This window comes from Mesoplodon mirus (genome assembly GCF_964341445.2).
Source record: "Mesoplodon mirus genome assembly, chromosome: 7".
NCBI classification, from domain to species: domain Eukaryota; kingdom Metazoa; phylum Chordata; class Mammalia; order Artiodactyla; family Ziphiidae; genus Mesoplodon; species Mesoplodon mirus.
In genome coordinates this window covers 50,958,948-51,103,126 of record NC_138983.1, presented here as the reverse complement: position 1 = coordinate 51,103,126, position 144,179 = coordinate 50,958,948, and positions in this window count along the sequence as shown.

The following is a 144,179-nucleotide window of genomic DNA, read 5'->3' as shown; positions in this document are numbered from 1 at the left end:
AATTTAGAATTATGTCTACAAATGGTTACAGTTTCATGGCCAAAGGGATAAGCCCAAGCCTTCGGTCTAACAGGAGAATGCTTCTGCTAATACATATGTCCTCTGAGTTCCAGGGAGTGGGGATGGGGGAGCATCACCCAGTAACCCTGCAAGATTCAGACAGATTCACTTAATTGTTGGAGTTTACTCTGTGAGTTCTTTTTTTTTTTTAATTATATAATCTCTTTATATTTGCCAAGATCTTTACTAGCTTTTAAAAATTTACCCTTTATATCTTTTTTCTTACATTAAAAATGTGGTTGCCAGCAACATTAGTATTAGCATCATTCTATAATACATAAAATACATAAAATAAAATATTACTCTGTAATAAATAAAATAGTTAAAAATAATCAAACTAATATTATTACTAACAATTGGACTACCAAATGAAGTTTAAAGTTTCTCTCCAGGTTTATTTTTAATTAAAAATTTGTGTGTGTGTGTGTGTGTGTGAATTCATTAGATTATTTTGTTAGAGAGAGCTGGAGAGTGAAAATGGATCCTTTGGGGTGAGAGTGGAGAGAAGAAAGAAACAAAGAAGAGAAGAAAAGAATGGAAGGAGCCAAAATATGAGTGGAGACGTGTTTAAGAAAGTAAATTTCTAAAAGAAATAGTCTTTACGTGATTCATTATTTAGTACTATCAATTGCCAATACATGTGCTATGTATTGGAGATACAGAGATGGAAAGGAACGAGTCCTTGCCCTTGAATAAGGCTTCAGCCTGGAAGGGGAGATCCCTCCTGATGTAGGGCGGAGTCACAGCCATCCTGCAGGAGGCCCACACCAAACACACTGGCAACGCAAGTGAAGGAGGAGCGGGGAGAAGCCCTGTAGGGAAATCTGCTGAGCCCAGCAGTGTGACTCTAGTCCAGGCATCTTATTAACCAGGTTGTCAATAATGTCATGGTAAATGTTTCTAATGTTTTTTTTCCAAAGCCTCCAAGCATTTCATTGCATTTGACCCTTCATCTGATAAAGCTATCTTCCTGCACCAAGTGGTGTTGGCACGCCACTTAACATGAGTAGTCCAGTCCATTCCAAGACTCACGAGGGTGCAGGGGGATCCTTCGTGGAAAAGGGTCCCCCCCACCATATGTCTGGCCCAACTCACACCCCAGGGCAATCTGAGCTGTGTCCTGGGGTGTGCAGGCCAGTCTCCCTCAGGCCTGTCTGAGTTACATCCTGGGTGTGTGTGGGGGTCCTAGTTCCATGCATGACACCAACAAGCTGTTCCTACTGGAACAGCTCCAAATAGCATCAGCCAGGAGTGTGGGCTCTTGAGCCAGCCAGCATGTCTGGGTTCACGTCCTGCCTCCACCATTGAGCCTAATCTCCATGGTGAGCATCGGTTTTCTCATCTTTAAAATAGGAATTGTGACCACCTGCTTGCCAGCTTCCTGTGGTTACTGTGAATCTCTCAACATTTCTCTACTACTGGCCCTGCCATCGCCGGTAACACTCAATACTTAATGGAAACTTGTTTGGTGCCAGGCTGGAGGCTGGACACTTTCTTCTCAGGATCCTATTTAACCTTTACAATGCCTTTGTGTTAACTGTGTCTTTACCTCATGGCATGGATGAGGTAAGTGTGGTTAGGGTTAGGGTTAGTTATCTCAAGGAACTTGCTCAATGTCACACAGCTATTCAGGGGCTAAGGCAGGACTTGAACTTAGATTCATCATGCTACCAAGATAAACCTTTATGACACACTCCACTCACAAAATAAACAGAGAAGTCACGCCCAAGCCAGGCTACATATATTACTTGGGAAAATTACACCACAACACACACACACACACACACACACACTCCCACCCCAGCGGATTCTGATTCTGTGCATCTGGGGTGAGGTCCGGCAAGATGGTCCAGGTCATTTAGACAAAGACGGCACTTAACACAACTCTTGGAACCAAAATTTGACTTGAAGGAGATCTCGTTCAACTCATCTCTGATACCTGAATCTGATCTATAATCTCAGACATTTTTAATCTCGCTGGAAGGTCATCCCTCCATCCACTGACTCTGTGTACCTTTGTGCTGGGCACTGGGGACAGAGGTGGGAGGAAGGCACAGTTCCCAGTTTGGAGGCACTGGTGGCTCAAGTTGTTTCTGTGTTTACCAGAACTCTACCTCCCTTCCGCTTCTGGGCAGTAGCTCTGGTACGTGTGCTGGAGGCCTAGTGGATGAGTCTTTTGTTGGCCTCCAGCCCTCCCTTGGTCCTTTCTTCTCTGGGTACAGTACCCCCGAAGGAGAGGATGGAGGGAAGAGTGGTTTGTAAGCGTGGATTACATCTCTCAGGGCTCACTGTCTCTCTTCAGTGCTCCCTCATGGGCAGTTGGCTTGGTGAGGACCTGTGGTTGCTTTGTCTACCTTCCTGTTGCATCCCAGCAGGTCCCCAAAATAAGCATCAGCAGCCACAGGGGGACCTACTCAGTCCCCACCCTCAACAGCTGAGGAAGGGGTTAGGCAACTTGGAGGTGCGATGGGGAGGGAAGCAGAGCCAAACCAAAGGTGCCCCTGGGGAGTCATGGATGGGTTTTGGGGGGCCCACGAACCCTTGAAATAGTAAACATATGCCTTCTATGCATTGCATACGTGTGGTGAGGGGAGGTCCACGATTGGCCCTGGTTTTGCAAAGTGTTTGTGACTCTCAAAAGCTTGAGAGCAACTTCTATCCATTCCCTCAAAGGGGGTAAAACCCTGTCTTCAGAGAAGAGCTTCCATTGGGCCTCACCCCTTCCCTCAATTTCTTACTAAAGAGTCTTATCTCATTTGATCTTTGCCACCATCCTGTGGAGTAGTTATTAGCTCTGCTGAATGATTTGAGAGATGAAGGTTTCTCAGTTTCAGTAAAACTGAGGTTGCTGTTTCAGACGAGAACTCGGCCCATGACCCACAGCTACCAAGTGGAAAAGGCAGGGCCCACACCTAGGTCCAGCTGACTCCCAGCCCAGGGATCAGGCCGTGACATCCCTCAGGCTTGCTCTCCGCCACGGTCTCCTGCTGGCCAAGGACTGGGACCCTATTTATGTGGACAAAGTCATTCATTCCACTAGAAGAAATGAAAAGTTTCTCACTCGCTCTCAGGGAAAATCTGAGAAGCAACCACTTTAAATGAGTAATGGGAATTCAGTACCCCTTTTTGAGTACCTACTGTATGCCAGGCACTCATAGATATGATTTCACTTAAAGCACTAATGTATATGATTTCATTTACTTTTCATGAGAACTCTGAAAGTCCAGCTTTCTGCTCTACAGATGGGGAAGATGAGTCCCAAAGAGGCTGGAGAAAATGGCCCAAGCGTCCACCTCTGGAGTGCCAGGACTTGAACCCATGTCTATGGAAGTCTTCACAGTTTACAGTTTTGTTTCTTTCTAAACCTTCCCCCAACCCCCACTGTGACTTATGGGATCTGTGTAGGAAGTAGCTGGCTATTGGCAAAAGCAGAGAGTTGAGGGAAGGGAATGGAAATGGTAGGCTACTAAAGCTCTCTGAACCTCAGTTTTCTTCATCTGTAAAATGGAAGTAAATCACCTATTGAATAGTGACTGCAAAGACCGAGTATGGACATGCATTTGTGAGCCTGACACGTGGTAAGGCCTCATTGCCTTTGGCTGTTCTCATGTGCTGGGAAGGAGAAGCACAGGCTGCCAGCAGTTAGGCTGCTTGTCCTCAGGTCTCAGCTGCCAGGAACGACTTCCTGGCCTCCTGTGAGGCGGAACCAGCTTTATTTGAGAGTTTCTTTTTTATCCTGCCGGGAGATTTGAGGAGTTAAAAACCATTTTTCACAATACGTTTTGACATTTAATTATACACATCCTCCTCTTTAGATATAACTTCCCTGTCATGTCTGCAACAAGCAGGGGGTTTTCATGTACTAAAGCATCACTCCTGCCCCTCCGTGATCAGTTCGCTGCCTTGAAAAATTAGTAGTCTGAACATCGAAGTCCAAGCACCCAGGTAACTTCATTATTTCCCCTTCTCCTTCCCTTAACCAAGAAGAACCAGCAAATGACACATTGGTTTATCTAGGATTTTAAAAATGTGACGTTAGACTGCACAGGGGAACCAGTGACCCTTCTCTCAGACCACATTCAATTAATATGCAAATGAGTTAGATCTTCTGGGTCAGTATTCAAGGTGGGGGGTGGGGAAGGAATTAACCCTATGCCCTTTGAGGAGTTTCAGACAGAGAACACAGTTTGAAATCAGATCAACCAGGATTTGAATCCTGGCTGTACCATTTACTTGCTTTGTTACCATGGTCATGAGATATACCCTACCTGAGCCTCAGTTTCATTAACCTTAGAAATGGGATAATAATCTTCTGTCCTCCTCTGACCTCACAGGTTGCAACGACATTTGCCGCCTGGCTAGATGTCTGCTCCTAGGAGAGCAGAAACTAAAGTTTCTGTCCCTTGCTTTCAGGGGTCATCATTTGCCGCTGGTGCAGAGGTTGTGAACTCAAAGGCCTCCAGGTGTCAGGTAGGCAGCGCAAATGAGTCAAGTGAGCCAGGGTAGCATGAGGAAATGGTAGGGAGTGATGCTGCAAACTCGAGAGTGCAGGCCTCATACAGACAAAAGGCGGCAGCAACAGCCCTGCTTCAGTGCAGCAGACCTGGGTTGTCACAACTTCTGCTCTTTTGAGACGAGCCTGCAATCTGGATTTTATGTAACCTCTCCCTGTGTGCATTGTGCCTGAACACACACAGCTGCAAGCTGCCTGTAGCTGGGGAGCATCCAATGTGCACTAGTCTAGTATACCTGGGGAGCAGAGGTTTGGCTCACTTTTGCTCAGAGTCAGTGTACCTTGGAGCCAGCCTCCTTCTGCACCATCTCCAATTTTCCTTTTAGCCCCTGAGATCCCCCACTTCCTATTTTCCTTAACCACTGGAGAGAAAAGTAAAAACTCCTGTTACTTTGTCATGCACAGCAACTTGGCTCTCACTGGCCACCTAAAAGCAAGCTCTGGAACTTGTGTGTTTCCACCTCAGAAGGTCTATTTGCAAGCTTTCCTGAACAAAAGAGCTGTGTTCTGTGAGATGGGATCCCAGGCTCGAGCAGGGAGGACGGGTGGAGACCTCTGGACGCAGCCTCAGGACTGGGATTCTGCTTCTTGCTCTACCACAAGGCAATTGGGTGGAAATGCTCCTGGAGATGTTTGCATCTTAGTATTTTCATGTCCATGTTAGGAATAATAACAAACACTTCCCTCCCTCCCTAATACTTTAGGAGAGTTAAAAATCCAACAGTAATTTAAAACATTTTCTGAGTGCCTGCCCTAGACCAGGCCCTGTGTAAGAACATGGAGTCGCTTAGATGGATGAATGAGACCAACCCTCTTTTCAACAAATGCAGAGTCTAGTGGAAAAGACACATGTTAGCAAGCGCTTACTGTAGAGTAAGGTGACTGGAGCATGGGAGGAATGTACCAGGTCAGTGGTAAGGAGGAGGAAAGAGCCTAAAAGTCTTGGGGCAAAGACACCAGGATGTGTTCCATAAAGAAAAAGAATTTTTATTGGTTGGGTGAGAGAAAATAGTCAATGTATTCTGTCAAACAGCAGTGATGTTATAGAAAGATATTGGAATTTCATTTGGTTTGTTTACTGTTTATTAATTTATGAATTTATTCAACACATTTACTGAGTTCCTAGGAGTGTAAATCTCATTGTCTCACTTTAGTCATGTTGCTAGATCTGTTGACTCCACTCAATAAGCTGGTATCTGTATTTTCAGCCCTTAGTAGAGACCACTGAGTATTTATTTATTGAAAGTGAGCAAACATATGAACACTTTTGATGCAGTCCAAAACTTTAGAACTGGTCTCTACATGTCCTTGCAAAGATAAATTTTTTGTGATTCTACTAATTTGGGTCTATTGCTGTCAAACGCACTGTGTTTGGGAAGAACAAGTCTTGCTCAGAATTCTTGAGTTCCTGGGGTTTTAAGAAGAATGCTTGTCCTGTGCAACCAGTTTATCAACTAGTTCAGGGGTGCCCAACCTCCTGGCCATGGACCGGTACCAGTCTGCGGCCTGTCAGGAACTGAGTGGCGGGCGAGCGGAGCAAAGCTTCATCTGCCGCTCCCCATCGCTCGCATTTCCGCCTGAACCATTCCCTGCCCCTACCACTGTCCATGGAAAAATTGTTTTCCACGAAACTGGTCCCTGGTGCCAAAAAGGTTGGGGACTGCTGATCTAGTTAATGCACTTCTGCCGGGGAAGGACTCAGGGACATGGTGGTGTGGAGAAGTGGGAGCTGGTATCGGGAGGCTTTTCTCTCGTGCTTCCTTTGTCCAGTCTTGCTTCCATAGTGGAAGGGGTGTCACTGTTCATTTTGGTCCAGGGCATCAGATTGTGCTTTGATAGACAATGGGGTGTGTCTCGCTGCATTCTGGAGCCAGGTGGACCTCCCAGGAGTAGAACAGGAGTGGTACAGGTGAGGGAAGAGTAGGGTGGGGACTGAGGACTGAGGAGGAGGCTGGGGAACGTGTGACCAAATCCCAGGGATTTGGTCTGAGCTTGTGGACACCTCGAACCTTCTTCATGCAAATGTTCAAGGCCTGCTGGGTATAGCAGCATGGCTCTCTTTTTGACCACAAAGCAAATGCTTTATCCATCCATCTGCTTACCCACCCACTGACCCATCCACTCAATCTATGCAACCAATCATTACTGGCAGGCTCACTTCTAGCCACTGTGTATACAGAGATGGATAGAGAGCTATGGGCACATGAGCAGTTAAATTAGGTTACAATACACCTAAAGCAATAGAGAGATGTTGAGAAAACCCAGAGAAGGAAACAACTAATGTGGCGAGCAGGACTCACAGAAGGCTCCCCAGAGAAAGCACTGATTGGCTGGGGCTAGAGGAATAAATCTGAGACTCCCAGGACAGGCGATGGTGGAGACTTACACCAGGAGCTGGAAGGGGCCATTTCAAGGGCATGCGGGCGAGAAGAGTGTGAAGTATTTGGGGAAGTGTGGCTGAAACCCAGGCTTGTGAAGTTCACAACACATTTCGCAGGGCTGATTGATTTTTCATTTGCTGAGTTTACAAGAGCTGACCTTTGGTGGTACAAGCCTCGAAGACATCAAAACGCATTTAATATCAAACAAGACTAGGTTAAATGCCCAGCTCTGTGCTCTCATATGTGTGTCCCCTGAATGTCCCCATTTGAAATGCCAATTGCATGTTATTTCTTCTTTTCATTTATTTTAAAAAACAAATGTTTATTAGGTAAGTACTCTGTGCCAACAAAGGTGCAGCGAGGTTAGTTTTTCCACATTTACTCAGCTATGTTCACCATAGTAAGTGTCTCCTCATGGGTCCCTTCTGCCCTTGTATATCAGTGAACAAAACAAATGAAGACTTCTCTCCTTGGAGAGTTTATGATATCGTTAAGTCCCCTGCATACGAACGAGTTCTGTTCCGAGAGTGCGTTTATAAGTTCAATTTGTTCGTAAGTCCAACAAAGTTAGCCTAGGTACTCAACTAACACAATTGGCTATATACCGCTGCTTTAAGCTTGCTTCCAGACATCCTGGGCTTGAAATAAAGGTACTGTACTACTGTACTCTATACAGTACTGTACAGTAAAGTACACAAAAGCAGAACCACTTGTAGAGGATGCAGGCACGTGACAATGTACGCCAGACACGTGAACTAACTTAAGTGATGGGACATACGAATGCATGTTCACATCTTTGAAAGTTCACAATTTGAAGGTTTGCATGTAGGGGACTTACTGTACAGTGTAAATACTGGAAATTACCTGTTCAAGATGGCTTTGATTTCCAGACATCAAGAGCAATGAAGCCCGTGGTTATGTCTCTCTTATTCAGTGATTCGTCTCAATACAGTGCCTGGCACACAGTAGGGCTGTGATTTTTTTTTTCTTTCTAGTCTGCCATCATCATTACGGTATTAAATGACAGTGGGCGAGCCGATTCCTGTGGGGCTAGTCTGGTGTCATTTTGGAGAGGTCTTAATGAGGCCCAGCATCGGCTTCATTGATAATGAGGATTATCAATATTGTGGCTCAGATCCTGTGTGGAGTTGTGTTAGGTTGTCTGGGCTTTATAGAAAGAATCTAGAACCTAGAGAGAGGAGGCTTGAGTTCTAATCCTGGCTCTGTCACTTGTGAGCTGTGTGATGTCATCTTAATTACCTAGCATCTCTGGGCCTTGACTCTTCATCTGTTAAAAAAAGAGCTTGGTCCAGTCATTTCTACTCTTCCCCGGCTAAGTGCTCTCCTTTCAATTTCCACTGCTAATGAATTAATTTAGCCTCTTTTGGGTAAAAACTGCTGCTGTTGACTAAATGTTTATGTCCCCTCCATTCAAATGTATTTGGAAGGGAGGCCCTTTTGGAAGGTGATTTGATCATGAAGGCAGAGCCCTCATAAATGGGATTAATACCCTTATAAAAGGGACCCCAGTGAGCCCCCTTCCCCCCTCCTTCCACCATATGAGGACACAGCAGGAAGACAGCCCGTCTATGAACCAAGAAGTGGGCTCGAATCTGCTGGTGCTTTGATCTTGGTTGGACTTCCCAGCCTCCAGAACTGTGAGAAATAAATTTCTGCTGTTCAGAAGCTATCTAGTCTATGATGTTCTGTTATAGCAGCCTGAACAGACTAAGACAACTGCCAAGCCTCCACAGCTAGTTCATGTACAAATTAGAAAATGGTGATTCATCTGGGCATATGAATTAGAAAGAGCTGACTTTCCTCTGTGACTGGACCAGGGGCTTGATTTTGACCCTCAACTCCCCCGAGGTAGGCACTCTAGCACACTGTACAACCTGCCCCAACATCAGCTGTGGCCCTGTCTTCCTCACTGGTCTCCCAGTCACCAGACACAGCTATTCCATTCCAGCCCTTCCTCCACACGCTTCCAGGAAATCACTCTCACACTGAATCTGATAGTCACACACCTTCCTGCTCAAACCCTGACTGGGGTCTCATGGTTTCAGGGTAAAACCGAGCTGCTTTGCCAAGCCTCACATAAGCGCTTCATCTCTCTGTGGGCCTCAACACGTACATCACATTCATGGCTCCCTGAACATGCAGTGCTTTTCCTCACTGCCAGGCCTCTGCAGGACCCCTGCTCAGAAGGTCTTCCCCAAGGTCATTCTCTCCATCCTTCATCTCAGCTAATGCACAGATACCCATTGAGACTCAAGCATCATCTCTGGTAATCTTTCTGTGACCCTCCAACCCTCAAGACAGGTGGGGGTCCCCTCACTGAGGCTTTGCAGAGCTGACCCTTTGCTAATAAGAATGAGAACACCAGGAGCAGCATCACTTACTGAGAACTAACCGTGTGTCTGGCACTGACAGCCCCCTAGTGATGGAGGCATTCTCATCTCCAGTTTACAGCTGAGGAAGCTAAGGTGATGAGTGACAGCTCTTAGTATAGTCCCCAGTCCTACAGCATTGGCTGGAAACTTGGGAGAAGTGCAGAATCTCCAGCTGACCCCAGACCTAATTGAATCAGAAATTCTGGTGGTGGACTCAGAAATATGAGTTTAAAGCCCTCCAAACAATTCTGATGCATGTTAAAATTTGACTTATTGAGCACCTACACTATGCAAGGCAGTTTGTGAAACAATGGCCTAATATGCAGCTGGTAATGGGTGGTGCTAAGATCTAGAACCACATGAGTGACAGTTGAAAAAATTAATAAGCTTGTGCTTTTAACTTCTATGCTCTGAACACCCTTTGCTCAGGAAGGCCTCTCCTGGCCACCTGATTTAAAAATCACAGCTCCTCCCCTCCTACCATCTATTGCCAGCATTACAACCTCCTGCCCCTTTACTCCAGAGCATTTCCCACCAGCTGGCATGCTACACACTTTTAAGTATTTATTTACTGTTCATCCTTCTCTTAGCTTGGGCTGCTATAACAAAATACAAATGACTGGATAGCTTAAGCAATAGGAATTAATTTTCTCACAGTTCTTGAGGCTGAAGTCTGAGATCAGGGTGCTAGCATGATTGGGTTCTAGTGTGAGGTCTTTTCCTGCATGCACGGGAGCCAGAGAGAGAGAGAGAGAGAGAGAGAGAGAGAGAGAGAGAGAGAGCGTACGTGTGCAGGAGAGAGCCCATGGCCTCTGGTATCTCTTCTCATAAGGGCACTAATCCCATCATGAGGGCCCCACCTCATGACCTCATCCAACTCTACCTCTCAAAGACCCCATGTATAAACACCATCTGGTTTAGGGCTTCCACATATGAATTTGGGAAGGACACAAACATTTAGTCTGTAACAATCTCCTACTACCTTATTGTAAGCCCCAGCTGGGTAAGGGTTTATCTGTTTATTTCATCTGTTAACTACTAAATCCTCAGTGCCTATGCCTAGAACACTGTCTTGCACATAGTAGGTGCTCAACAACTGTCTGTGGACTAAACGGTCACACAGCTGGTTGCGGACACAGAGGCAAGGCTCACTTGGCTCTGTTTATTCACATTCCAATATATTTGCTATGCTCCCCCTTCCTTGCCTCCATTTAGTGTTCTGATTAGCACTTCCTCCTTCCTAGAAGGGTCATTTTCCAGAAACATTTCTTTACTAATCCTCACTTGCAGGAAGAGAATCTTTTCCCAACAAGGCTTGCAGAGAGGTTACCCTAGGTATGATTTAGCTCATTTACTCAGTGCTTTGTCTTAATGGTTCACCGAGTGGAGATTCTTTCAGTAATGACAGTAAATGCATTTGAAATGTAGATATCGACCCAGGCAATGTTGCATATTCGGCTCATCAAATTTTGATGTTAAAATTAAAACCCTTTTTTTTTTTTTTTGGTGGGAAGGGAGAAAGCTAAGTGTTGATTCCAATTGCATCACTGGCATATTTCTTTTTTCCAATGATGGGAGAACGTTTTAATCCTCTAGCCCTACCTTGGCTGCTGCCACATAGTAGGAGATGATAACAAGAGAGAGGCAAAGAGACCAGATGTGTTTGGACATATCACGTTCTACTCATGATGCTAAGCTCTACACAGGAAATGTACATGGCATGCTTGGCCTTGCCACCCTCAGGCAAAAGAAATGCCATCATCATTCCATTCTTTCTCTCCAGTGAAATCTTTCCAGAGCTCCCAGCTGCCTCAGTCATTATCATAGGCCCTCCCAACCCCTCCACATGATTAAAACAATCCTCACTGTATTTCATCTGATTTTTCTCCTCCTCAGCGTAGCTTTACCCACCACCTCTTCAAATAGATAAGCTTGTTCTTCTCTATTACATCCTCCTAGTGTATATCATAATTCACAACTATTTTCTTCATTCATTTTTTTTTTAACTAGTTTATTTTCCTTTGGTTTGTTGTCTACTTTTAGGAGAGCCAAGACTTATGAAAACATAGCTAGCTTCTCTTTCCTGGAGGAACACCAACATATTTCCTATTCATTTACCCTCCTACCTATAGGGTCCTGACTTACTGCTTGCAACAGCAGGCTGAGGTAGGACACAGCATGGCTACTTTGTAAATGAGGCCATTGAGGCCAGAGCAGTTAAAGGGAATGACTGGTGCAACACAGATCATGAGTGAGGGGACCTCAATTATGACCAGGCCCACCCAACTCCAAAGCAGAGACCAGTGGCAGAGACTGAAGGCTCTGAAGCCAGTGACTAGGTTCAGATTCTGGCTCTGGCACCTGCCAGCTCTGTGCAGCTCTCTCAGCCTTGGATAAGTTATGTAAGCGCTCTGTGTTTTAGTGTTCCCACCTGTGAAATGGGAATAATAATGACATTTCCTTCATGGGGAGGTGAAGGTTGAAGATGTAAAAACATAAAGGGCTTTGAATAATATCTGGCACATGGTTGCTATTCAATACATTTTATCTAGTGGTTCAACTTTGCCATGCTGGTAATTCATGATTTCTCCCATTTGAATAGGCTTTCACAAAAGTCTGAATTAAGATAGGTACTCCCCCATTTTTCAGATGAGGAGAGTACGGACCAGAGATTTCTAGCCACTTGCACAGACCACAGAGCTAAGAAGCTGGTAGAATTAGGACTAGTTTCTGGGCCCCTGGCTCCTTCTGCAGTGGCTGCCTTTTCAGGCCAAAATTTACATGGGCTCTAGGTTTCCAGGTTGCATTTGTAGGCTTAGGGTGCCAAAGCTTTCCCAATTCCTTAAAGGGACTGACAAAAGGCATAAAATGCAGCGAGGCCTCTCTCTGCCAAAGCAATGTTGTGAAAGGGATATCCAAGCCAAGGCTTTATGAAGAGTGGCTGGTGGGCCTGTCAGAGTAGAGATCTGGGCCCCCTGTAAGTTTTCCCTGATGAGCAAGTGAGGGTCCTTCTGGCCCTGCTGACATCTCCCCATTGCAGGCCTTCGATTATCCTTCATGGCAGGACCTCAGCCGCTGGTCAGCAAGACTGGTGGCTGTCTGCATGGGGTGATTGGAAAAATTCCTTTTCTGTCTAACATATACAAAATAATCTCCCCAGACAGACGGCCAATTCTACCATTCAAGATACTTCTCTGGGATAAAGAGCTGTTCTTCCAGCCTCTTGCCCACAGGGCAGGGGAAAGTTTTCAGGGTCACTTCTGAAATCTGACTCTCCCTGGCTTTCCTCCAATCTACCTGTCAAACAATCCTAGCCAAAGGGAAGGAGCCTCATATTTTACCTCGGGCAGCTTCTATGTTCCAGGAACAGGTAGCCTCTTCTGCATATATTACATCATTCAACCCTATATCAACACTGCAATATATGTAGTAGTGTTTCTTTTTGATGCATAAGGAAACAAACTCAGAAAACTTAAAGAACTTGCCAGAACTTACTTAGCTCATAGCGATGGGTCTAAAATTCAAACCCAGGCATGTGCAGCTCTGAAGTCTCTGCTGTTTCCATGACAGCAACATTTCCGAGGTCATGAGCTCAGCAGCTTGGCTTTCTGTGCGACCATGAACATATCCATGCAGACTTTCCTGCCTTATTGGGCTATTTAAGATGGCACCATTGGAGTCCCCCCTTTTGAAAACCTGAGCCAGTTTTCTCAGAGGCTAGGGGTCATGCTGAAGTTCCGGAAATCTGTTTTCCCAAAGTCGAGAAGGCATGAGGGCTAATGCTAGATTAAGCTGGAAATCTCAACCTAGTTTTACTCCAATATGGCAGTTTGTTGTTACCAAAACTTATGTCTCATGGACCTCACCATCAATGATTCAGTACCACTCAGCCCTGAGGAGGGTGCCTAGGAGCAATGCTTCTTGTGGCTCCTCCGTTTTGAATATAAAATGGTCAAGAAAAAGAATGTGTGGGTGGTCCTTCCTGCATCCAAGAAACTTCTGGGGAGTCTGCTATGGCTCAAGCGTGAACCAGTTCTGGGTTCCATATTAGAGTTACCTGTAGGTGAGCAGGGTATATGGTTGGCAGCTCACTCCCGAGACAATATCAATTCTGTGTCTTTCTTTTCTTTTACCCACAGCCTAAATGCTTTAGCTCACATTTCCACCACACTGTGTAGATGTCCAGCTTGATAGTCCAAAGCCTTCATATCTCCCCTCATTAGAGTTATTATTTTTTTTTCTCTTCTTCTTTTTTTAAATAGCATATCTCTTTCCACTGTTATATTACAGTCATTCAACCAAGCCCACCAAAGCCTTCAAGTGGTATGTGAGTTCCTGGTATACACTCTTAAGTTTTCTTTGTTTCCTTCCCCTACTCACAATAACAAAGCGTAGACAGCTGAAGCCATACATAAGGTACCGAACAGAAACTTGTCGCTTGTCTCCTCCATCTTTGCACTAACGTATATCCTGTAAATCCAATCTTTAAGGAAGGAGAATTAACACGCATGGAGCATCAGCCATACGCCAAGCACCACTTTCCCTCATATTGTCTTAAGTACACCTCAGAGCAACTAAGAGAGGCAGGAATTTTCATACCCATTATATGGATGAGAAAATTGAGGCTCAGGGAGGTTAAATAATATGGCCAAACTCAAACTCTTGAGGGTCTTCTTTCAGCCATTCTTTGCTTAACTTTGAAGGCTAGGTCTTTTTAGTACAAAGCACTGGCTAGCTAGCACCCAAGACCTTCAACTCTTCTGACATGTTCTGCTTTCTGGAGGAACCAGGTATTACAACATGCTGTCCTTTGTCACTTGTGGCCAGGTTGAAAATTAGAGCAAGGCACATCAAATTTATGCCTCAGTGGTCACTCTATAAAGCAACATGAAACACACACATATCTGCAAACAAAATCTAAAAAAACCATGACTTTTTAAAAGGTGTTTTAGAACCTACAATCAAAAAGCCATTTATTAACAGTCCCATCTACATTCACCAGTTAGGTGGCCCTGTCATTTATCTGCTTGGACATCAAGCAGGTTGGTAACTATTGTTTTAATTAATTAATTCAACCCTTTATCCCCAGGACAGGCCCTGGGAGACACCTGGCTTATTTTCACAGCGGTCCCTGATGTTCAGCTGTCAAGCCACATCACGACCGGCAGTATGAGCTTCATGCAAGGCCAAGCACTTAATCTCTTTAAAGGAGACCTGTCATCACTTTCTTTCACTCCGGTGCAGCCCCAGTCTATGTTGAGACATAATGTCTCATGCACCTGTCTCTCCTCTCCCATCCTAACAGCCACCAACTGGGTTTAGACGCTTCTCAATTCCTCTCTGCATCATTGTTCCTACAATTTGAGTGCCTGCTCTGGGCTGGGCACTGTGCTATGTGTTTCATATTCCTCTTCTCCCATTCACGAGACAGCCATGAAGTATAGTATTGTCTTCCCCAGATACCCCCAAAGGAAATGGAGTCTTAGGAAAAGGAAGTGACTTGACCAAGATCTTTTAATCAGGGAGTTGCAAAGCAAGGATATGAACTGAGTTCTGCATTGACTTCAGTAATTATGCTTCTTCCACACTTCCGTATTGCCTCTAGCTCTGCCTTTAAATCTCTAAGATCTGGGAATGAAAAAAAGGTGATGGCTAGGCTGTATCCTGCATAAAAAGGTAAAATAGGGGTCCCCAAAAAGACATGGCAAAGAGAGGACCTAGGGTACTTAAGAAATTTCAAACAAACTTTTAAGCAGTCTTCTGTGGAAGTGCCACGTAAATTCTCTCCATTGTTTTGTTTGTGGATGCTTCAGTAAATTTCACATTGTTCCTGACATTTACGTACAGTGTATTTATTTGGTGGTGGGGGTGAAGCAGGTGTTCAGGGCTAAGAGGAGAAGGAACAGACAATAGACACTTGGAGTACACTTGGTTTTGTCATACTGGCTGAATTTAAAAAACAAAGTAGATGAAACAGGGTATTGGGGTGTAGCGGTCCCCAAAACCTGAATAAAGGAGAAGGATATTTCAGGTGAGGAAATAGCTGGTGCAAAATTCCAGGGCTGTGACAGGGCCCACATTCCACAGCCACATGTGTTCCTGGGGGGACAATGGCTTTCAGAGGGATTCTTTCTGCATAGAAGATGCTGAGCTTATCTACTTATCTTCCTGACCAGCCTTCCATGCCAAGTCATCCATAGTTTCAAAAGTTCCGACTTTCATGTTTTTCCCCCTTGGTGCTAAGCATTTAAAAAGAAGAGGAAGGAGGAGGAGAAGAAGAAGAAGAAGAAAAAAAATCCAGCCATTTCATAACCATTGCTTCTTAGCTGCCCTGGGGGCGCCACCTCTAACCTGAAACCTCCCATAATTGTCTGGGGCACATGGGGTCTCCCAATGGCACCTTCATTTAATGCCATTACAGTGGGCTCCAGGGTCTTAAAGCCTGGTACCTGCCCTCTCTGGCTCTTGCTACCAGAAGGAATTGCACTTAAAAGCTATCCTTTATGTGACTAAATTGCCTCTTTCTATCACATCTTGCATCCAGGTAAGATGGCGGGACAATTAAACTTCTTATTCCCCTGGTCGTGGAAGTAGTTTGAAGCAGGTCTGCTGAGCACTTCCCAAAGCATTTCCAATAGAACACTCGGCCCATGATCGTGGCTTCGAAAGGTAAGTTTAGCGATTGAATATTCTTGGGAAACATGGCACACTCTATCTGAATCTTGGAGACCCCTAATGCATATTGGCAGATTAAAGGCACAGGGAATTCTGCAATAGGAAACCTCTCTGGCCAGGTATTTCCTAAACTTATTTGGTTAAGGAACCAAACTTTTTGCATTATCCCTACACCCTTTGAGAAATGCTGCTCTAGAAAATAATAACCCCTTCCCGGTGCATGTTATCTCATAGTTTACATTCTGTTAGAGCAGGAAGTGCGGAAGGCAGTATGATTTGCATTTTATACACGATGACATTGAAGGGTAGACGTGTAAGTGACTTGCAGTAGAGAAAGCAGCTGGTAGGAGGCAGATGGAATCAGGGTTTCTGATCTGAAGGGTGGGGATCTTGCTGCCAAGCTGCCTGGCTTTTTTGTTGAGGCCGTCTGTACCCCTTTAATAGCTGTGTGTAGACCACACATACAGAGCGAAGTGAGCTTTGTAAATAGGTTATTACTGTTTGAAAAAAACCACAGAGGGATAGTTGGGGAAAACTAAGTAAGGAAATACTTGTTTAGTGCATAGAAGGTGCTGGGTGCTTTGCCTCCATTACCTCCTAAATCCTCACAATAATCCCGAGAGGTAAGTAGTATTATCACCATTTTACAGAGGGGCACACGGAGGCTCAGAGAGATTAGGTAACTTTCCCAGGGTCAGCCAAGCTTTACGTTCATACTTAATTGCAAAAAGCATTCCCTGTCCTCTTATCCCACTACGAGTTTTTCATAAATGGCACCATCTCTGTGATCCTAGAGCCCAACAGAGAGAGCTAGATGTATCTGGATGCCTCTGAGGGTTGGACCCTGTTTGTGTTCCAGCAGCTTGTTTAGACAAGACTGGTTCAATCTGGAGGTTCCAGAACAATAAGAATATTGAGAATTAGTCATTATGCACTCAAAGGAGATCAAAGGGAGTTTATGCTTAAATGGTTTGACAGTGTTTTGCCCCACGCTGGAAAGTGTATTTGGGATTTTTATCCCCCAAGCCAAACAAAATTGTTGATGTCTTCTTAGGGCACTGAGTGAAAATAACCAAGATAGATTCTGGAGATTCCTCAGGCTGAGAAGTTGCTTGTAAGCAAACAGGGGTGGGGTGGAGCAGGAAGAAGGCCATGGTTCTATTCTGGGCTATGCACCCACAGAATGTGTGACCTTGGCAAACCTCTTAAGCCCACTTGGCCTCAGTTTGTCATATATATAAAACAGGGGTGTGAGAAGATGCTCAGAGGTGATAATTACTGTGAAGGCTAAGGTCTGTCTGGAGGTCAGAGGTTACCACTTCTCTGACCTGGACGGCATCCTCTCACCTAGTTAGTCCTGCAAAGAGAGGTCATTTTAGGTCCATAGGATGGGAGAAGCTTTGGTGCCCTCATCCTTCCCAAGTGAAAATGAGACAGTGTCCCTGACCTTGTACCTTACAGGGAGGGTGCTGGGAACCACAGGCCTCGGGTGCTTCCTTCAGTGGTTTCCTGGTTACCTGAGTTTGTGTCCCACTTGGGGAACCTGTAGATGCCTTTGTAGTCTATCTGTTTGGGGCTGGTTGACGTGTAGGCGCTGGGACCCTACTGCTTGAAACCTTCTACTGCCAGGGTCAGGTGAGGTGGGCGCTCAGGGGTGGAGGGGGCTGTGGTAGTGCTATAAAGAGGGAAGGAAGCCGAAGGAGGCCCTGGGGCTCGTGAGAGGGACAGGAAGGAAGCCAATTGCTGACCTAGGCCTGGGCAGGACCCTGAGCTGAGCAGTAGAAATTTCCAGAGGCTCCTACAATAGGAGGTGGGTTTAGGCAATTCCTCAGCCCCCTCCCAGCTCACACTTCAGGTGTGATTTCATTTCCCTGCCTTACCCCGCTGCAAACAAATGCCTCGGATGAGCTCAGACTTGAGAGTGACTCACAAAAGAGCATCGGGGCTGCCAGGCCTCAGACAGCAGATTATAATCGGCTCCTTTGTAGGTCCCTGTGCACGTGAGGCCTGCTCCAGAGGAAGCTCTCTGTCTCCTGTCTGGGTTTCCATGGGCAAACACAGTGCACAGGTGTGGCTCAGGCCCCCACTGGGACCAGCTGGGTACTGGATTCTAGACGTTCTTGGGGCCTCCCCAAGACCACTGCCAGTTCATCCGACAGAAATGAAGATCTTAAGAAAACTCACCTCCTGGGTCCCTCAACAGAGGAAAAGGAGGGGAGCTCTGTTACTCTTTGGGAGAGAGACACAAAGGTGGCCACGTCTAGATTCCAGAGTGTGGGCGGATGGATGTCATCAATACTTCAGTAGCACCAGCTGTCAGGACCCAGCCCCGGGCTTCCCCTCCACCCCTCCCTGCAAGGCTCAGGGTCTTCCCACCAGAGAATGTTGGCAGGTTCTCCCAGGCTGGGGGCTGGGGGCAGGAAATGATGTCAGCAATGCCGTCAAGGTGAAGCTAAAACATGGCATCTCCAGGGGACAGCCAGTCTGTGGGTCATGGCTGAGTGGGTGGCTTGGTGTGTGTAGGCTCTGTGAAGGCAGGGACAAGGCTTGCAGAGTCCCTGACTGCTGTGGTCCCTTAATAAACAGTTGTTGAATGACTACCAGAGAGGTGGTAAAGTGAGGATTATGGAGGGGTCTGAAAGAGCATGACTGGAGAGCTTGGGAAGGCAGAGGTCTCCAGGATTTGGGTTTGGAGAGGGAAAAGGGAGAATTGGGGAGGAATCGAGTACTGACTCTGTGGCACAGACATTGTGGTTGGCACTTCACATGAGTTACTTCTTTTAGATCCTACCCAGGAGTTATTACCCCTCTGTATGAGTTGAGGTTTGTGAGGCTATGTGAATCGCCCAAAGAGAAATCATTTGTTAAGTGGCAAAGGCAGGATTCAAACCTGGGTCTTTGGATTTATCTGCCTTCATATTGTTAGGTCGTGATTTCCCCCATTTTATACAGAGGAAGACTGAGGCCCCGAGAAGCCAACTCACAGGTAATAGAAGGTGGAGCAAGGATGAGAACTCAGAACTCTGATCTCTTTCTTTCCAAGCCCTTTGTGGCCTGCCTGATCTTCTCCATGGACAAGTCTCCCTCACTCCAGGTGGCACTGAATACATTCCACAGCTCAGCCTGTCCCCGAGGGGGCTGGGACTCCCCTCATCCTGCAGTCTGCATCTTCTCCCTCATCTGCTCATTGCAAGCCAGGGAATCCCTGGCAGCCCCTTTGGGGAGGGCAGACATCTGGCTCACAGCTGGCCGAGGTACAGCTCACCCAAGTCTGTGGCAGAGAATGTGGGCTTTGTGTGTGTTTATTTTTCTTTTCTCTGTAGACAGTAAAACTGGATAATGAGCCTGATGAATGAAGCGCCTCCAGAGACTGGTCAGGAGTCCTCGTTCTAGCACTTGCTAGAGGTGCCAAGCTGTGCCCCTGGAATGCCCTTTCTGGGTCCCCAGGTTCCCATGTGGAACACCAGAAGGTGCACCAAATGACACCCCAGATATTCTCCCAGCGCTGACTTTCTAGAAATCTATTTGAAACAGGTCAGCATGCATAGACCAGAAGAGTCAAATACTCTTCCTTATGTAGCAAACTCTAAAATTAAACACACATAAAATATTTTGATGTTTAAATCAAACCTTGGCATTTTCTATTCTCGTTATCCTTTTATCCTTGTATGAATTTTTAAAAATACTCTTCACTTTATGATAAAAGTATATTTTCCCTTCATAGATGCATAGAATTCCAAACTCTTTTTGTTGTTTGCATGCATTTTTTTCTAAAATGTAATTAAGAACCACAAAAATTGGGGTGGCTGCAGTGGTGTAAATATGAAAACTTTCTGGGGTCCCTGTTTATCTATATCTTATGATGGTTAATTTTATGTGTCAACTTGGTGAGGCTAGAGTGCCCAGTTGTTGGTCAAATACTAGTCTAGATGCTGCCATGAAGATATTTTTAGGTTATGAATAGCAGTTGTAATCTGTTGACTTTAAGTAAACCAGATTACCCTCCATAATGTGGGTGGGCCTCATCCAATCAGTTGAAGGTCTTAAGAGCCAAGACTGAAGTTTCCTAGAGAAGAAGGAATTCTGCCTCAAGATTCACATGGAAATTGGCCTATTGGTTCTGTTTCTCTGGAAAGCTCTGACTGATATGTCTGTTAGATTCAAAGATTCTTCCACCAGAAATGTCATAAAATTCATTGTTGTTAGACTTTTTCCAGGAATGCTGTCTTCACTCTCTGGCTATGTTACCTCATGGTCATGAGTTCGGGACTCAAGCAACCTGAGTGCGACTCCAGCCCTGCTGCTTACTAGTGTGGGCAGGGCTCCCACTGGGCCTCAGTCCCCTTACCTATCAAACAGAGGCTGGGGAGCAGGGTGTGTGATGGTAACCCCTTGCTCAGGGGTTGCTGGGAGGGTCAGATGAGTTGATGCATTAAATCATCTGAAACAGAACATGAACTTGATAAAGAATAAACACTACTAACATAATGAGTATGACTCCTCCTCCTTTTATCAGCATTATTAACTGGACTCAATATTTTTGGAGCATTGGCTGGCAGCCAGATCCTATGCTTGGGAGCTGGCGATGGGAGATGAAAGTCAACATCCTCCCCCTTCAGGAGTTCAGAGTTGACTGAGGGGGTAAAGCTCTGTGTGCTCCATGAGCCACAAGACAGGAGGGCATAAATCACAGCTCTCCCAAGCTTTCAAGGCCCAGTCCAAATCCTGTCTCCTTCACGAAACCTTCCCAGATCCCCCTCTTAGAAATTAATCTCCCAGCTCCCATGTCCCCAGGGCCTTTGGCTTGTACCTTTCCTGCGGTACTTACTACTATTTACCTTGTATTAGAGTGATTTATGCACAGATCAGCCTCTCCCCCCTAGAATGTGAGTTTCTGAGGACAGAAATATTTATGAAGGGCCTTTCCATGACTTTGGCTCTCGTGTGAAGGACCAACATAACAGCATCAATAATCTGCCTCACATTTTAAAATGATTTTATGGCAAAATAACGAAAATGGAATATTGTTTTAAAATTATTTTCACATTTTTATTCTCATAGTCATCCTCTCTTTTTTTTGTGTCCATTTTATAGATGCTGTGCAGAAGGCAGAGAGCTTGCCATGACCTGTACAAGGTCACAGAGCCAGTTAACAGCCAAGCTAAGCCTAGAACCTGGACTGTTTGTGCTCAGCTGTCTAAGGCTGGCACTCAATTGAGACGATTGTGTAGCATATTCCTGGTCCTATTAGGTCACTCTTACTGACTAATTCCACATCCTGCCACACACACGCAGTTTGGTGTCCTAGTCATGTGAGTTCCCTCCCTGTTTAGACAAAATGAAGCCAGATGAAAAAAACTGCATCTTTTAACTGCCTTTCCAGTCTGGTTGTGACTCCTGCCCTAACAATTTTCAGGTTGGCAAAGGCTGGTCTCCAGCAATTTCTCCAACAAAACCATGTGGCTTTGGAGTGATTAGAGCTGGGCGTGCTTGCCCACTGATCTTCCCACTCTTCCTCCCTCGGACTTCTCAAGGCCTTGTGACAACACTGAGATAGAAGCTCAGTTATCTGCTACTGACAGATGAGGACCCTGAAGCTTGAAAAGATGGAGTGAGTTACATGCCCAAGGCCACACATAGCCAGGGTTCAAATCCATGTTCTGATGCTAAAGACTTTCCATTATGCCCACACTGGATTCCTTCTCTAACTGGGGGGGACTTGGAAAGCAGAGGCTGAAAATCACTAGAGGAGTGATTTTCTTGGAGAATTAGTCAAAATCATTTGATGATGACAGCAACCCAAAGAATCACTTTTGAGATTGGTACATACTAATAGAGGGCTGATTATGATTCTTTTTTCGTCTCCCAGTTTGGAATATGAACACATTAATTGGCAAAACTTTCCACTGTGATTTTCTACTGCAACCTTCCTTCCTGCAGCCATATGTGACTAATGAGAACACTGAATAAAACCCTTCATCCTCTCACCCCCATGCCTTTACTTCTGTCATGTTTCCCACTTGGAACGCCCTTTCTCCACACTTATAACTAGGCTTCCTTCCTTCCTTCAAGATCTGACTTGATTGGGCCTATGGACTGACTGAATTGAATTAATGCCAATTTTTACCTTGGTGTGAGACCAGCTTTCATGCAATAAATAGTAGAGGAAGAGTCAAAAGTAAAGGATAACTAATAATTGGAGGCAAAGTAGGGACGTTGGTGAGGGCCATGTTTAGTTAAGAAATTTGCACTCCCTTTGTTGAGTGGTGGGGAGCCATGGAACAGAGGGGTGGGCTACATGAAAGGACTTATGTTTTGGGAATGTAAATCTGGTAGGAGAAAGTAAAAGTGTTTTCACTTTTACGACTCCATAGTAGACTCTTAGAGTAGTCTAATTATATGGTGATCAGAGCCTGAGCCAGGGAAGTGGCCGTGGACTGGAGAGGAGGGAGAGACAGGAGGTATTTTGAATGGGTAAACTAGAATTATTTCCCTAGTGGAATCTTGAAAAAAGGTGGCAAAACACAGAAGCAGGGATATGAGCTCTGGAATGAGGCAGGCTCAGTTTTGAATCTCAGCTCAGCCACCTGCAGGCATGTGACTTTGGCAAGTCATATAAACTCACTGAGATTCAGTTTCTTCATCTGTCAAGTGGTAATCCTGTTGAGCACTCATAGGCTTTTGTGAAAATCAGCAGAAACAACAAAAACACAAAGGTAGTCACACGGTAGGTGATCAGTTAGTGATCAGCTTCATAGGCGACAGAGGACATCCTGGCTAAGACCTGGGCTGGAAGCATTGCTCTGCTGTCCCTTGTCAGCTGTCTGAACTTGAGCGAAACTGAAGCTAGGAGAACTAGGTGAAATGGAGATAATAATGGTTCTCACAGGTCTGTTGTAATGAACTTTAAATCCACTGGGAGAAATGTATGTTAAGTGATGGGCCCAGAGGAAGTCCTCAGGTAGGAGGGAGTTGTTATCATCAGCATTATTAGTGCACCACGGACACTGCTGGTTGCTGACCCAACTTCCATTCCCACCCCTTTCCCTCTTTTCCTCTCACATGATAGAAGCTACAAATGCTAAATACTCTTTTTCCCAGCTTCCTTTGCAGCTAGGGTACCCATGTGACTGAGATCTGGTCAATAAGACATGAGCACATGTCTGCTGGGGGGATCCTGGGAATGCTTTTACCTCCAAGATTAACAGAAGAGACCCAGTCAGGATGGTCCAACACCCCTCTGCCCCTGATTCCTGCTTTAAATTCAGGGATGATGTCTGAGGCTGGGACTGCTAACTCACAACCATGAAGAAAAGGCTAAGAGAATGACAAAGATGCCAGCCAGCCCAATGCTGGGGAGCTGCCAGTGTACACCAGTGCCAACAGCTATTCATTTATCCAGAGTTTTTGTCCTGTGAGGAAAATAAACCCTTATGTCCAAGTCACTGTATTTGGGTTTCCTGTGTACTTGTAGCTGAATGTTAGCCTAACTGATATAAGAAGTGAGGGAAAGACAGCAGAAAAAGTCACTAGGTGGTTTCGAGCAGCAACCTTTCAGCTAAGGAAACTGTTCCATGTTTTTCATATAGGCTCTGTGTTTCCCTCCTTCTGTGCTTTCTCTTACAGGAATCTCCCTAAATGGAGCCTCCCTGCCCTGCTCTGTGTCCCCAACCCCCATCTCTGTGTGCATAAATCTTCCCAGCCTCAGTCTAGTGCCACCTCCTCCATGGACCATCTCCATCCCTCCATGTACAATGAATCTCTCCTCTTTAAATTTCTGTTTGAAGCACCTTAGGTTTCTATTTTTTAAATTACATTTTCAAATACTACGTAATAATTTGTTGTCGGTGTTCGTATCTTACCTCTTCTCATAGAAACTAAGCGCCTTTACATATATTATTTCTAAATGAGATTGTGCACGAAAAGCATTTGGCACAATCTTACAAAAAGTTAGGTCTTATTATTATTTTGTACTTCCAATGTTTGGTCTAGTCATTCAACAAGTATGAAGTAAGAATCTACTTAGTACAAACATGTGATGACGATCTATGTGTACCATCAGGATTAAAAGCATCTGCTCTGAGGACAAACTGTTTGGGCTTCATGGGACAATTTTCTCAGTTTCTTTATCTTTCAAATAGGGATAATGGTAGTAAAAGAGGTATTATGGGGAATAATTGATTTAATATATGGAAAGCATATAGAACAGTGTGTGGCATGCATCCAATGGAATATTATTATTTTGTTATTATCATTACTAACCATGCTATTAGTCTCAAGGGAGACACCTAACATGCTTTCTACCATATAGTAGGACCTCAATAAATATTGAACAGATAACTTGTGAATAACTTGTGTATGTAAAAAATTCCAAGTAAGACTGATTTAAATGCATATATAGTTAAGTATATTAACGTTCATGAATAATTCACTTAACAAATATGTGTTTTTAAATTGATTTTCTTTGGAGATTACATTAAGCATTTCACAACAGCTCTTGAAGTAACTGGAGAAGCACTGGCAAATACCACAAAGCCAGAAAGAGGAATGACTCAGATCAACTAGGAAATTCACTCATTTTTAACCTCAACAATTATCTACACTCTCCCTGCTTCAGCTCAGCACCTGGGGAGACTTCTACCACCTAGGTCTCCAGAGTGAAAGTCAACCCTCTCCTCTGGTTCACAGGTAACCCCCCAGGCTGAGCCCAACACTCAAGATCAGCTTTGTTTTCAACCCCTCGTGGAGAGTCTGGGCTCTGCGATCAGAATGCCTGGGTTCATCCTCCTATACTTTTGGTGGGAATGTAAACTGGTGCAGCCACTATGGAGAACAGTATGGAGGTTCCTCAAAAAACTCAAAATAGAGTTGCTGTATGATCCAGCAATCCTACTCCTGGGCATATATCCAAACAAAACTATAATTCGAAAAGACACGGGCACCCCAGTGTTCACTGCAGCACTATTTACAATAGCCAAGATGTGGAAGCAACTTAATGTCCATTGACAGATGAATGGATAAAGAAAATGTGGTATATATATATATACCATGGAATATTACTCAGCCATAAAAAGAATGAAATAATGCCATTTGCAGCAACATGGATGGACCTAGAGATTATCCTACTAAGTGAAGTAAGTCAGAAGGAGAAAGACAAATACCATACGATATCATTTATATGTGGAATCTAAAATATGACACACATGAACATATCTATGAAATAGAAACAGACTCACAGACAGAGAAAACAGATTTGCGGTTGCTGGGGGGTGGGGAGGGGGAGGGATGGATTGGGAGTTTGGGGTTAGTAGATGCAAACTATTATGTATAGGATGGATAAACAACAAGGTCCTACTGTATAGCACAGGGAACTGTATTCAATATCCTGTAATAAACCATAATGGAAAAGAATATGAAAAATAATGTATATATATATATATGTATAACTGAATCACTTGGCTGTATGGTAGAAATTAGCACAACATTGTAAATCAACTATAATTCAATAAAACAAATTTGAAAAAAAGAATGGCTGGGTTAAGATTCTTGTTCTGCTACTTGCTAACAATCCCTCCGTGCCTTCGTCCACCATGCACAAAATGGAATAGTAAGAGTATCCCCCATACTGAGTGACTGGGAAGCTGAACTGAGTTAATCCGAGTAAAGCGGTGAGCGCCGTGCGGAGCAGGGCGTGTGTGCTCAGTAGGTTGACTCATCTCATCTCAGTTCCTCAGCAGTGCAGCCTCTCTGAGTTGTTCCCTGGGTTTCTTCCACACTCCACAACTTTGCACCCGCCCATCACACATCACTCTTTTTCTTGTTCTTCGCTGGATAAACGCCTATTGATTCATCCAGACTCATTACAAATGGCACCCTCAGGGGGTATATGACATGACCCGAGCGTGCATTCCCGGAGTTTATAATCTCTGGGGGGAAACCAACAAGTGAAACATAGCACTAACAACAGCAGATAATCTGACGAGTGAATCACTTAAAGGGCCCCTTTCCCAAGCACCCATGGATCCTACTAGTCTGGGGTATTTGACATGTCTTTCTATTCACCGTTTGATGTAAGCGCTAGGAAACACCCAGGAAGACAGTCCTGTTCCCTTGACTTGGGGTAGAATATCCGATCTTTGCTGATCAGGAAGGGGACTGGTATTTGCGGAGTACCTATCGTGAGTTGGCCCTGCGGGAGTACTTCTTATGTCCTCAGCTTTAATCTTTTACTATCACCCTACAAAGTAGACAGTGTTGCTCATTTTAAAGAGGAGGAAACTGAGGCACAGAGAGGTCATAGGACTTGTTTGCATTGACACAGCTGTATGCTGGCTCTGGAATTTGCATTCAAATCTCTGTGCTGACAGAGTCATGTTTCCTTGGGTTTTGCTGGAGAGGAGATGGAGCAGTATGGGATTAGGGGAGCGGAGGGAGAATGAATAGAGAAGTTCAGGCAGGCAGGAAAGCCAGATTTTCTACCCTTGCCAATCCTATTACGGGCGGATCCTGACCAAAATCCTGCCTGGTGTACATCAATAAGAAAGGAAAACATTCCTGCGTAGGTTCATTTTATTTCCAGAGTGGGAATTATTGGGCTATGATCACCAGAAGTGCTTCGCTTGGAAACCAAGAACTTTGGCCACCGTATTCTCAATTCATACTGAATTACTCACGGTGTGTTGGAAAGCCTGCTTTAGAACCAGTCATTCCCAACTCGGGATCTAGATTCTAACACACAAGTTGTCAGACTTCAGGCCAGTGATGTGACCTCACTGAGCCTCAGTTGTCTACAGATGGGATTATTGGAGATACCAACTCAGAGGATGATAATGAGAGACTATAAATGACGTGTGACTAGGGTGCATGTAAAATGTATTGTTCAAACGGGGACACTGTGTGGGGAGAGTCCTGCTGAGAATTATGCTGGGACAAGAGGGGTAAACTGGTGCCGTCTTGAGGAAACTGCACAGTATGGTCACACCAGGTGTGAGCTGTAAGAAGTGTCTGGCAGAGGGGCTGCTACCTGGTGAGCCCCTGCAAATGGTCTTCCCTGCCAGTATTTTAAGCACAATTCCAAAGTCAAGCTACATTGCACCACTTAACAATTTTCTGACCATATTAGACTCACAGGCAGAGATAGCTCAGCCTGGCTCCTATTTGTCGTCAGTTAGTCATATTTTTAAGTCTGATCGACCAGTGAACGTGTGGAGACTCATCAGAACAACGTAAGAGGCTTCTCAGTGTAGTTAGGACAGGACAACGGGAGAGTGTTTATAGGGAAGAGGAAGCAAGGTGTGAGCTGTAATCTATTTAGAAACAAACAGGAGACACACCAGCTTCAGAGCAGAAGATGAGAGGGGGAACGTAAAGCAACAGGGGGAAGCAAGTTAGAACACTCCGTTTAGTCACCTATATCTGCTAAGGAGTGAAGATGGAGCGGCCAACATATTCCAGCAAGATGAGGCATCTTTAGCAACTGCTGCACAATACCTGGTGGATATAGGAGAGGAAGGCAGAAATCCTAGGATTTCATTCTTCCTGACACACGGTGGATACTTAATACATGTCAAGTTTCTTTCCTTTTGCTTCTTTTGTGGTAAGGATTTGTAAAATAATCCGAGAAAGTGATTTATAGTTTACGCCCACAGCCTAGAAGCTGATGATCACGAATGCCTGCGTGGTCATCAATTTCTCTTCCTTTCCTCCTTATCCCCCTCTCCCTCTCTTCCCTCCTTCTCGCAATTTACTGAGCCAGGAATTGAGGATATGAGGGTGAATAGACAGGTTCATATTTGTCAGAGAAGACAGACCCTGAGCAGGTAATTAACCACAACTGTAGTTAGTGCCCTGAGATCGAGGGTGCCCCACACCCCAAACCCTTGACTTTTACTACGGTTGACATGCCCATGTGGCTTTAACGCTGAAGTCATGGTCTTCCTCCCACATCTGGCTCTTCTTCCTGACTTCCCTGTCAGAGTTGATGACATCACTAACCCTCAAGCCCTTGTCTTTTTACTACACCGCAGTGCATGGTTCACTGGAGCAGTCTTGGGGAGAATGTGATTTGAGTTTTCTTAGAGACCTGCGGAAAGCTCATGGGAGAGCAAGTGTCAGGGGGTGCAAATTCTGACCACTAACTTTGGGGTTACATTGTGTGTGTGTGTGTGTGTGTGTGTGTGTGTGTGTGTTTGTGTGTGGCAGTGGGGGCCTATGCTGGGGGTGGCAGATGGGATCTCTGAGTCGAGATAACAATCCTAGCTCTGATGAATCCAAGTTCATCATGGATTGAGGAATGTATATCTCCCCTTCCCCTCTGCAGTCACCCTCCCCCCTTGATTTGTCATTTTCATCATCAACAACAAAATACCCCAAATACAGTAGGAGAGCCTAAGTCTCTGTTAGACCTGCGTTCTCAGAATAAAAAAGACTCATTTGCTAACTGCCTTCTGTGACAAGAAGACAGCAGCTCCTGTGGAAATCTCCACCCAGACACTCTCCAGCCCCATCCCCCTTATCTATCATCTATTTACCCATTTGAGTAATGGGAGGAAAAACCAGCTTCATAATCAATCTCATTCTCCCCAAGTGCTCTGTTAAAAGTCATTTGCATTTCGACAATGGTCCAGCCGTTTCTTATCCCATCCATCAATGTGAATGATAAATTGGCTGCCCGGTTTCCATCTGATCTTTAAATGAATAACTGCATGTTATCAACATAAATTTGCAGTTTGGCCTAGAGCTTGTTTTTCATGGGGGGGGGGTGGTGGTGGTGGGGATTTGCTTCTTTACTAAAGCGTTTCCAATTTTAAATTTATGTTATGTCCACATAGTAGTGTGTGTGTGTTTGGAGAGGAGGAGGGTGTGTGGTGGAGAGAGAGAGCAATGTGATGGGCTGGGGAAGAGAGAGAGTGAAGGGGTGAAACCACACACATGAACACCACTATTTAGAATGGGAAAATAAAATTCTTTCACTTGGGGCCACAGGCAATGAATGTTCATTAAAAAAAAAAAAATGAAGCCCCTAAAACTTACAGTTTTGCAACCAGGTAATAACTTTGCAAAATGTGACTGACAGTAACCAGATTATCTCCTTTATCACACCTTTATTTCTATTAAGCAGGGCTTATGCTCCCATCAGGTTTCAAACATGTGTTAATGTTGAACATCCCATGGAAGAATCAAAGGGCTGTAGTGACTGGAGCTTGGTGGAGGGACTCTACAAATAGAAACATCCAGAAAAAGGGGCAGAAAAACCAGGGCAGAGCAACTACAGCTTCAGTCTGCTCTGGCTTAAACAAATCTCTCTTCCCCGCAAGCAGCGCAGACTGTCACGAACTTCGGAGGGAGGCGATAGAAACGTAGCGGAAGGCATACAGATCAGCAATCCTGCAGAAATTCTTTTTTGTTTTTTTTGTTTTTTGGTCTCAATGAAATCTTAGGATTCTAAGAGTTGATTGTTTTAAAGGACTAATTCTCATAAGACATAATTAGCTTTTATACGACATTTTATTATGAGTGTCCTTTTTCTTTCCATCCAAATGTCTAACTGCTCTGAATAGTGAACCTGCCAGTAAACCCTCAGCAAGAGAGGAAAGTGATCAGAGTCCCAGTTTGTGGTTTAAAACTGAACCCCTCATGAGGTCCAAGGTAGTAGTTACTGGATCCTCTTCCCAGGAGTTTGCACAGAAGGGGCAAAGGGAAATAGATGCTAGTGAAGGATCTAAACTAGGTACTGTGTATCTATTAACTCAGTCAATCCTACCATCTGCACTGTAAGCTAGGTATTGTTATCCCATATTAGAGGTGAGGAAACTGAGCCCAGAGAGATCCACTAACTTGCTCATATTTAGAAAATCATAGTTAGGATTTAAACTCAGATCCTTCCTAATTAGCCAGCTAAGTGGATGGAAAAAAGTGCTCAGGACAGTCTCTAGGTCCATCCATGTCTCTACAAATGACCCAATTTCATTCCTTTTAACAGCTGAGTAATATTCCATTGTATATATGTACCACATCTTCTTTATCCATTCCTCTGTCGATGGACATTTAGGTTGCTTCAATGACCTGGCTATTGTAAATAGTGCTACAGTGAACATCGGGGTGCATGTGTCTTTTTGAATTATGGTTTTCTCTGGGTATATGCCCAGTAGTGAGATTGCTGGGTCATACTGTCATACAGAGTGAAGTAAGTCAGAAAGAGAAAAACAAATGTTATGTATTAAAACATATATGTGGAATTTGAAAAAATTGGTATAGGCAATCTTATTTACAAAGCAGAAATAAAGACACAGATGTAGAGAGCAAGCATATGGATACCAAGGGGGAAGGGGGTGGTGGGATGAATTTGGAGATTGGGATTGACATATATGCACTATTGATACCATGTATAAAATAGATAACTAATGAGAACCTACTGTATAGCACAGGGAACTCTACTCAGTGCTCTGTGGTGACCTAAACGGAAAGGAAATCCAAAAAAGAGGGGATATAGGTATAGCCGATTCACTTTGCTGTACAGTATAAATTAACACAATATTGTAAAGCAATTATACTCTAATTAAAAAAAAAGAGATCAGGAGCTGTTTGGAGGTTTTCTCTCTGGATCCCATTCTGAAGGATCCCTGCTTCCCCTCTGTTTTGTCTTTTAAATTTCCTTCCAATATCCGAATGTGTGCATGTTTTCCATTGGCTCCTTCATATTCACTCTTTTCTACCCTGATCTGTGCCTCAGAGAACAGCCACCCTTGCACTCTGGCTTTGAGTGTTGTTTGGCCAATGGGAGGACCTGGTGGCAGATTGGAGGGAGGGAGAGGATGACCTTGGGTCGCTGCCAGGTTGCAGTGGTGGTTTTCCAGGTCTTGCCAGGTGGCCATCTTCACAGTGACTCTCTCCAAATTGCAGTCACCCAACAGTTCCCAAATGTTTTGATTCAGGACCCCTTTAGACTCGTAAAAATTGTTGAGGATCCCCCAAAGAGCTTTTGTTTCTCTCTCAGTGCTTGCCACGTTAGAAATTAAAACTGAGAAATTCTCAAACACAAGAATCCACAAGCATACATTCCAGTAAGCCATCAGAGTGAGGACACCATCACAAGTCATGTAGCCTCTGGAAAACTACACTGAGCGCTCATGACAGGATAAGAGCAAAGGAGGCAAAAAATATCTTAGTATTACTGGAAAAATGGTTTTGACCTTGTGGACTTCTAACAGAGACTCAGGAACCCCACAGGTTTCCAGCTTTGAGAACCACTGCTCATACTGCCCCTTCAGACTCACCCTGGGACACTTCCCCAGCCCTTGTTAGATCTCTAACTCTGCCTGTACCTTCAAAATTACCCCCTTATTCAACTCCCCTCCATCATTCCATTTTGACTATGCCCTCTGCTTCCTACTGGAACCCTGACTCATCACGGACTAGGGTATGACTGGACATTCACCTTGGAGGTAGGGCTGGGGCCAGAAGTGGCTCAGGAATGCCAGCAGCAAGGAAAAATATTCCTTCTGCTTGCACTGACCTTTTTCCTGTGAACTTTGATTCATCTTTTAAATTGTATTTATTAATTCCTCACTGATAAAAGGGTGTATCTAGAATCAGAGAGATGACCATTTCTCTTTCCTAGACTCAGGCCAGAACATAAGAGATCTATTTCCTGTTAGAGGTGTAGACAAACTGGACCACCTTTAGAGGAGACTCTGGAAACCAAGTTCGTAAGGAAGAAATTAAGGGAAGTTTTCTCTGAAGAAAAGGAGCCTCAGAGGAACTTGGCCATTTTCAGCTATCACTTCATCTGGTGGCCTTTGTTTCAGGGAAGAGTTCTTCATCCCTTCTACTGGGGTCCCATTGAATTTGTACCAGATCTCAATTGTCCCATATCACTTTATATTGTCATTATTTGCATATTTCTCTTTCCCTTTCTACACTGCTAGCTCCTCAAGACAGTTTCAGTCACCAAGGCAGTTCCACCTCCAGTGTGTGATAAATGTTTGTTGAAGGAAGGAGTAGAGATGGCACTCGTTTTCATAACCGCCATTTTGTTTCCCATAGTCAACGGGAGACAGTTCATGCTTAGCTGCAAAGACCGCCTTTTTTTTTTTTTTTAACAGTTTTCTAGGGGTATAATTGATCTACAAAAAAATGCACATATTGAAGATGTATAATTTGATGAGCTTGGACATATGCAAACACCCATGGTATCATTAGCACAATCAATGACATAACCAATACCAGCCAAACTTTCCTTATGCCTATGTCTCTTTTTTAATTATTGTTTTCTGTGGTAAGAACACTTAACATGAGATTTACCCTCTTATACTTAACAAATTTTTAAGTGTGAATAGAGTGTTGTTAACTGTGGGCATTATGTTATACAACAGATCTCTAGAATTTGCTCATCTAGGTTAAGTGAAACGTTTCACCTGTTGAACAGTGACTCTCCATTTCCCCTTTCTCCAGCCCCTGGCAACCACCATTCTATTCTCTGCTTCTATGAGTTTGACTATTTTAGATATCTCACGTAAGAGGAATCATGCAGTGTTATTTTTTTATAAATCACATAGGAAGTCATTCAATATGCCTGCAGAAACAGAAAGGGAAGCCCCTGAAATGTTTATGCAGGTCTTGTGATACCTTGGGGATGCATGATTGGAAATAAAAAAACCTGAGTTTCCATCCCAGCCCCACCACTGACTAGTGGGGCTGCCTTTTACAAGTCACTTCCTTTCTCTAAGCCTCACGTCCTCAGAATGAATGGTTTGGACTAGAAGAGTGAATGCCAACTTGTATGCATGGTTCCACATTTCAGGGTGCCATTGCAAGGGATCTGGAATCCACAAGGGTAACAAACACTGTTGGATGTCTAAAAAACTGGTATCTCTGGTGCATATCTGAATTATGTCTTCACATATATGGAGCTGTGCTTATAATTGATAAAATATAAGACTCTCAAATCACTCTTGAAATTGGTATGTATATTTTGACTCTTTTCCAATCAAAAGATAATAAAATTATTTGATGTGTCATATTCTGACTCTAGAAAGAAGCTCTTGTTCTTGGGAAAATCAGAAATCACTGAGCCTCAAGCCTTGGTTTTGCCTCTGAAGGCTGTGGATCTGATGCAGGAAGCAAGAACAGGCAGTTTTTCTCACCTGCAGTTAGGAAGGGCTTTGTTAACCATAGTTATGAACACCGATGTAGGAAATATCTGGAAAAAGTCAATGAACATGTTTTCTAGTTTTCTAATTTATTTCCTTCTCCACAGACAGCATCCATGACATAAACACAGGCCCCATACTATGAGAAGAGCCTGAAAGTGTTTAAAGTGTGTAGAGGCAATAAGATCTTTTTTTTTTTTAACCAGACAAAACATTATTTGCTCTCACTTTCACCCATCGTAATCTATTATCGTCACTCAAAAATATTTTAGAAACTTCCTTCCTCTAATGGATGAAAGAGATTGGGGGGAGAATTAAAGCTATGGAATAACATGTCTGGGGAGCCACTAAACAGATTAAAAGAAATTTGTTAACTTTCAGGGATATTTGTCAATGCCCACTTCAAGAAATTCAGTGACAACTGAATGGGAATTGTCACCTTTTATAACCAATGAACTAAACAATCATGCTTTAAATTTTTTCTATAATAATTCTTTTCTATATTTTCTGCTACCAAAATAATATTATAGAAAGCCTCAAAAGAAGAATACATAAACTACCATTAATTTACATGCAGTATTTTATATGCTTGCATATATCCCTATCTCCATACTTAGAAATTTTAAATGGTTTCATATTATTTATTCATGCTGTTTAATAACTTGCTTTCTCTTAAAAATTTTTATTACATACTATTAGACACATAATAAAGGACTATAAATAAAGTATGTATAAGTTATAAAGCATGATAATAAAATGAATAACCATTAAGCTACAATCCTACTTACAGATTCAAATATCACCATTATTGTTGAACCTATCTATATGATTCTCCCCAGTTCTCCTGACTTGAATGCAGATGTGATGCTGGAGCTATAGCAGCCATATGATGGGCATGAGGAAAAGGCTAAGAAATTTATGAAAAGTCTGGCCTTGACAATTCTTGCACCGACCTATCTACAAATTTCTGCTTATGTGATTTTAAAATCTGGTTATATGATTTGCTTAAGTGCTATAAACCTGATTTTATGCAAATGAGAAATGAATATAGTCCTGATTGAGATGGCATCTTTCATCCACTTAGTCCCCAAACTAGATCCTCACATTCAACAGCAACCAAAAAGGTAGTGAAGAAGTTCCACAAGTAATTTTTCTAAATCAGAGTACACATTTCTTAGTGAGGCTAACACGGTCTGGCCACTCCCTGTTTTCTCAGAGTGTTGTTATCACTCTGCCTCATGCATTTGGCTTCACCCTCTTGACCCTTTATAATTTCCAAGAAAATACTAAAATCTTTCCAGTTTCATGTCCTTCAAGCATTCTATTTCATTTGCCCAGATCCCTTTCCCCCTAAGTTACCTTCCCATTCTAAATGAGCCCCGCCCGTTACTACCTCTTTGTAAACAAGTCACTAGGCTTTGAGTTCCACTAGACGAACCTCCATGTCAACTTTGTTGATTGTACACCAAGCAGAGCCTAGCACAGTGCAGGAAAGATTATAATCACTCAAAAATATTTTGTTAGATGAGAGGTGAATATGTCGTGTACTAATCAAGTGTCAAACAATGCCTATCCCCAGGTGTTCTTTAATTTCCCGATCTCGGGTTTTTCATCTTTGAGATGGGTTAATAATCCTTCCCTCTCAGTGCTGTTTGAGAAATAACTGCAATCACTGTGTGTAGGGGCTTAGATAGGGGCTTGAAATGTGGTTCATTTGCCTCGATAAGGGGACTCTTTATTCCCCAATCAACAAATTTTCCTTCCAACTTCTCACTTTAAAAGTAATACTTGGTAGAATTATTATTACTGATAATTATAATCCACTCCAACACATGCTGAGTGCTTGCTCATATACTTTACATGCCAGTATGTTACATACATTATTTATTTTTGTGATGTAGCCTCTGTTATTCTCCCTTTGTTGCAGATGAGGAAACTGAGGCTGATACTAAGGACAAGCCTCTTGGGGTACTTGGCTGCTGCCTACAGACAGACACCTGCAATTGGGCTTGGTCAGAAACTAGCTAACCAGAGAGCCTGCTATTTACAGGATGTGTTCCCTGCACTTGCTTCATTTTGTTCTTTTCCTGAGAAAAAAGGCAAAGCAGAATAAAATGAGCTGATATCAAATTTTTTTTAGAAAACACCTTCCAAAGACTGCTCTGAGGTCAATACAGATTTTCATTCCAATCTTCTCTCCTCCTAGATCCACAGGCTCTGAAATGAAAATTAATGCTCAAGCTGGTGACCCCAAGGCAGGATCCTCAACCAGAAAACAATGCCTGAGTCAGGCCTGGTGCAGCATACCTTCCAGGTCCAGAAAGCAGATTGATACACATTACAGAGATTTTGCGACAAGAATTGATAGCAAAAGCCATTTGTTTTAACCAGAGCTCCGTATTTAGAACCTTATATGTAGGAGGTGCTTAATAAATGCCGGTTGAAATGCATTCCATGGTCTCATGTTATAGTGAGATTTTATGATTTTAATATAGCTTATTCTGCATGTCACTCAATTTAATATAGCAACCCACGCTCTTCAAAACTTGCCCCAAACTTGCCTTCCAGTCTCTTCTCTTAACATTCCAGCTCTTGCACATATCTAATCACACCCGAGTACTGTTTCCTGAATACGCCCTGGTGTTTAGTTGCTCTGTGCCTCTGCTTGTGCTGCTTCCGAGAATTCCTACACCCCAGCCCCGCCTCTTTTCATAAAACTGGCCAACTCATCCTGTAGGTCTCTGTTACAGTAACTTTTCCCCCATGAAGTCCATCCCAGGTGAGACATATCCATACCCATGAGCTTTCCAATTTTCTAGATATAATTATAGCAATATTTTCCATCTGGTGGCACAGCATGGCTGGCGGATAAAGCATAGACTTTAGAGTTGGAAATATCTGGCCCCAAATCCCAACCCTGCCACGTCAAAGTCATGCATCCTGGTGTGATTTACCTAACTGTGAGCCTCCATTTCCTCTTTGGAAGTGAGGGTGCTATGACCTGTCTGTTAGGGCTGTTGTGGGAATAAAGGGGGAGAACATTTAAAGTTCCCAGCACAGATCTGGTTCGTGGTCAGCAGCTGCCTCGTTCTGGTTATTCAGGTTCTCAGCTCGAATACTCTCTCTTGAGAATGGCCTGGATCTAATATCCCACCCCTCCACCCTACTCCCTTCTTTAAGCTTTGGGCCCAGGTTGTCCAAGTTCAAATTCCAACTCTGCCACTTATGAGTGTGGGTAAGTTACTTAATTCTCTTCCCTCATATGTAAAATGGGGCTAATAATAATAATGGTTTCATAGGCATGTTATAGGGACCATTGGAAGGCTCAGACGAGTACCAGGCAAAGAATAAACTCTACATGTTCCTGTATTGTTCATTTCTCTATCCCTGGGGTACACATTAGCGCCTGGCCCAGGGAGGTACTCATTTCGTGTTTGTTGAATGAATAAGTGCCCACGCTCTGGTTTTTTTCTCCTTCCCTTGCATCCTATCCCTGGTTCTTAGAATAGAATGTGGGCTCTTCTGGGGCAGGAAGAAGGTGCCATTGCTATTAGGCGGTTAGCACCCAGCACAGGGTCTGGCACCACGCAATGCTTAGTCAATTTCACGGAATTGAAGGGATGTTTTCCACGGTGTATTCCTGCTGCCGTTCTGTTGGAAGTGAGTTCATTAGCATCAGCTGGCACAACAGTCAGCACTCTGCCCACCACTCAGCAACCTCTTGCCATTGCTTATTCAAGCACACTTAACAGAGGGTGACCCAGGGACGCAAAGCCGCCTCCTCTGTGGCATGACAAAGACCCCGACCATTATCTCTCTTGACTGGGTACAAGCTATACCTTATTCTGCTGGCAGATGTATTTAGATGATGCCCTGTTTGGCTGGCATCAAGGGGACTCTTTTCTTTTTTTGTGGGTCTAATCCCTTGAATCAATATTTGTTCCCACCTCCCCCTGTTTACAGATGGAGACTGCTAGGCTGAAATGGCACCTCCAAAGTAAGAGGACAAGCGTGGGCCAGGAGGAGAGGGTCCGGGAAAGAGAAGGAAGGGTCCATCCAGAGGGCATTTCAACAGGTCAGGGGCTCTGCTTTCCAGTAAAACCAGTCACTTCCTTGGTGAATTAATTTAACCTCTTTGCCAGCTTCCCAAAAGAGGTGGCGTAGGAGGGGTGGAGGGGCAGCCAATTAAAATTCAGTCTGACCATCAAAGAGAAGTAGGCCATGGCTGACTAACAGAGAGGCATTGACTGAAAGAGGCCCTGGCACCAGGAGGCCACATGCTTGAATGTTCTTTTCTTCCAAAACAAGGGGGCCTCCCAAAGCATGGAGTCACACTGTCCACGTCTGGGTTTGTAAAGTGTGTTTTTCTCTCATGCAGAGCCCGAGGCACAATCTCTTTGGCTCGCTCGCCATTCCCTCCCTTCCTCTCTATGGGACACAGACTATTTTTGTCCATTCTCGATACCATCATCACTGAGTTTTCCTCCTATTGACAGATGTAATATCTCTGCATAGCTGCAGGCAGAGTCTGACTCTGTTACCAGACTGATGTCATTTCATCACACATGCATTCTGGATGTCAGCACGAGAGCCTTTCCCAAGTCTTCTGCTGGCTGACCACTTTTTAGGTCAGATGGGAGGAGAGATGGGGAGAGGGGTAAAGAGAGAGAGGGAGAATGACTAACCAAGGAAGCCAAGGGAGTATGAGACTTGCATCTCTGACTTTTAAACCAGATGTGATGGAAGGCTGCTTGAGAGAATGGCATACCCTACTTTCACTTGTGTGTCCTTGAAAATGTGTATGAAACCTGCAGCAGGAGAACATCAGTCAAAAAACTTGTAGAATAAGGACATTCCCTTAAAAGCTAAAAGTCATTAAACATTCACTAACTTATCTTACTTTTTAGACATAACAGTTGACATATAGTCCGCTCATTTCATACATAATTGTTAATTTGGCTCTTCTCTTGCACAAATGAACACAAGCTGGAAAGTTTCAGCCTAAAATGCGTCCAACTGAGGCCGGAGTTTACTTTTTGGACAGTCAACATTTGCCGTCCTTGACTCAGTTGTATTAAGGTAACAAGACCGGTTTCACGTCCTGTAGCTGTCACTTAGCTATTATAACTGTCCTTGCTGTTATTCTTGTCACAGATGAGGGAGGGGACACTGTTGTTGTCTAGGGGTCAGCATGTCCGTGTTCACAGTGTTTATTTCACCAACCGAATGACAGCAACACATGAAGTGGAAAAGTCCTGGTTGCTAAAAAGTCAAATGTTAAATAGTCAAGAGCCATCTGTGGTGGGTAAAAAATTGGGTTTTGTCAACATAGGAGGGCTTGAATCCCATTTGCTGGTTCTGAAACTCTTGCCACAGTGTCTGGGGTCCAGAAGACCAGGATATGCCTAAAGGTCAGTGCTATAAATATCGTCATCCTCATGAGCTGAAGCCTGATCGTGGGAGGAATGTGTCAGAATAAGAATAAGCCCTATTATCAGCTAGTAGTGAAATTTATTTGCGCTGCAAGGGGCTGGCCAGTTTTAACACTTGGCATCTCTTTTGTCTGTCAGCTAGCTCACCCAAAGCCACCCAAGCTGGGCTTCCGTCCTTTTCAGTAGAGCACAGTGAAGGTCATAGACTTGAGGGTCCCAGAGCCCTGGCCCAGACCTATCCTCCTCATCTTCTGCATGAACTTGGGTACATTCATTACAACATCTGAAATTTCATTTCACTTATCAACTGAGAATAGTACTGTTTACTTTATATTAACTCTTAGGAGTGGTATGATGCTTAAGTGGATACACATATAAAATTATTAGCACAATCTGACACATAATGAATACTTACACTGGTAGTCCTCAACAGAGGGTGATTTTGCTGCCCAGCAGACATTTGGCAATGTCCGAGACATTGTCCCAACTGTAGGATTGGGGGCAGTAGGTACTACTGGCATCTAGTGGGTAGATGTCAGGGATGCTGCTATACATCCTACGATCCACAGGACAGCCTCCCATAATAAAGAATTATCTGTCTCAAGACGTCAACAATGCCAAGGCTGAGAAACTCTGGCGAGGTAAATAACAGCCATTATGTGTCAGGCATTTTCCTGTACACATCTGATCTCTTTCAACTCTACAGGTTCCAAAATGTGGATGCTGAGTTATAAGGCTGATAACAATGACAACATCTACTCATTTATGAAGAAATTCCATATATATATATATATATATATATATATATATATATATATATATAATTTCATTTGATTTTCAAAAGGACCTGTTTATAAGTATTATTAATGCAATCTTATTTTACAGGTGGACAAACTGAGGCTCAGAGACCTTGGATCACTCAGCTGGTAAACAGCAGCCCAAGTTTAGGACACTGTTCTCCTGCATTCAACTCTTGTGCACCATCACATGCATGTAGCATGTTCAGATAACATGGAAGCTCAGCTTTGAATAGTTTGGGTAATCCATTCAGCTGTGAAATGGGACAAATCATACTGATCTTTGGGGAGCAGTCATTGCAAGGAGGACATGAAATGACGTACACAGCAGACACTCAAAAACCAGAGCTCTATCAGCGTCTCCGATTGCTCTTGATGACTGGGCAACATACAGTCCTTAACCCCCATATGTAAGCCAAGAGACTCTCAAGGCCAACCCAGCCTTCGTGTGTTTTGTCGGGTCCCCCGGCATAAGCCTGTGCAGGAGCCTCGGGCTTCACCAGGCCCCACCATCCACAGTTGCTTTGTTCATTGAGTGACACCACCTGTCAGGCATCACCCTGTGCTGGTTACCGAGGCTTTGCAAGGGCCTCCAGTCCTTCTGGTGCCCAGTACTCTGGGGCTGACACCTTGACAACTGTGCCACTGCTCTCTCATTACCTATCAGGAGGGTCACCTTTCTGACAGACAGCTCTGAAAATTCTTTATTAAAGTTTTTTTTAGTAGAAAAGACAGATTATAGTTCTGACATGCTCTACTTATTATGACATGAAACAACGTTCTTGTTTCTTTTGCCTGGGGACGTGTAACTGCTGACTTAGGCTTGCGTGGCGTGTCACTATGATGTATTGGATATTTGGTCAGACCTTCCATAACCTTTACATATGCATTCATTCATACATTGATTCACTCAACTATGCATTTCTGTTGTGAACCTAGCATTCTGCTAGGCATTTACTGGATAAAAAAATACATTTCTATTCAATCCTTGATCTTGAGGACTTCTCAGTCTAGTAGGCAAAGCAAGGGTGGAAAGAAGATAAATTTTTAAAGTGGTAAGTGAAACAAAAGAGGTATGTGTGGTACCTGGCAGGATGGAATTCAGAATTAGTAGTGGATCTGTAGAGTAAGGCGCCTGGTTCACTCTGGATGGTGATGGTAGGGAAGCAGCAGAGGCTGAAGACTGGATTTGGGTGGAATATGCTGTAATCTGTGTACAGGGGATGGAAGAGCACTGAGCATCCACAACTGAAGTAAGCTGATGATACTTTGATCCAGAAGAAGGCCCGGAAGCCCATTTTTTGGCCCTGAGTGACTTTTAACAGCCACGATGTATACCTGATGAATGATATCTCAGAGGCACCGTTGAGTATCTGAATGTATTAGCAGAAAGCTGTAGAAAAGGGAGTTACTAACCCTGCCCCAGAAGATGTATTATTTAAATAGGGTATAAAGTATTTAGAGAGGCTCCTCTTGTGGGGAAGAGAAGTGAGGGCTTTCTGGGCAGAGCAAGTGTGAAGCTGACACCCTCGGAGAAGGGTGATAATGTGGCTGGAGCAAAGCATGGTGTGAGGGAGTGAGGAGTGAGGTCAGGGGCGGGGTGGAGGTGAGGTTTGAGGGCCCTTTGGGCCATTTGAATGCTGGGCCAGGGAATCTGGACCCTCGTAGTGGGACTTGCTGAGTTGTGGCTGATTTATGCAGAGAGGTGGTTTGGTAGCATCTGCACTGTTGACGCATCTCCCTGGGAGTGGTAGGGGACTGTGGGAGGCTGGCCCGGGAGCTCAGAGACAGGAGGCAAAGGGACAAGTCAGGCGGCTGCTGCAACCACCTGAGAGAGACTGTGAGCTCTTCCTCAGGTTTCATCCAACAGCACAGTCTGTACCCCAGCCCAAGCTGGTTACCCATGCGTCCCACCAGATGCCCCAGCACATATTCAGAGAAAGAAACAGGGAATAGGCCGAGAATGAATGAGTGTCTTAAACAAAAATTTAAGAGACAAAAGTAAGATGTGTTAAATACTCCAGCACCTCGTAGAATTTGAAGTGCACATACTCGATGGAATAAATGCATAAAGACATGAGAAACAAGGAAGTACAGAGCGAGGGTGAGCGTCTAGTCAGAGGGGCTATGAAAATGTTGTCGGTTAGCTTTCCGTGGTGCTAGTGTCAGTCTCATGCCCAGGCAGGTGTAAGGCAGGGGTTAGTGATTTGACTCATCCTCTCCTTAAGAACCGCCACTCCAAATTGTGGAGCTGCTGTTATGGTTCATCGTGCATGATGCTCAGGGTACCACTATACCGTTTCAGTCCATCTTTATAACAACTACAAAGCAGGTTTTATTGGCCCTGAGGTTTAGAGAGTTTAGGGATTTGCTCAAGGTGACAGCGTTAGTAAGTGTGAAATTGTGATTTGAACTCCAGTCTGTCCAGCTCTAAAGCCTTCCACATTAGTGAGTACACTACTGAGGACAGCAGATCCATCATTGTAGGACGAGAAATGCATGCAAGTTGTTAATATCATCTCCCTTTCTGCAAAGTAAAGACCCTGATTCAGAGCCTTTAGATACCAATGTGGACAGAAAAATTAGATTTGGGGTAAGGGAAGAAATGGTGGGAAAGAGAAAAAGAAGAATAAAATATCTACCTCCAATTTCTGTTTTGGGTTTGTGTAAGCTCATTATCCCTTTGGGTCTGAGATTTTTCTTCACTAAAATGAAGTAAATCAACTAAACCATATGCAAGCTGTATTCTGCCTTAGCAGTCCTGGGATTCTATGCCCTGAGCTGAACTCCTTATCATGGAGTGGAAAGCAACATCGTGAAATATGATGGTGCTGAGTTTTTTAAAACCAATCTGAAGATAAATCAGGAAATCACTGTGTTCAGTTTCAGAAGAGAATGGAAATGTAGAGTTTCCAGATTTAGCAAATAAAAATTTAGGGTGTTCAGTTAAAGTAGAATTTCAGACAAGCAACACATATTTCCTTAGTATGACTATGTCCCACGCAATATTTGGGATGTAGTTATACTAAAAGTTTTTCATTATGTACCCAAAATTCACATTTAACTGGCTGTCCTGAATTTTACCTGGCAAGCCTAAAACTTTGACAAAATAAAAATAATGGATGATTAAAGCCAGAAGGAAAGGTTGAGGAAAGTATAGAGGAGCTGGTTTTCTTATCTCACAGAGCAGCAAACCAGTTGATACCACCTAGAGTGAGGGTTAAAGAAACAGAGGTTTAAATTTAGTATCTGTGGTTATAAAGATAACCAGTAGAAAAACTGATCAGGAAAGTATAGTAATAATAATAAAACCCCCAGGAGGCTGGCAGGGCAGGAGGGAAGTCATAAAAGGGTACCAAATGCTTCTTTTAAAGAAAGGAGCCCAAGATATAGTCTGCAGTAGATGAATCAAAAAGTAAAAACATAATGGTATTATTTAGCAATATGGTGGTAATTGCCAAAGATCTGAAAATGAAACAATTAAAAATGGCTTTTTCTGGGCAGTAGGGTTTGGAAAGTGGGTAAAGAGAGAGACAGCTAATTTTCATTTTATTCTACCCTCATTAGATTTTTAAATTTTTTGCCATGGGTAACATTAGATTAAAAATAAAATAGTTATATTAACCATTATTACTGCCAACCATCATTCAACAGATTATAAGGGTTTTGCTCATGTTTACTCTCATTGTTCTCAATCCAAAGCTTTTTTTATTTGCCTCTACCATCTTCATTTGGTATAAAACCATTAACAATCAGATTTATGAACCCAAAGGATGCACAAATATCTGCTATTGCTTTGCTTGTGTGGCAAAAATATTTCCATGTTTTCTAGTATAAAAGATAAGAAACTTCAGATAAATAAACATGGTTCATTTAATTTAAAACAAATATTTGGAGAGAGGCACTCCCCTAGCATGCCTTTAATTGTGAGTTGCCATACATTACCCTTAATACATACTTGCAAATGAATTAAGCTTTCATAAGCAGAAATCAGAGTACCAGCTAGAGCAAAGTTCAGTTGACTTGCTGAGGATTTGACTGTTCTACCTTAGAAATATATGGATTTTTGTTGGACACTCCCATTCAATTGGAAGGAAGGTACACGAGTTCAGTTGGGGCTATCAGAAAAAGTCAAGTATTAAGAAGTCGCTTGATGTTGAGGCCTGATCATGTGTATGTGTGTGTGTGTGTGTGTGTGTGTATGTGATACATAGCATGCCTAAGAGGCAGATGGTTTGGACCATAAAAAAGTTGCTGATTCTAAGGTGAAGTCCCATTAGGAGAACGCTTGTTAAGTACTGTAAAGATGTACAGCTGTAGCTTGTGACTAACGGTGCTTCCACCCAAAACATTACTAATGCATCCTGCAGCCCACAAACCTCTAGTTACCTTACTTCAAACCAATCTTTATCATCCTTAAACTCTCCTGCCATCACCAGCTTGTTGTAGACCCTTTATATGAACTTTATAATGTGCTCAAGTACACCATATTTCTAAGGGCATTAATGACCCTCCCCAAGCTTGCTGATCTCCCAAGATGAAGATCAGTATGCAAACTGTATTCCTAGGCAGTGCTCGTGGAGACTTTGAAGGGACCTCCACAGCAACCAACATTTTGGCCTGCTCGTCTTACTTTGCCCTGATATGGAATCAAACCTTCCTTTACAGCCTGGCTGAAAGGCCACCTCTTCCAGAAAGACCTTCTGTCTCTCTCCAAATCAAGAGCTAATATCTTCTTCTCAACTCCTTTCAGAGTTATTTTGAAGAATAAATAAGATGATGGTGGAAGCTTATTAAAGAACTGAAGATTTATATTATGCAGAAGGAAAAAAAGCCAAGGCCTGTCTGGTTCCAGGGCAAACGATATAAGAACTTTAGAAGTAACAATAAAAACAGCAACAGGGGCTTCCCTGGTGGCACAGTGGTTGAGAGTCCGCCTGCTGATGCAGGGGACATGGGTTCGTGCCCCGGTCCAGGAAGATCCCACATGCCACGGAGCGGCTGGGCCCGTGAGCCATGGCCGCTGAGCCTGTGCATCCGGAGCCTGTGCTCCGCAATGGGAGAGGCCACAACAGTGAGAGGCCTGCATACTGCAAACAAACAAACAAACAAACAAAAAAACCCCCAGCAACAACCACTACTGCCACAATTTCCATCATTTACCGAGTACCTATTATGGGTATGTTAGGGGTTTTATAATTTTCATCTTATTTAATTCTCACCACGGGATGGGGCATTATTATCCCTCACTTCAAAATGAGGAAAATAAGGCACAGAGGAGTTAATATCCAAAATAAAGAAAGAACTTGTATAACTCAATGACAAAAACTCAAACAATCCAATTAAAAAATGGGCAGAGGAATTGAATAGATATTTTTCCAAAGAAGACATACAGATGGCCAACAGACACATGAAAATGTACTCGTATCATTAATCATCAGGGAAATGCAAATCAAAACCACGATGAGATGTCACCTCACACCTGTTAGAATGGCTATCATCAAAAAGATAAGAAATAACAAGTGTTGGCAAAGACATGGAGAAAAGAGAACCCTTGTGCTCTGTTGGGTAGGAATGTTAATTGATGCAGCCATTATGCAAAACAGTATGGAGGTTCTTCAAAAATTTAAAAATAGAATTACCATATAATCCAGCAATTCCACTCTGGGTATTCATCTGAAAGGAATGAAACACTAGCTCAAAAATATACCTGCACCCACACATTCACTGCAGCATTATTTATAATAGCCAAGATAGGGAAACAATCTAAGTGTTCATTGATGGATGATTGGATAAAGAAAATGTGAGAAATATATACATATATATGTGTATGTATACGCACATACACATATATATGTATACACACACATACACACACAATGGAATGTTACTCAGCCATAAAAACAAATGAAATCTTGCCATTTGCAACAACATGGATAGACCTTGAGGGCATTATGCTAAGTGAAATAGGTCAGAGAGAGAAAGACAAATCTCGCATGATCTTATTTATATGTGGAATTTTAAAAAAGGCACAGAGAACAACAGATTTGTGGTTGCCACAGGTAGGGGATAGGGGTTGGGCAAAATGGGTGAAGGGGTACAAACTTACAGTTCTAAAACAAATAAGTCCTGAGGATGTAATGTACAGCATGGTGACTCCAGTTAATAATATTGCATTGTATAACTGAAAGTTGCTAAGAGAGTAGATCTTAAATGTTCTCACTGCACGAAAAAAATGCGTAATTCTGTGTGGTGATGGATGTTAACTGGACTTATTGTGGTGATCATTTAGCAATATACACATATATTGACTCATCGTGTTACACACCTGAAACTAATATAATGCTATATGTCAATTATATCTCAATAAAAACAATTAAAGGGCTTCCCTGGTGGCGCAGTGGTTGAGAGTCCGCCTGCCGATGCAGGGGACACGGGTTCGTGTCCCGGTCCGGGAAGATCCCACATGCCGCAGAGCGGCTGGGCCCGTGAGCCATGGCCGCTGAGCCTGTGCGTCCGGAGCCTGTGCTCCGCAATGGGAGAGGCCACAACAGTGAGAGGCCCAACTACCGCAAAAAAAAAAAAACAAAAAAACAAAAAAAAAACAATTAAAGAAAAAAAAAGAAGGCATAGAGAGGTTAAGTAACTAGCCTAGACTCACAGAGCAGAGAAGCTACAAAGACATAATTCAATCCCAGGCCTGTTTCAATGGGAAGCCCATGCTATAGACTAGTCCATGGAATTGCCTCTCTGAGATTCAGTAAGAAGCCTAAAGAGAAACTCATACAAAATAGCAGAAGCAGTTTATAAATAAGCACTGACAAATTTTGTGTGTGGTCCACATTAGCTCTTTAAAATCACATGCCTAGAATCCCCTTCTAGGTCATCCCTCCACCCAGAAGTGTTCAAGCCTATGTGAACATGCACTGAATAAGGAGTGCCAGCAGTACATACATGATGGCGCATTACTCTCCCATGATGGTGGCACAGAACAGAGGAAAGTGTGGGCTGGGGGGTCACACAGCCCCGAGCAGCTGCTGAGCAGAGATAAACCTTGAGATGCAGCCCAGCTTTTTGCCTGGACTGTACAAGCCAGGCAGCAAATGAAGCTGATCAGATACTCCTTAGGGTGTCTGTTGCTGTGGGGCCCCAGGGAGACTGTGGCCACCTGAGAGGGCTTCTGATTGCAGGGAGGGGGGTTAAGAGCATACAACAACTTCTGAAGCACTAGACAGGTATCAGTTACTCTACAGAAAGGCATTTCCATGGGCTAGTTTACAGCATGACTTCATATTGAAACTGACCTGAGTTTGAATTATGCCTTGCAGCTTTTTTTCTCTGCGATTCTGGTCTTGCTACTTAAACTTTCTGTGCCTTATTTTCCTCACTTTGAAATAAGGAATAATCATGCCCCATCCTGTGGTGAGAATTAAATAAGATAAAAATTGTCAAACCCCTGATATACCCATAGTAGGTACTCAAAGACGGTGGAAATGCTGTGGGTAGTAGTTGTTGCTGTTTTACTGTTACTTTTATAATGCTTATGTCTTTTGCACTGGAACCAGACAGGCCTTGGCATTTTTTTTTTTCTGAATCCAATTCAGACTTGCCAAGTCACATGGCTGGCCTAGTAAGAGTGGACAAGTTGCTTCTGGTTGGCTCAGAGGATGGCTTGAGATTAAGGTTTGTCCACTATGAGTGTGGCCGCCCCTGCTTCTTCTCTCTTGCCCAATTCCTCCTTTTTTCTTTTTTTTTTTTGTCTTACCTTTTCATTTCCTTTTTTGGCTGCTCTGGAATTCCTGGTCCCTGTTGCAATGGCTTTTGTTTAATTGCTTTTCCTGCTTTTACTGAGTCTTCTACCTACCTCCTTTCTTCCTATCTTCCTTAACAGAATATTCTTTTTTTTGCGGTACGCGGGCCTCTCACTGTTGTGGCCTCTCCCACTGCGGAGCACAGGCTCCGGACGCGCAGGCTCAGCGGCCATGGCTCACGGGCCCAGCTACTCTGCAGCATGTGGGATCTTCACGGACAGGGGCATGAACCCGTGTCCTCTGCATCGGCAGGTGGACTCTCAACCACTGTGCCACCAGGGAAGCCCAACAGCATATTCTTTACTGCACCAAATACTGTAAATATATAAGATGAAGGACTATTTCCTAGGGACCTGACAACACCTCAGGGACAAAATTGTCTGTAACTATAATATGGGATAGGCTATATTAAGTGCCATTCTTAAGGTGTTTTTTCCATTCAGGAAATAGTTTTTTTCACCCCTTCTAATTACCATGCACTATGCTTGGCACAGATAAAACTCTATGGGAATTTAAGAAGGGTGTAATTGCTTCTGGCTAGCCAGTGGCCACCAAGAGGGCAATATTGGTGAAAACAGAACATTTACCAGAGATAAATGTTAGGCTGTTATCAGAAAGCCCTATTCCTTTACGTTTAGTCCTCTATTGGCCAATAAAATAGGATTTTCTGCTGATACTTCTGGTCACGTAGAAAAGCGTCTTTTCTCCATTCTCTTATCTGGTGTTACTATGGCCATAGTAACTATCTCATCACACACACACGAACACACATGTATGTACATCATCTCCTCCCCTCTGTCTTCTCTGTATTCCTCCTCTTCCCTGTGACTTGCTCTTTTCTTTTCCTTCTTCCTGTTTTTCTTTTTTTTTTTTTTTCAGCAGTGAGTTTCAGTTTTATTTGGGGACCTTACTGAAGACTATAACCCAGGAGACAGCCTCTCAGATAACCCTGAGGAACTGTTCCCTTCCTTCTTCCTTTTCTTCTCTGTTTAACTCCATTCATTCATTCTGGTAGCTTTAGTTGCCATGAGTGGTGTTCAGCTCAGAATGCTCGCTGACTTCAAAGCGTTCAGCAGTGACATTTTGATCATGAGATATTTTCAACAACTACATGTTTAATATCAGGTGTGTGGTTTGTGAATTATTATTGTTCATTCATCTCATGGAGTATTATGGAGGCTCACTTTAACCAGATCTTTGCTTAATTGCATCTCCTCAGACAGACTTCCCCTCAGACAGCACGCTAGCCCCCTACCCTGCCTCAGTCTCCCTTACTGCCCTTACAACTTAAGTGATTCTCTTATTGTGTGTCTCCTCCACAACACAGCAAGCTCCCTGAGGCCAGGGCCTTTGTCTTCTCTACTAGGCATCTGGCAGATGTTCAATAAACATTTCTTGATTGAATGGATACATATAGGCGTTATAATTGTATAGATGCATAATATTTAATAACATGAAATTTCCCTTTCTATAAGTGAAATGGTAGAGAATTATGCTATACCATCATCCCAATTGCATAAGATATATGGCAGAGAAAAACTACAGAATGGAAGGATTCGTGTTCACTGTGCTTATCTCTGGGTGGTCATATTTTCCTTAGATTGATCTATATTAATCTGAATTCCCCTGATATCTTCCAATAAGCACATATATATATATTTTAAAAAAATTAGCTTCCTTTAAAGAATAGTGAATGCTGCTGGCTCAGTGCAAAGATTTTTGCGGCTGGGACAGACTGAGGGATGTGACAGTGACAGAAGGATCAGGGCATGGCTGGGAAGACAGTCCGGATCTAGCTGACTCATTGCCCCGACCAATAGCTGAAGATTCCTTTGACTGCCAGTGACATGTTTAAAGTGAATGTTTTGATGACACAGTGAAACTGAAGAAGTAGAATCAACAGGCTCAAAATTGTTTTCAGGGTGTTAGAGCTGAAATGTAAAAGAAAGTGAGGGTTTGGCAGAGCCCGTGTTTTGATGGGTGCCAAACCCTAAATGATCAAAAACTGCTTCAAGATGTTGATGAAACCTCAAATAGAGGTTGTACACAGGCCACTCATTCGGTCTTAATGTTTTGCAGACCCAGGACAGACTGAGATGGAAGGTCACTCCTTTGGCTGAGCAGATTGAGGGAGGATCTGTGGAGAAGGGTTTTATCTGCCCTTTCAGCGTGGTATGTCCTACCCACAGACTCAGCTTTCTTCTTCTCTGAGCACATCTTCCTTCAGAAGAGCACATTCAAACTCATCCAGTAGAACTTCAAAGAAGTCTTGCTCTCTGAATTTTCATCCATTCCTTCGACCGTTTATGGAGTGCTCACTATGTTCCAAGCACTGGGCTGGACTCTGGGAAATATATACATTAATAAACCAGACAAAAATCTTTGCCCTGATGAAGTTTGCATTATAGTAGTGGGCGCATAGTCTAGTCTTGAGTGCTTGCCAAGCCCCAGTTTTCTCTTATTGCTTTTAGAAAAATTTCTGGATTAGTTTCAGTTTTACAGTGGGATGGTTGCCTCAGTTCCCCAATTAGCACTAGTTCCTGGAAGGAGCTGGAAACAGCCTTGGAAAATAACTTTGGCTATGACCCTGACGCACTGCCTTGTTCTTAATTTTCCTCAGCAAATCTCCTGAGGAATCTGGAGATTTGCTGCCCCCTGAACCTTTAGAGCCATCTAGAGTTTGGCTTTGAACCAAATGTTTAACAAGAACAACTACTCTGTTAGCTGCTCATCCTAATAAATAATAATAGCTATCATTTATTGATCACTCACCACGTGCCAGAAATGTGCTGCACTTTTTCTTTCATTGTCTCATTTAATAGTCACAATGTCTGTGAGGTTTCTGCTTTCAGTATCGCCAAGTAAACTCCTACCAGATCCTACCCTTCCACAGGTCACATCTGTAAACTGTGGGCTAAATACAAAAGCAAAAACGAAAATCAAAACAATGATGTCCAGGCATTAGAAAGTGACAAAATAGCAGGTGGATTCTTGAGGGAAACAAAAAATTTGAAATAAGGGTGTAGTCTGGGGTATGTTTTTCATTTTTACGGCACTTAACCTGAGGACAAGCCAAACTGATGTTATGCTGAGTGGGTAAACCTATGATACAAAACACCCAGTCCTTCCAGCTTGAAGAACAAAGTAAAAGAGTTCAGGGTGACCACAGCCCCCGAAAAGTGAGAGAGGAATCTCAGAAAAGAGAGCCAAAGTGTGTTTATAAACTCTGTCCAAGTCTCCGGCTTATTCCTACATGTGTGGGGCAAGCTGAAAGTAGCTTGTACTTAAGGCTTAAAGAATGTACATCTACTACAAGTGTGCAGCTTTGCAGTGTGAGTCTAACCAAGTGTGATGGTTAGTCTTAGATGTCAATTAGGCTAAGTTATAGTTTGCAGTTACTTAATCAAATACTAATCTAGGTGCTGCTGTGAAAGTATTTTGTAGACATGGTTAATATCTACAATGGATCGACTTAAGCTAAAGGGAATTACACTTGATAATGCTGGTGGGCCTCATCCCATCAGCTGAAGGCCTTCAGAGCAAAAACTGAGTTTTCATGGAGAGGAAGGAATTCTGCCTCAAGACTGCACATCAGATCCCGCCTGAGTTTCCAGCCTCCAGCCTCCAGATTTCAGATTTGCCAACCCTGTAATTTTGTGACCTAATTCCTTAAAATACATCTCTTTTATTATAATCATATGTATTGGTTCTGTTTCTTGGGAGAACCCTGACTGAGACCCCAAGTTAATTGCTAAAACAAAAATATCAGCACTCTTCAGAACTGTAATGAATCTAGAGGTTCCACAACATAATAATCACAATGACCAGAATAAAATCCAAAATGACTTGATGTACCAAGAACCAGAAAATTGTAGCCCAGTTGCAAGAGGAAAGACAACCCACTGAAATCAACTCTAAGATGACCCAAGGGTTGGAATTAGCAGACAAGGGTTTTAAAGAAGCCATTTTAACTATGCTTAGTGAAGTGGAGAAAATGTGGTTAGGGTGAATGAAAAGACACACAATCTCAATAAAGAAGGAAATGAATCTAATAAACAAATGGAAATTCTCAAAGTGAAAAATACAATCTGTAAAATAAAAATTCCCTGGGTGGACTTAACAGAACGGAGATGATGGAGGAAAGAGTCTAGATATTATCTGAACTGAGAGTAGGGAGGAAAAAATATTGAAATAAATGAAAGGAGACTCAAAGGAACTAGGACAATAACAAAAGGTTTCCTTCTGAATATCCAGAAGGAGGGGAAAGAAAGAGGCAGAAAAATTACTTAAAGATATAATGGCTCATGGGATGGTTAATACCATGTGTCAACTTGACTGGGCTAAAGGATGACCAGATAACTGTAAAACATTATTTCTGGGTATGTCTGTGAGAGTATTTTCAGAAGAGATTAGCATTTGAATGGGTTGACTAAGGAAAGAAGATCACCCTCCACAATGAGGGTGGGCATTGTCCCATCTGCTGAGAACTTGAATAAAAGTAAAAGGTGGAGGAAGGGTGAATTTGTACTTCTTCCCTCAGCTGAGACATCCATCTTTTCTTGCCCACGGACATCAGTTCCTTGATTCCTATGTACTGAATTATACCACCGTTATTTCCTGGCTCTCCAGCTTACAGATGGCACATCACGGGACTTCTCAGCTTCTGTAATCACGTGAGCCAATTCCTATAATAAATTTCCCCTTTTTTATACCTCTCTCTCTCTATCCTATTGGTTCTGCTTTTCTGGAGAACCCTAAGACAGCTGAACTTTTCCAAACTTTGAGGAAGACATAAATTTACAAATTCAAGAATTCAGAGAACTGCAAGCATGATAGATATAAAGAAAATCACATCTAAGGAAATCATAATCAAACTGCTGAAAACCAAAGATGAAGAGAAACCTTTAAAGCACCTTAAGGAAAATGACACATTACATAAAGGGCAATAACCATGCAGAATATTGCTTACTTCTCATCAGTAACCATGAAGTCCAGAAAGTGGTGCAAATATTTTTAAAGTGCTAAAAAGAAAAACAACCCAGAATAAGAATATCAACTGATATTTTCTTTCAAGAATAAAGCTGAAATAAAGATACTTTAAAATAAAACAAAACTGAGAGAATTTATTGATTGAAGATCTGTGCTACATGAACTAATAAAAGGAGGGGCTTCAGGCTGAAGGGAAGTTACACCAGGTGGAGACTTGAGTCTTTGGGAGGGAAGAAAAGGTACTGGGAGTTGTAAGTATCTGGGTAAATATAATAGACTAGATTTTTCTATTAAATCTCTTATTTAGCACACACACATATATATAGGACTCATTAAAGCAAAAACTGTAATATTGTCTTGTGGGAATTATAATGTATGTAGTTGTAATAACAGGGCAATTATAACCCAAAGGAAGGTGAGAAGAGATATATGGACCTATGGGGTTGCAAGAGTTCTACATTTTATGACAAATGTTGCAAGATTAACTCTAAGCAGAGAGGAAATTTAAGAATGTATATTGTAATCAATAGAGTGGTCACTTTTAAAAATGCAAAGAGATATATTAAAAGGTCAAGAGAGAAAATAAAAATTGAATTCTAAAAAACATTCCAAAGAAGTTCGTAAAGAAGAAAGAAGCAAAAACAGAGGAGGCAAACAGAAAAAAAAATAAATAAATAAACTAGTAGAGCTAAAACCAACCATATCAATAGTTACAATAAATGTGTATGAAGTAAACACTCCAATTAAAAATCAGAAACTTGACAGAAGGATTAAAAAAAGACAAGGACCAACTATTGATGCTGTCTAAAAGAAATGCATTTTAAATATAAAGATGCAGATTGGTTGAAAGTATTTGGACAGAAAAAGATAAACCATGCAAATAGTAAACATAAAGAGGCAGGACTTGCTTGATTTGATATCAAACAAATTACACCTTTTGCCAGTAAATAATTTATTGTTTCTCATCTCCAAATCCATCCTCCTTGGCCTGCTTTGTGATGTTGGAGGTGGACCCTGTAAATATTTCACCTTTGCCGGTCCTGTTAACTTTTGTCAGTAGAGGGCGCTGTAGGGCCACTGCAGGAGGAAAAGCTTCTCTCCCTGATTGGTGTGCTTTTCTCCTTACTCTCTCCCAGGGCATGTGGTGGTCCACAGTGTGTGTGCAGGACCTCCAGTGGTGCTCACTCCCCATGGACTGTCAGTGGCATCCTTGTGGGTGGCTTCTTAGCAAGTTGGCACCAGCACCCGAGCTGGCAATCCAGTGACTCTTGCAGGTGCCTCCTAGGCACCTTCCCCGTGAGTTTCAGAAGCAGCCTAGCAGGTGTCTTCCGGGAGCATTCATTTGGTGCCTCAGAAGGTAGCTTTCAGTGAGTCTCAGCGATACCTCAGTAGATAATTTCCTAGTGAATTTCATCAGCTCACTAGTGTGTTCTTTCCTACATGAGAGCTGCGGTCTGTGGCACCTCATTGACTTTCTCTGCCACCAGTTTGTCAAATCACACACTTTCCAACAAGGTCTGAGTCTCTTGCTTAGGGTTCTCTTCCTTGGGTACTATTCCTCTGCCCCAGAGGTAGTGGCTGCTCCCTGCATCAGCTATTATTGTGTTCCTTAGAGGTCTCTTTTCCCCTTAGTGATGAATCCTCTGTTACTAATTAATAATTCTTTACATGAAACTTGCTCTTCAAATGCTGTGTGGTCTCAGGACCCTGCCTGATACAGACTTCAAGACAAAGAGCTTTATCAAGGATAGAAAGACCCTTTGTAATGATAAAAGGACACTGGTGAGAAGACATTTAAAATTGAGAGAATTAAAGAAATAAATAGGTAATTCCAATTATAGCTGGAGACTTTAACACCCTTCCCTCAGAAACTAGAAAAAAAGAAAAAGTAAGGACATAAATGTTCTGAACAGCACTGTCAACCACCTTGACCTAACTGATATCTGTAGAACACTATACAACTGCAAAATGCTATTTTTTTCAAGTGCACGTGTTCATCAAGATAGGCCATAATTGAAAAGGATCAAAATCACATAGAACTGTTCTCTGACTTCAGTGGAATTAAATTGAGGTCAGTAACAACACAATATCTAGGAATATCTAAAATATTTGATGATTAATATACTTCTAAATAGTATATGGACCAAAGAAGAAATTAGAAAATATTTTGATCTGAATGCTAACAAAGATACAATATATAAAAAATTTTAGGATGGAACTAAAGCTGTGTTTAGAGGGAACTGTTGATATAAATGCTTGTATTTAAAAAAAAAGAAAGCTTAAAAAAATCAATGATCTCTTATTTAACCTTAAGAAGCCACAAAAAGAATAGCAAAGTAAATTCAAAGTAAATAGAAAAAAAATAAAAAAATTAAAATAAGTGTAGCAATCAAGGAAGCAATAAAGAAAGCAATAAAGAAAGTTAACAAAATCCAAAATCCATTCTTTGAAGAGCCTGAGAAACTTAGTAAAAGTCTAGCTAGATGGATCAAGGAAAAGGGAGAGAATGGAAATTACCAATATTAGTCATAAATGAGGGATAATTACTACACATGCTGCACACATTTAAAGGACATTCGAAGGATTATCCATAACTTAAGAATTCAACAAATTTCTTGAAAAATACAACTTAGCAAAACTGACTTGAGAAAAAACAGATCATTTGAATAGTCCTATATCTAATAAATTTGAATTCATTATCAAATACTCCCCCAGAGAAAATTCTAGACCTACAAGTTCTGACTGGAGAATCCTATCAGATACCAAAGGAAGAAATAATATCCTATCAGAAATGAAAGAAAGAAGTTAAGCCAGTTTTAGATAAATTATTTCAGAAAACAGAGAAGAAAAAACTTCCCACTTGTTTTATGAAGTCAGAATGACTATAGTACCCAAACTTGACAAAATATTAAAAAAAATTAGACTAACCACTGTTGCACATAGATGCAAAAATACTGAATGAGGGATTAGCAAATTGAATCATGGAAGTCTGTTTTAACATTTAAAAATCAATTAATATTATTTGCCATATTAACACAGTATAGGAGATAAACTACATAATCACTTCAATAGATGCAGAAAAAGAAATTTACAAATTTCAAAACCCACTCATGATAAGGAAAAATTCTTGGAAAACTAGGAATAGTTGAGAATTTCTGTAACCTGATGAAACACTCCTACAGATATCCTACAGCAAACTTCATACCTAATAGAGAGTAATAGAGATACACTGGTAAGGAACAAGCCAAAAAAAAATGAAAGAAAGAAAAAAAGGAGGGAAGGAAGGAAGGGAGGGAGGAAGGAAGGAAGGAAGATGATTGCAGTAGAGTACAACTGATTGTATTTTCACATAATATAATCATTTACATTGAAAATCCAAAGGAAACTACAATACATATATCAGCCCTAATAAATGTAGTTAATAAGATAGTAGGGTATCATATTAATATGCCTAAATTACTTGTAGTCAAATATCTTTATAGCTAATATGTAAAAGATTTCATTTAAAACAGTGTTTATAAAACATAAAGCATTTTGGAATAAATTTAACAAAATATGTGGGAAATCTCTATGCAGAAAACTATAAAACATTGCTGAGAGAAATTAAAGTAGATCTAAATAAGTGGAGGAATATACCATGTTCAGTTACTTAAGATGTAAACTCATCTTAAATTGATCTGTAGATTCAACACAATCCCAGTCAAAATCCCAAGAGGATTATTTTTTTGGTAGACTTTCACAAGCTGATTCTAAAATTTATATAGAAATGCAAAGATATCCAAAGCAATTTTGAAAGAACAAAGTTGGAGAGCTAACATTACCTCATTTCAAGACTTGCTCTAAAGCTACAGTATTCAAGATAATATGGTTTTGACATAGAGATCAAGAAATAGATCAATAGAACAGAATAGAGAGATGGAAATAGACTCCCATTTATACTGTCATTTTATTTTTCAACAAAGACCTCAACTCAGTCCAATAGGGAAAAGACTTTTACCCAAGTTTTAAAAATGTGTGGTAAAATACACAAAACATTTACTATCGTAAGCATTTTTTTTTTTTCCACGGTACGCGGGCCTCTCACTGTTGTGGCCTCTCCCGTTGCAGAGCACAGGCTCTGGACGCGCAGGCTCAGCAGCCATGGCTCACAGGCCTAGCCACTCCAAGGCATGTGGGATCCTCACGGACTGGGGCACGAACCCACGTCCCCTGCATCGGCAGGCGGATTCTCAACCACTGTGCCACCAGGGAAGCTCTATTGTAAGCATTTCTAAGTGACAGTTCAGTGGTATTAGGTACATTCATACTGTTGTGCAACCGTCACTACCATCCATCTCCAGAACTCTTTTCATTTTGCAAAATTTAAACTCAGTACCCATTAAATGTGAACTTCTTCTCTCTTCACCCCAGCTCCTGGCTGCCACTGTTCCACTTCTGTCTTTATGGTTTTGACTACTCTAAGTACCTCATATAAATGGAATCATAGGGTAATTTTTTTTTTTTTTTTGGACTGGCTTATATCACTTAGCACAGTGTCCTCAAGGTTCATCCATGTTGTAGCATGTGTCAGAATTCCCTGCCTTGGGACTTCCCTGGTGGCACAGTGGTTAAGAATCCACCTGCCAATGCAGGGGACACGGGTTTGAGCCCTGGTCAGGGAAGATCCCACATGCTGTGGAGCAACTAAACCTGTGCACCACAACTACTGAGCCTGTTCTCTAGATCCCGTGAGCCACAATTACTGAGCCCATGTGCCACAATTACTGAAGCCATGTGCCTAGAGCCCGTGCTCCGCAACAAGAGAAGCCACTGTAATGAGAAGCCCGTGCACCGCAACGAAGAGTAGCCCTCACTTGCCGCAACTAGAGAAAGCCCGTGCGCATCAACAAAGACCCAACGCAGCCATAAATAAATAAATAAATAAATAAATGAAAGAAAAAGAATTCCCTTCCTTTTTGAGGCTGAATAATATTCCATGGTATGTATACCACATTTTGCTTATTCATTCATCTATTAATGGACACTTGTTTCTATATTTTAGATACTGTGAATAATGCTGCTATGAACCTAGGTATACAAATATCCCTTTAAGATCCTACTTTCAGTTCTCTTGAGCATACATCAAGAAGTGCAATTGCTGAATTCTATGGTAACCTATTTTTAATTTTTTGAAGAATAGTCATACTGTTTCCCCACAGTGCACTATTTTACATTCCCACCAACAGTGCACAAGGGTTCTAATTTCTCTACATCCTCACCAGTTAGTAGTCAGAAAGAAAATTTTTATTTTTATTTTTTAGTTGTACCCATGGCTAAGACTTATTATAGTGACACAGTAAAGGACACACAGCTGGATCTTAAGGGAAAAGGCAAGCAGGCAGGCAGGGTCTGGAGGAATCCACGTGTAGGTTTCCTTATGTTCTCTCCCTTCCTTGAAGGGACACACAGAGCACACCTCTCCCTCAGCATTGAAAATGCAGCAACATATGTGCAACGTTTTTGCCTAGGGAAGCCCATTAGAGACTCAGCACCCAAGATTTTTACTGGGAGCTGGTCACATAGGCACCAGAAAGGAAACATTTTAAACAAATGTGCTAGAAAAACTAGATGTCTGTAAAAAACAAAAAACCCACTGTGACCCTCCATCCTTACTTCTCACGATATACAACATTATTTCAAATGAATCATTTAACTCTCCCTGAGTAGCCACGTGCTTCCCTGCTAGGGAAGTGGGGGATCAGAGCAATGAAGCCACTCTAAGATTACACAAGTAAATGGCAGAGTCAGGCTCTGAAGCCCGATTTCTCCATCTCCCACACCTGCGTTGTTCACTGATCTTCAAGCGCCATCCTGGAGTTCTACCTAATCATCTTTTTCATCATTGAACACCCAGGGACCAGCAGCTTCTGGTTCCCAGTAGACACCTTGTAAATATTTGTTGAAGAGATGATTGAATGGTCTCTAGGACAACCTGCTGCCCATCTGAGCACCACCCCCATTACAATATGCAGCACATACCGAGTAGCCAACATCTTGCCTGGCTACCTCCTCTGTAAGGAGCTTGGCTGTCAAGCTTCATGCTTAGAGATTGTAGCCAATTTATGAGAGAGAGAGAGAGAGAGAGAGAGAGAGAGAGAGAGAGAGAGAGAGAGAGAATCACTATAGGCCTATACACCAGAACAGAAGTAAGTTTTATGTAGAGAGTTAGTGACATGGATTTAAAGTAAAATAAATTTTAAATATTTGAGCTCAAAATCAACATCATTTTCCCTCTGATTCCATCTAGAGAAAATTTAAGATACTCAAGTTTCTTATCTTTAAAATTAAGAGGGGGCCATCAAATTCTATGTACGATGTATTGCAATTAGCGGAGAAAGAAGGCTTGTAGGAGAATGGATGAGGCTGGAAAATGAAATAGAAAAAATGTGGAGGGGAGAGTAGGGGGAGGGAAAGCACATGTAGAGGGAAGGACCGTAAGGGAATATTCTGCTCAGTAAACAATGCATGGAATCTGGCTCAGTTTTAAAGTATCTAAATGGCCAGGACTGTGTCCTGGTGAGTTTTTCCTCCCCTGTGGGTTGTGATCCCTGATGCCCCTGGGGTGATCCTGGTTCCCAAGAGTATAATGTTCTGCTTTTGAAACCTAGCCTCAGAGTAGAGAAAAGCCTGTGTGTAGCTGTGTAGTGGAGCACATGACATCTCTCATATTAACACTGCCAAGCACTCACGGAAACCCCAGAGGCAAATAGGGGCACAAGAGCCACTGTTATATTTACAACACACAAACTTCTGCCTCTGCAGGAGGGAAGCCCAGGGACACCCAGGGACTCTGGCCTGGCTTCCTGCCTTCTCCGCTCCAGGTCTGCCTCTCCTGCCACCATCACTTTATCTCTTGCCCCTCAGGTCTGTCTGCAAGAGTCCACATCACCTTCCCGATTGAGGTCTCCAAATCCTCATCTTTAGTTCCCTTGAGTAACTTGTACCCAGTTTCCTTTTCTCTTTCTGTCATGAAGAAAATGACTCTTCCACAGTCCTCAGTCACCTGCATTCATGGACATACAGAGTTTACAGGCACTTGCTCAGAAGCAGCCTTTTATGATTTGATTGGGGTTCCTTATTCATTCATACAATTTATCAGTCAAACCTGGATACTTCTGCAAGCTAAACAGAGACCTGTTAATAGTTACATGGGGGCAAGAGGCACACACAGGTTGTTTGGGGCTGGATGTATGGTTGTCCTAGTCATAGACTCACAGTGAATAGATACTCTAACCCCAAGCTGTCCTATTACAGTTTGTAATACAAATCATCACACAAACAGTAATAAACTTATTTTCTTCCAGAGAGAAAGATAAATAGAGGGAGAGAGTCATACACATAAAACTATACAGGAGGGTGAGAGGAAAAGGGAGGAAGAGAAAGAAGAGAGAGACATTGTAGGTAATTGCCTCTACAGGTACTGGAGTGAATGCTCACAGCATAGGTCTTTTTCTATGTTTATACAGAAGAAATTTGTCCTTTGGAATGTTAAATGTTCTATTTCCTTAAATCTAAGAGGGACACTTTTTCGTATTTTAATGATTCTGAAATCTGAATGTGTATTACAAGGGAAGCCAGAAAGAACTTTTTCACTGCTCCTAGGAAGAGGAACAATTTGTGACAGAGTTGTCATTGCCTGTATGCGTATGAACTCAGCAGCGGGTAAAAGGTACATCTGTTCAGACTGACATCTTGGGTGAGATATTTGCAGTGGTAGCACCCCATTTTGAATTTTGATATATACTAATTGTTTCAGATGTCCCGAGAATGGTTGTACTCCAATGTCATATTATAACAAAAAGTTACAACATGCAGAGAATGATCTGCACTTTCCAGGCAGTGCAATTAAAGGCAGTGGAAATCACCAAACCTCTTCAAGTGATTCACAGAATTTTCAAATCTAATAGAGGTAGATGTTGACAAGTCATGTTTCAAGAAGACCTACCACTTAGGTGCCTGTTGTCTATCTCTCAGAGGCTAAGGCTGACTTTTAAGAGAAATCTCTAGAGATAATTAGCTCAATTAAGCAAAAAAAAAAAAAAAAAAGCTATGAATTTAACCATACAGCTGATGTAGATCAAACAGTAGTCTCTTTCCATTTGCTGTGAAATCACACTGTCCTTTGCAAAGGTGTTAAAAAGGACGAAAGCCTGCGATGAAGAGTGGCCCCCGCTTGCCACAAGTAGAGAAAGCCCTGGCACAGAAACGAAGACCCAACACAGCAAAAATAAATAAATTAATTAATAAACTCCTACCCCCAACATCTAAAAAAAAAAAAGGATGAAAGCTAGGCTTGCCCCATGATGCAACACATGACTGCTCATGGCCAAAATATTCCAAAGAATTGCCAAGTGTTAAGAAGGTTTGGACTCCCATTTTCACAATGACACTTAAAATAAATGGTGTGTATATGAGTAGATAAATTGATGTTGTTATTATGTTTTCTAAAGTTAATTTGCACATAAATAAGTGTGCACTCCCTGTATACCAATAACTACCCCCAAACACTGTACCTGAATTAACGGTCTATTTCCTAGTTGATTCTGTTTTAAAGTTAAAAAAAAAATGATAGTTGCCACCTCCACACCTGCCTTAATCCTGGTCTCTGGTGACTCCATTAACAAATGGTTAAACTCAAGTTGCCTACTCTGGTGGGAATCACTTAAAGACACAAGAGTAGTAATTAGAACCCTATGTCTTCTAGAGCTGAGACCTACCTGACCAAGAACTGGGTTTATCTCTGAGACGAAAAATTTGTATACCTGACATTGGTATGCATTTTTTTTTTTGCAGTATGCAGGCCTTTCACTGTTGTGGCCTCTCCCGTTGCAGAGCACAGGCTCCGGACGCGCAGGCTCAGCGGCCACGGCTCACGGGCCCAGCTGCTCCACGGCGTGTGGGATCTTCCCGGACCGGGGCACGAACCCGTGACGCCTGCATTGGCAGGCGGACTCTCAACCACTGCACCACCAGGGAAGCCCTATTGGTATACATTTTAAAGCTAGATACCGGTGGTTCAAGGTGTCTGAACTAAGAAAAATATATTGAGTATGATAGCAACACCATGGCAGAATATTTTAGGATAATTTAATTTTGATAGCATTCATGTTGCATCAGTACAAATTTAAAATATTAGGCCAATTGAGTAGCTACTGTAACATTTAACATTAAAGGTAAATGCCAGATGAGAAAAGATTTATTTGTCCTTAATCCCAAGTTAGTAAACTTTAGCCCGAAAGTGAAACAAAATATTCACTGACTGTTCTTTTTAGATGATTTCTCTTAGATTTTAAGAGTCTTGCATGGGAAAGTCAGAATCCACCAGAACACTGAAAAACCTGAGGAAAAAGGCCTAAACACATCATCGAAAAGGGTAATAATTCTTGTGGTACTATTATCTTTCTATTGTTTCATAGAATATTTACAGAAATATTTTTGTTGCGATTTTGAACAAATCATTCTATCCGACTTGCCCTAAAAGTAAAAACTGACTTCAGATGAGGTTAATGTACAATATTATTTCCCTGTTACATAAATATTTACACTAAAACATTTGATGCTCTGTCCTATATTAATGTTAGCAACTGAACTGGATTCAATAGTATTGTAGAGATGAAAATAATTCCCTACAGGTGTGTTGAGGGACACACCAGAAAAGTTCCTTGCAATGGCATTTTGGGATTTTAAGATGCACACAACATGTTTTTCAAATGTAATTGAAATTCTGATTTTGTTTTTTATGATGTTAAAAAATGAAAAAGTTGGGCTTCCCTGGTGGTGCAGTGGTTGAGAGTCCGCCTGCCAATGCAGGGGACACAGGTTCGTGCACCGGTCTGGGACGATCCCACATGCCGCAGAGCAGCTAGGCCCGTGAGCCATGGCTGCTGAGCCTGCACGTCCGGAGCCTGTGCTCCACAACGGGAGAGGCTACAACAGTGAGAGGCCCCTGTACTGCAAAAAAAAAAAAGAAAAAGTTTCAAGTACGCCAATGTTTTCAACAATGTGCCAACAATCCAAAAGTGATTATATTGTACTTGGATGGGAAAATAGAAATGGAATTGGCTTAGAACCAAAAGTAAAAATAGTAAGGCATTTGTGATATGTGGTGATGGGAATGGAGGAAGGGATGGAGGAATATATGATCAGGTTGGTAGAAGGAATATAATGATTTTATTTTCTGAACCAAAAATCAAAACGCAAGGTCTAAGACTCCAAATATATCAGTGAGATCAAGGATAGAAAGTTATGGCTGCCCCAGAAAATTCAAATATTGTTGCTTTAGGAGTGCATGAAGAAGTAGTGAAACATTGACAAAGTCTTAATACAGGGAAAGAAAACCACAAAAAGAACCAATTATTGTAAAGGGAATTTGATTCTTCAAATCTGCTTCTGTTTTCCCCAAATTATTGTTAGTAGTACAGGCAAAATGTGTGGGTATAAAAAAATGTGTTATGTTAACTGTGCCTTCTGAGTACATTTATTATTCCCAATTCACGCATCAAAAAAATATCTTGCGCAAAAAGCAAGAAACAACTTAGTCTCCAGAATGAACCCTTTTCTTTATAGAAACAAGTCAAGCTTCTTATCACACACCTCTAGGTGCCTCCCAATAAACAAAACTGCAAATCAACCTCCCTCAAAAAAAAAAAAAAAGAACAAAAAAAAGAACAAAAAACTAGAACAATATCCCAATCGTTCAAAAACTATAAAACATGCTCTGAAGAAAAGACCAAAATAGATAACATGTCTGGAAATATATTCTGCTCTTCCATGGGAATGTAGCTAATGTGAAGGTCAGAATTCTTTTCAAGCAGTTTTGAAATATCTCATTTTAATAGCTACCCTTTGATTTTTCTCAATCTGGGGCAAACTCTGTATCTTGTCATCAACATTTCAACAACATATCAAACCAAAGCAGTTATATCAAATATATCAACATATATCAAGTTATATCAGATATATCAACAACATATCAAACCAAACCAAGACAGCAAAGTTTCATTGTTGAACAGAAGATACACTTCCAGTGTGAATAAATGATTGCTTGTTGAAGAAGACAAAAAAGGAGTGATTGTTTAATTTTTCAGATAAAAATTGTTTTTTATCTGAAAAATTTTTCAGATAAAAACACAACTCTTCAGCAATGCACCAGTGGCCTAAAGAAAGTTTACCTCTAAAGGTGTATAGAATACCTATATGCCTAGCAGAGTATCCAAGCTACAAGCCTGGGAGGTTTGAGAATCATGAATACAAAAGGACTCAAGAATAAAAAGTACCATTTAAGTCAAGCTTTGACCACAACTTAGTTCATGACCAAAGGTGACCAATGGGAAGTAAAGAACCATATAACTCACCAACACCACTGTTATCTGGGTAGAAGGACCCCGTGACAAATCCAAGCTCTATCAATGACAGTCCTGTAAAGAGAAAGAGGAAAGGAGTGTTATCACTTCTGTAGAAGTGGAGACATCTATGAGCAAGGAATACAGTTGACCACATTTTGACGGAGCCATATTGCAAGGCAGACTTGGGTACATGATGGGAAGGAAAGGGAGACCAAATATTAGAACTGCCTTGCTGCTACTTCTTCAACCCAAACCCCATATGTCTACTGTACATCCCTCTGGCCCACATATTGAGGCCAGTTCCAACCCTCGGCAAGAAGTAACTAGCAAGGTTTTGATTAATACCTTCTTAATGTACCATTAAATGCACTTTTGCTGGTCTTTCTAAAATGCAGATATCATAAAGGTACTTCTCTGCTTAAAATAGCTTCCCACTTTGAGGGTCCGGGCAAAACTCCTCACCAGGATTTATAGGGTCCTTCAGGACCTGATTTTAGCCTCCTTGCCTTCCCAGCTTGCTGTCTCCTTCCCAGCCTTACTAACTCATTTGCATCTTTAGAAAGTCAAGCAATCACCCTCACCCATAGACCTCTGAGTATGAGGATCCCTCTGCCTTGAAAAACATGCCTCCCCAGTTCCCATAAAACCTCTTACCAGCCTGACCTCATTCATGCTCAGAACTCATTCAGTTATCATCTCCGGAAAGCCTCTCCTGACCACCCAAAGCTGATTCAAGGGCACACTTACCATTGTTCCTACACCACCTTATTTCTAATTCTACCTTAGCATTTAACAGCTTAGATTGTGAGGATTTGTCAAAGAATCTGGTCTTTATTGTTTTGTATTGTTATATATCTTACTTATTGTCATACTGTCAGTACCTAGCAGAGTTCCTAGCATATAATAAGTGCTCAATATGTGTCTGATGCATAACTATACAGACTGAATGAATAAACATATGACAAGTAAATAATTTAGTCACTATTTATCAAGTACTTATATATGAGATACTGAGCTAAATTCATTACATATATTCCCTCTTTGTTTTTGCCTAGATTCTGTCTTCAAATGGTACAAATGATTTGTCTTGATTCTCTAAACCTATTCTATACTCAAGACTGTTTGTTACTCAGCCTTCTAGCTTGGGTTCCTGGCTTAACTACCAAATCTGGAGTTTGCCTGAGGAGACCTGTCTTAGTGGACTTTCTTGAACTTGACTCTGAGGGTCTGCCAGAACTCTTCTTAGTTTTGAATGAGGCTTTCGGTTCTTTTCTTAAGATAAGAGCTTTGAAGCTATTAAAGCCCAAAAGGCTATTTGGTTTAGTTAGGCCATCTGGTTTAGTTTAAGAGGTTGACAAACTATAGCCCATGGGGTAAATCCAGCTCACTGCCTCTTTTGATAAATAAGGTTTTATTGGCTCACAGCCATACCCATTTGTTTACATATTGCCTATGGCTGAGTTTGTGCTACAACAGCAGAGTTGAGTAGTTGGAACAGAGACCGTATGACCTGCAGAGTCTAAAATATTTACTATCTGGCCCTTTACATGAAACGTCTGTCACCCCCTGATCTAGAATATCTTCTCATCTAAAGATGGCACCTCCCTCTACAACCTTCCTGAGACATGGTTATTCAGTCTTTTCACTGAAGAGAAGTTTTTAAATTGTTTAATTATTTACTGGAAGATCTAACACAGAAAGATCTCTCTTATGTTAAACTGAATCTCTATGCTACAAAAGCAAAGAACAAGACAAGAAGGAAAATCCAAAATGTTAACTTTCTTTGGTCACTGGTATATTTGAACTATAGACTTTAAAAAAAAACCTTTTTATTTTTCTAGACTTTTTAATGTTTTTCTTTAGTTATAAGTGAAAAAAAGAGAAACATGTAAAGACTTTTACCCATTTGTCCTAGGTCTATCTACTCATTTGAGCTCTTTATGGAGGTTATAGACTCTTTTTCATGAATTTCTCTGTAAAGGGAGATGGTAAAAATATAAGGGTGAACAGAAACTCTGGTCGTACAAATAAAACTATCAGGGGAAGCAGATAGCTTCTAGATTGCGTTGGTGGCTTTAGTAGGTCTAGAATAGGAAGACCATGAGGTTAAACCAGTCATTGAGAGTTACCCTACAAAAAAAGAGTCATGTGAGTTCTTCTCCTTGGACTTCCTGCCTTTAGCCTGCTTTGCCCAGAGTTCTTGAGACCACCAAGCCTCACGGCTGGCTGCAAGGAACTTTAAAGTTCCTTGGTTCTCCCTTGATCTCCCCTATCCAGTCCTTCAGACTCTTCTGCATCTCCATCTCTGCAGACTCATACCACACATCTCTAACAATGGGCACCCACTTTCTCCAGAGGTAACACATTCTGTTCCTGAGTTATAAAAAACATTCTTTGACATCTCATGTTAAGATTGATCCTCTAGCATCTTCCATTCATTGGTCCTAACTCTTTCCATGTGACCCTACACACCAGTCTACTCCCTTTCTTCATGGCAACCCTTGAGAAGTTTGAATCCCTGAGTTTCTTCTTCTTCTTCCAGTTGGACATCCCCAGTTCCTCTAGATTTTCCTCGTGTGATGCTATTTCTGGTTCCCTCACCATCCTTTGTGCCTTCTCTGAATATACTCCAGTTGGTTCCTATTTCCAGTGTGGTTTGCCCCAAGACAGAGTGGCACTACCTCCTTCCTACTTTCAGATACTGCATTTTACTGAGTCAAATGTTACATTACGCCTGATGTCATGCCCTTGCTTACAGCCTTTCAATGCATGGTTACTTATAAGTTCCAGGTTTTTACATGGTTCTCACATCATAATTTTAGATCACGTTACCATATTCTCTCTGGGAAAGACCATCCATTTATGTGGTCAGTGTTCTGATATTGGATATTTAGGTTATTTCTATATTTCTTCTATCTTAGACAATACCACAGAAAGATTACTCCCCCCCATAACTCTCATTCTTAGAACTATTTTAAAGATTTTCTTCCCAGATAATTATTCTTCATCAACAAATAATTTTTGGTTGAAAAATTGTAAGATAATAGAATATAAGCACATTTTAGATATCACTGAATCCAACCTCTCATTATAAGTAAAGTCACTTGACTGGGAACAAATAGCAACTCAGCAGGAGAACTCATGCACCAGACTTCAATCCAAAGGATGTTTTTATGACTTTCCTTTTCTACCCACCCCCTACCAGAACTACTATCTCTGTCCATTTAATGAGGCACATAAAGTCCAGGTGAGTAATGTGTATACGTTCCAAATAAACACAGTGATTAAAACATAACAGAAAATAAAACAAATTAAGAACCTCTACAAAACAAAAAAATATCTCCCAAGTAGATATATTTTGAAAATATTTCAATGATTTAGATTACTAGAGGAAATCATCAAAGGGGTGTGGATTTTTAGAATATGAAGATTTCTATATAGAGAATAGTCTAATTATTTAAAGCTTGTGGAATTGCTCAGCTTTTCAAGCTTGCCTATATGAGAAAGGCTATTCCATTGCAAACACATACATTTTTAAATATGCACAACTTCTTGGATTATGTGCAGGATTTGCCTCAAAATCTTTAAAAAGATTTCTCCAAGCACTAGTACCACTTTCAAAATCCTGGACACTGAAAATGCTTATCTATCCCTCACTGGAGCAAGACTGACAGAGAATATCCTCCTGTGCTATCTCTGATATGTTAACCTGGGAAATATTTTCCCTCATTTCCTTTCCTTCATTTCTTACTCTTCTTTTTGTACCAGTTTGGATGTGCAATGAATAATACTTTCCCCTTGAAGTTTCTGCATCCTTTAATTAGTAGATCTCCCATTTGCACTGAGTTCCAGGCACCATGTTTGGCACTCAGAATACAGCTATGAACATGGGTGTGGTCCCCGCTCTCATGGTAGTTACTGCAAACTCCCCTTGGCAGTTTCTGCAAATGATCACTATGATCTTTAAGTCTGATTCTGGCTTCACCTTCCTCATTGTCAGCAGACTGCAGAAAAAAAGGATAATTTGATGTGGGGAAAGTACCAGACTTATTTCAGCATCTGGTCAGTTTACAATGATCTCTCTTTAAGCCCACTCCTGCTTCTGTAGAGTAGACCCGTAGAGGCCACTCTGAATAAGAATACAACCTCCCTGGCCACAGTTGCTTGGACCAAGCACTGCCATCTTGCTACTCAGAGTTCTTTCTCCAGCAGTCTGGAAGGTGGACCAAGACAATTAGATTTTTTTAGGTGGCTGTATTGTAATATATACATTTAGAAGCTGGAAATGACCACATCTTTTTCCATGTGTACAAGAGACCAGAGAAAGCCAGTCGTTGGGAGAGAAGAAGAAAGTGGCCATGTAGAGAGGGGCAGAGATGAGAGATGGAGGAAGTCCAGGCAGCGTTCTGAGCTTCACCTCCAATCCTGACCTTGTTTTTCATGAGAGAATTTTTTTCTTATAATAAATCCCACTCTTTTGCTTAAGCTACCTCAGGCTGCTTTCTGTAATCTAAAATCAAGTGGCCAAACTAATATGCTGGGGATGGGAAGGTGGAGAAGGAGACTAGGGGTGTCCCCTCAACAAATCCAAGTATAATGGTCTCACAGCGAGGGTGACTAGAGTTACTGTGTGAAAGAAGGGGAAATCATATGCTCAAACTTGATGTAAGTTAAAAGGAAACCTGAAAATGTGAGGTAATAAAAAATAAGGGCTGTCAGAATTTGAGAGTTGGCACAGAGTCTTCTTAATCAGAGAAAGAGAAAGAGCCTTAGAGATGTAGATTTACAAAAAAAATAGAGGTGAGCTTTAGGTATAATTCAAGATACTGGCTTGCACACTGGTCTTGCATTCAAAGTAATGAGACTGATTGCTTTAACAGGAAGGCCAGAATTTAAACATAAAAATCATCCCCAACTCATTAAAATGGTCACCTAAAAAGGTGGGATTCTTATGCCTGTAAAGCTGTGTAAAACAATTCCAGAGCACTGGTTGTTTAGATCCCATGGTACACAATTAAAGAGTGCTTTAGACGGACCCCAGCTGGCTACACAATTATCAGCTGTGTGACATCAGGAAAGTCACAGGACCTCTATAGGCCTTAAGTTCTTTCATCTGAAAAATAGAATGATGTATATGCAACTTAGAGGATTTTAGTGAGAATAAATGACATACAGTAAGTAGCATAAGGCCTGGTATAATATCTGCCACTTAATATATGTTTGCTCTCTTTCTTTTTGGCTTGTGATGATACACTTATGTTTTTGGTCAAGCCAAAAGGTGTTTGGAAGAAAGACTAGTAAATACAAACAAGGTGAGAAATAGTGTTTAAAACAAGGTGACATTGTCTAACATATTTATTTAGCATCTACTGCTTGCTGGACCCAGTGCCACACTATCAAGTAATAAAACATATTAACTTCTCTCATACTAACTTTACTGAGCATAAACTTTGATTTTCTTAATCTTAATTGACATTCCAAATGAGGACAAATCATTCAGTAGAGCACAACTATTTCACAAAAACTGGAGCCCATGACTTCTTATTCCCATGTTGCGTTTCCTGAAATGGCTAACCAAATGAATAAACAGTTTCTCGCCTAGCACACAGTGTCATTGTCATGATGGTCTGGTTTCTTGTTGGAAGGCCTGGATGGACTATAAGCTTCGTAAGATAAGCTTACTGATCTTTTCTGCCTGATTAAATTTCCAATTCTGAGAGCGCTGCCTGATACACAATAGGTAATGTAGGAAGGAAGGAAAAATAAGAGAAGGATGGAATGAAGGAGGAAAACAAGGAGGGAAGAAAGGAATTTTATATCTGTAAAATAAGGGAGTATGGACTTTAATAAACTTTAGGGTCTTTCTACCATGACTACTTTAAGATTTTGTAAGTCTATGCCTAGAAGACATATAGTAGCAGAGGACTGCTTAGACTTCTACCCTGATGCCCTTACCAGGAAAATGACACAGAGAGTCTTGTGTTTTTTATAACTTATCAGGAAAGAGTCAAAACATTCTTCCCAGGAAGCAAAATTCACAGAGAAGCCCTAGTTGTGAGTTGTGAGTTGGAGCAAAAAGGACAAGAAATCATCTGTAGAGGTTCAGCTCTACTGACTGAAATGTAGAGATACAACCCCAGGATGGGAATAAAGCCCTAGGAGGGAAAAGCCCGTGGGTAGCACAGTGCTCAGGGCAAAGGCACCATCCAACCACCCCTAAATGTGAGTGAGCACACTCACTACTTGGGCAGATCTAATTTTGGGGTGAATAGGAGAGAGATTAGTGATATAAGTTCCAGGATGCAACTATGCCACTGAGTCTCTGGGTGACAGTCTGATTCAGTTATATGTGTACATTCAATTAATAATTCAACTAATGTTTACTGATCGGGAAGGCCAAGTTATATGAAAGTACTTGGGAAGAACCATCAACCTAGTCTGAGACTTTAAGGAGGTAACATTGAATGTTAGGAGGTAGCATTTCAGATAAGAAAATGGATGAGTATGAGCTGGTTAGCTGAAGAGTAGGAGGAAGAATATTCCAAATAGAGAAGACGACATACACAGATCTCTGGTCATTACAGGGAACCTGGTATATCTGGGGGAGTTACAAGCAGTTCAGTATGGCTGTGGCATGGGCAAAGAGGGGAAAGGCAAGTGGTGGGGCTGGTGTCTCGAAGGGGTCAGGTCGTGAAGTGTTTTGTTTACCATGCTAATGGGGGCGTAACCTTTTTTGGAGAGCAGTGGGAACCACTGAAGGGAGCCTGGAGACCAGTTAGAGGGCTGTGGAAACAGTCAAGTGAGAGATTATGGAGGTTTGAATTCCACAGTAATGGCTGTGGAATAGAGAGAAATGGACAGATTAAGAGATAATTAGGAGGTAAGAATTTTAAGTCTATCTTTGGTTTACAGATGGTTCAGGTCATGTTTTCTCTGTGGTTTGGATCCCTCATTACAGGCCTGGGTGTAGACTAAGCACTTAACAGAAGAGTCACCATCATGACATGGGTGCAAATATATTGTCATTGCTTTTGAATGTTGGCCAGGGTCAGTCCCTTAACTCTGCTGTGATATTAGCCAGATACCACATGTAGCCCAGGGTATATTTTTTTATTTTTTAGCTTGTTAACACCCAAGGTCAGGGACTTTGTCTGCTTCACTTCCTTGAAGCTATCAAACCACAGCACAACTAATGTAACACAATAGACCAAAGACTGACCTCAGTTTTCCCATTGATCTGAAGGCCCTGAGGTCAGCTCTTTTCAGGGATCAGGCTTTAACAGAGTGGGGGACCTCTGCTCTTTGGTACCATCCCTGCCACATGCATGCCACAGTTAAATGTGCAATTTTAAGAGAAATGAAATGGGGTTCAGAAAGTGGTTGCTGAAGCTGTGGGTATTCTATCCTGTTACTTGGGTGTCTGTGGGTAGTAGGGAAGCACAGTCTTAGATTCCAGGGCAGTCAAGGTGATCTTGCAGCCTCAGGGATTTGGATGACTGCCCTTGTGCCAGCTCCTCAAGGTACGAGTACATACATTAATTGTTTTGTCTGTTGTCTATTCCTTCCTACTCCCAGTAGAATGTAAGCTCAATGTGGGGAGGGTTTTTTCTTTTTGGTCTGTTTTCATACTGTACCCCCAATGCTTATAACAGTACCTGGCACAGAGTAGGTGCTCAATTAGTATTCATTGGATTATCAAATTAGCTGAATGAACTTGTGGAAAATTATTTGAAATCCTGCTTGAGGTTGATTTGTATTTCAAATGGGATTAATCATATATGTCTTATATCTCTTTCAGGGCTCTTTTAAAGGTAAAATGAAAAAGGAAAGGCCCCCTAGTTGAACGTTCAGCTGCCATCTTTTGTATTTTACCTAACTTACAGTATCTTTCTGTCTAGCTGGCTATCCATCTATCTATCTATCCATCCATCCATCCATCCATCCATCCATCCATCCATCCATCCATAGCTTTAGTTTACCTACTATGCATCTCTGTAGAGCATCTACCATTATTGCAAACCAAAGATTGTCTTAGACATGACATTCACCATCTCTAATGTTTACATCAGTATTGCTGTGTAATCATCTGTATCTTCTTTTTGTAAATGAAGAAGCTGAGGCTTAGCAAGTTCACATGTATGGAAAGTGGCAGAGCAGACATCCTCATTCCACATCTGTCTAATTGGCTTTTGACTGCTGCCTCTTCTATTTCCTCTTTCGAGTTTTCTTCTCTGCCTGCTTCACAGGACACTATGCATGTGCCTGGCACATACACAGTAAATTATATAAAGCACTTGCTTGGCACCTCACCAGTTGCTGCTGTTATAGGTATTCCCACAGGGCTCCCCTAATGATGATCCTCATGGCAAATCACACTCAGTGCTCTTTTTTGATTACCTTCATGTCATTCATCATTTATGGCCATTTCGGCAGGAAAACTGCATGATGGTGCAGACTCCTGTGGATCGCTAGTGTGTGTTGGCACCTAGGTGTCCTCTGAGCTTCAGAGATTCTTCCTCAGCTCTGTTTTTTCTCTTCTCCTGGGTAAACTCTCACTCCTGAATTCAGATGCAGGCTGTCTCTGGGGAAGCTCCAGGTGTTTCCTTATGGCCTCTCATCAGTCCCTTCCTATTTAATTCCATGAAAAAGCCTTCTCTTAAAGAATCTGTTCAGTAAACAATGACATTTGATAGGAATAGTAAAAGTAGTGCCTTGTGTATTGTTTATACAAAGCTTAGAAAACAATATTAAATACTAAAATGAATACAAATATTTCATTGCTCCCTATTAACTGTGGCATTTGTGGGTAGTTTCTTACAATATTGAGTATCAAGGCCTTGTTTGTTATGTAGAGAGGCCTTCTGATAAACACAGGCCCAAATCCAACCCAGCTCTTTCTAAGAAATTAACCTGCTGTGTGACTGTGCATTAGACACAGAGTCATGCCACCCTGAAAACTGATTTTCTCTCTTTTGGCCTCTGTTTCACCATGGCAAGGAGGAGAAGAACGTTATTTGAACATTGTAGTAGCTAGTTCCATACTCAGATCACAGGGGAGCAGAGGGTTGAGAAATCAGTTACTGGCTGCCTGCAGTGAGCCAGGCAAAGGTAAAGGTGTTTTACATGTATCTCATATTATTAATTTTTCACAACTCTGCCAGGCACATGATCCCATTTTGTAGGTGTGAAATCTCAGAGATCTAACATAATTTGTCCACATCATACAGGATTACAGCTGGAAATCAAAGCCAAACCTCTCTGACTCCAAAGCTGGTACTCTTTTCACTCCACCCCCATACTTAGCACTGCTCATTTTTACTTCTGTGCCCTATATTATTTGTGTGTATCGCTTTTATCCTCCTTTGAAAGTGAAAGTAATATCTTCTTTTTTTCTCTTTATATTTTGTCTTGTCCTCTACCACCTAGTGCATTATGAATGCTTAATACATGCTGCTTTTAGAACATGTGAACATGATTTGCTTTAATTATTTACTATTAACTCCATGCTCCAGACATGAGAATCAGACTTATTCATCTTACATCTTTCTATTGGCTTTTTTGTGGCCATCCATGCTTAGAACTGTCTTGGAGATTTTGCCCTTGAAAAATGGAATTTCTTCTTCCTTTAGTTCTGAGAGTACAATAAAAATCCCCAAACTAATAATGTTTCGATTTTTTTCTTAGTTGCCTTTTTAAAATTTCTATTACTTATATAAAAATGGCAAACTGTCTTCTTTATTGCTTCAAATTACTTTTTGTTAAAACACTTCTGTACTGCCAAGTTTCAACCTGAAGCCAATGCTCATATCCAAGTCACAAATAGAAATGAAGAATATGTTTGGTTACATTTCCCTACTTTCCTTTTTAGCACCTCAATCCAAAATTTCCTCTATGGTAAAACTATATTTCTGTTAACATTTAAAGACATTGAGACAAGAGTATTTCTTTCCAATGATTACATCTGGAAAGAGTTTGACCCTGCCTCTTTTTATATGAATTTCAATGGAAGCCAAAAACAAGAAAGAAAGAAAGAAAGAAAGAAAGAAAGAAAGAAAGAAAGAAAGAAAGAAAGAAAGAAAGAAAGAAAGAAAGAAAAAGAAAGAAAGAAAGAAAGAAAAAGAAAGAAAGAAAGAAAGAAAGAGACTGTACTGTACTCAGAGGAACAAGAAGTCTGGTGACATGCAGGGCCCTGGTGAGATCAATGGTATTGGTCACAGTGCAATGCTTTGCTCACTCAAAACTCCCTCCTCAAAACAGAAATAATCCTCAAGAAACAGACATATGGATTAGAGGAAATGGCGACCTCAAGGAGATAACCAAGCTCTCATACTAATGGATGGAGTTTTTTAACAGCAGAAATAAAACAATTCTTGGCTTATGATGGTTCATTCTTTCTATTCTATGCTGGGAGGGTACACATGTGGGGTGCACCAATTTCTTGGAGCATGCTACCCGCTTCCAACTTTGGAAAGCAACAGGGAACCATGGTGGGGTCCAAAGAAGGAAAATGGAGCACCTAGTTCTGCCTCTATGTTGTATATTGAGCAAGCATTAGATGTCATTATCTCCTCCTCCAGAAGATTGCCAGCAGGGCGTGTGGGAGAGGACCTGGGGCTAAAATCTTGGGGGAAGTTGTGCTTTCTTCAGGCATATACAGAAACCAAGCATAGCTACAGAAGGTGGCTGAATGGGGATGTATCTTGGTTACCTCTCCTTTGGACACCACAATTAACAAACCTAATTTCTTTGACCCTTGATTTCTTCATCTATAACAAAGACATAAGTATTGTTTTCTGATGAATGAATTGGGACAGATGATGGATGTGAAGTTGCTTTGATAAGGCTACACTGATCTGGAGTCAAATTGCTGGGGTTTGAATCCTACCTCCAGCATTTACTCACTCTACCATTTACTAGTGTGGCCTTGGAAAAGTTACTTAACCTCTCTGTGCCTTGGTTTCCTTACCTGTTAAATGAATATGGAGTTCTTGTGAGAATTAAATGAGTTAAATATAAAGCACTTAGAAGTCTGTCTGGCATGCAGTAAACATGCAGTAATGTTAGCTCTATCCTTGTATAAGTCTAGGGTAGTTAAACAGCATATCCTAAGCTAGTAGTGCCCGTGACCCTGGGATATTCAAGACTTATGTGAGATAATAGAGTATTTTCTATGTTTATTAGAAACATGAGTTGTGGATTTATTCATTCTATCAACAAACATTTTTATAAACATCAACTATGTGAGGCATTGAGTCAGATACTGAAGATACAGAGACATATGAGACACAGCCTCTGCCTACAAGGAATTCTGAGTCTAGAGGGAGAAACCAATAGATAAACCAGAATTATGATAGAATGGGAATTCCATGCTATAAGAACGTAGTGGAGAAAGCATTTAACTCCGACTGTTCAGAGTCTGGGAAGATTTCAGAGAAGGGGGAAACAGCATTGCAGGCAAGGAGAAGAGTAGGTACAAAGACCTAGAGATGAGAAAAAGCATGGTGTGTGTGTGTGTGTGTGTGTGTGTGAGAGAGAGAGAGAGAGAGAGAGGAAGGGGGGAGCCAACTCCATCCCCAGATAGATTCTCTTTGAGAATCCCAGACTCCCCCAATCATGGGAAGGGGTGTGGGGAAAATGGAGGTAATTCTCTCTTTCTGCTTCCCTGCCTTCCCTAAGACACACCTCTGATCCTCATTTTCCATTTCTTCCATATGATCCACACTGAGCTTCATCCAGTCTCTGGAGCACTCATTGAACTCCCGGGTCCAGGGTCTTTGTATGTATGTTGTATTCTCTGTCTGCACTACTCTCTTTTTTCTCTGTCTTTTCAGCTAGTTCATTTCCACTCATCCCTCAGATGTTTCCTGGATATCATGTCCTTTTAGGAGCAGGAACCCTTCTTTTTTTTTTAAAATTATTATTATTATTATATATATATTTATTTATTTTTTAATATTTTTTTTATTAGTTTCTGCTTTATAACAAAGTGAATCAGTCATACATATACATCTGTTCCCATATCCCTTCCCTCATGCATCTCCCTCCCTCCCACCCTCCCCATTCCACCCCTCCAGGCGGTCACAAAGCACCGAGCTGATCTCCCTGTGCTCTGCGGCTGCTTCCCACTATCTATCTACCTTACGTTTGGTAGTGTATATATGTCCATGCCTCTCTTTCGCTTTGTCACAGCTTACCCTTCCCCCTCCCCATATCCTCAAGTCCATTCTCAAGTAGGTCTGTGTCTTTATTCCCGTTTTACCCCTAGGTTCTTCATGACATTTTTTTTTTTAATTCCATATATATGTGTTAGCATACGGTATTTATCTTTCTCTTTCTGACTTACTTCACTCTGTATGACAGACTCTAGGTCTATCCACCTCATTACAAATAGCTCAGTTTCGTTTCTTTTAATGGCTGAGTAATATTCCATTGTATATATGTGCCACATCTTCTTTATCCATTCATCTGATGATGGACACTTAGGTTGTTTCCAGCTCCGGGCTATTGTGAATAGAGCTGCAATGAACATTTTGGTACATGTCTCTTTTTGAATTATATTTTTCTCAGGGTATATGCCTAGTAGTGGGATTGCTGGGTCATATGGTAGTTCTATTTGTAGTTTTTTTTTTTTTTTTTTTTTTTTGCTTTTGCTGTTTTTTTTTTTTTTTTCTTTTTAATCAGTTATACATATACATATGTTTCCATAACCCCTCCCTTTTGCGTCTCCCTCCCACCCTCCCTATCCCACCCCTCCAGGCGGTCACAAAGTACCGAGCTGACCTCCCTGTGCTATGCGGCTGCTTCCCACTAGCTATCTACCTCACGTTTGGTAGTGTATATATGTCCATGCCGCTCTTTCACTTTGTCACAGCTTACCCTTCCCCCTCCCCATATCCTCAAGTCCATTCTCTAGTAGGTCTGTGTCTTTATTCCCGTTTTACCCCTAGGTTCTTCATGACATTTTTTTTTTAAATTCCATATATATGTGTTAGCATACGGTATTTATCTTTCTCTTTCTGACTTACTTCACTCTGTATGACAGACTCTAGGTCTATCCACCTCATTACAAATAGCTCAGTTTCGTTTCTTTTAATGGCTGAGTAATATTCCATTGTATATATGTGCCACATCTTCTTTATCCATTCATCTGATGATGGACACTTAGGTTGTTTCCAGCTCCGGGCTATTGTGAATAGAGCTGCAATGAACATTTTGGTACATGTCTCTTTTTGAATTATATTTTTCTCAGGGTATATGCCTAGTAGTGGGATTGCTGGGTCATATGGTAGTTCTATTTGTAGTTTTTTAAGGAACCTCCATACTGTTCTCCATAGTGGCTGTACCAATTCACATTCCCACAAGCAGTGCAAGAGTGTTCCCTTTTCTCCACACTCTCTCCAGCATTTATTGTTTCTAGATTTTTTGATGATGGCCATTCTGACTGGTGTGAGATGATATCTCATTATAGTTTTGATTTGCATTTCTCTAATGATTAATGATGTTGAGCATTCTTTCATGTGTTTGTTGGCAGTCTGTATATCTTCTTTGGAGAAATGCCTATTTAAGTCTTCTGCCCATTTTTGGATTGGGTTGTTTGTTTTTTTGCTATTGAGCTGCATGAGCTGTTTATAAATTTTGGAGATTAATCCTTTGTCAGTTGCTTCATTTGCAAATATTTTCTCCCATTCTGAGGGTTGTCTTTTGGTCTTGTTTATGGTTTCCTTTGCTGTGCAAAAGCTTTGAAGTTTCATTAGGTCCCATTTGTTTATTTTTGGTTTTATTTCCATTTCTCTAGGAGGTGGGTCCAAAAGGATCTTGCTGTGATTTATGTCATAGAGTGTTCTACCTATGTTTTCCTCTAAGAGTTTGATAGTTTCTGGCCTTACATTTAGGTCTTTAATCCATTTTGAGCTTATTTTTGTGTATGGTGTTAGGGAATGATCTAATCTCAAACTTTTACATGTCCCTGTCCAGTTTTCCCAGCACCACTTATTGAAGAGGCTGTCCTTTCTCCACTGTACATTCCTGCCTCCTTTATCAAAGATAAGTTGGCCATATGTGCGTGGGTTTATCTCTGGGCTTTCTGTCCTGATCCACTGATCTATCTTTCTGTTTTTATGCCAGTACCACACTGTCTTAATTACTGTAGCTTTGTAGTATAGTCTGAAGTCAGGGAGCCTGATTCCTCCAGCTCCGTTTTTCGTTCTCAAGATTGCTTTGGCTATTTGGGGTCTTTTGTTTTTCCAAACATATTTTGAAATTTTTTGTTCTAGTTCTGTGAAAAATGCCAGTGGTAGTTTCATAGGGATAGCATTGAATCTGTAGATTGCTTTGGGTAGTAGAGTCATTTTCACAATATTGATTCTTCCAATCCAGGAGCATGGTATATCTCTCCATCTATTTGTATCATCTTTAATTTCTTTCATCAGTGTCTTATAATTTTCTGCATACAGGCCCTTTGTCTCCTTAGGTAGGTTTATTCCTAGATATTTTATTCTTTTTGTTGCAATGGTAAATGGGAGTGTTTTCTTGATTTCATTTTCAGATTTTTCATCATTAGTGTACAGGAATGCCAGAGATTTCTGTACATTAATTTTGTATCCTGCTACTTTACCAAATTCATTGATTAGCTCTAGTAGTTTTTCGGTAGCATCTTTAGGATTCTCTATGTATAGTATCATGTCATCTGCAAACAGTGACAGCTTTACTTCTTCTTTTCCGATTTGGATTCCTTTTATTTCCTTTTCTTCTCTGATTGCTGTGGCTAAAACTTCCAAAACTATGTTGAATAAGAGTGGTGAGAGTGGGCAGCCTTGTCTTGTTCCTGATCTTAGTGGAAATGGTTTCAGCTTTTCACCATTGAGGACAATGTTGGCTGTGGGTTTGTCATATATGGCCTTTATTATGTTGAGGAAAGTTCCCTCTATGCCTACTTTCTGCAGGGTTTTTATCATAAATGGGTGTTGAATTTTGTTGAAAGCTTTCTCTGCATCTATTGAGATGATCATATGGTTTTTCTCCTTCAACTTGTTAATATGGTGTATCACATTGATTGATTTGCATATATTGAAGAATCCTTGCATTCCTGGAATAAACCCCACTTGATCATGGTGTATGATCCTTTTAATGTGCTGTTGGATTCTGTTTGCTAGTATTTTGTGGAGGATTTTTGCATCTATGTTCATCAGTGATATTGGCCTGTAGTTTTCTTTATTTGTGACATCCTTGCCTGGTTTTGGTATCAAGGTGATGGTGGCCTCGTAGAATGAGTTTGGGAGTGTTCCTTCCTCTGATATTGTTTGGAAGAGTTTGAGAAGGATGGGTGTTAGCTCTTCTCTAAATGTTTGACAGAATTCGCCTGTGAAGCCATCTGGTCCTGGGCTTTTGTTTGATGGAAGATTTTTAATCACAGTTTCAATTTCAGTGCTTGTGATTGGTCTATTCATATTTTCTATTTCTTCCTGAGTCAGTCTTGGCAGGTTGTGCATTTCTAAGAATTTGTCCATTTCTTCCAGGTTGTCCATTTTATTGGCATAGAGTTGCTTATAGTAATCTCTCATGATCTTTTGTATTTCTGCAGTGTCAGTTGTTACTTCTCCTTTTTCATTTCTAATTCTATTGATTTGAGTCTTCTCCCTTCTTTTCTTGATGAGTCTGGCTAATGGTTTGTCAATTTTGTTTATCTTCTCAAAGAACCAGCTTTTAGTTTGGTTGATCTTTGCTATCGTTTCCTTCATTTCTTTTTCATTTATTTCTGATCTGATCTTTATGATTTCTTTCCCTCTGCTAACTTTGGGATGTTTTTGTTCTTCTTTCTCTAATTGCTTTAGGTGCAGGGTCAGGTTGTTTACTCGAAATGTTTCCTGTTTCTTAAGGTGGGATTGTATTGCTATAAACTTCCCCCTTAGAACTGCTTTTGCTGTGTCCCATAGGTTTTGGGTCGTCGTGTCTCCATTGTCATTTGTTTCTAGGTATTTTTAAATTTCCTCTTTGATTTCTTCAGTGATCACTTCGTTATTAAGTAGTGTATTGTTTAGCCTCCATGTGTTTGTATTTTTTACAGATCTTTTCCTGTAATTGATGTCTAGTCTCATAGCATTGTGGTTGGAAAAGATACTTGATACAATTTCAATTTTCTTAAATTTACCAAGGCTTGATTTGTGACCCAAGATAGGATCTATCCTGGAGAATGTTCCATGAGCACTTGAGAAAAATGTGTATTCTGTTGTTTTTGGATGGAATGTCCTATAAATATCAATTAAGTCCATCTTGTTTAATGTATCATTTAAAGCTTGTGTTTCCTTATTTATTTTCATTTTGGATGATCTGTCCATTGGTGAAAGTGGGGTGTTAAAGTCCCCTACTATGATTGTGTTACTGTCAATTTCTCCTTTTATGGCTGTTAGTATTTGCCTTATGTATTGAGGTGCTCCTATGTTGGGTGCATAAATATTTACAATTGTTATATCTTCTTCTTGGATCGATCCCTTGATCATTATGTAGTGTCCTTCTTTGTCTCTTCTAATAGTCTTTATTTTAAAGTCTATTTTGTCTGATATAAGAATTGCTACTCCAGCTTTCTTTTGATTTCCATTTGCATGGAATATCTTTTTCCATCCCCTTACTTTCAATCTGTATGTGTCTCTAGGTCTGAAGTGGGTCTCTTGTAGACAGCATATATATGGGTCTTGTTTTTGTATCCATTCAGCCACTCTGTGTCTTTTGGTGGGAGCATTTAGTCCATTTACATTTAAGGTAATTATTGATATGTATGTTCCTATTCCCATTTCCTTAATTGCTTTGGGTTCGTTATTGTAGGTATATTCCTTCTGTTGTGTTTCTTGCCTAGAGAAGTTCCTTTAGCATTTGTTGTAAAGCTGGTTTGGTGGTGCTGAACTCTCTCAGCTTTTGCTTGTCTGTAAAGGTTTTAATTTTTCCATCAAATCTGAATGAGATCCTTGCTGGGTAGAGTAATCTTGGTTGCAGCTTTCTCTCCTTCATCACTTTAATTATGTCCTGCCACTCCCTTCTGGCTTGTAGAGTTTCTGCTGAGAGATCAGCTGTTAACCTGATGGGGATTCCCTTGTGTGTTATTTGTTGGTTTTGCCTTGCTGCTTTTAATATGATTTCTTTGTGTTTAATTTTTGACAGTTTGATTAATATGTGTCTTGGCGTATTTCTCCTTGGATTTATTCTGTATGGGACTCTCTGTGCCTCCTGGACTTGATTAACTATTTCCTTTCCCATATTAGGGAAGTTTTCAACTATAATCTCTTCAAATATTTTCTCAGTCCCTTTCTTTTTCTCTTCTTCTTCTGGAACCCCTATAATTCGCATGTTGGTGCGTTTAATGTTGTCCCAGAGGTCTCTGAGACTGTCCTCTGTTCTTTTCATTCTTTTTTCTTTATTTTGCTCTGCATCAGTTATTTCCACTATTTTATCTTCCACCTCACTTATCCATTCTTCTGCCTCAGTTATTCTGCTATTGATCCCATCTAGAGTATTTTTCATTTCATTTATTGTGTTTTTAATTGATGCTTGATTCATCTTTAGTTCTTCTAGGTCCTTGTTAACTGTTTCTTGCATTTTGTCTATTCTATTTCCAAGATTATGGATCTTGGAAATAGAATCTTGGATCAGCTTTACTATCATTATTCTGAATTCTTTTTCAGGTAGACTGCCTATTACCTCTTCATTTGTTAGGTCTGGTAGGCTTTTATCTTGCTCCTTCACCTGCTGTGTGTTTTTCTGCCGTCTCATTTTGCTTATGTTACTGTGTTTGGGGTCTCCTTTTTGCAGGCTGCAGATTCGTAGTTCCCGTTGTTTTTGGTGTCTGTCCCCAGTGGCTAAGGTTGTTTCAGTAGGTTGTGTAGGCTTCCTCGTGGGGGGGACTAATGCCTGTGTTCTGGTGGTTGAGGCTCGATCTTGTCTTTCTGGTGGACAGGTCCACGTCTGGTGGTGTGTTTTGGGGTGCCTGTGGCCTTATTATGTTTTTAGGTAGCCTCTCTGCTAATGGGTGGGGTTGTGTTCCTGCCTTGCTAGTTGCTTGGCATAGGGTGACCAGCACTGTAGCTTGCTGGTCGTTGACTGAAGCTGGGTGCTGGTGTTGAGATGGAGATCTCTGGGAGATTTTCACTGCTTGATATTATGTGGAGCTGGGAGGTCTCTTGTGGACCCATGTCCTGAAGTTGGCTCTCCCACTTCAGAGGCACAGCACTGACTCCTGGCTGCAGCACCAAGAGCCTTTCATCCACCCGCCTCAGAATAACAGGGAGAAAAAGCAGAAAGAAAGAATTAGTAGAAGAAAGAAAGAGAGAGGGAAAGAAAGGAAGAAGGGAAGAAAGGAAGGAAGGAAGGAAGAAAGAAAGAAAGGAGGGAGGGAGGGAGGGAGGAAGGATGGAAAGAGAGAAGGAAAGAAAGGAGGGAGGGAGGGAGGAATGAAAGCAAAAGGAAGAGTGAATGGAAGAAGGGAGGGAGGGAGGGAGGAAGGAAAGAAAGAAAGAAAGACAGGAGGGAGGGAGGGAGGAAGGAAAGAAAAAGAAAGTGGAAAGAAGAAGGGTGGGAGGGAGGGAGGAAAAAAGAAAGAAGGAAAGGAGGAGCGGAGGGAGGGAGGGAGGAAGGGAAGGTAGGAAAAAAAGAAAGAACAGGTAAAGTAAAATAGAATAAAGTATGAAATATAGTAGCGTTATTAAAATTAGAAAGTAATTATTGAAAAAAAAAACGGACCGATAGAACCCTGGGACATATGGTGGAAGCAAAGCTATACAGAGAGAATCTTACACAGAAGATTACACATACACATTCACAAAAAGAGAGCTGGGGGAAAAATCAAAAATCTTGCTCTCCAAGTCCACCTCCTCAATTTGGGATAATTCGTTGTAAAAAGAGGAAAAGGGCGAGAAGTCTGAAATCTTGCTCTCTAAGTCCACCTCCTTAATTTGGGATAATTCGTTGTAAAAAGAGGAAAAGGGGGGAAAGTCTTAAATCTTGTCCTCAAAGTCCACTTCCTCAATTTGGGATGATTCGCTGTCCATTCATGCACTCCACAGACGCAGGGCACATCAAATGGACCATGGAGCTTTAATCCGCTGCCTCCGAGGCTGCACAGAGAGATTTCCCTGTCTCTGCTCTCACAGCTCCCGGGTCTCAGCCTTGGACCTGGCCCCGCCTCTGCGCGTAGGTCGCCGGAGGGCGTCCATTCTTCGCTCAGACAGGACGGGTTTAAGGGAGCCGCTGATTCGGGGGCTCTGGCTCACTCAGGCAGAGGGGAGGGAGGGGCGCGCAGTGTGGGGCGGGCCTGCGGCGGCAGAGGCCGGCGTGACATTGCAGCAGCCCGTGGCGCTCCGTGCGCTTTCCCGGGAAAGCCGTCCCCGGGTCCCGGGACCCCGGCAGTGGCGGGGTGCACAGGCCCCCCGGAAGGCGGGGCGGACAGTGACCCGCGCTCGCACACAGGCCCCGCGGTGGCGGCGGCGGCGGCGGCGTCCCACGCCCGTCTCCGAGGTCCGCGCCTTACCCGCGGCTTGCGCCTGCCTCCGGCGCTTCCCCAAGCAGCCCTCTTAATGCCCTCTCCTCGTGCACCAGGAAACAAAAGGGAAAAAAGTCTCTTGTCTCTTCGGCAGCTCCACACCCTTTCCCCGGACTCCCTCCGGGCTAGCCGTGGTGCACTAACCCCTTCAGGCTCTCTTCCTGCCGCCAGCCCCAGTCCTCTCCCTGCGCTCCGACTGAAAGCCGATACCCGAGCCTCAGCTCCCAGCCCCGCCCGCCCCGGCGGCCGAGCAGACAAGCCTCTCGGGCTGGTGTGTGCCTGAGGGCACCGATCCTCTGTGCCAGAATCTCTCCGCTTTGCCCTCCGCACCCCTGTTGCTGTGCTCTCCTCCGCTACTCCGAAGCTTCCCCCTCCGCCACCTGCAGTCTCCGCCCGCGAAGGGGCTTGTAGTGTGTAGAAACCTTCCCTCCTTCACGGCTCCCTCCCACTGGTGCAGGTCCCGTCCCTATCCTATTGTCTCTGTTTATTCTTTTTTTCTTTTGCCCTACCCAGGTATGTGGGGAGTTTCTTGCCTTTTGGGGGGTCTGAGGTCTTCTGTCAGCGTTCAGTAGGTGTTCTGTAGGAGTTGTTCCACGTGTAGATGAATTTCTGATGTATCTGTGGGGAGGAAGGTGATCTCCACGTCTTACTCTTCCGCCATCTTCCTCCGGGGCAGGAACCCTTCTTTTATGCTTCCATGGCCCATTCCTTTACCTGTCCTGGCATTTGCCTTTGAGCTTTACTGCTCTATTCTTAGCCTCCAGCAAGGGGCCTGGCACATAGTAGGTACTTAGAGAATATCTGTTCAATGACTACATTGAAGGTACAAGGGATTCTCCTTACAGACTTCCTCTACTATTTCCCCTTCCTTCCTGGACAAATGCAATTGATCACCAAGCTTTATTCTCCTAGATGTCCCTCCCTTGTCTCCTCACTTGTCCTCTCTTGCCTGGATCACTGTCAGAACCTCCTTATGTCTCCAGAGGCACCCCTGCTACTGGACCCTATAATTCCCCACTTAGAATCAATCTGTGGCTTCCTATTGCCCCATATTAACATCCAGTGTCTTGGTTAGCAGCCAAAGTGCTTTCCGTTGTATTACATAGGCCCCCATGTCTGTCTAAAAGCCTCTGAGGTCTTCAAGGGCTTGACCTAGATCTCCTGATAGCTAATGCCCAGCAGAGCATCTGGAACACAATTCACGTTCGGTAAACATTTGTGTAAAGAATAAGTCAGAGTTATATGAATCTAGTGTAGAAAAAGATGGTTTTGTGTGTTAGGCTAAAAAGCTCTTCAGCAGGGCAATTAATTTCAAGGGAAAAGTCCCAACAAGGAAACAAAGAGTTAAATTCAGCACAGCTGAGTGTTTAACAATGCCATTTGAGGACATAAATGAAATTAACTTCTCTTGTCACATTTACTGACAGGGCTGGTGTGTAGGAGCACAGGGAGGCTGTCCGCATGGGTTACAGAGAAAGCTCCTGCAAAGGAAATCACCCACAGTAAACCCGAGGTATGCTGAACTCCTAAGGTTCATTCCTTGCCAGTCAGCTGGCCTTCATGACTTTTTCTTTGGGAGTACAACTTTTCTCTCCCTGTTCCCTTTCCTTTATTCATTTCTCCTGCACTGTGGCATCCCCCTCAATTCTTTTGCAGAAGACATGGTTTTGGCAAGCAACTTTTCAGAAAATCAGTTTCTTCCTCTGAAAATCATCACTTTCCTCAGACTCTTCTTGTAACATGTAATAGTTCCATTGTTATCAGTGGTAGAGAAGATATGAGCTGATAACCTTTGTCCATTGCATACTCCATTCCAAGCACTGTGCTGAGTACTTATGCTGAGTACTTTTAGAGATTCCTATTTAAATTAAAGAGATAACCCCAAGCCCCTAAATTCTTAGCATGGTGCTTCTTAGCACAGAATACATTATCAAGAAATGTTAGTCATTATTATATTGTTTTCATTTAATCCTAACAACCATTTTCTGAGGTCAGTGTAACTTTTATTTTTTTTCTGTGTTTTGATAGATGAGGAGTCTGAGGCTTTCAGAGAGTAATAATATTTAAGAGTGAACTTGGGGTCCAGACCTAAGATGACTGTCTACCAAGTCCATGCAACATAACAGGTATGAAAGCACTTTTTGAGACGTAGGGCTGTGCACACATGTTAGCTGTTATCACTACATTCAGGAGGTTAAGTAGGGAAGAGGTCAGAGCCTATAAAAAGGCAAGTAAAACAATGAATTAAAATGGTGACACAATTATCATCAAGTGAGAAATTTTATCTTAGGTCAGAGGAATTGTGTGTGTGTGTGTGTGTGTGTGTGTGTGTGTGTGTCTAGATGCATCTTCTTGGAAGATTTTTTAAGGACCCAAAAGTTCTCTAGGAATAGAAGGTGCCAGTGGGGCTTCTGAAATGATTGACATCTCAAGTTTTCCGGCTTCTGTCTGGGCTCATGAGGCTCCTCCAGGGAAACGGCATGGGAAGAGACAGGCAAGGCAGGTTTCCTCTCTATGACCTCCATTAAAACCTTGTGTCCTGTCACAAGGCACACCAAGTAGGAGTTCTCATTTTACAAATGCACAAACTGATAAGCAAGAGACCAAGAAACCTGCCTGAAGCCTTTCTGTTTGTTACTTTAGTGTTTCTGGCCAAAAGTCTCCTGACTTCAAAAACCATTCTCTTTCTTGGGTAAATCACTTTAAAATTCCAACTTTTAATAAACCAAAAGTTAAATCAATTACAGCAGGCTCCTCTCCCCAGTATTTGGGGACATACGGGCACTGAATAGGTACTCAGGAAATCCAGGTCTCAGTGTTGGCTCTGCCATAAGCTTCTCCATGACCTCAGTCAACCATCTCTTTGGTTGTGTTTCCTCATCTGTGGAGTGAGTGGGCTGAGTCAGAGGATTATGATTTCTAGCTTGAAAAGAACAGGATTCTTCTGAGTGCAAAACATGCTTTTAGATATACATGTTGTTAGACATTAACACTTATATTTTAACTTATAAAGAACAGAGTTTAGAAATCAAGATTGTGGGGCTTCCCTGGTGGCGCAGTGGTTGAGAGTCCGCCTGCCGATGCAGGGGACACGGGTTCGTGCCCCTATCCCGGAAGATCCCACATGCCGCGCAGCGGCTGGGCCCGCGAGCCATGGCCGCGGAGCCTGTGTGTCCGGAGCCTGTGCTCTGCAACGGGAGAGGCCACAGCAGTGAGAGGCCCGCGTACAGCAAAAAAAAAAAAAAAGAAATCAAGATTGTGGAGTAGGAGGATGCTGGGCTCACCCCCTTCACGAACACATCAAAACTACAACTACATATAGAACAACTCTTGCTGAAATTGACCTGGGGACTAGCAGAACAGTTGTTCTACAGTCAAGGCTGTAAAGAAAGATCCTCATGGGGTCTGGTAGGAAGGGAAGAGAAGAAATCTGATTGGGACCTGTATCCCTAGTGAGGGACGCAGAAGAGGAGGGGGATATCACAAGGCCCAGTGTTCCTCCCTGGGGAGTGATGGGTTAAAGCTCCATATTGGGCACCCCAGCTCTGGGGTCTGACACCAGAAGATGAGCTCCCTTAGCTGGTTTGAAAACCAGCAGAACTTACCTGAGGGCTGTGAGAAACCAAGATTCTGCTCTTAAAGAACAAGACACAGACTTGCTTACTCTCAGTCACAGTGCAGAGGCAGCAGATTGGAAACTTCCTGGGGCTCTGGTTGGCCTGCCAGGACCACCCCAGCACATGCCCCACCCCTCACCGGGTTCCTGCTCCAGCCCCTCTTGCCCTGGCACTGCTCCCCACTAAGGTGCAGGCTGCTGTTGCCAACAAGAGTGTGTACACTTGGAAGGAATGGAGCCGGCTCAGAGCCTGGCCCTGCCTCTGACCAGGGCAGAGGCAGCCATTGCCAGCCCATGCTGTGGTACACACAGTTGAAAGGGAGTGAGGCTAGCTCCAGGACAGAGACAGCCACTTCCAGATCAAGCATCACTGTGCACACTTAGCAGGAGGCAGGGCCAGCTCAGTGATGTGGCACCAACTCCTCTACTTCCACCCAGCCGCTGGCCAAGGTGTACATACTGGGGAAAAAGTGACCCAAGCACAGAAATGCAGCTCCAAGCCCTGAAGCCACAGCACATCCCAAACCAAAGCAGGAACTTCCGTAACACCTGGGAGAAACCCAACTCCCTCAGGGCACCTGCTCCAGCCCCTTGGGCCCTGCCCTGTGATAAAGCAATAATGTCCACTGAGCATAGGAAAAACCCAGGCTTGTACCTGGCTCTGGCCCCTCCAACTCCAGCCCTACCTCCCACCAAGGTAGTAGCTTCCAGCACACTCTGGGGAAAGATGCAGCCTGTGTTCACTTCAGATTCAGCTCTCCCGTCAAAGCCAAGGGATGCACACAGAGTACACAGGAATGATTCCACACAAGGACATTCCTTCAAGACTGGGATAGGTAACTGTTTCACCCAATTTCATAAAGAGAAAATTAAACACAATGAGAAGACAGAGGAATATGTTTCAAACAAAAGAATAAGAAAAAGCCATGAGAAAAACCCTAAATGAAACAGAGGCAAATAATTTATCTGATAAAGAATTGGAAGCAATAAGAATGCTAACTGAACTGAGGAAAAGAAAAGATGAACAGTGAGAATTTTAACAAAGAACTAAAAGTATAAAGAAGAACCAGTCAGAGCCTAAGAATAAAATAACTGAAATAAAAAATACATTAGAGGGAATTAGCATCAGATTAGGTGATACAGAAAAAGCACAAACAATCTGGAAGATAGAATAGTGGAAACCACCCACTCAGAACAGCAAAAAGAACAATACATTTTAAAAAATGAGAATAGCTTAAGGGACCTCCAGGTTAACAAGTATAATAACATTTATACTATAAGGCCCCTAGAAGAAGAAGAGGAAGAGAGAGAAAGGGGTAGAAAATGCATTTGATGAAATTATGGCTGAAAACTTCCTGAACCTGAAGGAGGAAACAGATATCCAGGTACAGGGAACACAGAGGGTCCCAAACAAGATGCCCTCAAACAGACCCACACCAAGACATATCATAATAAAATGGAAAAAGTTAAAGATAAAGAGAGAATTCTAAAGGTAACGAGAAAAACAAAGAGTCACATACAAGGCAACCTCCATAAGGCTATCAATATATTTTTCAGCAGGAACTTTGCAGGCCAGTAGGGAGTGGCATGAAATATTTGCAGCACTGAGAGAAAAGAACCACTGCAACCTAGGATACTCTACCCAGCAAGGTTATCATTAAGAATTGAAGGAGAGAAAAAGAGCTTCTCAGACAAGCAAAAACTAAAAGAATTAATCAATACTAAACTATCCTTACAAGAAGTGTTAAAGAGTCTTCTTTAAGTGGAAAAGAAAAGGCTACAACAAAAAGCAAGAAATTATAGGAAGGGAAAAAATCCCACTAGTAAAGGCAAACATATAATAAAGCCTGTGGATCACTCAATTAAATAAGCTAGTACAAATGTTAAAAGACAAAAGATGATAAAACTGATTATAACTACAATAAACAGTTAAGGGGTAGACATGAAGATATAAAATATGACATCAAAAACACAAAACATGGAGGAGGGGAGTAAAAAGTGTACAGCTTTTAGAATGTGTTGAACTTAAATGACTATCAGTTTAAAATAAGCAGATATGGTTATAGTCAACATATATGAATTCCATGGTAACCACAAGTCAAAGACCTACAAGATATATATCAAAAACAGAGAGAAAAGAATACAAATATAACACTAAAGAAAATAATGAAACCCCAAAGGAAGAAACTAAAAGAAAAAGAAAAGAACAGGGAAGAACTACAAAAACAATCAGAAAACAAATAATAAAATGGCAATAAGTACATAACTATGAATAATCACTTTAAATGTCAATGGACCAAATGCCCCAGTCAAAAGACATAGGGCGACTAAATGAATAAAAAAGGCCCATCTATATGCTGCCTTCAAGAGGTTCCCTTCAGAGCTAAAGACACACATATATTGAAAGGGAGGGAATGGTAAAAGGTATTTTACGCAAATGCAAATGAAAAAAAGCTGGTGCAACAGTACTCATATCAGAGAAAATAGACTTTAAAACAAAGTATACAGTAAAAGACAAAGAAGGGAGTTATATAATGAAAAAGGAATCAATCAAAGAAGAGGATATAACATTTGTAAACATATGTGCATCTAACATAGAGCACCAAAATATATAAAGCAAATATTAACAAACATAAATGAAGAAGTTGACAATAAGACAATAATAGTAGGGGGCTTTAACATACCACTTACATCAATGGACAGATCATCCAGAGAGAAAATCAGTGAGGAAACCGTGATCTTAGATGACACATTAGATCCTTTGGATTTAATAGATAATGACATTTTCATCCAAAACCAGCAGAATATACATTTTTTTCAAGTGCACACGGAATGCTCTTCAGGATAGATCACATGCTTGGCCACAAAACAAGTCTCAACAAAGTTAAGAGGACAGAAATTATATTGAGCATCTTTTCTGACCTAAACAGTATGAAACTAGAAATCAATTACAGGAAGTAAGACCGGAAAAACACAAATATGCGAAGACTAAACTATATGCTACTAAAAAACCAATGGGTCAACAAAGAAATCAAAGAGGAAGTCAGAAAATACCACAGGACCAATGAAAACAAAAACATAATTTTCCAAAATCTATGGGACTCAGCAAAAGCAGTTCTAAGGGGGAAGTTTATAGCAATAAAGGCCTATCTCATGAAACAAGAAAAATATCAAATAAATAATCGAAACTTCCATCTAAAGGAATTAGAGAAATAAAAACAAACAAAGGCCAAAGTCAGCAGAAGGGAAGAAAAAATAAAGACCACAGAGGAAATAAAATAGAGACAAGAATAAGAGAAAAGATCAATGAAACCAAGAGCTGGTTTTTTGAAAAGATAAACAAAATTGATAAACCTTTAGCTGGGCTTATGAAGAAAAAAAGAGAGGACCAAAATAAACAAAATAAGAAATGAAAGAGGAGAAATTACAAACCATATCACAGAAAAAGAAACAATCATAAGAGAATACTATGAACAGCTATATGCTGAAAATTTGTATAACCTAGAAGAAATGGATACATTCCTAGAAACATACAATCTTCCAAGATTAAATGAGGAAGAACTAGATAATATGAACAGACCAATTACTAGTATTGAAATTGAATAACTAATAAAAAAAGAAAACTCCCAACAAACAAAAGTACAGGACTGAATGGCTTCATAGAGGAATTCTACCAAACATGACGAAGAGTTAATACCTATCTTTCTCAAACTATTCCAAAAAACTGAAGAGGAAGGAACACTCCCAAATTTATTCTACAAGGCCACCATTACTCTGATAATAAAACCAGACAAAAACACTATGAAAAAAGAGAATTACAGGCCAATATATCTGATGAATATAGATACAAAAATCTTCAACAAAATATTAGCAAACCCCATTCAACAATATATAAAAAGGATCATACACCATGATCAAGTGGAATTTATTCCAGGCATGCAAGGGTGGTTCAATACACACAAATCAATCAATGTGATCCATCACATTAGCAAAGCGAAGGATATAAATCACAAGATCATTTCATTAGATGCAAAAAGAGCATTTGAAAAAATTTAACATCCATTCATAATAAAAACTCTTAACGAATTTGGTATAGAGGGAACATATCTCCACATAATAAAGGCCATTTTTGAGACACCCACAGCTAATATTTTACTCAATGGTGAAAACAGAAAGCTTTTCCTCTAAAATCAGAATAAGACAAGAATACCTACTCTTGCCATTTCTATTTAACATAGTAATGGAAGTCCTGTCCACAGCAATCAGACAGGAGGAAGAAAGAAAAGCTATCCAAGTTAGAAGAGAAGTAGTAAAACTGGCACTATTTGCAGATGACATAGTAGTATCCACCAAAAAACCACTAGAATAAGTACTGGGTTAGCCAAAATGTTTGTTCAGTTTTAAGTAAAAATAAAAGACACATTTTTCATTTTCATGAAGAACTTTATTGAATGTATTTACTAACCAAACGAACATTTTGGCCAACCCAATAAATTCAGTAAAGTTTCAATATACAAGATTAACATACAGAAATCTGTTGCTTTTCTATACTCTAATAATGAACTACAAGAAAGAGAAAGCAAGAATAAATCCCATTTACAATTGCATCAAAAAGAATAAAATACCTAGGAATAAACTTAACCAGGGAGGTGAATGAACTATTCTGAAAACTATAAGATATCAATGAAGGAAATTGAAGAAGATACAAATAAATGGAAAGATATTCTGTGTCCATGGGTTGGAAGAATTAATATTGTTAAAATGTCCATACTACCCAAAGCAATCTATAGATTTAATGCAACCCCTATTAAAATACCCATGACATTTTTCACAAAACTAGAACAAATAATCCTAATATTTGTGTGGAACCACAAAAGACCCTGAATAGCTAAACAATATTGAGAAAAAAGAAAAAATCTGGAGATATCAGGCTCCTTGCCTTCAGACTACAAAGCTACAGCAATCAAAACAGTATGGTATTGGCACAGAAACAGACACATAGATCAATTGAACAGAATAGATAGCCCAGAAATAAAACCAAGCATACATGGTCAATTAATCTCCAACAAAGGAAGCAAAAGTACATAATGGGGAAAAGATAGTCTCTTCAATATGTGGTGATGAGAAAATTGGAAAGCTACATGTAAAAAATGAAATCAGAACATTTTCTCAAACTATATACAAAGAAAACCTCAAAACGGATTAAAGACCTAAATGTAAGAATGCAAACCATAAAACATGTAGAAGAAAACATAAGCAGTAGACTCTTTGACAAAAGTCATAGCAATATTTTTTTTGGATCTGTCTCCTCAGGCAAGGGAAACAAAAAGGAAAATAAACAAATGGGACTTAACTAAATTTGAAAGCTTTTGCACAGCAAAAGGGACTTAACTAAATTTGAAAGCTTTTGCACAGCAGAGGAAACCATCAACAAATGAAAAGACAACCTACTGAATATGAAAAAAATAATTTCAAACATGTCTGACAAGGGGTTAATTTTCAAAATATATAAAGAGCTCATACAAGTCAATATAGGTAAAAAAAAACCCTGATTTAAAAATGGGCAGAAGACCTGAATAGACATTTTTCCAAAGAAAATATGAAAAGATGCTCAACATCACTAATCATCAGGGAAACGAAATCAAAATCACAATGAGATATCACCTCACACCTGTCAGAATGGCTATTATCCAAAAAACAACAAATAGTAATTATTGGCGAGGATGTAGAGAAAAGTGACACTGTTGTTGGGAATGTAAATTGGTGCAGCTACTATGGAAAACAGATGGAGGTTTCACAAAAAACTATAAAAATAGAACTACCATATGACCTAGAAAATTCTACCCCTAGGTGTATATCTGAAGAAAACAAAAACACTCATTCAAAAAGGTATATGCATCCCAATGTTACTGCATTATTTATAATAGTCGAGATAAGGAAGAAACCTAAGTATCCATCAACATATGAATGGATAAAAAGGATATGGTAGATATATACAATAGAATATTACTCAGCCATAAAAAAGAAGGAAATTTTGCCATTGGGAACAACATGGATGACCTGGATGGTATTATGATTAGTGAAGTAAATCAGACAGAGAAAGACAAATACTGTAAGTTTTCCCTCACTGGAATCTAAAAATAAAACAAATTAATGAATGTAACAAAACAAAAACAGACTCATAGATACAGAGAACAAACTAGTGGTTATCAGTGGAGAGAGGGGCTGGAGGAGAGGCAAGATAGGGAAAGGGGATTAAGAGATACAAACTACTAGATATAAAATAAATAAGATACAGGGATGTAATGTACAGCACAGGGAATATAACCAATATTTTATAATATCTTTAAATGGAGTATAATTTATAAAAATATTGAATCCCTATGTATATGCCTGAAACTAATATAACACGGTAAATTGACTATACTTCAATTAAAAGAAGAACAATAAATTCATACATATATAGTGAATCAAAACAATAGAGTTCAAAAACATTTATTTTTTGCTCAGTGCTGCTGCTACTGCTTCCCTTTCTTCTCTTTTTCCTCCTCTTTTTAAAATAAGCCACATTCCCCTGTCGTCATCTCTCTTCCAAATGGTGTTTGGGTGTTGATCCATCCTGCAATCTGACCTGGGAGGGCTCCTGATGGCTTGCTGCCTGGTTAGCTGCTGGCCTCCTTGGTAAGTAGCTCCTCACTATATTCTGGAGCTGTGTGAGAATGAGCTGTGGGATGGACCAGGCAGGTAGGGTGTGAAGGAGAGCAGCAGCACCGTCCAGGCCTCCCACTGATGTTGGAGTGCTATAAATGCTGGGTGACCCTCCATCTTATTCCATTCACTCAGTGGATTACTCAGTGTGATCATCACTTTTGTAGAGCCTGGTGCATGCTTTCCCTACCAAACTGAAGTGATGAACAAAAGCTTGAGCAACAGTCCAAAGCAGCGTTTATCATTTGTTCTATCAAACCCAGTGGAAGCCCTTGTCCCCTGTGTAGCCAGACTGTGATTTCCACATGTTGGTTGCTGCTTTCTCTAGGCTGGGGTACATTTCATGAAGGTGGTCTCTGCAGGCATGAACACATATACTCAGAGGCCCTTTCCTACGTTCACATATGCCTTCCTGGACTAGTAAAACTAGTCTGGAAGCTGGACCAGGAATTTCTGGTTCTGAGTGTTTTTTGCCTTTAAGTTTCTCTGAATCAACTGAAGGGGTCTCAGTTGCATCAACAGATGTAAGTGGCCCAGAGGAGAGAGGCAACAGAGAGAATCACCATGCTGTACATCAGATGGTCAGAACTTATCCTTCTTGTAACTGAAAATTTGTACCATTTGACCTTCATCATGCCATTTCCCTTTCCCCAGCCTCTGGTAACCACCATTCGATTCTCTGTTTCTATGAGATCAGTGTTCTTCTTTTCTTTTCTTTTTATTCCACATATAAGTGATATCATCCAATATTGGTCTTTCTGGCTTATTTCACTTAGCATAGTGCTCCCCAGATTCATCCGTGTTGTCTCAAATGGCAGGCTTTCCTTCTTTTCTATGGCTGAATAATATTCTTTTCTGTGTATAGATATTTTATTTACCCAATTATTCCCTGAAGGACATTTCAGTTGCTTCCATATCTTGGCTATTGTGAATAGCACTAAACAGAGCTACAATGTACATGGGTATGCAGATATCTCTTCTGTATACTGATTTTAATTCTTTTGTATATATACCCAGTAGTGGGATTCCTGGATCATATGGTAGTTAAATTTTTAATTTTTTGAGAAACCACCATACTGTTTTCCATTATGGTGGTACCATTTTACAGTCCCACCAACAAATATAAGGGTCCCCTTTTTTCCACATCCTCGCCAACATTTGTTATCTCGTCTTTTTCATAATAGCCATCCTAACAGGTGTGAGGTGATATCTCAATGTAGTTTTGATTTGCATTTCCCTGATGACTAGTGATGTTGAGCCCCTTTTCATTGGAATTTATGTCTTTTTTTGGAATACCTCTTGGCCATTTGTATGTCTTTTTTTTTTGAAGTATCTTTCAACTGCCCATTTAAAAAAATGAATCAATTGTCCCAGCCCAGTACTTTATTGCTGATTTTGCAGACTTCATCAAATAGATGTGTATCCCTCATTTTAGAAGCCCTGTACCAGGAAGCAGGAGACTATGATTTTGAGACCCATCCTTGACATTTCCTAGCTGCATCATCCTGGTAACAATAATGTTGATAATAACCGCTTCCTTTTATTGAGCACTTACTATGTGCAAGGAATCTTATATACATTATTTGTAATACTGACAATAACCCATTAGTTTCAACCAGGGGCAATTTTGCCATACAAGGGATTTTGGGCAATGTCTGGAGACATTTGATTTTCACAGTTTGGGGTATGGTGGGGCTACTGGCATCTAGTGAATAGAGACCACAGATGTTGCTAAACATCCTACAATGCACTGGACAGCTGCCATCACAAAGAATTATCTGGCCCTAGATGTCTATAGTGCCAGGGTTGAGTAACCCTGCAATAATTGTTGGGTAGATGCCACCCTTGTTTTACAGAGGGGAGCCTAGTGGTTCAAAGAGGTGTAGTGACATGCCCCAGGTGTACATACAGCTAGGAAGTAGTAAGCCAAGATTAAACATAGCTTGGTCTTGGCTCTGAAGTCCATTCTGGTAGCCTGCAGATATAGTAGAGATTTATAGAGCATCTCCAAGTATCTGAATCCTTTTGTAGTCATGTGGAACCCAGGTTGGGCTCTTGAGAGTCAGAGCTCAGCACAGGGGTGAGTTGGATGTCTTTGTAGGACAGAAAGTCAGAATGTAAGCTCAGGGTTAAATCAGATTAAAGAGACAGCTCTGCTGAAGAGCCAGTCCAAGTAGAGGTATCTGGACATAAACTAGAGTCTCAGAAATAAAACAGAAAGGTTTGGAATAGAGCATGAGAGACCCCACAGAGAGAATCTGTATGGCCCTAGGAGTAGAACCATAGGGTTTTGTTTTCTGTTTTTTTTTTGCGGTACGCGGGCCTCTCACTGTTGTGCCCTCTCCCGTGCGGAGCACAGGCTCTGGACACGCAGGCTCAGCGGCCATGGCTCACGGGCCCAGCTGCTCTGCGGCATGTAGGATCTTCCTGGACCAGGGCACGAAGCCGTGTCCCCTGCATCAGCAGGCGGACTCTCAACCACTGCGCCACCAGGGAAGCCCAGGGGTTTTTGATAGTAGGTGTGAGGCTGTGCTCCACAAGGGGAAGGGCCTGTGTACCAGAGCACAAGACAGATGAGACCTAGAACAAGTCACTTACTATCTATAAAATTCAGTTTCCTTTTCTGTGCAACTGGGAAAAACTTCCTTACCTATGTTGTAAGGCTCTGCAGAGGGGATGGATGTGAAAGAGATCTGTAAATGACTGCTGTGATTTAGACAACATGTATTCTAATTGTGATGTTCAAAGGCTCTTTGTCTCTTTCTCCCCAAATTATACCACATTTTTGACTCCCTGTTCTTAGGCTGGTGTCTGCTCTGTTTGTATGTAATGAAAACAACCTGAATTTGTTCCTGTTTTCCCAATACACTGTCCCCAGTGGTCTGCAGTTTGTCTATTTACCTCCATCACCATCTTTGTTCTACACTATCTTTGTGCTGTTAACATTATTTGTCAATAAGTCATTGCCTTTTCCTGTGTTTGAGTGCCCAGAGGCCACTGAATTTGGGTTCATCTTGCAAATCCAAATAATGTAAGTAAAAAGTATAAATAATAGATCAGCTGCTTATTCCCCAGGGGTCCTGGCAGGCCTGTTCACAAGTGCAGTTTCTCTTAGTCTCTGTCCAGCTCAATTTTAAGGTCTGTGGGAACAGTGCTCAGACGTGAATAAGAAAATATTAGTGTGGTAGATTCTTTTTCCTATCCATGATCTTCTTAAGAATTATGTGTGCAGAAGGAAAGTGTGAGGCTACATGTGATCTGAAATAGAACTTGGTAAACATCAGAATTCCAGCTTTTTTTCCCCTCACATTTTCAAGATGGGAGGAGGAAGAAGAGATGATAACTCTTGTGAAATTGCCACTGATATTTCAAAGTAATAATAATAATAAAAATCTTCATTAAAATAGGAAAATTATCCTGCTGTGAATTTAACACATATTAGCCTCAGGCCTATTTCTATTAATTTGTTCTCATTTATTTATTTATTTTTCCTCTCATACTCTTTCATGCAAAAGGAAGGCAATCAATGAAGGCACTTAACACAATTCTTTCCTCCTCACTCTAAGGTAAAGCTAACATGTCCAAGTTCTTATTCCCTAGATTTGCACAGAAAGCTTAGAATCTACCATACATATTCACTGTGCCCCTAGCCTCTCTCCCTTTAAAACTATCTTCCCCATAATTATCCAGGTTCATTTCTTAAGATATATATATTTTACTCCCCAGCTGAAAAATATTCAACTGCTCTCCATTGACTGCATTAAAAAGTTAAAAGATAAAATGTAAACTCCTCACTTAGTGTTTAAGACTATCAAATTCAAATCTGTGGATTCTGGCCAAAGTGGAGTAACTGGGACCAGTATAACATTCTGTCCAAAATAACTAAAAAAAAAAAAAAAAAAAAAAAGCTGGCCGAAGTATAAGAAACAACAGTTTTCAGACATTGAACATCAGGGAGGCAGTGCTAAAGAGTGACCCCTGATAGACAGAATCCAAAAGAGGGAATCCCTACAATTGCCTGACTTTATTGTCTGGAGGGAGGTTCCAGGTCACAGCACAGGGAAAGGGCTTAAGGCAAAGGACCAAGAACAACTTGAGTTGATAGAGAGTTTATAAGGCAGAGTATCAGAAAAAAAGCTACTCAGAGAGAAAGTACCAAACAGTTACAGAAGGTCCTTGAATCTTTATCTGAGTACTGATCAGGACATGCATGTGGGAAAACTACCCAGGGACAGGGGAAGTACTACCCCAAAATAGGAAATAATCACTTTAGCTCACATAGTTCTGGAAAGAGTTCTTGTTCCCACTAGCTAGAGTAAAAATTTCTCATAATCGGTAAAATAGCAGGTAGAGTACTTGGTAGAATTTTGCCTTGGTAGTGAGATAAAATTAGCACTAGCCGAAAGCTTCCTCTGGTCCTGCTTGTTAGGCAAACTAGAAAGGATTAGGTTTGTGCTCAAGGAATTTAACTTTATTCTGCATCCCAGAATAAAGTTCAAGAATATTTGTAGGAATATAAAACATCCAGCACCCAACCAGACAAAATTCACAATGACTAGTAGCAACCAATAAAAATTAACATGCCTGTAAAGAAGCAGGAGAATAGGACTGATGATAAGAGAAAAATCGATGAAAACTAACACACATGATAGGAGAATTACAGAAATTGCAGAAATCACACTATAGAATTAGTAGAGAAAATGTTAAAATAGTATAATGATATTCTGTGAGTTCAAAAAGGTAGAAGAAAGCATGAAAATATTAACGAGAGACATAGAAGATATAAAAAACTCAAATATAATTTTTAGAGACAAGTAAAACAATGTCTGAGATTTAAACACACACACACACACACACACACACACACACACACACTCTGAATGGGAATAACAGAAAAATAGGCAGTTCAGAAGAAAAGAAAATTAGTAAACTTGAAAACATAGCAACGGGAACTATCTGAAATGAAACACAAAAAGAAAGAAATACTGAAAGTAACATGAACAAAGCATCAGTGCTGTGGAACAATTTCAAGTGGCCTGATATATGTGTAACTGCAGTCCTTGAAAGGGAGCAGGGCAGAAAGAAATTTGAAGAAATAATGCCTTCAAATTTTCCAACTTTGATGAAAACTATAGACCGTAGATCCAAGAAGTTCAATGATCCCCAAATGAATTAACTTGAAGAAAACTACACCAAGATGTAGCCTAATCAATTTGCTGAAAACAAAAGATAAACAGATCATCTTAAAAGGAGTTGCAGTGGGGACCATTACATACAGGTGAACGCTGACATGAATGATATCACAGGAGAATGGAACATCTTTAAAGTAGTGAAATGAAAAACTCATTCTGAAATTCTATATCTAGTAAAAATATCTTTCTAAAATGAAGGCAAAATAAATATTGTTTTATTTTTTTCTGATATAATGAAGGTGAAATAATTTGTTGCCAATGGACCTGCATGATAAGAAATGTTAAAGCAAGTCTTGCAGACAAAAGGAAAACTATCCCAGTAGAAATCTGCATCTATCAATGAAGAGCACTGGAAAAAGTGCTTTGCTCTTTCTTTTTTCCCTACTTTTAAAATCCTTTAAGGCATAAAAATAAAGAAATAATAAATAAATCAATCATATACAAGGTAATATATATTATACTAGGTAAAATGGTATATTACATCAAGAAAGACTGATAACTTAAAGATGTATACTGTAAAATCCAAAGCAATCACTAAAATAACAGGAGAGAGTTATAGCTAAGTGAAGGAATAAAATGGAATCACAAAATATTCAATTAATCTAAAAGAAGGCAGAAAAAGACGAAAAATGGAGTAAGAACAGATTAGACAAATAGAATACAAATAGCAAGTTAATAGATTTAAACCTAACCAGGTCAATAATCACATTAAATGTCAACTAAATGGCAGAGATTATCAAACTGGATAAAAAAGGGAGGCCCAACTATATGTTGCTTAAAAGAAATACACTTTAAATTTAGAAACACAAATATGTTACAACTTAAGGCATAGAAAAAATGCAATGCTAATAAAAATCAAAAGGATGCTGTAGTGAAAGTATAGTATATACTAATATCAGAAGAAGTAGATTACCAGAGATAGACTGAGACTTTTTATAATGATAAAGGGGCTGTTTCATCAATGGGACATGAGAGTCCTAAATATTTATGCACCTAAGAAATGAAGCTTCAAAATATATGAAGGAAAAAACTAATAGAATTGCAAGGAGAAATAAACAAATCTGCAATTATTGTCAGCTATTCCAGCATTCTGCTCTTTGTATTTTATAGAAGAAGTAGAAAGAAAATCAGTAAGGATCTAGTAGATCAGCCTACTGTAAACAAACTTGACCTAATTGACATTTGTAGACTCACTATGTGACGAGCAGAATACACATTTTTTCAAATGTACTTTTTGCAGTATCAACCATATTCTAAACCCTATTACAAGTCTCAATCAATCTAAGAGGATTCAAATCATGCCATGTATATTCTATGAGTACAATGGATTAAATTATAAATCAATAATAAAGACTTCTGGAAAATCCCCCCATATTTGGAAACTAAATAATACACACCTAAATATCTCATGGGTCAAAGACTATATCAAAATGATGTAAAAATATTTTAACTGAATAAAAGTAAATACAACATTAAAAGGTTATGGAATGCAGCTAAATCAGGACTTAACAGGGAAATTTATAGCAGTAAACACCTATATTAGAAAAGAAAGTCCCACACCAATGACTTTAGTTTCCACCATAGCATATAAAACCCTTCATAATCTGAATCTGCATATTTTTATAGTGACATTTCTCTCTGCTAACTACCAATCAATACTAATACCAGTGCCAGTAGTAGTTGTAACCTCAATTGTTGTAACACCTGCTGCTAATTTCTTGGGCACTTATGTGCCAGGTGTTTTTTTCATACATTACCTCATTTAATATTCCAGTAAATATCACATGTCTGGTCTCATTTATTCCTTACTATAATTCCATGAGGCAGTATTATTATTATTATCTCCATTTTAATGATAAGAATACTAAGTTTTAGGGAGATTGTAGAACTTGTCCAAGGTCACATAATCATACTGCCATTGAACAAATTAATGTAAATCTGCTATGTGCAAGGTTCTCTTCTAAGTACAGAGCTAATGAGTTGCAGAATCAGGACTTAACTTCATATCTGCATGGTTTCCAAACCTATTCTCTTAGCCATCTTGCTTCATTGACATTTATATATGCCCCAATTATCTGTACACTTTCTGTAAACTTCAGAGGCTCTGTATAATGTTTGGAACGTAGTTAGGATACATGAATTAAGAAAGGAAATTTCATAATTCATTAAATGATTATTTTGTATCAGATCCTATGATTGCCTTTATATTATCACCTTTATTCTTCAACAGGCCTATGTGAGCTTGGTATTATTATCTGCATTTCAGCTTTCAAATATATTTGATTCTTTCCTCTTTTCTACATCTTCTCTACTAGTGCTGTGGCCCAGGACACCATCATTTCTTGTCTAGACTACTGATACAGTTTCCTAATTGGTTTCCCAACTTCCATTCTTGCCTCTTAAAAACCTGTTTTCCACAAAGCAGCAATACTACTTTAAAAAAGAATATTTAAAAATTATACATCAGACCATGTATCTCCTGTACTTAAAAATCATCAAATGCATTTAGATTAAAAGACAAACTCCTTAAGGTGGCAAACAAGGATTGACATGATCTGGTTCTTGTTATCTTGCGAATCTCATCCCTTTCTACTTAACTTCTGGCTGCAAACAGCCTAGCCATACTGAGCTTTTAGTCTTGGAATATACCAATCCCTTTCCCATCTGTAGCTTTCACATGTGCTCTTCCTCTTATCTGGTGTATATTCTTGGATAATTCTGTTCATGCTTCATATCCCACTTTGTATATTATTTCCTGTAATTTTTTTTTTTTTTTTTTTTGCGGTACACGGGCCTCTCACTGTTGTGGCCTCTCCTGTTGCGGAGCACAGGCTCCGGACGCGCAGGCTCAGTGGCCATGGCTCACGGGCCCAGCCACTCCGCGGCATGTGGGATCTCCCCAGACCGGAGCACGAACCCGTGTCCCCTGCATCGGCAGGCGGACTCTCAACCACTGCGCCACCAGGGAAGCCCTCCTGTAATTTTTTGACCCTCTTCCAATATCAACTTGCCTCATTAATTCCTCTGATAGCTTACTGTTCTTTTGTTTTGTAGCTCTTATCACAATGTCAAATCATATTTTTATTTACGGCACTGAGATTCAGCAGAGATCTAGACGTTACACAGTCAACAGTCAATCCTCTATTTTACTCTATTTGCAGCAGCACTTTCCTCCCATTGTTGTCCTTTTTCTATTTTTGAAAAAAGTTTCTTCTTTGGCTCCTATGCCACCACACTCTTATGTTTTTCATCCTCCTCCAAAGGCACTGCTTCTCACTTTTCTTTGCTAGAGCCCCCTTCTCTTCCAGAATTCTAAATGTTGGCAGGCCTTGGGTTCAGTTGTAGATGATGTTCTTTTCTCTGTCTTATCTTTATCTCATATCTCATCTTTATACATGCCTTTAAATCCCAGTCATGCACTGATTACCACTTGCCTACTCGATATCTCTACTTGGATGTCACACAGGCATCTCAGACAACATGACTGAAGGAGATTCTTCACATCCCCCAAACACATAAAACAGATTCTTTCAAGCCTTCTCCATCTGAGTAAATTGCTACATCATCTATTCAATTGCTCAGAAGAAAATATTTAGAAGTCGCTCCCGATTGCTTTTTCGCAGACCTAATTATTAATTATTCGTAAGTCCTGTTGACTCAAATTTGAAAAAACGTCTGAAATGAGATCTTTCTCACCATCTCCACTGCCACAGTCCTAGTCTAAGAGCCACCTCCTTGCCTCAACTGGACCCTGGCATTAACCTGCTAACTGATCTCTTACCTATGCTCTTGCAGACCTTGGAAGTTTCTTGAAAATGTGGACTGCCTCTGTTACTCTGTTGTTTTAGAGCTTAGAAGAGTACTTGGCTCTTAATAATTAAATGTTCCTCGACTGACTGCCTAGATTTTCTCTGCTGAAATTGTTGGTTTGGGAAGACCTCAGTGACCTTTGAATTGGATGCCAAAGATTTAAAAATATTTTTCATGCTGACCTGAACAACTAAACCCCGGTTAAGGCAAAAAGTTCTGCAAGAGGGAAGAAATGTGATGACTCACCCAAAATATACATTGGCCCTTTGCCAAGCTGGGAGCCCCCTTTGAAATCTCAAAGGCCTCCCAGTGAAACTAAAGCATCATCTAAAGAGGGGAAAAGGGACCAATTTCAGATCAGGAAGCTGAGGTCAGCTTAGGTTGGCAACAATTAGTTTTATTAAATCTCCAGCTCTTTCCAAAATTTAAGCATGATTGCAACATCTTTGTGATGGAGTTGAGGTTTTAGAAACTAACTGGAAATTTGACAGTGAGCTTGTATTTGCATACGGACTATATTCTATTTTGTACAAGCCTCTGCGAATACAAAGAGAGAAAGACAGGGAGGGAGATAGATATATCACAATCAATCCCAGTGCAGCATAATCAGCACTGCAGCAGAAGAGGAGAGAAGAACAGGTGCATAAATACTGGGGAGTCAGTAAGGATCTACACGGAAGGTGACATTGGGAGGGCAAGCAAAGCATTCACCTGGCAGACGAGATAGGAAGGGCATTCAGGAAAAAGCAAGCATTTCGGTGAAGCTGGGTGGTTGGACGTTTCAGTGAGTGGCAAACATGGGGCAGACTAAGTCAACTCACAGAAGGCCTCAAACAGGCTAAGGGGTGTGGATTTGATCTTGAAAAAATAATAAGCTGAGTCACGATGGTTTTGAAGCTAAGACAGAGGGAAGGTGATGACTTCCAGAGAGTCAAAGTTGGACTTCCTTAGTTTAGAGATAGGGTGGTGGCTCCTTCATTCTTTATTTTTTAGTCTAAAAATGTTCAGATAGATATAGTAATGTGCAGGCCCATTCCCAATGCAGGATGGGGACAATTCTGAAGTACGAAAGGCTAGTACTTGTTGTAGGTATGAAGCGTTAGAAGGAGGAGTCTTTGAGCAACTACTCTGTGTATATATGCACATACATGTACACAGGGACGTATACACACACACTCACACACACACACATATGGTCATTTTCCTTTTTACATGAATGTTCATGGAAACTTTATTTGAAATAGCCCCCAAATGAAAGCAACCCAAATGTCCACCAATACATGAATGGATAAACAAACCCTGGCATAAATCTGTACAATGGAATACCACTCCTGACAAAAGGGAATGATGCCAATATATGTACAGACAAGAAGAAATCTCAGAACACCCAAGCTGAGAGAAAGAAGCCAGATTGAAAAAAGAGCACATTCTATGTAAGTCCATCTATATAAAATTTTTGTTTAATAAATTTATTTATTTACTTTTGACTGCGTTGGGTTTGCATTGCTGTGCGTGGGCTTTCTCTAGTTACGGAGCGGGGGCTACTCTTCATTGTGGTGCACGGGCTTCTCATTGCAGCGGCTTCTCTTGTTGTGGAGCATGGGCTCTAGGAGCGTGGGCTTCAGTAGTTGTGGAGCGCGGGCTCAGTAGTTGTGGCTCGCGGGCTTTAGAGTGCAAGCTCAGTAGTTGTGGTGCATGGACTTAGTTGCTCTGCGGCATGTGGGATCTTCCCGGACCAGGGCTTGAACCCGTGTCCCCTGCATTGGCAGGCAGATTCTTAACAACTGTGTCACCAGGGGAGCCCTAAAAATTTTCTGAATGCAAACTTTTTTTAGTGAAAGAAAGTGTACCTGTAACTGTCTGGGGTGTGGCCCTATTTTTAACCTTGCAAGAATTGTACGGGATAGGCCCTATTATTATTTCCATTTTATAAATAAAGAGATGGTGTCTGCAGTGGTACATTGATATTCTGGGAGTCTTTCTCTGACAACAGACCTTAACATTGTTTTAACCTTAATATGATGTTAGTATTTTAATGACTTATCATAATAACTTTTACTCTTCACTTTTTATAACAGCAAGATTTGTATTGGTTTTCTGCTGTTTATGGTCTGTAAATACCCCAATCTGGCAGCATATAAAAATCACCTGGGGAACTTTTTAAAACAGAGATTCTTACTTATCCTAGACAAGTAGTTCTCAAATGTTAGAGTGTATTAGAAATGTCTGGAAAACTTGGTAAAAATAAAGAGGTAGGATGTCTGTATTTTTGTAATAGCACTTCAAGTGATTCTTAATATCACTGAAATTTGATAATCACTGTCCAAATAAATTAGTATGTTCTGGGTTGTGGTTTGATATCTGTATTTTTTTGTATGTGTGTGGTATGCGGGCCTCTCACTGCTGTGGCCTCTCCCGTTGCGGAGCACAGGCTCTGGACGCGCAGGCTCAATGGCCATGGCCCACGGGCCTAGCCGCTCCGCGGCATGTGGGATCTTCCCGGACTGGGGCACGAACCCGTGTCCCCTGCATTGGCAGGCAGACTCCCAACCACTGCACCACCAGGGAAGCCCTGATATTTGTATTTTTAAAAGGCCTATCAGATGGTTCTGCAACCAATCCATGGGAGAAATTTTGGCTGCAGGATAAAATCTAAATTCATTATCATCTTGTATAGAATCCTTCAAAATCTGGCCACAAACTACTTTTCCAGTCTCATCGGTCACTCTCTTCCAAACAGCATACATTCCTGCCAGCCTGAACATCTCACAATTCCTCCTAGTAGCATCCAATGGAACATCCACCATGTAGAAGGCATTGTTCTTGCACAACTTCAGCTCTTTCCACACCTTTTCTCAAAATGCTCACCCCCTGTCTCTTTTTACAGAGTCATTTATTAGGTAAAATTCTCAAATATCTTCCCCTCATCAAAGCCTTCTCTGATATCCCAGGTTGCTTCCTCTATGATTTCTTGGCATTTTGGAATCATCATTTATCACTTAAACTTGTATTTCTCTGTTTACACACTTCACTGACTGCATCTGAAGTCAGGAAACCTAATGAAAATCACACAGACGTTTAAATCCTATGGATTTGTGTACATTCCCAGCTCTGACACTTAGTAGCTGTGTGAACTTGGTCAAGTTATTGAACTTCTCTATACCTCAGCTTCCTTCTATGAAATTACAGTAATGATTGAATTTCTTTCATAGAGCTTTTCAAAGGATTGAAGTGGTAACAAGTAGAAAGCATCTCCTAGAGTAACCGGCAAATACTAAGCACTCAATGTAGGCTAGTCATTATTGTTTAGGATAATGTATTGTCTTATTTACCTTCATACTTCCAGTACATGGGAGGCTCCAACAGGTTTGCTGGATGAATTTATCTTCCATGTAACATGAGTACACAAAAAACCTTCTGTTCTAGGAAAGACCATTAGAGACAACTTTTGCTAAACTACAAACCGTGTTTCTGGCAAGAGAAAGGTCCTGATGCAATGCAGCATCTACATCACATACGACAGGTACACTAACTCTGGGCCTTGTTCAAGAATTGCCACACATGCCCAATTGCAATGCTCATGCTTACGAAGCTTGCAACTCAAGCATAACTTGTACACCTTATGTAGATCACCTCGTTTTCCAGAAACATCCTGGAATAAGCCATTCTTGGCTTTGGAAGTTTGTGGCCATGGAAACAACTCTCACACTCCCACATTTTACTCCAGGGAAACTGGGCAGGAAGACTTCTATGAACACACACACAGAAGTTGCTTTCAAGGAGACAGCACACAATCTGGTGGGGTGTTTTAACAATGAAGCCAAGGCTAATTACCAGGAATCTCCAGCAGTCTTTACAGTGAAAAGAGCAAGCATTGTAGGAGAGGCAGAGGAGAAAATGGGCAAGGGTGCTACTCACTGATTTCCAGGGTCTGGATTCTATTTATTTGGGGCCTGCCAAAGTAGCAGCGAAAAAAAAAAAAAAGAAAGAAAATGCAACAATGGTCTCTCCAGGCATTTTGATTCCTTTTGGAGTTTTACTGCCAAACGGCTGACCTTCTGTATTTCTGCGCTGATGATTCAGGTGTATAAAGGAGTAAAAGCCAGAAGGAGGTAAAGTAACATAGTCCTAATTGAAGTCCTCTGGTGATTAATTTTACCACTGCTTCATTCCATCCTCCACAAAGTCACTAGCAAAGTATTCCGAAAATCCTAATCAGATGCATTCACTCTTGACTAAAGGCCTTCGACAGCAACCCACTGTTTACAGGATAAAATCTAAATTCTGTAACAGAGAATATGAGTCCCTTCGTATCTGGCCCCATAAGTATCTGTTACCTCATGTTCTCCCACATTTAATTTTATGAAACTGTTCGTCCCAGAATGAATAATGTTGTTTCCTTCAACTGCTTGTATTTGCAAAGTTCTCTTCTTTTTTTAAAAACGCCCTTCCTCATTTGATCTGCTTAGCCAACACCTATTCATTTTTTAAGGCCTTACGTTATGCTTTCTTTGATCACTCCTACCTTCCCCAGGCTTCCCTCCCATGAGCTGACTATGTCTGTCCTAACGCTACTAGCTCTAACACATATCCTTATCCTAATACTGCAATGCAATTAGATATTGACATGTCTCCCCCATTGGACTGGGAAGTCCTTGCAGGCAGGACCTGGTATTGGAGGAGGGACTTTCCATACTTATGCCCACTTCTATCTCCACAGGCCCCCCTCACCTTGGACTTGCACCCTGTATCCTGCTCATGCGTGTGGGCTGACATGAAAAGAGAGATGGCTACTAACATTTTGAGTTGGGTAATGGAGAGAGTATTACAGAAAGTAATACTTCCTATGTGCCAGACATCATGGTGGGAATATGAGGCTAAATTAAACAGAGCTTCCTCTTGAATTTTCACTTCTGAAATAGCTATCATATTTATTAAATTGTGAGAGCTACTTTAGTATGTTATCTCAATTAATTAAACAAAACAACCTTAGAAGATAGGTCCAATTGTTATGAAATTTTAGAAATGGGAATAAGTGTTAAATGGCTTTTCCAAGACCTTACATCTTGTAAGAGGTCCAGAATTGGAACCAAGTTACAAGGTGAAGAACATTCTTTAAATAATTAAATTTCCGATTTATTAAGCATCTGCTGTTTTAGGAATTAAGTTCCACACTATATTATCACTAATTTATAATAAGCCATTATGATAATCAGGATTGCCTCCATTTTGTTGACAAGGAATCTGCTGTTGAAAGAGACAAAGTCATTTTTCTAAGAACACAGAATAGGCGAGAAGCAAAATCAGTACATGAACTTGGACCCAACTGACACCCAAACACCAAACTTCCAAAACCCATGCTTGTTGAAATTTTTACTTCATGGTCACCCAATTCCCTTGTATTATTCAAGAGCTCATAGAAACCCACACAGAAAGCCCCTTAAGAGACTGAAAGTTTAAGCAGTCTCTGTAGGATCATAGTAAGGTAGAGGGAAAAGGTCATCCCTCTGAAGAGGTAAATAAAGGGGTTTTGGGAATCTCTGTGCATGCATAGAAAGAATCTATTATTAAAGGCTATTTTAGGAAGCAAAAATGGAAGAATCTGCTTCTCTCCTTTCCTGTTTTCTGGTTCTTATACATCCAACAAGGAATCCATCTAAAGGGCCCTTTGGTAAGAGTTGGGATAATGTAGATAGTGAATGACCAATATGGTGAAGACTCAAAACCACGCTCTTTGAGGGGAATTTAAAAGCATGGACATTTTAGACAGGAGCATGAATGATGAATGATTCAGCACATGTAAGAGAGAACTCTTCAAGTATTTAAAAAGGAAGGAGCAAAAGGAAGATAGGAACCCCCAGGAAGATTAAATTTCCTCCTAGGGTCCCTATGTAGAGACAACCAATAAACATGTTTCTTCCTAAATGATATAAGGAAAGAACTTCTGAAATTACATCAGGGAAGATGGTAAGCTGCCCATCATGGGAGATGCTCCAATAAAGGTGGCATGACCGCTTGATGGGGATGTTGTAGAGAAAATTCAACAACTGTTAAGGTCTTTAAGTTTCTGCCATTCCAGGCCCCTCTGATTCTGAGAGCTGCATTGAATTCAGATGAATAACACTAAAATCATATTTACCATAGGCATTATCGTGTCTCTAGCCATGTGAGGAGATGGATGTTGTCTTTGCTGTTTAGATGGGAACATCTAGTTGGGAATAGAATCCAATCACAGTAGGTTCCAAATGGACAAGCCACTGGGGTATAGCAAACCAGAGCCCCTTAGGGGAGAAGATGAGTCACAGATTACAATCATAGCTGGTGTAGTTACAGTCTCCCAGGTCCTGTGCTACATGGCATTGAAATAGCTGAAAATATTATCTACTTGGGGTGATAAAATATTCCTTGGTAAGCATGAAGATTCATTTGCCTAAAACAAATAAATCACTTGCACTTTTCTTCTTCTAGGTTTTCTATTAGCAGGGTTAGAATCCTGTCTGCCAAAATTCTGTCTAAAAATAAGTATAGTTTTTCAGAGGGACTGTATGAAGAGTAAACACATGAAAGGCCCCATACAAGGGGTCAAACTCAGTGCAAAACATTTGCCTGTTTTGATGGGAGCTGTCTAATCAGCGCTACCAAAATGTACACGTTTTGTGAAGAGCTCAGGGGCCTAAATTCCCAGTAACGTCTAATTTTCATTGAAGTCATATACTGAAGAACACAAATGGCTTTAGGTATTGAAGGGAAAACTGTTGCCCAAACTATAAATTCCATCAAATAACTCAAACTTCTATTGTTTCCCCCTTGAGTTTCAGTATGCTAAGTCTGAAATTTGAATGCTAAATCTAGGCCAAACGGAACTTTCTTAAAGAATTCCCAGTCCTGGGGACTTGGAGGTTGTTTTGAAAACACTTGTAATGGGAGCATTTTTGCAGAGGTAACATGTACTGAACTTACTCTTTGAAAAATTATTTTTGAGCACTATCTCTGTGCCAGGTATTCTGCTGGGCATAGGAGTGGGGAGTATGATTAAGTTCCTGCCCTGAACAAACTCATAATTCAATGGTGGGGAAGACAGATTTACAAGTTTATAATGCACAGTATTCTAAGGGCTACTTGAGAGGTATTTATAAGGAATAATAGTGATGTAAACAAAGGGCTAATTGACTATGCATCCTGTGTATGGGGTTTGTGTGGGGGGTGGTAAAGCGTGTAGGAGAAAGTTTCTCAAAAGAGTTAACGTGCAACCTGAGAGCAAGACGTTGGAGTTAACCTTTTCCTGTGTATGTAGAAGATGAAAGGGAATTCCAGAGAGAAGGAGGAGAATCTGAAAAGGTGCCAAGGTGTGGCAAAGCATGGCGTATTTAGAAAAACCTGAATATGGCTAGTAGGGTATCAGTAGAGTTGTACAGGAGATGGGGCTGGGAGATAGCACAGAGTAGAGGAAGTGCTAGCCTGCGCAAACGTAAGCATCCTTTGTCAGCGGGGAGCCAAAACATTTCTAAAGAGGGAAGTGACATGATCAGATTTTATTATTTATAAATGTATGCATCCATAATATAAAGATTGGACTGGAGGGGAAAGAGAATGGAATCTGACCGGTGTGAGGTGACATTTCATTGTAGTTTTGATTTGCATTTCTCTAATAATGAGTGATGTTGAGCATTTTTTCATGTGTTTGTTGACCATCTGCATGTCTTCTTTGGAGAAATGTCTGTTTAGGTCTTCTGCCCATTTTTTGATTAGGTTGTTTGTTTTTTTGATATTGACCTGCGTGAGCTGTTTGTTTACACTCACCCTAATGTTCATTGCAGCACTCTTTACAATAGCCAGGACATGGAAACAACCTAATGTCCATCAACAGAGGAATGGATAAAGAAAATGTGGTACATATATACAATGGAATATTACTCAGCCATAAAAAAGAACAGAATTGGGTCATTTGTAGAGATGTGGATGGACCTAGAGACTATCGACAGAGTGAAGTAAGTCAGAAAAAGAAAAATAAATATTGTATATTAACACATATATGTGGAATCTGAAAAAATGTGTATAGATGTTCTTAATTACAAAGCAGAAATAGAGACACAGATGCAGAGAAAAAACATATGGATACCAAGGGGGAAGTGGGGGTTGGGATGAATTGGCAGAATGGGATTGACATATATACACTATTGATACTATGTATAAAATAGATAACTAATGAGAACCTACTGTACACAGGGAGCTCTAGTCAATGCTCTGTGGTGACCCAAATGGGAAGGAAATCCAAAAAAGAGGGGATATATGTATACATATAGCTGATTCACTTTGCTGTACAGTAGAAACTAGCACAACATTGTAAAGCAACTATACTCCAATAAAAATTTTTAAAAATTAAAAAAATAAAACAGCTATGCTTAATGCATTCAAGGAAATAAAAAAATAGTAGTAAGAATTTCAGCAGAAAATTGAAAACTCTATAAAATAACTAAATGAAAATTCTAGAACTTTATCTATATCTATATGATAAAGAGAGATGGTATTTCACACATTTACACATTCACAAAATTTAAAATCCTCTTTAAGGTTATTTAATCTAGTTCTTCCCCAATTCCTCACCCCTTTTCAGCCTCTGAAACTTGAATTGCTTCAATCATGGCTCCATCAAGTAGATTTTCAGATACTGCTTGAATTCCTCTAGTGATGGGGAAGTCATTATGTCCCAGGCAAGCAACACTTAGTTTATGGCTCAGTAACAGAATTCTGATAGTTAAATATTGAGAATTGGATTTAATAATGTTTGAAAGTAATTTGACTGTAGGATTACACGTTCTTATGCATACACACACACATATATTAGTGCAATAGACACAGTGAGAAGAAATAGGTAAACACTGATAGTTTATGCTCACGAGTAATGTAAAACATGCTTACATGAAACTATTCAGAGACTTGTTGACATATTTATACATATCCCATAGCATCACTCACTCATCATTTTGACTGTCAGAAAATGAGAATCTTTTGCTCTTTTCAGTGAGGATAAGGCCATTTCCTATGCTTTGAAGAGTTATGGAACAAATCCTAATTTAATGGGTCTCACAAAAAGATATGATGATAATTTCCCATTGTACCGCTGCTCACAATGTTGGCTGGTCCGCCCTGACCCTCTGCACACAAGATTTTCCCTTCACTAGCCACAGGAAGACACCTGGTGTGAGGAGAGGGTTCAGGTGGAATTTGGCATCTTGGGGTAACCTGCTTTTTCTCACTGTGCAATGAGTTATATCTATCCCTGTCCCTTCATCTGGAACACCATTATCTCATATCCTTACCATTCATCAGCTTTTGGGGTCAAGGGCTGAATAAAATGAAGACTGAGGTATAGAAAGATGAAGTGTTGTACAAGGTTCCATAGTTAAGTGATAAAGGCAGAATTTGAAACCAGGTAGTTGGGCTCCAAGACCCATGCCAAGGATGGCAGAGCAGAAAATGAGAAGAATCTGGGTCCCTGATAGCATTACCGGGTGCCAAAAGCAGCCCCTGACACCTTGATCAGGTTACATTCAGAAGGCAAATCTCTGACTTGTTTAAGCCACTGCAGCAGGGGTTTTCTTGCAGCTAATTCAATCCCAATTCCGTTTGGCTTGTTGTGATATCAGGAGAGAGCCCTGGGCTGGGTGCCAGTTGACCTTGGGTTGAGTTCAAGCTCAGCCTGGTAACTAGCTGTGTAACACTGTAAAAGTCATTTCCACTCCTTGGGTGCAGCTTCCTTGTCTTTGAAAGGAGAGGACCAAATGAGATTCCTGTCTAAGCCTTTCAGTCTCCTCTTCTGAGATTCTTCCTGGTTCTCATGGCTGCTGTTTCATATTTTCTGATGTGTTAATTGTAACATCAAAGGATAGACTAGCACTGGGCAAGTCCTTTGCTTTCAGAACAGCAAATGCAGAGATGCATCGGAACCTGGCCCTTGTCCTTTACCACCCTGCTGGTTAGTAGTTCATAAAAGTCACTTGAGAAACCAACACATGTTGAACTTAATATCATCAGAGACCAGCTTGCCTTATAGTCTTAATATCTTACCATTTCCCTCTATAATTATCCACCAGGCACAAGAATTTCTATTTAATTCTGTTTAAAAAGCCTTGCACAACCCTGGAATCAGCAATAGCTGGAGTTAACGAGAACAGTTTATCCAAGAGAAGACAATTTTGTCAGGCCAACTGCACATAGTAATTTAACTTTGCTCTTTCTTGGTCATTCCTTGGAGATGTTGGAATCACTCTAAATCATCATTTTAGTTTCAGTATGAGAAATTGTCTGCTTTCACAAAATGTCAACAAAATAAGACAAAACAACCAAAATCCCGAACACAAACACAAATAAATTCTGGTGATAATACAGCAGAAGGTATCAATATAGTAAACACTAAAGCTGTCTTATTCATCAGCTCTCAGGCTTTTATTGCCTGATCATTAAGAAAAACACTACAGGAATGCAGTTTTCTGATGGGCTTTAAGGACATACAGAATCAGGGGCTAATTGAGCAGGATTGGAGCTTAAAGATCATCTTGTTGAAGTTTTTCTCAATTTTTGCTGCACGTTAGAATAGCCCAGGGCTTTTTAAAATCCCCAAGTCCAGACTTTACCCTAAACTACTTAAATCAGAGTCTCTGTGAGTGGCACACAGACAGTGTATTCTAAATCTTCCAGGTGGTTCTATGTACAGCCAAAGTCGAAAACCACTGATCTCAGTCAACCCCCTCCCCTCCCCCCGGCCCTCCCCACCCCTCACCTTCTATTCACGTGAGTGGCTGAGGCTCAGTGGGGAACCAGCTTGACCAAAGCCTCATCATCATGTACAAACTGAGGTCTGTGATGCCTGTGGTTTTTGCTCCCTACCGTTTCAGAGCCACAACACACCCTGGGAATTCTGGTCTCAGACAATCTCAACCACACCGCCAATTCCAAAGCCCGTGTGGAACTGTAATTGCAAAGGCATGGAAAAGAACTTTGACTCAGACATTTTGAGAATCAACCTGAAACTTTTCTTGCCTACAAAAATCCATTTTGAAGGGAGACAGGCTATGTAGCCCAGGGTCTGCGGAATGATCATGCTGTATAGCAGAGGGGAGCCATGGGGGCTGGGAGATGGACAGTTAGAGGGAGGGAGAGGAAAGACGCAAGCTACATCTGCTGGGTGCCTACTTCTCTGAGCAGGGGCCAAATGCTAAACACTTTACACAGATGAGCTAATTTAATCTTCAAACCCAGACTATTTAGCTGGTATGTACAGAAATAGCAGTATTGGTTGTTAAGATACTCAAATAATTCTATTGAGATGGGTAAATAGCTGTTGCTCCAAGAGAGCTGATTGCTACCCCTTTTCCTGGCCCCCTGTTTCTTCTTTAGGACCCCCTAACCTCTCCTTGATTCAGCACCCAGAGGGTTGACACATGGCATGGCAGATGCGTTTGGACCCTGCTCTAGGGCTAAAGTCCCGATCCTTTCTGATTACTCAGTTCTCATGCTTCACGACCTGTTAAATCTTTTAAGTCTCACCTCTGTTCACATCCTCCCTCTTCCTATAGCAAGACAGTTTCATAGCTTTACAGATGAAAAGACAGATGCTCAGAGAGGGTGCAAGACTTGTCCAAAGTCACACAGCAAATAACTGGCAGTCACCCCAGCCACTTCCTGCACTTGAGTCTTTAGGCAGTGCCTGTGTTTGAAGAATGATGTCTGGTAGGTGCTCTGGGATCAACGGTGCATTTAATTCTTTACCTCCTTCTCTTTAAAGCCTTAGCATGAAAAGAAGAAAACTATAATGGCTCTGCTTTACTTGTCTCAGATACAACATGTACTAGGATGACTGCAGTGAAGATATCAACATTGCCTGTGGGTATTTTTTTTAAACAAACAAACAAAAAAATTGATTTGAGGGGAAAAGAATGACAGTTTCAGGCCCAGCCTGAGAACTTGTCTCCAGGATTGGAGTCTGGAGTAAATCAAGTAACCACATTGCCTGTATCTACTAACTACCCCACTCCTCCCCTTCCCCATTTCAGAATCCCCACCCAGAGACTTCAAAATAGTAATTAACACTCTCAGGTACTGCCAGGGCTGTGTGGGCATTACTCTGTAGTGCGGGAGAAGCACTTACATGCAAAGAGTGCTCAGTAAGTAACATTTACTGCCCCTTTACCACCACTTTTTCACAGCATGAATAAATCTGGAAATCATTTTTTAATATTGCAGAGCGGGGCTATTTATTCTGCATTGAACTCCACTTTCTTATCCTCCTGAGACTTGTAAAGAATGTTAATAAATTCTGTAAATTGTAGAATTTCATCAGCAAAAGAGAGAAAATGATCCAGAGTTAGTTCTCATTATTCAAGCAAATGCTTGGACGCAAGACCATGAGTTCAGGGCTTACTTCATGGCGGGCACAGCATTTGGCAGGGAGAAGGTACTCTGTGAAAAGCTGTAAATTCAATGTTTAGATTTTTTTCCAGAAGAGTAAAGGACGAAGCATGATTCGATGTCTCATTTCTCGGTGTAGGTGCAGTGGCCATTTCAGACTGCATTAAGTCATATTTTTTTAGTCACCTCCCCGTATTCTAGAGGATTCTCTCCTTTTTGTTATATTAGAACAGATTAACTTTAAAGCATGGAATAAGGTAAAATCTAGCCTTTATGAAAGAAAAATCTAAATTTTTTATTCAGATAATTTCTGTCATTGCTATACCTCCATGACTTAACTGATACCAAATAACCCATTTGAAAAGGAAGATGAGAGTATCACAAAGAACTTCTAAGTAGCGATGCTGTACGATATCACAGCCAGTTTTTCATGGGCAGACAGAGCTAGATCCCAGTTCCTGCCTGGCCATTCACAAGGGATGTGACCTTGGACAGAAAGCTGAACTTTTAGAAGCATTGGTTTCATCATCTTTCACAAGGATTCTATTTTTAGAAGCATTGGTTTCATCATCTTTCACAAGGATTCTAACTCTCTGCCTTCCTTCCCGGGCTGCTGAGAGGATTAAAGTTGATGGCAGGTGTAGCATTTATGGACTGGGGCTGAGAACATGTTAGGTTTTAGAAAAACACTGGTCTTCTTTCCCCCACTGATTCAAGGTCTTGGGATACACCAAGAGATGCTGACAAAAAAGTCATATGATTTTGTAGTTCATGTGTGTTTTACCATACAGAAAAGAGTTTGAAATTGTTAAAATAAACTTTCCCATAAGAAAATTAAAGGACCTACAATTAAGTCAAATTATTAATGATTGTTTAATTTAATAATTACAATTACTCTCTTCCTCAGCTAATTTACAATTATAAAATCATTCATAGTTATACTTTTCTTGGAATATTCTGGTTTAATATTTTTAGTTTTCCAAAAAGTATTATAAAATTTGAGAAAAAATAGTTTAAGTACAATCTAAGAAAAGCAGATGATGAATATCCATTTTTCTGGATAAAATAAATGAATGAATAGCTGAATAGCATATCAAAGGAAAAGGATAACATTATCAATCCCATTGCCTTGCTACAGCTAAGAATAATTATTTTTACTTCACATATAAGAAAGGTGGCTTCATTCTACAAGGTCAAGTCCCTTCTCTAAAACCATACAGTCACAGTTGAAGAGTTGGCATGACCCGAGCTGATTGGATCATAGCTGGATGTCTGAACCTGTGAACCAGGCCAATGAGATCCTCTCTTTCAAGAACTTGGAGCTGGAAAGTGTTGGGCACTGAAACAGTACTGTTAAGATGGGGCCCCAGTCGGTTCTTCAACCCAAAGCCTCGTGAAGGCTGATATTCTAGGAACCAGGGGTTAACAGTCTTGCCTGGGGAGAAGAAGAATGGAGAGGAGGGGAGGGGAGGGGAGAGGAGAGGAGAGGAGGGGAGGGGAGAGGAGGGGAGGGGGAGGGGAGAGGAGGGGAGAGGGGAGGGTAGGGGAGGGGCGGGGAGAGGAGGGGAGAAAAGGGGAGAGGGGAGAGGGGGGAGAGGAGGGGAGAGGAGGGGAGAGGAGGGGAGAGGAGGGGAGAGGAGGGGAGAGATTTTCTATACCTAGGTTCCAGGAAATCCCTCTCTATCTATTAAAAACAAATAAAGGACTTTTAAAACAAGACTTGAGGGCTTCCCTGGTGGCGCAGTGGTTGAGAGTCCGCCTGCCGATGCAGGGGACACGGGTTCGTGCCCCGATCCCGGAAGATCCCACATGCCGCGGAGCGGCTGGGCCCGCGAGCCATGGCCGCGGAGCCTGTGTGTCCGGAGCCTGTGCTCCGCAACGGGAGAGGCCACAGCAGTGAGAGGCCCGCGTACAGCAAAAAAAAAAAAAAAAAAAAAAAAAAAAAAAAAAAAAAAAAAAACAAGACTTGAACGTGTTTCTATTCTTTAAAACAAAAGTTCTCTAAGACTGGAACATTTACCACAGAAAAAAATATTGTGTTGAGAATGGTTAAGAGGTTAGAGAAAAATAACCTTTACCTCCCCACACCTCCCACCACGTGTAATTACAGCTGTAATATATAAATATGGACAACCTACTTTCATGATGCATTCTAAAGAAACAGAAAAAGCCTGGGGTGGCAGTGAGCACTGAGCGGAGCTGGACTTCTCATCCTCCAGCCCAGCACTCGTGCTATGGGAAACAGTATTAGCTAGAGCTGTATTAGTGCACGTGAGAAAGGCTTTGTTATTTAAAGTGAAAATGTGGGCAATTGAAAACAGGAAAGAGAATTAGCTGTAACTGGTGTACAACTTTAATGCCAGAATGGGACCAGTCCACGGAGGTAAGGAAAGAGATGTTCACAGGCAAGGACCAGAGAGGAAGATCAACTATAATAAAGGATCAAGATAGCACAAGGGTAACGAAAAAGAGAAAAGGGACTAATGACTTGGCTATTCCCGGGTAAGGATTTTTCTAGGTCCTTAGTGAGAAGGTACTGAGGTAATGTCAGACCCACATGATATATTATTTGCTCTTTGTTGTACATACTATGGTTTATGTAGTTCTTTAAATGAACTTTATGTAGTTCATTCCATGTATGATAGTAGGAATAATAGCTATTATTGACTGCTGTCTTGCTATATACCTGATGTCCTGCTGGGCATTACATAGATCCACATTTCCCTGCTCACGTGACTCCCATATCCATCCGTTCGAGAGTGGAAGATGAGCCCCTGCTGGATACTTCCTAGGCTGAAGGAGTGGTCGTGGGAGTCTCTTCCTGTGAAATGTGGATGAGCTTGGACATGTGGGTGGAGGTGTCCATGTGACTGTGAACTGAGTCCCCTTGCAACATGGATAAGAGACTGTGTATGCTGGGTGCTGGGTCTACACAGCCACAGTCCAGCATGGAACTCTGAGAAGCCCAAGGATTCTAAGGTGGAACCTGGCCATCTGGGTTTTTGTGAACTTAGATTTGTTACAGGTGGAGGATAGAACATATTTAACAGCTTGATTTTTATAACCTACGAGTATTTAGCCATAGGATATGTGGTCCTCCATCGGGGCTAAGCCTCCCACAGAGCCTGAAAATTCAGGGTCAACCTGGTGCCCAGTATAGGACTAGGCACATAATAGGCCTTCAATAAACATATTTTGATTATTTGTTACTATTTTTAAGGCTTATATCTGCTTAGTAGGGCTTTGAGTTATATATAAAACAGTGACTTGTGTGTTGGATGGGGTTGTGAAATAGGCAAAAGTTAGATTCTAGAACTAATCATCCAAACAGAACAATCCTGAATCCTTGAACAAGAAGGGCCTGGAATAATAACAGGTGGAGAGAGGCCATTGAAGAGGACCAGGCCTACAATATCATCTCCACTCCACTAGTTGGAAGCAATTAGCTGGGGAAAAGGGGGAGAGGGTAGCACCAAGAGGGGAACAGCTGTTCCTGCAGCTGTTGGTAAGAACACAGAGGCTGAATGTGAATTAAAGTTCATCTTCATGCGTTGCATTGTTTCAGCAGCAGAGAGCGTCAGCCATTTGTAAGTTGCACAGAAAGGATGATCAATGAGACGTGCCCTGCACATCCTGCTCTGATAACTTAGTGACTGGGAGAACTTTGTCTCTGCAATAATAGAGAACTGGAACTCAACCTGCGCAAGAAGAAATAGAGAGGGGTGGTGGAAAGCACTGGTCTAGATTTGGAAAACACACCCCCGATTTACTGAATGTCTACAGGTAAGTCACCTCACCTCTCTGAGTTCCATGATTTCATTAAAAACACTAAAGCACTTAGCTTTATTCAATATACAATCATAGGTGAACTTTCGTGTCAGCAGCCACTACTACTACTCCTGTTAATTATTTCTCCCCAGTGTAAAGTGGAGATAATATTGTCCTTCCCGCCTGCTTTAGGGGTACTTGTAAGGATAAATGAAGTAATGGATGTGAAAGTGATTTGAAGCCTGCAGATGCTGCTCAAATGTGAGGGGTTGTTAATATTACATATTCCAGAGGAATGATCTACCTGGCCCTCAATGGCCTATCTGACTCCTGATATCTGGTGTATAGAATTCTTCTTTTCAATGTATTTCTTTGATGTCTGGAATTCCTATATTCTTTCTGTCCAATAGAACTTTCTGTGATGATGGAAATATTCTATATCTGCCTTGTTTATGCTATCTGATGCATGTGGCTAGCAGCCACTGTACTGGATACCACAGCCTTATGTGAATTTATTTCTAAAGAAGAAATATACATTTATAATATATTTCATTCACAGTTTACTTGCTATGGGTAAGACAACTTTGAATTTAAACAACATCAAGAATTATAATGATAGTCATATGAATACCTTCATAATCATATTAACAGATGTAACAGCTGATATCATGCATAGCATATGCATAGTCCTCTGAGTTTGTTGTTAATTCTCATTAGGGAAGAGACATTGGAAGCTCAGAAAGATTAACAGATGATGTAATAATATAAAAAATAACAATGACAAGCTTTATTGAGTGTTTACTGGCCAGAAATTCTCTAGAATTTTATAATCATTATGTCATTTGATTCTTACACTAAACCTACATATTATTATTATAGCCATTTTGAGGAAACTGATTCTAAGTAATTTGCTTAAGATTACATATCTAGGAAGTTGCAGATATATAATTTTTACCTAGGATGTGTAATTCCTAAGAGAAACTGCCCTACCTGAGTAGGTATCCCTTCCCCTTTACTCTCAGCCACTGCTCCTTATTGGTTTTGTACATTTGTCTTACCAGAGTTTAAAATTATGAATTTGCTTGTTTGTTTTGTCTTTCACTCCCCTTATAAACTCCAAGAGTATAAAGCTTTTTTGTTTTATCCAACAATTTAAATCATTTCCATAGTAGATGCTCAATAAATATCTGTTGTTGAGTAAGTAGGTAGTGCCTTTTGGCTATCATCATAATTATCACCATCACAGTCATTGCTTATATTTAGACCTTCCATATGTGTTGTAATTTATTGGTTTATATCTATCTATCCTCTCTTAAACTAGGAAATCTTTGAGTTTAACTATGCTTTTATCTTAGTATACCTAACCTGGCATACCGGAGGGCTTCACAAATATTAGCTGCACTGAATGGGATGGAATTAAACTTCTTCTGAGCAGAAATGGGAATCTGAGAAACTGAGACATGGAGTTAGAATGACCTCACGGAGGGAAGGACATAAAGGAAATAGAGAAGGGGCTCAAACAGCAGATGCTGTTGGGAATGTGAAGGTGGGTTGGGATGAGACCCCAGAGAAGCTGGGGAGGCAAGTGAGCAAGACGGAAGTCTCCTTTATTACAGTCATGGGGGTACCCAGGAGTTGTGGGAGAATAGACCAGGAAAACGTTACTGTAAAAATAACCTCTTCAATAGAGGAAGTATGTTAAAAGAACCATTGTTTGGCCCCTTTCTAGGTGGGAAAATGTTGAAATCAAATGAAAATGAACATTCTTTTCAGTATCTTCTCTTAAACGCTGTCAGAACATGGCTTTTCCTTTCCTAATTATAATAAACAATGGCATTTGTTTAATGTCATTTCCTGATGGAAACCTTCCCTGACCATCTCTGGACTAGGTCAGTACACCTAGTCTGTGTTCTCAAAGCACAGTGTGCGTTCTCTTTGTAGCATTGTCATAATTTTAGTTGATTAATTGTGCAATGATTGATTTATGTCTGTCTCCCTAGTGGACTGAAGCTCACGATTACACGATGCACTGTCTTATCCCCAGCATCTAGTGTGATGCCTAGAAATAATAGTAAGTGCTTATTAGTTATTGATTATTTATTGAATTAAAACTAACCATACTAGAGGAAGTGCTATGGCTAATTATATGTTTTTTACTGTCTAGGTAAGCTTATCACCCAGACATCAGTGAGGTCCTCTACATGCCAGGCATTGTCTTGGACATGTTGATGAAAGTTTAGTGGTAAGAATGTATATAAATCACCCAGTTCAGTCTCAGGCATATTATAGACATCATGTGCATGTTGGGTCCCAGCTCTCTCTCTCTCTCTGAACTCTTTTATGTAAGCTTTCAAATATAAAATATAAATAATGAATCATTATAAACAAGGTAAAATACAATTCATAAAATCAATTAAACTGATATTTGCATCTACATGTGCTAAGTGCTATAGGGAAGTTCCTGCCATGTCCAAAAAGTTTGTACTCTGGACCATGATTTTCAGTAGGAATCACATGGGGAGTTTCAGCATTCAAATTCCTGAGCCCCGGGCTTCCCTGGTGGCACAGTGGTTGAGAGTCTGCCTGCTAATGCAGGGGACACGGGTTCGAGCCCTGGTCTGGGAGGATCCCACATGCCGCGGAGCAACTAGGCCCGTGGGCCACAACTACTGAGCCTGCGCATCTGGAGCCTGTGCTCTGCAACGAGAGGCCACGATAGTGAGAGGCCCACGCACCGCGATGAAGAGTGGCCCCCGCTTGCCACAACTGGAGAAAGCCCTCGCACAGAAACGAAGACCCAACACAGCCAAAAAGTAAATAAATAAATTAAAAAAAAATTCCTGAGCCCCATCTCTAGGAATTCTGATTCTATGTACCTTTGATGCATTTAGGAATGATACTCATACACACTACTATAAAATATATAAAATAGGTAAACAACAAGGTGCTACTGTATAGAACAGGAAACTCTAATATTTTGTAATAACCTATAATGGAAAATAATCTGAAAAAGAATATATATATACATATATATGTATATCTATGTATGTACAACTGAATCACTTTGCTGTACACTTGAAATTAACACACTGTAAATTAGCTATACCTCAATAAAAAAAAAAAAAGAATGCTGCTCGACAAAACTTTATGCTGCTCAGATTATTTCCCTCTTGTAACATTTCCTAAGAGTAAAATAACTGTAGGATTCACTGGCAGATGTGGAAACAAGCTTGTTGGCCCCACTACCCACCAGATGTTAGGTAGCAAGGATGGGTTTTCCCCTTGGGCAGGGACTGCAAACCTGGCTGATCAGTAGCATCATCTGAGAGGAACATTTTAAAGACCAAGGGACTAAGTGTGGTCATTTTGATCAACTAGATCTGGGAATTGCTGAATGACTAGACATAAGGGTTTCAAGTTCATACCAGCTGTTGCCTTCTACAAGGCCCTCTCTCACATCTCCCCATTCTGATACAACTACATGCAAGCAAGTTCCACCCTGCATAGAGTTCATGAGCCAGAACCTTGACCCCATCAGATCTCAGGCTTGAATAATACCTGGGTTAGGGCTCAGGTAGCACAGGACTTTCCCTCTCCTCTCTAACACTTCCTGTTTCTCCTAGAACTGCCTCTACCCTGAGACCCAACTTACTTGTTTCTTAGGTCCTTGTAACTCCCACTCCCAGAGCTGGAACCTGCTAGATCCTGTGCTGCTTAGAAACAGGCATCTTACTTACTGTCTGGAGATCTGCTTAAGATCTGCTGTTATCCTCCTGGCCTCACTTACCACCTGCTGCTTAGACTGCTGTTCAACCTATGGCCTCCCCCTCCTCTTCCTGCCTCTGTCCCCTTCTTGTGATTAATCTTTCTTGTATATAGACAGTTTTCTCAATGACACCCTTCAGTGGGCACTGAGCATTCATCTGCCCAGCTGCCTCTGTGAGGCCAAACTCTGTGCTCACCCAGCATGCTTTGCACAGTTGCCAATACTGATTTTGCTAAGTATTACAGTATTCATTCCATGTCCACGTAAATCATTTTGCCTTTTTAAGAAATTATTTTGTTTTATGATGTGTGTGTGTGTGTGTGTGTGTGTGTGTGTGTGTGTGTGTTTGTCAGGGAGGGGTCAAATTAATTATGAATCTTCTATCCCAACAATTATTCATAAAGCTAGCATCATTTGCATCTTAAATAGTCTCCAGGAATTCAAAGAAAGAGTGCACCATAGTCACAATGATAAACTCAGTAATAATTAGAATTATTCCCAGGCTGTTAAGTAATGCAGACATGTTAAAAGATTTTTAGTTGAGCTTATTATGTTCTAATAAAATGAATGCATGGCTAAAGGGCAATATTGGTTAGCAGCTTGTCCATTACAAAATCCATATTCTCTTTGGCTGTTTAGATACTGTCTAGGTGTTTACATAGGCTCACACAAATGCTTTAAAAAATCCCACCACCACCTCAAACCTATGGATGCAAAAAACAAAAACACAACAGAACAAACCAAACTCCTGTTTTCAATATAGTTATTTTTCTGTTAGAATTTTCACCACTTCCAATCCAATAAGTAATCCACTTAAAACTTTTGCAAAGCTTTTTAATGCAAACTTTAGTTTTCAATATCATTATGATCTACTTTATAGATATCTGCCAGTTCTGATTTTATTCTGTTCCATTCTACCCCACCCTACTCTATCTTATCCTATCCTGTCCTTCCTGTTTTATTTTTTCTGTACTATTCTATCCGATCCTAGCCTATTTGATTCTCTGCAGTTTAATACAGCAACCATAGAAACTTTGGGCAATAATGAAGAGATGAACAGGTTGAAGACTTTGCTCTCAAACTTTTGGCTTCAGAGTGGGGAGGAACTATGAAAAGTGTACAAGTTACTATAAAATAGGGCAGACCTGTGATGTGAGGGACCAGGGTGTCATGGAAAGACACACGTGACAATAGAAAGAGATTGGTGTGGGGTTAGGTGGGTGGAATGCCCTGACATCTGATGTCACATCACAGTGCTTCAGACAGGGAAAGGGCCACTACGGGAAAGATCACCAGACCACTAAAAGGATATAAGACCAAAGTCAGTAACTCCAAAACGAAATCCACAGGCCGATTTGTTCTGTAACTCTTACACAAATGGTAAAAATTTCCACCATGCCAAAAATAAACACAACAAAGCAAAAACTTGGAGCACCATGAGATGAAGAGCTCCACCTTTAGCGTGTCCTTAGCTGCCTGGGGTGCCTGCCTCTGCCTCCCTGCCCCCTCAATTTCCTTGCATTTCCACCAAATCTTTTTTCCCTCCTTCACATTATTGCTCATTTGGCTGAGTAATTCACTTGCTTTATCACATCTCATCCATTCTTAGGAAGGATCATATCTAAAACCTATAAAACACATGGGACGTATATGCCCCTCTTTGGAAACAGAAAAAATAATAGTGATGACAATAATAACATAAATAATAGCTGCCATTTCAGGAGCACCTCTCATGTGCCAATCATGATGCTTAGCTCTTCCCATGGTTTAGTTCTAGCCCTTATATCAACAGGTGAGATTGGGACTATCATTACCCCTAGATGAACATGAGATTAAGAGACAGTAAGTGACTGGCACAGAGCAAGATTACATAAACAGTTGTTAATTGAATGAACGTATGACTAAATAAATGGGTAAATGGAGGGACTGTCCAAGGTCCCTCTGCAGTAAGTGGTGGAGCGTAGCCTTGAACCATGAGACATGGAAGATGTTGCTCTTAACTACCGCACTGTTGCAGTGTATGGGGCGTTAGGGCTTGGGAGAGTAGAGAGGTGGGGGGAGGATGGGGGCAGCCATGGGAGAGGATGATGGCAGATGGAATTCCTGCTGCAGACACCAATAGGGAGGCTGGAGAGGTGCCTGGATTTGGGAGGGGGCCCAGGAGCTGCCAGACAGAAAGGCCTGAGGCCTTCACTAACACATTCCTTCAATGTCAGCTTGAAGTGACCTTTTCCATTCTTCTCTTTTCTACATTTCACATCCCCAATTCCTCCCTTTCACCTCTCTGGCAGTTTCCAGTTTCTTCTCCATCTCTGTCACCCTTCCTTGGCTGGACTCCATTTCTTTCGAGTGTCTCTAAAAATGCATATGTCTCATGACTCCAATTGCTGGTGATACTTCTTCACCCGAGAGAGTTGAAGCAAAAGTTTGAAAAGTTTAAATTTTTTTATTGAAGTATAGTTTATTTGCAATGTTACATTATTTTTAAGTATACAGCATAGCGTTTCAGTATTTTTGCAGATTATACTCCATTATAAGTTATTACAAGACAATGACTATAATTCCCTGTGCTATGTAATATATTCTTGTTGCTTATCTACATTATACATGGTAGTTTGTGTCTGTTAATCTCATACCCCTAACTTGTCCCCCACTTCCCTCTCCCCTTTGATGACCACAAATTTGTTTTCTACATCTGTGAGTCTGTTTCTGTTGAAAAGTTTTAAGTTTTTATTTTAACTTTAAGGAAGAAAACACTCTGCAGACCTACTTCAGGACGTTATCCAAACTGGCAAAATTTCAGCTCCATGCTAACACTCCACTAAAGATTACCAGCGAGGAAGACACCCACTGTGTGAAAGATGTGGAGGCCTGCACTGGCCAGAGAGCTATAGGACAGCAACAAGGAAGACTCCAAACAGCTAGGGGTTCTCTCCTAAGAAATGTCATAGTCCCTCGAGTAGAAAAACTGATAAGAGAATCAGGATTTTTATTCACCCTCCTGACAAGAAGCAGAAACTCCCTCACAAGTCATCTTATTCCTCACAATAGCCTTCAGAGCACCTTGTGCTATATCTATGTATTTTTCCCTTCATCACAAACTCATTTGCACATGTCAGCACTAATTTTCAAATGTGCCTCGAAGCAGTGAAAAATGAAACTTCAGATTGGTAGCAGCTTTCAAATAGCATTCACTCACAGCTGGCTTTCAACTTTTACTTGTTATTAAAAAGGGGGAAAAGGCAAAATTGGTATTTTTTTAATCACTCTAATTAAGCCTTTAAGAGCTGCAATTGCACAGAAAAGAGACTGAGAATAGGGGAAAAACAACAACCAAACAGAGGTTCTACTTTAGAAATAAAAGTGCCAACTTATAATAAAATTCACAGTGACGAACTCCGATGAAGTTACTACTTTCTCAAACTCGTGATCCTTGATCTGTGCTTTTGAAAGAAGTGAGCGTGACTGCAGAAAGGAACTGTTTAATTTTTGGGCAAAAATAGGGCCCTGTGGTGGAGATGAGTGCAGACAGGAAAGAAAGAAAATGCCCTTTAGAGAGGGCCAACCTCATTCCAGAACGCTAGAAATTTTGTCTACATTGCCTCATTTAATTCTCACACCTTTTCCTGGAGCCCATCTGAGATGAACACTAAAAGAATAAATATAGTAACAACTTAAATAAACAGTGCTCTGACTATGTGCCAGGCCCTGCTTTAAGGGCTTTATGTGACCAATCTCATGTAATTCACACAGCCTTGTCAGTTATGCCCTATTTTTATCCTTTTTAAATAAACGAGGTTACTGATGAAAAGCTTAAGAAAGGGCTCAACATCACATGGCTTGGTGGATCAAAGCTTTGGACCTAAGCAGTGTGACTCCAGGGCCCACAGCTCTCTCTACTGTACTAAGCTGCTGATAGGATGGGTCTCCTATTGAGAGAAGTACACATCAAGGCAGACAGTACTGGTAAAGGAAATAGTTCTCCACTGAGGCTGAAACCGGACTGGGTGTTACCTTAAGAACTGCAGTGAAGATGCTGGGATTTATTCTAAGGAGGAGCCAATGAAAGTTGAAGCAGGGGAGTGGCAAGGTCAAGTTTTCTTTCCTGAAATATTATTGACTTTGCAGGATGGAAGACTGGAGGGAGGCAGGCAAAAAGTAGGGAGACCAGTAAGGAGCCTGTTGCACAATCCAGGTAGGAGACGACGACAGCTACAATAAGGGATGTGGCAGGACAGAGAGAAGCGGAGGGAACTGAGAGAGAGATAGTAAGTAAAATATTGATACTAGGACCTGAGAGTGATCGACTGGATACATGTGTTTTTGAGGGGTGGGGCTAGCGAGGAAGAGATTGGGGGAAATGTTGAAGATGTGATCAGAATATGAAGAGACAAAAAGAGAAAAAGGCTTAATCTCTTTGGGAACTGGGGTTTTCTAATTCTAGGGTAAGTTTCAACCTTCTTCTCCCTCTACTCATTTCCCTGAGAAAGATGGAGGCACAACAAATTTCTGTATATTCCAGGTACTGTCCTGGGTACTTTAAGAAGGTGGTGCCTTCAAAAGGAAGAGAATATGCTTTAGCAGTTGGAATCATTTAGAGAATGATAAGTGGAACAGATTGTAGATTCAGAGTCAGGGAACTTCCTCAAACAGACAGAAGACTTCTAAATAAAACCTAAGTCTACCTCATACTTAATGGTGAAGACTAAATGCTTTCCCCCTACGACCAGGAACAAGACAAAGACGTCTACTCTCACCACTTCCATTCAACACTGTAATAGAGGTTCTAGCCTATGCAATAAGATAAAAATTAAATAAATAAAAGGCATCCAGGTTTGAGAATACACAGTTACCCTGTCTTATTTGAAGAAGACATGATCATCTCTGTATGTAGAATATCTGTTGGAATCTATAAAAAGATATGAGAACTAATAAATGAATTTAGTGAAAGTTGAAGGATACATTATCAATATAAAAGTCAATTTTGTTTCTGTATATTGACAATTAAAAAGAAATATAAATTTAAAATATTTTATTTCAAAAAGTATCAAAAATATAAAAGGCTTAAGGATATGTCTAAAACCTATATAATGAGAACTATAAATATATAATGAAAACTATAAAACATTGCAGAAGTTGAAGAAGATCTAAATAAATGAAGGGCAACATTATGCTCATATATTAGATAACTCAGTTGTTAAGATATCAATTCTTGCCAAATTGATCTACAGATGAAACATAATTCCAATCAAAACCTCAACAGAATCTTTTGTAGACATTGATAAGATAATTATAAAATCTATACAGAAATACATAATACCAATTATAGCCAAAACATATTTGAAAAAGAACACAGTTGGAGGAGTTCCACTACTTGATTTCAAGACTTATTATAAAGCAATGTAAATCAGTACAATGAATGCAGTGTGGTACTGGCATCAAGATATACAAATAAATCAATGAATTGGAAGATAATCCAGAAATTGACTCACACACATATGGTCAATTGATTTTTGACAAAAATGCAAAGGCAATTAAGTGGAGAGAAGAGAGTTTCATCAACAAATGATACATAACCATATGCAAAAAATTAAACTTTGTTCCATTCCTCACATCACATAAAAATTATCTCAAAATGGATTATAGATCTAAATTTAAGAGGTAAAACATAAAAATACTAAAAAATTATTGGGAACAAATATGTGCAGTTTATTATATTTAGATTATACTTCTAAAAGGAAAAAAAAAACGTTATGACCTTGGTTTGGTAAAGAGTTCTTAAGTCATCAAAAGCACAATTCATAAAAGAAAAAAATGCTAAACTGGACTTCATTAATATTAAAAACTTCTGCTATTTGAAAGACACTCTTAAGTGAAGGAAAAGAGAAGACAAAACTGGGAGAAAGGGGCTTCCCTGGTGGCGCAGTGGTTGAGAGTCCGCCTGCCGATGCAGAGGACACGGGTTCGTGCCCCCGTCTGGGAAGATCCCACATCCCACGGAGCGGCTGGGCCCGTGAGCCATGGCCGCTGAGCCTGCACTTCTGGAGCCTGTGCTCCACAGCGGGAGAGGCCACAACAGTGGGAGGCCCGTGTACCACAAAAAAAAAAAAAAAAAAAAAAAACTGGGAGAAAATATTTACAATCATGTATGTTTGGTAAAAGACTTGTATACAGAATATATGGAAAAAAACTCTCAAAATTCAGTAATAAGTAAACAAACAGCCAAAATTCTAAAAATGGCAAAATATTTTTACATTCCTATCACCAAATAGGACATATGGATGGCAAATGAACACAGGAATAAATACTCAACATCATTATTCATTAGGGAAATGCAAATTAAAACCACAAGGTTATACATATTAGAATGTCTAAAATTTAAAAGACTGACCCTACCAAAGGTTGGTGATGATGTGAATCAACTGGAAGTGGTGATGATATAAAATGGTACCAACACTTTAGAAAACAGTCTGGCAGCTCCAAATAAATAAATATATCCCTATCATATGAGCCAGCCATTCTACTCCAGGGTACTTAAGAAAGAGACATGAGAGCATAAATCCATACAAACAGTTATACATTAATGTTCATAACAGACTTATTTGTAATAGTCCCAAACAAAAAGCACCCAAATATCCATCAGCAAATTAATGGATAAACAAATTGTGGTATATCCATACAATGGAATACTACTTACCATTAATGGAAAATTAACCATTGCTACATGGATCAACATTGGTGAATTTCAAAATAATTATGCTGAGTGAAAGAAAAAAGACAAAAAGAGTACAAACTGAATAATGTCTGAAAGTAAATCAGTGGTTTCCTGGGATGGAGAAATAGGAGGGAGAAGCAGTGGGGAAGAATTAGAAAAGGGCACAAGGAAACTTTTGTAGTCATGAGTATGTACATTATCTGAACTGTAATGGTGGTTTCATGGGTTTTTATGCATGCTAAAACTTATCAAAGTGTACAATTTAAAAAAGTATAGTTTATTATATTTTGATTATTCTTCAATAAACTTTTTTCAAAGTTTATCTGTGCATAATTAGATTTTATTTTATATTCTGAGAGTCTAAGTTCTAAGAATGTACTCTCAATCTGCATATATAACCCAGAGCATCTCCAGAAGTGATGGAGACCACCTTCTCAGATGCCAGTGGATTATCCCCAAGTGGGACATGTTCTATTGTGTAAGAAAATGGAAAATAAATTTCTTCCAAGTGTTTTTCTGGCCCCAAGGGCCTAGGAAAATATATAGCCATGACTGATAGATGGAGAGCCAATTAGTACAGTAGCAGTGTTTTTCCAGCTGTATTTCCTGTCTATTGAGGTGTCCCCCAGTTAAAGTGGTAATTGAACAAATACCTGTCATCATTTCTATCTTTGGGACTTCCCAGAATCACATTCTTCTGCCTCACTTGCAGAGAGGAGGAGCTACTTGCCCTTGTCCTAACTATTGTTTAAATGAAGAACACGAAATCTTTATTTCTGAACCTCTTCTACGGATGTAGCATATGACTCTATTATGATTTTTACTGCAATTTTTTTGTTTAAAGCTTATATTTATGAGTTTATAATTGTGATAGTAATTATATATCTAGTTCCTACTGAGCTGTCTTAAAGTTGCATATTATCTCATTTAATCCTCAAAACAATCCTGTGGGTGGTATTATTACTGCATATTACAGATAAAGAAACTGAGGATTAAAAGGCTATTTGCCCAAGGTAATATGTGTTATTTTTGGAGTAGGGATTTCAACCTAGATCCAGCTGCCTAAGAAGCCAGTGATTCAAACCACTTTTGTATTATGTCTCATTAATTAATTTATTAATTTTGTCTTTTCCCCCCACAAATTGAGACATCTTATTATAAACACAATATGAACTAGTAAATCTTTCAGTTGAAATTACACCCCAGAGGAAGGTTCTTATAATGGACTGTGAGGCTTTAGAACATGTCCTTTTCATCTTCTTTTTCTTGATTCATGCATGATTTAATTTTTGTCTTTTTTTTTCAAATAACCAGCCTATTGCATCATATTTTGAATCACTTTTATAGAACTTTTCCTTACAACCAGGTCATATATTGTAGATTATTCACTAGTGTTTTCTCTTAATATTTATTTCCTTGTTTTACATTTAGATATGTAACCCATTTGGATTTTTTTCTTGTGTTTGGTGTGAGAATTGGATATATTTTCATCTTTATTCAATGGCTCTCCAGTTGTCTCAATACCATTTATCCCAAGTCCATTCAGTGACTAGCCCTGATAAAACATAAAGTGTCTAAGATTAAAACATGTGCTATCAGCACATTAATAGATGGATATAACAATTGGGTAGAATAGAAATTCCCAAAATAGATAAAACTACATGTAGAACTCTACTGTATGATCAAGATGGTATCTTAAATCTTTTTAGTCTTTTATCACTCGTTCTTGGTACATAGGGTCTATAAACTAAAATTTGGTGAAATGTATATTTTAAGAATCCAGGCTTATGGTTTATCCCAAGATACTGAATATAGTCAGTAATGGAAAAGAATATAAAAAAGAATGTATATATGTGTATAACTGAGTCACTTTGCTGCATAGCAGAAATTAACACAACATTGTAAATCAACTATACTTCAATTAAAAAATAAATTAAAAAAAAAGAATCCAGGCTTAGAGAACTTTGTTTATTGTTAAAAAGAAAAGGAGGAATTTTCTCATTTATAAACTTCCTAAGAAGAAGGGAGACTTTAAAAGTTAGAAGCAAGAAAGGTCACCACTTTGGCTTTAGATGTGTGTTAGGCCATTCCTATTTTGTTTGTCAGGAAACCTTAGCGACACTAGCTTGCCTACTGCATCAGGAACTGTGGAATATCAAGACAGGTCTGCAGGGACGAAAAAAAAGTTAGGATCTAATTATCAGGCACCAGAGTGACCAGAATTAAGTCTCTCATAAAAAAAGGGGGGAGGCAATTTTGACCCCAGGGCTGTCTCTGGGAAAGGCAAGAAATTCTCCCTGAGCTAGGTCACTCTTTCAGTAGTGACTCAGCATTGGCAGTAATGGCTGAGGGGATGACACCAGATAAAAATAGCCATAATAGCTACACCCACTGAAATCTTACTATGTTGCAGGCATCAGTGCTAAGAGCTTTGTATGTATTGCTTCATCTCTTCCTCTCAAAAGTTTGGCAGTGAATTTGTAGGTACTATTACATCTGCATTTTACAGATGATAAAACTGAGATACAAAACGTTTAAGTAACTGGCCCAAAGTTCAACAGATAGAGGAGACAGAGCTGAGATTCCAGGCTGCAACCTAAACTTCTGTGCAAGAGTAAGGCCCTAGAGGGACTCCGTGCTCATCCCTGGGGGTGGGAGGCAGGGAGATGTTAGGAGTTAGAATTTTAGAAGAGAAAGTAAAAGGGGGCTGTAGTAAACCACACCTTTATCTGGCCTTCCATAGAACCCCATGTTTTCATTTATCTTTCACTTATCTGCAATTCATCATGAATTTGTCAAGTACCTACTATCTACCAGACACTGTGGTGTTAGTGCTTACTGCATAGTAATGATCTGTTTTCTTCTCTGGTCCCCAGCTGCCTGAGAGTTCTTGTTGAGCAGGCACTGCCTCTTTTATCTTTTTATACTCAGTAGAGAAAAAAGTACCAGGCACATATTAGGTGAATGAAGAAAGACCTGAATTTAACTCCTGGATCTGTCACTTACTAGCTATGAAATCTTGGCTAAGTACTTAACTTCTTTGGACCTTAGTTTCCCTGACTGTAAAATGAAAAATTTCCATCTTATAAGTACGTAAAGATCAAGGAATATCTGTAAAAGCACTTCATAAAGTGCCAAGACCCATATAAATGTTGCTCTTTGCTCTCTTTGATTTCCTTTTCCTTCTTCCTTCCCTCTCTCCCTGGTTCTTCTTTTACCTATCCTCCTCCTCTTCCTCTGCTTTTCATACCCCCATTTTTGTTACTTAGTTAAATGTAACATGTTTAAATTGCTCCCTTCTGAAGTAGATCAGAAGCAAAATAAAACAAGGAGATAACATACATTTCAAGGACAAATTTTACTTTGAAAGAATACGCAAGTGGAGCCTTCCTCATAATTTTTTCATTGCTCTTCCACCATCCCACTGCTTCTCTGTGAGAGGGCTGCAGAACATTCTGTTCTTTGTGACTGAGCTCTGAAGACCAAGTTCAAACAATGCAGCAGATTCTGAAGGTTCATCTCTAGAAGCTCTTAGAACCTCTTCACCTCCCACTCTGTAGCACTGTCTTTCAAAGGCTAGCCAATCCCAGCCCTGGGGCACACGTGGACAGGGCACATCCTCCTTCCAGGGTCACACAAGGCTCCTGAAGCCCAGCTCATGTGGAAAGGCTCAAAAAAAGGTTGTGACCTTACTGTTGTGACCTTACCTCTGCAAGATGGCCTTGCAGAGCCGTTCATGAGGAACAGGGCTCTCCAAATTTGGCCATCTGGTACAACATTCCTTTTAGAACCCCTGGGCATCCTGCATATCAACCCCAGAAACAGAGCTGACATGGGAGGGGACTGCTTACCTAAAGAGAAGTTCAGTCTAAAAGACAAAAATAAGCACCTGACTCTATCGTTTGTGAAAGTCTTCTGGAATGATTTCTCTAAACTATCCATGTGCGAGTGACACCCTTTCAGTGCGTCCTGGTGCCTCTGGGCTCTAATCTACCCCAAGTCCTTTGTGATCTAGATCCTGTTCTAGCTTCAGTCACCATTTAGCTTCTGCTAGAAATTCCCCATGTTTTCTTTGATTGTTCCGTGCCTACCATGTGCTACCTGCCTGGCATCTGAACCTTGGAGAATTCCAATAGATCCTTCAAGATCCCACTCAGACATGAAAGCTGCACTGGCACATCTCAGAAGAATGCACTGTTGAATGTTCCCACCATACTTTACCTGTGCCTAGGTTGTAAAACTCTTGGGGGCCTTTCCTCCATGAGGCTGACCTTGTTGAGAGCAGAGAACCTTATCCCTCTTGGTTTTCCAGTGTTTGACAGATAAGAAATACCATCTCTGGGGTGCACTTAAAACTCCTCTGGTCTCTCTGTCCTTGCCCTGACTTCTTTCTCTACCCTATGGAGGGAGGATCTTCAATAGGTTTGCCAAGTTCCTCTGGTACCCAGAACACTGGACTTGGTCAACAGTTGTTGCAGGGGTTCTTTCAAGGTGTTAGTGGTAATGGTTATAGCACAGCTACGGACTGTACTCTTTTTTCTCAACCTCTTTCTCCCTTGTCCTAGTCCCTTCCAGGTATATGGCTAAAGGCTGAGTCTTCCATATCACTAAAGTGATAAAAGGATCCCTGGACTATGTTACGAATACCTTATTCTCCTTTGCTTGCTTTTTTTCTCAAACGTTGGTAGATGTGGCCTTTTAGTCTCTCGCTCTGGTTATACAGATAATTGGGTCTACACATCGCATGAAAATAGAACAGGTTTAGGGTCTGCTTAGTTTCAAGGCTATTTAACCTTAACCAGTAGACTAGTTGGACTTATGAGGCCACAACCTAAGAAATACTGGTAGCTTCCAGAAGCTGAAATAGGCAAGGAACAAAAAGCTCTCTGTGTGGTCTGGCTTGGCTTACTATGTTCTGCCATGCGAAATTTGAGGCCAAAGCTCCAGATGATACTAAAGCGGAGTTTTGTCCTCTTTTGCCTTTACACATCTGTTTATTCCAGGAACCTCAACATAGTGAAGGGTGGCAGGGACAAGGCAGGATTTAGGTTTCCTGGACACCCATATTTTTGCTATCATACAAATGCTATTCCTGAAAAGGATCCCAAACACACTACCCCCAAAGAGAAGGAAATGGGGAATCAAATTATCCCGTCTTCTGGGCTTACAGCCCCAATGTCATCTTCAACCCATGTTTTCATTTGTCTTCCATTCAGTCAGCCCCTTAAGTCTTGTTAATTCTACCTTATTAATCCCTTTCATATCCCACCCTCCTTTGTTTCAGCCCCATCTCTAGCATCACTGGCATACTTTAGATGCTCAGCATCCTGCATATGGATTCTTTTTTTTTTTTTTTTTTTTTGCAATACGAGGGCCTCTCACTGTTGTGGCCTCTCCCGTTGCGGAGCAAAGGCTCTGGACGTGCAGGCTCAGCGGCCATGGCTCACGGGCCCAGCCGCTCCGCAGCATGTGGGATCCTCCCGGACCGGGGCACGAACCTGCGTCCCCTGCATCGGCAGGCAGACTCTCAACCACTGCGCCACCAGGGGAGCCCTGTGCATATGGATTCTTTAAACAGTCTCCTAACTGGACTTTCTCAGTCTATCCTCATGGTGCCTCCAAATGGGCTTCCTAACACACAGTTAAAACCTTGTCTTCTCCTTACTTAAGAAATTTAGGGATTGTTAATCAAGTGTCCTCCAATACAAAATAAAAAGTTAAAAAAAAGAACTTTAAGGGTGCATTATTCATATCAGAATCCTTGGGTTTGTGGCCAGCAGACCAAACCCACCTTACAGAAATGCATTGTTTGTGGTTTAACAATTAAACAAAGAAATACCTGAACAAACCTGGAATCAATATTCAAATATTGGGAAGTTGATTGTAAAGATCCATATTTCTAGATTTGAAAAATCGGAAAATATGATGCCACTATACCAAAAGTCCCAAATAGCAACAATCAGCTGGAGGTAATGTGGGGCTCTGTAAGTGATCGGTGTGCCCTTGAAGCCATCACAGTCCCTCCCCACACGATGGAGGCGTGTGTGCATTCACTGGCAAACTTTTCACTCACAGGCTGATTGCTACTAGTGAGATTGAAATGTCTCTCTTAAGAATGAAATCCAGACTTCTTAATCGGTGTTTGAGGACTGACAATTGTGTAAACTAAATAATATCCTCACACTATGTCCATGCCCTTATCCCCAGAAGCTGTGAATGGATTCCTTTACACAGCAGAAGGCATTTTGTGGCTATGATTGCATTAAGAGTTTTGAGATATGGATATTATCCTGTATTCTGAATGGGCCCAGGGTAAGCACAAAGATCCTTCTAAGAGGGAGGCAGGAAGAACACAGATCAGAGAAGAGATGCGATGGTGGAAGCAGAGATTGGACTAATGAGGCCACAACCCAAGGAATACTGGTAGCTTCTAGAAGCTGAAATAGGCAAGGAACACGTTCTTTCCTGGAGGCTCCAGGAGGAACCCCTGTCTGTACTCTGATTTGAGCCCTGTAAGACTCACTTCAGACTTCTGGCTTCCAGAACTGTAGCGGAATAAATTTGTGTCATTTTAAGTCACTAGGTTGTAGTAATTTGTTATAGCAACATAGGAAATGAATACAACTTACCCCAACTTGCTTTTCCAAATTTATCTTCTAGGGTATCTACCCAGAACATATTGTACACTCTTCTTCCAATGCTGTATCATTTTTAGATTCTTGTATTTTGCCTGAACATCTAACTTGGATTGCTCATTTCCCCATCTCCATGAGTCCAAAGTCTCCCCAGCTCTCAAATGCCACCTCCTCACCACCACCTCTTGCTCCTTTCCATTCTTCTGGATTTTACTTGATAAGAACACTCCATCTTTAATCTTGTCTACAATTTTATCAAATTCCTACAGTGTACCGTCCTCTGTATTTAAACTTCATAATCATTATCTTACATAACCCTTTCAAGGAGAGGGCCCTGCATGAGCGTGCCTATGCTCGGACAACTCAGCCTGCAGGCCCAAGCCCTACCATATCCTCTGAAAATTCCTGTCCCTTGACCATCTTTCATACTGAAGGGGTCCACACAACTGACATGCAGTCTTGACTCAAGAAGATATACCAGAAGAGGCCCACACAGGCCCAGGAAGAAAGTTTTAGGCTGTGTTGGCAAGTAAGTTTGGGGTTTGGATTACACAGAGCATGGGCTAGAAGCTGGACATGGGTTCTGGGTATGCATGTCCCCTTGGCCTCACAGAGTCCTCACCCTTTGAGGAAGGGCATAGCCAGATGAGGGCCAGAGCAGGACTCTCCTAGTACATAGCCTGGGTCAAAGTCCTCTTTTCTCTGGGTTTGTGGGCAGTAAGGATTTAAAAATCTCATGTTTATAACTTATCTCCTCAACTGGTTCTGACTGAACCACAATCAGATGAGTGGGTAGAAGGGAGACAGTTTACTACCTGCATATGGTATGCTTGACACACATGTTCTCTTATTTGATCCTCCAGACCTTTGAGAATGATATTGAACCCAGATTCAAAAAGTACATTCCAGGTAGAATAAGTCATTTGGTCAAGGTCACATGACCAGTTAGTGATAGAGTTGGGATTTGAACTCACACCTGTCAACTCCACCTGTCATGCTCATTCATGAATGCACTGACTCATTTAACAGCATTTTATTGAGGATCTACTATGTGCCAAGTATTTCACTGACTGCTGGAGATATGATGTGAGACAAATCAGATACTGTCCATGACTTCATGGAGCTTAAAATCTCCTGAGACTGTCATGGAAATGAGCAATGACATTTCTGTGTGACATTTGCTAATAGAAGTAGATGGTACACAGTCCTTTCACAATGTCAACTCAAATTTCTAAAGGCAGACCTTAGGACGGTATGACAAGCTGTGGTAAAGAGTGCTCTCAAGAGTAGGGTAGGACCCAGGACCTCTCAAACCATGTTAGATTGGTTTAGCCCCATTTATAGGACTACTCAAGTTATAGAAATATACAATCAGCATACTCTCTGGAATAACCATAACCCTGCATTACAGAGTTAATATAGAATTTGCTTCTTGTATTCCTCAGAGTAGAATGGTCTCTATTAGAAAACTTGCAAGTGTTTGGTGGTGTGATAGGATTAAATTTATTAACTTACTGTGGCATTCAATTTGCTGTATAGTTAGTAAAGACTTGAAAGTTACATTCAGCATGCTCCTTTGGAAGTGTTAGGGAATAGCGTTTACTACTTTAAACCCAATCTCAGTCAGGCAGGTTGACACCGGTTTTTGCACTGTTTTCGTTGTTGTTGTTGTTTATTTTTGTTTTCAGTTACACACAGAAGTGCAAAAATATCAGGTAAGTTGTTCAAGGTCACACAGCAAATCGAGGGCCAAGGTGAACAGAGTGGTAGAAAGGAGGGGTTATAAACTCCTGGCTACTGAATGTGGTGTGTGTGTGTGTGTGTGTGTGTGTGTGTGTTCCTTTTCTACTCTGTCTTTCATTTAACATTTCACAAAGAAAGAAGAAAAGGCTTTGAGGATCTGCATATAGCGTGAGGAGCAAGTTCAGTGCTGCTTTTAACTGAAAGCTCTGAGGGCCAAGCTTGCAGAGCAGGGTAACAGCTGTAGCACATACCACTGCTCCGTCACGCTTGTGTCGCCATAATAGACAGGCTTATTATTTTTTAATTAGGAGCTCCAGTGTTTTGTTAAACTGTAAATATGTCAGGACCTGGGGATTTGGTTATACACTAAACCATCTTGCATTTAAGCTTTCTGGAAGCTTTTGGGAGACAGGGTCAGTTTGTAAAAAGCATTTTGTTATTGTGAAATAACAATAGTTAGCATTCACTAAGCATTTGTCGTTTTCCAGGCATTAAGCTGAATACTTTTTGAATTCATTTATTTAACCAACCAACCAACCAACCGATACATATTCCTTGAACTCATATCATGGCCCAGTGACTGTGTTAGGCATTTTGGTGGCTAGACAAGTTATGAATAAAGCCCATCCAGACTCAGTCCTCTAGGATATTATAAAAACATAAAATATACATTTATATAAATAACATAGAAAATGTTCTCTGTTTAGCACCATAGGGAGGAATAGTTAAGTGTCTTCCTCATAGCTCCCTTCGCCCCAAGTTTCCCCCATGTGGGTACAAGGACTTCTATCCATTCACACACTAGCTTAGGGCCAAATGCTGTGGTCATTCTCGATTTCTTCCTTTCCTCCCCCCTTGTATCACATCTATCACCAAGTGCTGCCTATCTGACCTCCAAAACATGCCTCAGAGTCATCCACTTTCCTCCTTCTGTCTCCCAACCCAAGTTAAGCTTCTTGTCCATACTTCCTTCAATAACTTCTCAACTGGTATCCTCATTCCCATTCTTGCTCCTTCTAGCCCATTTTTCACACCCTGAGCACTGTGATTTTGCTAAAATACAGATCAGATTATGTCTCCCTTTTGCTTAAGAATCTTTAGTGATACCCCATTGCACCCATTAGTGCACACTATAAGCCACTGGCTTACCTGTCACTCTTAACCATTGTTCCCCAGCCCCCCCCTTCTTCTGGCTCCTTTCATGTACCTCATGGACTTCCAAGGGCTATTCCCTCTGCCTTGAATTCTTTGCCAGCAGTAGCTACCTGGATGACTGCTACATGTTCATCATTTCTCAGCTAGAATGTTCTTTCTCCAAGGAGAGCTCCCTAGCTCCCATGTTAAATATAGATATCCAGATGACCAACAGGCACATGAAAAGATGCTCAACATTGTTAATTATTAGAGAAATGGAAATCAAAACTACAGTGAGATATCACCTCAGATCTGTTAGAATGGCCCTCGTCAAAAATTCTACAAATAATAAATGCTGGAGAGGGTATGGAGAAAAGGGAACCCTCCTACACTGCTGGTGGGAATGTAAATTGCTGCAGCCACTATGGAGAACAGTATGGAGGGTCCTTAAAATACTAAAAACAGAGTTACCATATGACCCAGCAATGTCACTCCTGGGCATACATCCAGAAAAGACAAAAACTCTAATTCAAAAAGATACATGTACCTCAATGTTCATAGCAGCACTATTTACAATAGCCAAGACATGGAAACAACCTAAGTGCTCAACAGATGAATGGATAAAGAAGATGTGATATACACATATACAATGGAATACTACTCAGCCATAAAAAAGAATGAGATCATGACATTGTAGCAACATGGATGGATCCAGAGATTATCATACTAAGTGAAGTAAGTCAGACAGAGAAAGACAAATATCATATGATATCACTTATATGTGGAACCTAAAAAACAGTAAAATGAAATTATTTGCAATACAGAAACAGGCTCATAGACATAGAAAACAAATTTATGGTTACCAAAGAGGAAAGGGAGTGGAGGGCTAAATTAGCAGTATGGGATTAACAGATACACACTACTATATATAAAATAGATAAATAACAAGGATTTACTGTATAGCACATATTGAATATCTTATAATAACCTATAATGGAAAATAATTGAGAAAAGAATATATATATAAATATAAATATCTGAATCACTTTTCTGTATACCTGAAACTAATATAATATTGTAAATCAACTATACTTCAATAAATTTTTTTAAAAAACAAGTGGACTTCTATTACTTCCCTTTCTAGCATGTTGCTTCTCCTTCATAGCACGTACTATGTACTGTAATCACATACGTTGCCATGTAATTTTCTGTACATTACATATTTAATGTCCATTTCTTGCACCAGCATGTCAACTCTACACAGCCTCAGTGCCTAGAACAGAACTTCAGTCATACTTGGCATTCCATAAGTATTTGCTGCAGGAATGAAAGAATTAATACATAAAGAGAGGGAATGAAACCTCTGTACATTGAGAGGAAAGACAGATGCCCTGTGCTAAATAGACTAGGTGGGGTATTGAGGAGGAAGTAGAATTTTAAGTTTGCTCCTGAAGGATCTAGTCAGACTAGAGTCAGGAGATAATTGCAGAGGTTATTCCAAACAGAACCTAGAGATGTAACTGTTTCATTCATGACCCTAAGACAGCCATGTGCTCTTTGTTGAATTAGGTATCTTCTCTCTTATTTCTTTTTTGTAAAATATTAATACAGAATATTTCTCCCTTTCTGGACCCTGTGAGAGTCCAATGAGAAGCGGATTATGAAAATCTTTTGCAGATCATCAGGCCATAAGGAGACTTAAAATATAAATATTAAAAATATTTCTTAAGATTTAAATTGTGCATGTTTTATTGGCAATGTTATCCACTGTATGATTTTTCTCATCTAGTGCCCCTCAAATCCCACAGGTTACTTTGTTTCATTGTTTTTTCTGTCCTCCCCTGGGAAGCCATTTATTTGGTGAATGCCATGGAAATATGTGGCCTGCATCACAAGAGTTCTAGATTTTCTTCTCTGATGCGGTGTTGCTGGCAAGGCTCCTTGCACCTGGATATAATCAGATTTTCCTTGTTTAATGATTATGTTTTGCAAAACCAAAGTAACTAGGCACACATGGAGATGATTGTGAGTCTTGACCTAGTCACTAGGATCTGATAGAATTGCAGGGCTGAGAATCAAAAAGGAAAAGAAACTTAGGGAAGAAACAAACTTTTCATTGGTCTCTGAGCATCTGTGTTGGGGCAGCAGTGTGAAGTGGGTTTGGGGGCTTAAAGAAGTGAGCTAACATTCACTTACACACATGATGTACTGGGAGCTCTGACACCCTATAGAATGCATTTAATGTCCCATTATTACCTGTCTATTCCAACCACTACTAAAAACTACCACTATTTTAGCATCTCTTATGGGGCAGGTATCTCGCATGCACATAATTTGCATTATCTTACTTAACCCTCAAAAAAAACCTCTGTGATACAAGTATTATTATACACATTTGATGGAATATCTCTTAGGGCCGTGATTCTCACATTTTAGTGTTTATCACAAACACCTGGAGGGCTTGTTAATCTATAGATTGCTGAGTTCTCCACCCAGAAGATTTTGAAGTCTGAGGTAGGGCCCAGTATTTTCATTTTTAACAAGACCATTAGGTGTGCCATGGGGCCTATGTATTTGCCTCTCTAACAAGATCCCAGGTGATGCTGCTGCTGGGTCAGGGACCACACTTTGAGAACCACTGTTTTAGAGGCTCAGAGGTTAGTGTCTGTAGCTAGTGCTCAGCCGAACCAGGAGTCAGACCTGCACCCACCTGAATCCAAAAACTCATGCTCTTTCCTACAACACTACACTTGTTCCTTTCAGCAAAGGTTGGACTTTGAATTCCGTCAGAGAAAGGAAGGGAAGGTGGGAGGAAGAAGGAAAGAAAGAAGGAGAAATAGCAGACAGATGGAGGCAAATAACAGGGAAAAGCCCCAGCATGTTTAGAGATTACCTTGATGTACCTAACATGCCCACCTTGTGACCCAGAAGCTACCGAGCTCATGGAATGAAAGACCGTTATCCTTCTGAAATATTAGGTCATCAAAATAAGAATGATTGGATGGTAAAAGGAGAGCCTTTCTCATGAAGATCATTTCTGAATGAGATGATATTTTTCTTTGAACCTAAAAACTGGTGGCTTCCCCAAGTACCATGGTCTTTCAAGTCACTTTACTTCTATGTCAAATCTTTTCTGGAAGAATATTAATAATAATAATTCCCACCTAACGAAGAGGCCGCAAGAATAAAAAATGTAAGTGAGGGTGAATAGGAAAGTGCTTGGCTGATGTGAATTAACGTGATCCTCTATTAAATTCTGATGGGCTGCTAACAGTGACCTTATCAACAGCATTCATAACTTTGATTCATAGGAAGCTTTCAGTGTACTCAGAGCAGGATAAGAGGCAAGTTTTGGTTGGGGAGAAAGGGACTGGGACAAAAAGGTGAATACAGACCCTAAGGTCTCCTGAGAGAAGGGGAGAGGCGAGGAATTCTCACACTCTTAGTACACTGGCAATGCACCCAGCAACCCGGGACCAGGGACATTTATCTTTTATAAATGCCTCAGGGCACAAATGGAGAGGGAAAGTAGAGAGGCTAAGATTGGAGGCATTTATGTCAGCTTGTGAGTGTGCAAATTCCTTTCATACCACTTAATAGCTGTGTGATTTTGGGCAGATTGTTTAACCTCTCTAAGTTTTAATTTCCTCTTTTTCAGATTGAAATAATAAAAGAATATATAACATAAGATTTCTGTCAAAATTAAATGTTAATACACATAAAAGGCTTGGCATAGTACCAGCTATGTTCCCTTACACACAGTAGATGTTAAATAAAAATACTGAGGAAAAAATGAATGAATAAAACACACACAGATCAGGAAACTTGCACAAGCCTCTTAGATAGCCTCATCCACCAGAGCGCAGACAGCAGAATCAAGAAGAGGTACAATCCTGGAGCCTGTGGAACAAAAACCACAATCACAGAAAGATAGACAAGATGAAAAGGCAGAGGGCTATGTACCAGATGAAGGAACAAGATAAAACCACAGAAAAACAACTAAATGAAGTGGAGATAGGAAACCTTACAGAAAAAGAATTCAGAATAATGATAGTGAAGATGATCCAGGACCTCGGAAAACGAATGGAGGCAAAGATTGGGGAAGATGCAAGAAATGTTTAATAAAGACCTAGAAGAATTAAAGAACAAACACCTACAAGAATTAAAGAACAAACAGGGCCTCCCTGGTGGCGCAGTGGTTGAGAGTCCGCCTGCCGATGCAGGGGATACGGGTTCATGCCCTGGTCCGGGAGGATCCCATATGCCGCAGAGCAGCTGGGCCCGTGAGCCATGGCCTCTGGGCCTGCGCATCCGGAGCCTGTGCTCCGCAACGGGAGAGGGCACAACAGTGAGAGGCCCGCATACCACAAAAAAAAAAAAAAACAAACAAACAGAGATGAACAATACAATAACAGAAATGAAAAACACACTAGAAGGAATCAATACCAGAATAACTGAGGCAGAAGAACGGATAAGTGACCAGGAAGACAGAATGGTGGAATTCACTGCTGTGCAACAGAATAAAGAAAAAAGAATGAAAAGAAATGAAGACAGCCTAAGAGACCTCTGGGACAACATTAAATGCAACAACATTTGCATTATAGGGGTCCCAGGAGGAGAAGAGAGAGAGAAAGGACCAGAGAAAATATTTGAAGAGATTATAGTAAAAAACTTCCCTAACATGGGAAAGGAAATAGCCACCCAAGTCCAGGAAGTGAAGAGAGTCCCAGGCAGGATAAACCCAAGGAGAAACACACTGAGACACATAGTAATCAAATTGGCAAAAATTAAAGACAAAGAAAAATTATTGAAAGCAACAAGGGAAAAAATGACAAATAACATACAAGGGAACTCCCATAAGGTTAACAGCTGATTTCTCAGCAGAAACTCTGCAAGCCAGAAGGGAATGGCATGATATATTTAAAGTGATGAAAGGGAAAAATCTACAACCAAGATTACTCTACCTGGTAAGGATCTCATTCAGATTCAATGGAGAAATCAAAAGCTTTACAGACAAGCAAAAGCTAAAAGAATTCAGCACCACCAAACCAGCTCTACAACAAATGCTGAAGGAACGTCTCTAAGTGGGAAACACAAGAGAAGAAAAGGACCTACAAAAACAAACCCAAAACAATTAAGAAAATGGTAATAGGACCATACTTATCGATAATTATCTTGAAAGTGAATGGATTAAATGCTCCAACCAAAAGACACAGTCTTGCTGAATGGATACAAAAACAAGACCTGTATATATGCTGTCTACAAGAGACCCACTTCAGACCTAGAGACACAAACAGACTGAAAGTGAGGAGAGGGAAAAAGATATTCCATGCAAATGGAAATCAAAAGAAAGCTGGAATAGCAATACTCATATCAGATAAAATAGACTTTAAAATAAAGAATGTTACAAGAGACAAGGAAGGACACTACATAATGATCACCAGATCAATCCAAGAAGAAGATAAAACAATTATAAATATATATGCACCCAACATAGGAGCTCCTCAATACATAAGGCATCTGCTAACAGCTATAAAAGAGGAAACCAACAGTAACACAATAACAGTGGGGGAT